Consider the following 121,896-nt stretch of genomic DNA (forward strand, 5'->3'; position numbering starts at 1 on the left):
ATGCACATTTTCGAACAAAACATAAATTTATTGTATAACATGTTATAAGACTGTCATCTGATGAAGTTGTTTCTTGGTTAGTGACTAATTATATCTCTATTTGGTCGGTTTTGTGATATCTACCTATGCGGTAGAAAAATGGTGAAAATATGCGGTTGAGTCTTTTGCTATTGTGGTTAGCTAATAGAAATACATATTGTGTTTTCGCTGTAAAACATTTTAAAAATCGGAAATGATGGCTGGATTCACAAGATGTTTATCTTTCATTTGCTGTATTGGACTTGTGATTTCATGAAAATTATATTATATGATATCCCTATCGCGTTAGGCTAGGCTATGCTAGTCAGCTTTTTTGATGAGGATGCTCCCGGATCCGGGATGGGTATCACTGAAAGGTTTAGAGCTCAGCCATGTGCTTCTTGTCAGTAACAACCACATCATCAACATTAAGGTACATGGGCAGCTGTGAGGAGGAGGGTTTATTCTCCAGGTCTTTAACTGTTTTACAGAACGTCTTGGGGTTAGACCCATAGAGAGAGAACTGCTCCTTAAAGTAAGTAACTTTGGCCTTTCATTTAGCCTTTGTGCACTTATTTCTCATTTGCCTGAACGAGAGCCAGTCAGCCTGAGTATGCATGTGCTGAGCCTTTCGCCAAATGCAATTCTTGAGGTGGAATAACTCTGCCAGATAACAGTCGAACCAGGGGCTGTACCTGTTTTTAATTCTCATTTTCTTTATGGGGGCATGTTAACAATACCACTGAAAATATAAAAAAATAAGGTCCAAGCGTCTTCGAAAGAGGGGATCAAGCTGATTCTATAGCATTTTACAGAGGCCAGTTCATGAAGGAAGGCTTGCTCATTACAGTTTTTTCCAATTGCTAACACACTAAAATGACATGCACAGCACAATTATTTAAACTGACACACAGAGAGCAAAACCTGTTCTCAAGTCTCCAAAAGTCTAAACACATTTTCTACTTTACACACATTTTGCAATTCAAAATGGCACTTTTTAAATGCACTGCACACAGTTCTCTGCATAAGACACAACAATCTGACATAAAGTCATATGTTTGCCATTTCAAAACACTGCCATTCAAAATGACACTACATGAGCTAATTGGCCAATACATGTGCCACCTGGCCAAACACCTCAATGGTTAATTGTTACCACTTCAATCAGGAAGTAAGCACTATGAAAAGACCACAGGTGAGCACCTTTTGTTTTACAACAACAATGGAAGCCGTTGCAGAGAGAGGAAGGGGAAGAGGACGAGGGAGGGTGAGAATGAGAGGGGGAGGAAGAGTGAGACGTAGGGGTAGAGCTGGTAGAGGAGTTCATTGCCAAAGAAGACAACAACTTTCAAATGAAATCAGAGCAACCTTAGTTGATCATGTCATCAACCATGGGCTGACAATGCGAGAGGCTGGACAGAGAGTGCAGCCCAACTTGAGCCGTTTTACTGTCGCCTGTGTCATCCGGACATTTAGACTTGAGTACAGGTATCTAACCAAATTGTATTTCACACTATGTAGTACACCCCATGTCATAGTGTATCAGTTGGGTGACACCTGTTTACTTCATGAATGGCTGATGTCATACACTAACTGCACAAATTTCCTGTAGAATTTACTCTACTGTGGGGGAAATATCTTTAGGCTGCATTGTCCAAGCCCTATATTTTTGTTTTTCTAAAGGATTGAGAGACGCAACCATGGTGGAGGAAGGGGCCAAATGTTCACCGGGGTACAGGAAGCTGCCATTGTAAACTTGGTTTTGGAAAATAATGAAATCAGATTACAAGAAATTCAAAGCCACATCATCCAAGACAACACCATATTCAACAACATTCAACGAGTCAGTCTGTCCACATTGGCTCGCATTCTCAAGCGAAACCAAATCAGAATGAAACAACTTTATAAGGTGCCGTTTGAGAGAAACTCTCAAAGAAACAAAGAGGTCAGACGAGCATATGTGGATGTAAGTACAATATTGACTGCAGTACACTACATGCAACATTGTTTCCCAGTGTACTGGATAACACCATATTGACTGCTTTTGTTCTTTGTTTTCAGGGAGTACTGGAAATGGATGCTCATGCAATCCCACATGAGTTCATCTTTATAGATGAGGCTGGGTTCAACCTAGCAAAGACCAGAAGAAGGGGGAGAAACGTCATTGGCCACAGAGCCATTATAGATGCTCCTGGCCAACGTGGTGGGAACATCACAATGTGCGCTGCCATCTCCAATACGCATGGTGTCCTCCACCGTCATGCCAACCTTGGACCATACAACACAGGTCATATTCTCACATTTCTGGACAGACTTCACAACATTCTCATACCACTAGAGCGTATGAATGATGCAGACCATCAAAGAACCCGGTACGTTGTAGTATGGGACAACGTGAGCTTTCATCGTGCAGCCCCAGTCCAAAACTGGTTTGCTGACCACCCACCATTTCTCGTGCAATACCTCCCACCATACTCACCATTTCTGAACCCCATAGAAGAGTTCTTTTCGGCATGGCGGTGGAAGGTATACGACCGGCAGCCCTTTGTGCGCATGCCTCTTGTGCAGGCTATGGAAGAGGCATGTGATGAGATTGATGTGGGTGCGATTCAGGGATGGATAAGGGACTCAAGGCGCTTCTTCCCTCGATGTCTGGCAAGGGAAGATATTGCCTGTGATGTGGACGAGGCGTTGTGGCCAGACCCAGCTGTGACCTGTGATGTGGACGCGGCGTTGTGGCCAGACCCAGCTGTGACCTGTGATGTGGACGAGGCGTTGTGGCCAGACCCAGCTGTGACCTGTGATGTGGACGCGGCGTTGTGGCCAGACCCAGCTGTGCGGCAAGATGCTGCCTAATTATTTTTCTTGGCTCTTTTTTTATATATATTTTTTCTGCAATTTTCTTTTTCAGTTTACTGTTTTTTTGTGAGCATATTTTTGTTCAGTCCAATGTAAATATATCTGCTGTGCATATGTTGCACTGACTTGTTTGGTGAAAAATAAAAAATAAAATGTTTCAACAGCATGTGTGTGTATCTGCAAATATTTCTGTGCATCTGAAGAATTTTCTACAATTTGAACTATTTTAGTATTATGACAAAGCATACTAAAGATGAGAGTGCTTTTCATTATGCCCAACAGTTTGTAGTTGGTTAGACAAAAATCTGGTAATATGAATGAAGTGTGTGCCATTTCGTGCAAACGTTTGATTTTGATAATGCTATATATAGTTTTGGTTGCAGTGCTTCATTTTGCAGGATATATGAGGTATTTTGCAGTTTTGGTGTGTGGTTTTGTGAATTGTGTTAAGTATTTTGATAAAACCAGCCTAGTTTGCAAAATTGTGTTTTAGCAATTGGGGAAAACTGTAATGTTTTTTAACGTCTATGACAAATCAGGACAGGTCGTTTCACTGAGCAGCCGTTACGAACACAGGCTGTAAAACAGTGATCACTAAGGTGATCTGACAGCACCAGCTGTCAGAGCAGCTCACAGATTACTGCACCTGTACATAGCCCATCTATAATTTAGCCCAAACAACTACCTCTTCCCCTACTGTATTTATTTATTTTGCTCCTTTGCACCCCATTATTTCTATTTCTACTTTACTCCATGTGTAACTTTGTGTTGTTGTATGTGTCGAACTGCTTTGCTTTATCTTGGCCAGGTCGCAATTGTAAATGATAACTTGTTCTCAACTTGCCTACCTGGTTAAATAAAGGTGAAATAAAATTAAAATTAAAATTAAAGGTAATTAAAGAAAACACCAGACTGATACCTATCAGGATTATTTGTGAGGATAACATCGGGAGAGTAGCCTTTTCTGGGTGTTTGGAGTCATAACTTGTGGGATTGGTAATAATCGGCAAAAGAATTAGGGAGTCCGATTGCTTTACGACTTGGTCAGGTGGTTTAAGCATGTCCCAGTTTAAGTCACCTAGCCGTACAAATTCAGACTTAGTGTAAGGGGCCAGGAGAGAGCTTGGGGCAGGTAAGGTACAGGCCGGTGCTGATGGAGGCCAAAAGTCAGATTCAACCAATAGAGAGTCAGAGTCCCGAGGTTACACAACTACAACTTGTAGTATTCATGGTCGAATGATCAACTAGACATGAAGGGCATGTGCCCAGGGGCCCAGGCCTACAGGGGGCCCCCATTGATTGTGTTACTCACTCTCACTCAGTACTCATATTGATAGTTTTGAAAGGAAAATATAAGGATATTAGTTTAAAAACTGTGTGTGTGTGTGTGTGTGTGTGTGTGTGTGTGTGTGTGTGTGTGTGTGTGTGTGTGTGTGTGTGTGTGTGTGTGTGTGTGTGTGTGTGTGTGTGTGTGTGTGTGTGTGTGTGTGTGTGTGTGTGCGCGTGTGTGTGTGTGGTATACTTACAATTTCCCACAGGATGACAACGTTTTCTCCCATGATGATGAAGATTCCTCAGGCGATGTCTCCATACCGCTTCCACGCATGGATCGTCTCCAATGTCTGCTGCAGCACCAGGTTGGCAACACACACACAGAATAAGACGACGACTGTGAGTTTCCTTTCAACTATTAGAAGGTCTTAGTTCTGTCCTCACACAACTTTTTTAATGTAACTTTTTCACCTCGGACACTTTATCTGGACACAGACCTGCAGGACCTCCTCTGGCCGAAAAAAAATAGCTAGGTGAAATGATGCCTTCTCCTTTCAGTCGCTGTACTCTTAATATACAGGCGAACTATCACCTTATGGTGAGGATAACCGAGTTGCAAGCTCAGTTAGGGGGAGTGATGAGCTCTACAGCAGACTCGCACAACTCAATCGCTGGTTGAAAACTGTTTTCTGCCCCTCCCAAAAGATAGAATTCGGAAATAACTGGCCCTCTTTTTTGGACTCCCCCACAAACGGGACCAAGCCTGGCCTGCTGAGGAGTGACGGACTCCACCCTAGCTGGAGGGGTGCTCTCATCTAATCTATCAACATAGACAGGTACCTGTGCTTCATCATGAGGCACTCCTAGACTCCATTACCTCTCTCATTACCTCCCCTTTATCTGGCACTCCCTTAGGTTCCTTCCCCAGGCAATACTGTTTCTGTGGTTCATGTCAAGACGCTACTCCTATGTTGTATCGTTCCATGTTCTTTGTTGTGTTAAACGTACCACCCGCTTCTCGGCTCCCGGCATCTACGTTACAGAATACTGCCTCAGCAAATGGAAGCACCAGGAAATCAGAACATCTCCCAGATGGTCGACGAGCAGGGATACCTACTTTGTCAACACCGCGACCAGCTGGCGCAACTGGGGACGGCTATGGAAGAGGTTCAACGTCTCGAACACACCCGAGAGGCGTTGACTTCAACTAGCGGAGGATACTCTACCACCAGTCGAGCCAGCAAACCAGCCCATTCAGCAACATGGCGACCTCTGGTGGACAACCAGAGACTTACACAACCAGAGACTTTCTGATGAACTACTCTCCATAGACTAATCAAGCGATTTCAATGACAAAAACATACAAGCGTAAATATGCATATTGCATTTCTCGATCCGAATGAGCCGTTGCTAGGATGCTAAATATCCATATTTACGATGAACGTATTATTCAACTGTATGTACGATAGTTGAATTCCTTTGTCTCTCCTCCTGCCGCTCTTTCTCCCCCCTTATATTGTGTAGCAAGCTGTCATATTGGGTTAGTCCAATAGGGACTTTCCATTGCATCATGTTAGTAACCAATGTATCCTGTGTGTGTGTTTATGTAATTCTGTGTGATTATTTAGTTAGTAAATAAATAATTGTACCAATTTGTGTATGGCTGCTTCATCATGGAGACTAGCGTTCGTGCAGATTTGAAGTCAACAACGTTCAGAATGAGACAGAGGTAATAATCATTCATTCAGGAAACGGTAACTCATTAAACAAACTTTTTCCATGGTGCCCCAAGATTACTAATGAGTTAATTGTTACATGAGCAATTTAATCATCGTAATAATTAAACATAGTTAATTGATTTGATAAAATAATCGTCATCGTATTCATGGTACCAGCATCACGACAGAGCTCTATTTTTTATGGAATGGTCTGCCTATCCATGTTGATCTCGACCTTTAAGTCTTATCTGAAGAGATGCTTCAGTAGGTCCTATGATTGAGTGTAGTCCGGCCCGAGGTGCAAAGGTGAACAGCAAGGCACTGGAGTGATGTTACAACCCTTGCTGTCTCTGCCTGGCTAGCTCCCTTTTTTCAAGTGGGATTCTCTGCCTCTGACCCTATTACGGGGGCTGAGTCACTGGCTTTACTAGTACTTTTCCAATGCCCTCCCTAGGAGGGGTGCATCATGTTGTACCAGGCTTTTTTCGCTATACTCGACATGAGTGGGTTGAGTCACTGACGTGAACTTCCCATCCGGTCTTTCGCCCCCTCGGGCTTGTGCCGTGGAGGAAATCTTCTTGGGCTATACTCAGCCTTGTTTCAGGGTAGTAAGTTGGTGGTCTGCTGATATCCCTTTGGTGGTGTGGGGGCTGTGCTTTGGCAAAGTGGGTGGGGTTATATCCTGCCTGGTCGGCTCTGTCCGGGGGTATTGTCGGGAAGGGCCACAGTGTACAACTCCCTTGTATGAAACCAAGAGAAGCCACCTCCTGCTATGTTGTGAGTGGCTACCTGGTTGATCCTGCCAGTAGCATATGCTTTTCTCAAAGATTAAGCCATGCAAGTCTAAGTACACACTGCCAGTACAGTGAAACTGCGAATGGCTCATTAAATCATTTTTCAACGTCAGCATGTCCCTAACTTCATGGAGCACAATCACTTCAGAGAAATATGTTACCCTTACCTGAGAAGATGAGGATTAGGAGGGAGGAGAGATGAGGAGCCATGTGTAGGTTTGTGTCTGTGTGCTATGTATTACCTGTGCACAAATGCGTGTGTCAAGGACCAAGGCACCAAAGACAATGACTTTTCTTATACATCACTGTCTGTAAATCTTTTCATGCTTCTGTTTGTCTGCACCTTCTTCCCTCATCGGCAGAAAGTAATGCATTATATGGGCTAGTTGTAAACCCAAGGCTCGCAGTCACCTCAATTTCCTTTATTTTTTTTACTTAAATTTTATTTCATTTCTTTTTCCAATAAATGTACACTCTGGGAACAGAGGAGGCCTCAAAACGTCAGACGTTCTGTTATTTTATCCCATTACAAAGCACATCTATGTGTAACATACTGTTTTTTCCCCCCTCTTTGTACAAAACTCAAAACAGATCCTCAAAAAGGCAGTTGTTTCAAAACTCTAAGCACATTTACAATTGACAAAGTACAACACACAAAATCATAGTCACTTTTTCACCAGACTTAATCAGTGTTTCATATCAAGGTACCTCAACATGCTCTTAATTGATGATCACTTAAACGTTTGGTAAACCTATCAATTTGACCTTAACCAGCCTCGCCTGCCTGTCATGCTGGCTGTAGAAGGACCATAGGTGGGGGTTGTGAAGGCTGTTGTAAGCCCCATCCAACAGCTGCATGTTGGGGTCTGACAGGACAAAGTCAGGGCTGTCCTGAAGAGCTGGATTTTTTGTTTTTAAAGTGACAAGCTAAATGTGTTGAGGTGCAGTAGCCTACAGCACTATCATGGCTAGTTATGTCAATCATATTTTCCTCAGCAATCAGTTCATGATTTTTCCAGATTAAGACGGAATTGTAATAAAAATTGTTGAACCTCTGACCAACATTGCATATTTTATAGGTATAACATAGCAAGTCAGATCACATCTAGTTACCTTCTGATCCAAGGCTTGTTTTGTAATACTGGAGCGTAGGCCTGCTCTGAACAGGGACATTGTCATCGTTATCCTCTAACTAACTGACTACTATAACTAACTAACGAACTAGCAACTACTTTGCAGTCGTCTGTGTAAACGCAGTACCTTATCTAAACACAAGATGGAGAAATGGACCTTCAATGGGCATACAGTATGATTTCATCCTGAAATAGAAACAGAATGCAATTGTGTTCAACTCACACACACTAAATTATTTCACTCTGATAAAACCGTCTTTGAAAATATGAGATTTTTCTTTAAAAATGCTTTACATGGTGGCTGTCATGGTCCTTTTTGGTCTAACTGTCGTGTTTTCTATCCGCTATACACCCAGTGTGAGCAGCCTTTAGAGTAATATTATTAGGCTTCACAAAGTGTTTTATTGGTCAGTAACATTATTGAAAAGGTCAACTCATTTCTGAAACACGATCCAATAATCAAATTAGCTGCTATCAAAACAATGTTTCAGATAATAGACTACCCTTACAGAGGCCAAATAAACACAATACAGTAATATAGCTCTGTTTCATTATTGAAAAGAAATAGGTTGCCTGAGAAATAAACTGTTAATGTGAACTTGTTGATGGTCAAATGTGGTCCAGATTGATTGATCATTTCCCATCCTCCCACCACAATGTACTACTACCATCATTAAGCAATAAGGCACGAGGGGGTGTGGAATACAACAGGTGAAACCTTACAGTGAAATGCTTACTAAATGCTTACTAACCAACAACGCAATTTTTTGGTAAAAAAAAAAATTTTTCGGTGAACAATGGATAAGTAAAGAAATAAAAACAACAGTAAAAAAGACAGTGAAAAATAACAGTAGCAAGGCTATATACGGTGGCGAGGCTATATACAGTAGCGAGGCCATAACAGTAGCGAGGCTATATACAGGCGCCGGTTAGTCGGGCTGATTGAGGTAGTATGTACATGTAGGTATGGTTAAAGTGACTATGCATATATGATAAACAGAGAGTAGCAGTAGCGTAAAAGAGGGGTTGGCGGGTGTGGGATGGCGGTACACAATACAGATAGTCCGGGTAGCCAATGTGCGGGGGCACCGGTTAGTCTGGGGCGGCAGGTAGCCTAGTGGTTAGAGCGTTGGACTAGTAACCGAAAGGTTGTAAGATTGAATCCCTGAGCTGACAAGGTAAAAATATGTCGTTCTGCCCCTGAACAAGGCTATGCATATATGATAAACAGAGAGTAGCACCAGCGTAAAAATAGGGGTTGGGTTGGGGGAGCACACAATGTAAATAGTCCGGGTAGCCATTTGATTACCTGTTCAGGAGTCTTATGGCTTGGGGGTAAAAACTGTTGAGAAGCCTTTTGGTCCTAGACTTGGCGCTCCGGTACCACTTGCCATGCGGTAGTAGAGAGAACAGTTCATGACTGGGGTAGCTGGGGTCTTTGACAATTTTTAGGGCCTTCCTCTGACACCGCCTGGTGTAGAGGTCCTTGATGGCAGGCAGCTTAGCCCCAGTGATGTACTAGGCCGTACGCACTACCCTCTGTAGTGCCTTGCAGTCGGGGGCCAAGCAGTTGCTGTGCCAGGCAGTGATGCAACCAGTCAGGATGCTCTCGATGTTGCAGCTGTAGAACCTTTTGAGGTAAAACGGATGTAAGTTTCCCAGCATTAAAGTCTTGTTTGCTTATGGCCTTAGTACCAGCATCGGTTTGTGGTGGTAAATAGACAGCTATGAAAAATGTAGATGAAAACTTTCTTGGTAAATAGTGTGGTCTACAGCTTATCATGAGATACTCTACCTCAGGTGAGCAAAACCTCAAGACTTCATTAATATTAGATTTTGACAAATAGACACAGACCGCCACCCCTTGTCTTAAACCCAGCCAGCTGTATGTTATCCATGTCGTCCTTCAGCCACGACTCGGTGAAACAGAAGATATTCAAAAATTTGAATGTCCTGTTGGTAGGATAGTCTAGATCGGAGGCCATCCAGTTTATTCTCCAATGACTGCATGCTGGCTAATAGGACTGATGGTAGAGGCGGGTTACCCACTCGCCGTCAGATTCTTACAAGGCACCCTGACCTACTACCCCTATATCTCCACCTCTTCTTCATGCGAATGACTGGGATTTGGGCCTTGTCCGGTGTCTGAAGTAAATCCTTTGCGTCCGACTCGTTAAATAAAAAATCTTCGTCCAGTACGAGGTGAGCAATCGCTGTTCTGATATTCAGAAGCTCTTTTCGGTCATAAGAGACAGTGGCAGAAACATTATGTACAAAATAAGTAACAAATAAGACGAAAAAACACACACAATAGCACAATTGGTTAGGAGCCCTTAAAACCGCAGACATCTCCTCCGGCGCCATTATTATAAGAAGGCTAGTGTATGGAATTTTGTATGGAATTGATGACAAGTAAGAATGATTGATTGTTTAATGCTTATATTTACACCAATTCTGAAAATATTCCTGTTATATGATAACGAATACCTCAAGTAGCCTATATGTGTGTGACACATGCTCTGTAATGTGTGGTCTCCTCTCATACTCTTTGGCTGCATTTACACAGGCAGCCCAATTCTGATATTTTGGCCAATGTTTGGCAAACTAGCCGATCTGATTCGTCAAAAGACTACTGCACACAGAAACCTTGTCAAAGCAATATTAGAACAATACAATTTACTCAAATACCCTGTTTCATGAGAATGATTTGGCTCTGGTTATAACCTGGTTATGGAATGTGTGTTTAAAGCTATTCCAATCTATTCTACTCCACTCCTGTTTCCTGTGTGTGTGTGTGTGTGTGTGTGTGTGTGTGTGTGTGTGTGTGTGTGTGTGTGTGTGTGTGTGTGTGTGTGTGTGTGTGTGTGTGTGTGTGTGTGTGTGTGTGTGTGTGTGTGTGTGGCGTGGGATGGATTACAGTGCCGGATCGAGGCCAGAGTTGGGAAGTGATACTATTTCATGGCTCTCTCCAAGTTGCTTCTCTCTTCCTGACCTCATTGAAGACAACCCTGCCCAGTGACATCCAGATGTGGCAGGGTTGAGCCACATGCAGCTGTCATTATTTGTATCCCAGTTAGAGGAAAAATAGGACATGACAGATTTGTGTTTCCTTCCACAATTCACACTTCCTGTCACAGGATGGCACATACTGTATGCTTACATCACCACTACACAGAATGTGTGTATGGCTCTATTGTTCATGATTAAAATTGTATTGTATGGATGGTTGCAGCTTTATCCTGCAGTTTGTGTTGTGTATAATGGTTATTTTTTGGTGCCAAGGTCATGTATAAATTGCCTGGCTGGGCTGTGGGACAGTGGAATTGTTAACAGATATTACCTGTGGAATGCGGGGATTATGGTGCTGTAACTCCCTGCTATCAACCAATCAGCATCCAGGATCCAAACAACCCATTTTATGAAGTCTAATAATCCTGGCTGGATAATCGTACCCTGTGAGGGCCTGTGTGGGTGCAGGCTTTTGCTCCAGACCAAACAGTGCCGGTAACACACTTGATTCAACGGATAAACATCTTGATTGAAGAATATGATACTTTGAAACAGGTATTCTGTCACGATCGTCTTCTGGTGAATGAGTGGACCAAGGCGCAGCGTGATATAAATACATCCTCTTTTTATTTACGAAGAAGATGAACACGAACCGAAACACTTTCAAACTAAACAAAACAACAAACGACCGTGAAGCTACAAAACGAAAGTGCGCACACACAAGCTACTAACGTTTAGACATAGACAATTACCCCCCACAGCCTAATGCCTATGGCTGCCTAAATATGGGTCCCAATCAGAGACAACAATAAACAGCTGTCTCTGATTGAGAACCCAAACCAGGCAACCATAGACTTTCCTAAATACCTACACTGAACACAACCCCATACACTCTACAAAACCCCCTATACAATACAACCACCCAAGACGAGACAAATACACACAAACATCCCCCATGTCACACCCTGACCTAACTAAAATAATACAGAAAACAAAGATAACTAAGGCCAGGGCGTGACATATTCTACTGCTTGGGCTGGAGCAAGAGTCTGCACCTACACCAGTCCTTTGCGCATAAGATTGGACACCACTCTTTGTCACGGGCTACAATGTAAGAATAGATTGTACACAGATACTGATGTCTGGTTGACATTATAGGTCAATAAGTTGTAAATGGATTCATTTAGCAGCACAAAAACAGTCTGGGAAGCAGGGGGTTAAAACATTCAGCCATGCAGGAACCAGACAAGCAACTCTCAAACATCCTGATTCATGTTTTTGTTGTCAATGATATTTGTGTTCCTCTTTCTGACATGTAGCAGACAGTAGTACAAGGCCAATGATCATTTCCTGCTCATAAGACTAAGGATAATTTCCTGTTCATAACTGGTACATAGTTGGTACTGGACAGCAGTGTTTGGTCTTCATGGTGGTTCAAGTTCTTTGATGTGTCATGAGGTTAGTAAATTACAGTCATTTACACTGTGTGTTTGTTTTATATGTACAGCAGGTTAATATGCCTAATATACAAGTCTGTCTTAATTTATAACAGCTGCACACTGAATATATAGAATCCGCTGTCTGAACTTCAAGCTGGCTCAGATTGGTACATGCCCGCATCTCTTATCGTTTAAGGGTGGGGGTGGAGAGAGGATATGAAGATAATTTGGGATCAAAAAAATTGGCCCAGAAGAAAAAGCACATAAATGAAAAAATATATATATTGTGAGAGCGAAGTAATGCAAGTTGAAAATGAAAATAATAATAAAACAAATCAAATAAATATTGAATTGTATGAAACGTATTGAAAATGGTTTTGAATGCATTCAATTGATGTTTGCATCCAATCTTAAAGTTTATTTGGTCAAACAACTTATTTTCACTCTCGGTTCTTGTGGTTCCTTCTTGTCCTTCCTTTATCCACCTTCCTTCAAGTCATCTTTTCTCTCCACCGAGTTTGGGTACTCCATTGACGTGGAGGTGGAGTTAGGGGGATGGGTGTGTCCACTGAGCCACGTGGGACTGCATAATCAATAGATTATGCACGTCATAAAACAGCTTCCTGGTAATAAAGGTCATGGTGATCTGCTTCCAGCTAACTACTTCCTGTTTTTAGCTGTTGGTTGCCTATATTGAGAAACACTCTTTTCATGACACTTCGATACAGCTATGACTGTAAATTACTTTTACGTAGCAGTTTTTCTTGGCTCACTCTTCCATGTAGAACTGGTTTAACTCAGCAATGTTTGTGGGTTTTCAAGCATGAACTACTCATTTTAAGTCTTGCCACAACATCTCAATTGGGATTAGGTCTGGACTTTAAGACTTTAACTTGGCCATTCCAAAACTTCATATTTGTTGCTTTTTAGACATTTTCATGTGGACTTAATTGTGTGTTTTGGATCGTCTTACTGCATGACCCAGCTGCGCTTCAGCTTCAGCTCACAGACGGATGGCCTGACATTCTCCTGATGAATTCTCTGAAACGGAGCAGAATTCATGGTTCCTTCTAAGGAAGTTGTCCAGGTCCTGAGGCAGCAAAGCATCCCCAAACCATCACATTACCACCACCATGCATGAACGTTGGTATAAGGTTCTTACTGTGGAATGCAGTATTTGGTTTTCGCCAGGCACAATGGTACCCATGTCGTCCAAAAGGTTATACTTTTGACTCATCTGTCCATAGAACATTCTTCCAAGAGTCTTGATGATCATACAGGTGCTTTTTGGCAAACTTGAGTCAACTTTTTGGACCAGATGGGTCGGGTCCCATTATGTCTCCCGAAAACCAAACACTGTGTGTCAGCACAATGGACATGGCGTGCGACGTGTGTGTAGGGGGGCTATGGAAAGCCTCTGAGCGGTTATGTACGACTCCTTTGGGTTTCAATTAGATCAAGCATAAACATGCAATAGCCAACACCCGCATTACTGGTGTTTTTGGCGGTGTTGGAGGTGTAACTGCATTAGAGCTGTCAAACTGCGTTAGAGCTGTCAAAATTCAAAATTCTTCTCATCTCTGTGGTAGGCTAATAACGTGATACGCTCTGCCTGTAATATTTGATTTTGATTTATAAGTGCGGGTCAAGTTTACGATTGAAGCTGCTTCACTCTTACGAAATCTGACTATTTGTCGTTCATATTGATGCTGATTAATTATTTGTGATACTGACATTGACATACTATTTTAACCTTTCTCGCCCCGGGGTTCCGCTAGCGGAACACCCACAACATTCCGCTGCCTTCGCAGAGCGCGAAATTCAAAAAATATATTTTTTAAATATTTAACTTCAACACATTAACAATTCCAATACAGCAAAAGATAGATAAACATCTTGTGAATCCAGCAAACATGTCCGATTTTTAAAATGTTTTACAGCGAAAACACAATATATATTTATGTTAGCTCACCACAATAGCCAAACACACAACGCTATTTATCCACCGCATAGGTAGCTTTCAAAAAACCGACAAAATATAGATATAATTAGTCACTAACCAAGAAACAACTTCATCAGATGACAGTCTTATAACATGTTACACAATACATTTATGTTTTGTTCGAAAAATGTGCATATTTGAGGTATAAATCATAGTTTTACATTGCAGCTACAATCACAAATAGCACCGAAGCAGCCAGAATAATTACAGAGAGCAACGTGAAATACATAAATACTCATCATAAAACATTTATGAAAAATACATGGTGTACAGCAAATGAAAGATAAACATCTTGTGAATCCAGCCAATATTTCCGATTTTTTAAGTGTTTTACAGCGAAAACACAATATAGAAATATATTAGCTTACCACAATAGCCAAACAAACAACCGCATTTATTCACCGCAAAGATAGCTTTAGCAAAAACCAGCAATAAATATAAAATAAATCACTAACCTTTGGACAACTTCATCAGATGACAGTCTTATAACATCATGTTACACAAAACATTTATGTTTTGTTCGAAAATGTGCATATTTAGAGCTGAAACCGTGGTTATACATTGTGAAAATGTAGCAACTTTTTCCCAGAATGTCCGGATATATTTCTGACACTCACCTAATCTGACCAAATAACTCATCATAAACTTTACATAAAAATACTTGTTGTATGGCAAATGAAAGATACACTGGTTCTTAATGCAACCGCTGTGTTAGATTTTTTTAAATAACTTTAGTACGACATACAGCTTGCGTTATTGCGAGACAGCGCCCGCTAAAAGGGCGGAGAATAGGACTAAACATTTTACACAAAAATACGAAATAACATCATAAATGTTTTCTTACTTTTGCTGAGGAGTCCTTTGTCTAGAATAAATCGTTGTTTGGTTTTAGAATGTCCTTTTCTCCTGTCGAATTAGCAACCTTAGCTAGCCAAGTGGCGCGAACATGTCCATCTTCTCTCGACGCAAACAACGAAAAACTCCAAAAGTCCCGATAAACGTTGAATAATCTGATAAAACTCGGTTGAAAAAACATACTTTACGATGATATTATCACATGTATCAAATAAAATCAGAGCCGGAGATATTAGCCGTGTATACCGAACGCTTTTCAGAAGGCAATCTGGGGTTCCTTCTCGCGCCTTCGAAGACAATGACATTTCCAGACCTGTCACTCCAAAAGCTCTTGTTCGACCTCAGATCAAGCTAGACACCCCATTTCACCTCCCACTGCCTGTTGACATCTAGTGGAAGGCGTATGAAGTGCATGTATATCGATAGATATAAGCCAGTTGAATAGGCAGGCCCTGGAACAGAGCCTTGATTTCAGATTTTTCACTTCCTGTCTGGAAGTTTGCTGCAAAATGAGTTCTGTTTTACTCACAGATATAATTCAAACAGTTTTAGAAACTTGAGAGTGTTTTCTATCCAATAGTAATAGTAATATGCATATTGTACGATCTAGAATAGAGTACAAGGCCGTTTCATTTGGGCACGATTTTTTCCCAAAGTGAAAATAGCGCCCCCTACACACTAACAGGTTAAACCTTGATTAAAAAAGCACATCCCCTTCCTTATCGCCGCATCGTGCCGACGTCAAAATAGGCTTTCCTGACTCTGAAGTCAGGAGGACTTTGAGTTACCCTACTAGTCTGGCTAATACCTATGTTCAGCAGAGCTAAAATTCAGTGCCAAAGTTTGATTACCATTTACCATTTGTGAATAAAGGCCGGCTTAGGATTTTCTAGGTTTTTCTAAATCTTTGCTTCCGTCTCATTATGCATTCTAGAGCAAACCAGCATGTGGAAATCCCTGTAGGTCTCTTCTAGCTTCAGCACAGAGACATCCAGCAACAGTGCCTTTGATTTGAGGGGTTGCAAATGCGCAGTTTGGCGTGAAACGACCGTTAGACCTGATGACATGTTTCTGCGCATGAGCTTGGCTAGCCAAGGTCACCATGACATTGCCTACAAGTGTGATCGGGGATTTTTATTGGAGAAGCAGATTCTGCCCATCTTCATACTGTACTGTCTTGGATACCAATGCTTAAAACAATAAGCAAACAATACAGAGGATGTTTAAGAAAATATATTGAACATTTTATTCCAAGACAGTCTCATTGTTGTAATAGTGTGATGTGTAGCTTCAGACATACTCTATGCTGAGTAAAATGTATTTTGTCCATAAATGCTAAAGTAAGTGTTTCTTGGCAGTGACTTTTCTAAGTCACTCCCTAGTTATCGAAAGTGGCAGGCGTCAAAGAAACAAGAAACTAGATCCCTCGCATTCTGGTCTTGACAAAAAAAAAAGTAAACTGTCTGGGGATTACATTTACATTTAAGTCATTTAGCAGACGCTCTTATCCAGAGCGACTTACAAATTGGAAAGTTCATACATATTCATCCTGGTCCCCCCGTGGGGAATGAACCCACAACCCTGGCGTTGCAAGCGCCATGCTCTACCAACTGAGCCACACGGGACCACAAGGACATGGCAAGGACATCAGGGTTGGCAGAGTGTGCTAAAGCAGTGAGTAAAACAAACTTAGGGAGGAGGCTTCTGATGTTGACATGCATGAAACCAAGGCTTTTTCGATCACAGAAGTCAACAAATGAGGGTGCCTGGGGACATGCAGAGCCTGGGTTTACCTCCACATCACCCGAGGAACAGAGGAGGAGTAGGATGAGGGTACGGCTAAAGGCTATCAAAACTGGTCGCCTAGAGCGTTGGGGACAAGGAATAAAAGGAGCAGATTTCTGGGCGTGGTAGAATAGATTCAGGGCATAATGTGCAGACAGGGGTATGGTGGGGTGCGGGTACAGCGGAGGTAAGCCCAGGCACCGGGTGATGATAAGAGAGATTGTATCTCTGGACATGCTGGTTATAATGGGTGAGGTCAACGCATGAGTGGGTGGTGGGACAAAGGAGGTGTCAGAGGTATGAAGAGTGGAACTGGGGGCTCCATTGTAAACTAAAACAATGATAACTAACCTGAACAACAGTATACAAGGCATAAAGTAATAACAGGTATTGTTTGGTTAGAGCTAGCTAAGACAACAAGTCTAATGGATCCGTCTTGTCTCAACTTTTTGGCTAAAATTGACTTCTTCAATACCCCAGGCAATGACATGAGACGTTCTAAAACTAGACCGTTCAGATCAAAAAAAACGTTGCGTCGTTTCTCATCTTATGTATCTGAACTGGGCTTTATGGCTATTCCATGCCAGTACACTTGTGTAAACTGAAGTAGCTAGCTAGCCAATATAATCGTACACCACCACCTACTTTTGGGCTCCTGAGTGGGGCAGCTGTCTAAGGTACTGCATCTCAGTGCAATAGGCGTCACTACAGTCCCTAGTTCGGATCCAGGCTGTATCACATCCGGCCGTGATTGGGAGTCCCATAGGGCGGTGCACAATTCGCCCAGCGTCATCCGGGTTTGGCCGTGGTAGGCCGTCATTGTAAATAAGAATTTCTGCTTAACCCTTTCACACAATCTCTCCCTATCTATATCATACTATGAACAAAATATCAACACATGCTCCACTGTTTCCTCCACTAAACACTCATCACACAAACCTGTTTCATGTCTCCCTATCATCCAACACGTGGCATTCCAACCTGTGTGTCCAAACCGTAGTCTACTCCACACAACTTCCTCACACATACTTCCCATACTCCCCACCTCTTCCTTAACTAACTGGTTCACGATAAAATTGCCTCCCCTTACTACTAGAATCCCACTCCCTTTGCCAAAGATCGAGCCCTTTTGCTCGGATCAAGGACTTGACTTCCCTGCAGCCCAGCAGGACCTGAATGTCTACACCCTCTCTCCTCACCGTACTCTTAGCGACCACATCAGCCTTCTCATTAACCACCACACCCAGATGGGCGAGAACCCAGCAAAAGCTTACCACCACTCCCTTCCTCTTCAATCCCATTAACAGCACCATCATCTCCACAAACAAGTCTCCCCTATCCGACGTGCCCGTCTCCACACCACTCAACACTGTACCGAATCAGAGCAGATCACCACTCTGAGTGGTTTCACCTCCTCCGCCCATCTCAAACCTATAATCATGGCCATCAACTCGGCCGCATACACTGACACATAATCAGTTAACTTCTAACATGCTCCTACATACTTATTATCTTTATATCTCTCCACACACCGTCTAACGTCCTCACCCCATTCTCTCCTGCCCTCAATCATATCCACATCTACACTTGGTTTTCAGAAAAAGCCATGGAGGAACGTTCCCTAATGCAATTGCCGGCCCTATCCCCATTCCATATTCTATCATACAAAAGTATGTATATCTACAGTAAAACAAGTCCTATATCGACATAACCTGAAAGGCCGTTCAGCAAGGAAGAAGCCACTGCTCCAAAACCGCCATAAAAAAGCCAGACTACGGTTTGCAATTGCACATGGGGACAAAGATCGTACTTTTTGGAGAAATGTCCTTTGGTCTGATGAAACAAAGATAAAACTGTTTGGCCGTAATGACCATCTTTATTTTTTAGAGGAAAAAGGGGTATGCTTGCATGCCGAAGAACACCATCCCAACCATGAAGCACGGGGGTGGCAGCATCATTTTGTGGGGGTGCTTTGCTGCAGGAGGGACTGGTGCACTTCACAAAATAGATGGCATCATGGGGAGGAAAATGATGTGGATATATTGAAGCAACATCTCAAGACATCAGTCAAGAAGTTAAAGCTGTAGGTGTATGTAAACTTCCGACTTCAACTGTAGCTAGCCTGGCTTGTTGACGTTTCTTACAAGTCAAAAACTGTACCCTACCCTGTTTCTGGTGCAAGTATTTAATGACACTCATTTGCTACAACAAGGGTCAACTTTGTTTCAAAGTTTCATCACGGCACCATTATCGTGGAAACGTTCTCAACTGCACATCTCGTGTTCTTGATCTGAATGTCCCGTCTTTAATCAGCTGTTGTACAAGACATTCTAAAAAAAAGCTAGTTTTATCTCTGATCTAGGTCAGGGATGATCAACTCCAGACCTCGGGGGCTTGATTGATGACACACTTTTTCCCCAGCCCCAGCTAACACATGGCTCCAATAATCATTTAATCGTGATCTTCAGTTTAGATTGCAATCAGTTTAATCAGATGACCCAAGAATCCCTGAAGTGTCACCAGCAACAACGGCTGGGCTGTTGCAAGGAGGGTGAGGCAACATAGGGTGCAGTCATCACTCCTTTGAGCCTTGGAACAACCAAAGCTTTCCCTTTTGTCAGACTTGGTGGTTCCCGGGAAATGTGAAACCTACCGCTTACGAAAAAAGATTGCAGTTAGAGTGCAGTATAACTGCAGTATGCTCCAAAATAATTTTGCAGTATAACTGCAGATAGAGTGCAAAATAACTGCAGTTCAACTGCAGTACACTGCAGTTATTCTGCAATTACGCTGCGTCCAAAACACCACAGTCGACTGCAGTTACTGCACTTTTACTGCAGTTTCAAAACTGATATATTTTTTGTAAGGGACAGAGTACTCAGAATTGCTGTTGAACTAGGTGGGCCTACAACCGATCATATAAATCATACAAATAAGGGACTTTTGTGTCGGCAACAATAAACTTGTGTGAGAAATAATAATTATGATATGTTACAAATTTGCAAAAGTAAATAAGTTCTGAATTTTCAAAATATGCAATATGTTACAAATTTAAATTTGCTGTTGTTAATGTTAGCTAGGTGGCTAATGCTAACATTAGCTACCTGGTTCATGTTAGCTAGGCTAAGGGTTAGGGGTTAAGGTTAGGAGTTAGGTTAAAGTGTTAAGGTTAGGGGAAGGGTTCGTTAGAAGGGTTAGGGGAAGGGTAAAGTAACTATATTTTGTATTTGTATTTATTATGGATCCCCATTAGCTACTCTTCCTGGGGTCCAGCAAAATTAAGGCATTTTATACAATTTTAAAACAATACAATACATTCACAGATTTCACAACACACTGTGTGCCCTCAGGCCCCTACTCCACCACTACCACATATCTACAGTACTAAATCCATGGGTATGTGTAGTGCGTATGTTATCGTGTGTGTGTGTGTGTGTGTGTGTGTGTGTGTGTGTGTGTGTGTGTGTGTGTGTGTGTGTGTGTGTGTGTGTGTGTGTGTGTGTGTGTGTGTGTGTGTGTGTGTGTGTGTGTGTGTGTGTGTGTGTGTGTGTGTGTGTGTGTGTGAATGCATGTGTCTGTGCCAATGTTTGTGTTTTTTCACAGTCTCCGCTGTTCCATAAGGTGTTTTTTTTAATCTGTTTTTTAAAAATCTAATTGTACTGCTTGTTACTTGATGTGGAACAGAGTTCCATGTAGTCATGGCTCTATGTGGTACTGTGTGTGCCTCCCATAGTGTCACGCCCTGACCTTAGAGAACCTTTTTATTTCTCTATTTGGTTAGGTTAGGGTTTGATTTGGGTGGGCATTCTAGTTTTTCTATTTCTTTGTTGGCCGGGTATGATTCCCAATCAGAGGCAGCTGTCTATCGTTGTCTCTGATTGGGGATCATACTTAGGCAGCCTTTTTTCCACCTTTAGTTTGTGGGATCTTGATTTTGTATAGTTGCTGTGTAGCCTGCAGAACTTTACGTTCGTTTTGTATTTTGTTGTTTTTCGGTGTTCATTTTAATAAAAGTAAGATGTTCGCCTACCACGCTGCACCTTGGTCTCCTCGTTCCATCAACGGACATGACACAGAGTCTGTTCTGGACTTGGGGACTGTGAAGAGACCTCTTGTGGCATGTCTTGTGGGGTATGCATGGGTGTCCAAGTAGTTTAGACAGACAGCACGGTGCATTCAACATGTCAATACTTCTCATAAATAAAAGTAGTGATGAAGTCAATCTCTCCTCCACTTTCAGCCAGGAGAGATTGACATACATATTACTAATATTAGCTCTCTGTGTACGTCCAAGGGCCAGCCTGTAACGGTCGTCGTAATCCTCCTCCTCGGACGAGGAGGAGAGGCGAGAAGGATCAGACCAATATGCAGAGTGGAAAGTGGTCATCTTTTAATTCACGTAGACTGAACACTTAATATACAAAACAACAAACGTGACAAAACCGCAAACAGTCCCGTGTGGTACTAACACTGACACGAGATACAAACACCCACAAACACACACGTGAACCCCGGCTGCCTAAGTATGATTCTCAATCAGGGACAACGATTGACAGCTGTCTCTGATTGAGAATCATACCCGGCCGAACACAGAAAATAACACATCGACAACCCACCCCAACTCACGCCCTGACCAACTAAATAAATACAAGAAAAAAGGAAAAACAGGTCAGGAACGTGACACAGCCGTGCTGCCCTGTTCTGAGCCAATTGCAAAGTCCTTTTTTGGGGCACCTGACCACACGACTGAACAGTAGCCAATGTGCGACAAAACTAGGGCCTGTAGAACCTGCCTTGTTAATAGTGTTGTTAAGAAGGCAGAGCAACGCTTTATTATAGACAGACTTCTCCCCGTCTTAGCTACTACTGCATCAATATGTTTTGACCATGACAGTTTACAATCTAGGGTTGCTCCAAGCAGTTTAGTCATCTCAACTTGCTCAATTTCCACATTATTTATTACAAGATTTAGTTGAGGTTTAGGGTTTAGTGAGTGTTTTGTTACAAATACAGTGCTTTTAGTTAAAGTAGTAAGTAGTTGAAAAGTTGCTAATTAGCTAAAATGCTAAAGTTGTCCGTGAAGAGATTAGAACACGCAACCATTGGGTTGCTAGATGTTCGCATTATACGCCTACCCACCCTCCTTTTGTTTTTGCCTTAAGTAACCTTCTGTCTTATGTAACCATACCAAACGAAAGATATCATACTAGTTTTAGTATGTATGAGACTGGGCTGATGCTCTTGAGGGTATGGAAGAGGTGGCAGTGTTTTTTTAATGATATGGTTGAACTGTTTGGTAAGTGGGGAGTATTGAAGGAAGCATGGCACTCGTTGGTCAGGGGGGGCAGGGTGGTTTGAGCGTAAGGCTGTCATCCTGGGTCATATTTTTGTAACGATCCCGTCGGCTTGTTCGTCCTAGTCATTCTGTGTGCTACAGATCTTGCATATTCTGATAGAAAGTGGTGTTGTTAAATTGTCCCCGGATCTCATTTACATAATATTTTTAACAAAACTACAGCTCCACCCTTATCAGCATTAAGCGCTATCAAACTGGAGTCTTTTTTTTTCATCCAATGCTTGTCTCTGTTCTTTAGGGAGATTATTGTAGACTCTGTACCCTCGTTTCTTATTCAGAATCCGAGACATCTTTTTCCAGCAATCTGCAGTATGCTTCGAGGGACGGATTTCTGTGTCTGGGCGTACAAAAGGTGGACTTGGCCTGAAAGGGGTTTTTCATTCTGTGGGAAATGCAATTCTCTATTGTGTCACCCATAGCCTGAACACCCTTATCACCCATACTTGACACATCCACATTTGGACTCGTATCAATAATGGAGCAGAAGACCTCCCTAAGTCTCAATGTACGAATTACATTTTGAAACTGTATTGTTGAGTCAAAGTCATTACATGACGCATTGGGGTTCGAAAGACAAGCCTTCACTCAAGGCCAGCTCAAATGAAGTGCTTATGGGACATGAAGAAGCATTCTGACTGCATGTCCAATAGTGGCCTTGATCTGTTCTTCTTTCCCCTACGACACTTCGTCCATGTCCACGGTGCTGCTGAGCCCTCTTGGGCCATTGAGGGTTTCCTCTTCCCCCTCGCTTGAGTCCTAAAACAATATCCACTCCCTTGGGAATCATAGCTAGAATCCGAATCTACGTCAAGAGAAGATACACTCGAGTACAGAGGTGGGGTAGCCTATAGTGGGTTTTCTCCAACGTCACTGCGCATCTGTCTACTGCTTCACCTGGGATTGTCGTCCCCACTACGAATGGAAAAACCATGCAGTTTATTAGACTACAGATGAAATAATTTACGATGAGGTTCACAGGGTGGTGAAAGTGCACGGTGATCTTGTTGCGCCTTTCCAATAAATATCGAGGGTTTGATTCTGGTGACATGATGATCAATGCTTGACTGCCGTTTGACGATTAAAAATATTCTCGTTCTTATCCATAATAATCTCATTATGTAGACTAGCCTACCCGCACAGCATACCTGCATTCTATCTGCCAACTGTTGGCTAGAGCACATGTGTCAAGACCAGAGTAGGCACATTTTAATTTAACTCAGTTAACTCAGAGTTGAAATTGCGATGGAAATACATTGAACTTGATTTGTTTTCAGTACATGACAACTTACATGACAACTTTCGTGTGCAATACAGTCTTCACACACATATTTATTTTCTGCAAAAAGTCAGTTTGGTGGAAAAATGTACATGAAATCCACAGCTACAAAATCAAAATTGGTACACTGGGTTTCCACTAGATAACACAGCCACACATCTCAGAGCGTCTGAAGATGCTACGTCAGTAGCGACAACTAAAATATGCACGTTTTTGAAAAAATATTCTTATGAAAATCTGTTGCCAATCGGATGGAAACCTAGCTATTGTTGCTCAAATGCGATTGAGTTATCTTCAATCCAAAGTCACAAATGTACCAACTTTGTTGAGTAGTCACTAATTACCACAGCTACAAAGTCTCAGAGCGTTTGTTGATGCGACACCATTCGTTTTTTATTTAACATGGCAAATCAGTTAAGAACAAATTCTTATTTACAACGACGACCTACTCCGGGAAAACCCCAATCCGGACGACGTTGGGCCAATTGTGAGCCGCCCTATGGGAGCGACAACGAATGAGAACTGGGGTTTTTGGGATATCGTATTCAACTCTAGAAGAAATACTCCATTCTTGCCAGAGAGGTCTCTAAACCTGTGTACCGTGTACACACGTCATGTGTACACGGTACACAGGTCAACAACCGTGTACACACGTCATGCAGTGCAGGTTTAACAAATGATTAGTAAATGCTTAATTACAAGCCCTTAAACCAACAATGCAGTTCAATAAATAGAGTTAAGTAAATATTTACTAAATAAACTAAAGTAAAAAATGTCATAAAAAGTAACACAATAAAATAACATTAACAAGGCTATATGCATGGGGTGCCAGTACCGAGTCAATGTTCGGGGGTACATGTTAGTCGAGGTAACTTGTACATGTAGGTAGGGGTAAAGTGACTATGCATAGATAATAAACAGTGCGTATGAGCAGTGTAAAAACAAAGGGGGGGGGGGGGGGGGGGGGGTCAATGTAAATAGTCCGGGTGGCCATTTTATTAATTGTTCAGCAGTCTTATGGCTTGGGGGTAGAAGCTGTTTAAGGAGCCTTTTGGACCTAGACTTGGTGAACCGGTACCGCTTGCCGTGCAGAGTTTCCCGAGTCGTAGTGGGAGGACCACACACCATATTTGTATCGTGTATCGAATAAAAATCTAAAGTTCAATGTGTTTCCATCACAGTTTCACCTCTATCGATAGTTTTGTCACAAAAACGATTGCATTAAATAGCAAATGTGCCTAGTCTGGTTTTCGCACATGAGTTCTAGCCAACAGCTCACAGACACAGGTGTCTGAGTATGTTGTGCGAGTTGACTAATCTACATGATAAGGATAAGAGCGAGAATATTTTTATTTGTCAAACGGCAGTCAAGCATCGATCGTCATGAGACCCTCAGTATTTATTGGAAAGCAGCATCAAGATGATCACCGTGCACTTTCTTTTGTTATTTTGTTTTAATTATTTTTTAACTTTTACCCCTTTTTCTCCCTAATTTCATGGTATCCAATTGGTAGTTACAGTCTTGTCTCATCGCTGCAACTCCCGTAAGGACTCGGGAGAGGCGAAGGTCGAGAGCGGGCATTGTGCTTCTTGACACAATGCCCGCTTAACCCGGAAGCCAGCCGCACCAATGTGTCGGAGGAAACACCGTTCACCTGGCACTTTCACACCCTGTGAAGTTCATCATAACTTCTTTCATCGGCACCCTAATAAACTTCATGGTTTCCCGAGTCGTAGTGGGAGGACCACACACCATATTTGTATTTGAATTGATATTTTAGTAGGGATCCCCATTAGCTGCTATCTTCTTCCTGGGGTCCAAACACATTGAGACACTTATATTACACACAAAACAAAAAATATAAAACAGCAAACACTGTCACACCACCACATATCCACAACACAAAATGTATGATACCACTATGCAACAATATTACAATGTACATGTGTAGAGTGTGTGTGCTAGTGCCTGTATGTGTATACTTGTGCCTGTACCTGTGTGTGTGTCTTTTTACAGTCCCTGCTGTTCCATAAGGTGTATTTGCAACAGGTAAGGTGTATATGCAAACATCAACTGAATGATTTCAACTGAATGATTTCAAAACCATTTTTAATAGGTTTGAATTCTTCATATTGTCATACATTCAATATATTTTGTTTATCTTTTTTTTTTTTACTTGCATTACTACACTTTCACTTTAAATAATGTTTATACATTTACATTTATTTTTATTTTGGTACAATTATTTTGAACTCAAATTGGCTCGATAAGAGAAGGCGGGGAAAAATGAATTGTTTCCACTTTATACCTCTACAGGGTTGGTGGCTTGAGCTAATGTAGGTTAATGCGATTAGCATGAGTGTCACGTTCCTGACCTGTTTTCCTTTGTCATGTATTTGTTTTAGTTGGTCAGGGCGTGAGTTGGGTGGGTTGGTCTAGGTTTGATTTTCTATGTTGGGATTTTGTGTTCGGCCTGGTATGATTCTCAATCAGAGACAGCTGTGAATCGTTGTCCCTGATTGAGAATCATACAAAGGCAGCCAGGGTTTCACTTGTGTTTTGTGGGTGTTTGTTCCTGTGTCAGTGTTTGGGCCACACAGGACTGTTTCAGGTTAGTCACGGTTGTTGTATTTTGTAGTGTTTGTTGTTTTCCCATTAAAACATGAATACTTACCAATCCGCATCTTGGTCCGATCCATGCTCCTCCTCGTCTGAGGAGGAGAACGACTACGACAGCCGTTACAGAAACACCCACCATAACAGGACCAAGCGGATTGGAGAAGGAAGGCAAGAACAACAGCAATGGGGAAAAGAGGAATGGACTTGGGAGGAAATCCTAGACGGTAAAGGACCCTGGGCAGAGCCAGTGGAGTGTCGCCGCCCCAAAGCGGAGCTGGAGGCAGCGAAAGCGGAGAGGAGGTATTATGAGGCGAAAGCAAGGCAGAGCGGCTGGAAGCCCGAGAGGCTCACCCAAAAATTTCTTGGGGGGTGGCTAAGAGGTAGTGGGCCGAGGGCAGGTAGGAGACCTGCGCCCACTTCCCAGGCTAACCGTGGAGAGCGGGAGTACGGGCAGACACCGTGTTACGCAGTAGAGCGCACGGTGTCTCCTGTACGTGTTCATAGCCCGGTGCGGGTTATTCCACCTCCCCGCACTGGTAGGGCTAGATTGGGCATTGAGCCAAGTGCCATGAAGCCGGCTCTTCATATATGGCCTCCAGTACGTCTCCTTGGGCCGGCTTACATGGCACCAGCTTTACGCATGGTGTCCCCGGTTCGCCTACATAGCCCGGTGCGGGTTATTCCACCTCCCCGCACTGGTCGGGCGACGGGGAGCATTCAGCCAGGTAAGGTTGGGCAGGCTCAATGCTCAAGGGAGCCAGTACGCCTGCACGGTCCGGTATTTCAGGCGCCACCTCCCCGCCCCAGCCCAGTACCACCAGTGCCTACTCCACGCACCAGGCTTCCAGTGCGTTTCCAGAGCCCTGTTCCTGCTCCCCGCACTAGCCTTGAGGTGCGTGTCTCCAGTCCGGTACCACCAGTTCCGGCACCACGCACCAAGCCTCCTGTGCGTCCTGAGAGCCCTGTACGCACTGTTCCTTCTCCCCGCACTCGCCCTGAGGTGCGTGCCCTCAGCCCGGTACCACCAGTGCCGGTACCACGCACCAGGCCTATAGTGCGCATCGAGAGTCCAGTGTGCCCTGTTCCTGCTCCCCGCACTAGCCTTGAGGTGCGTGTCTCCAGTCCGGTACCACCAGTTCCGGCACCACGCACCAGGCCTACTGTGCGCCTCAGCGGGTCAGAGTCGTCCGTCTGCCCAACGCCGCCTGCACTGCTCGTCTGTCCAGCGCCGTCTGAGCCATCCGTCTGCCCAGCGCCGTCTGAGCCATCCGTCTGCCCAGCGCCGTCTGAGCCATCCGTCTGCCCAGCGCCGTCTGAGCCATCCGTCTGCCCAGCGCCGTCTGAGCCATCCGTCTGCCCAGCGCCGTCTGAGCCATCCGTCTGCCCAGCGCCGTCTGAGCCATCCGTCTGCCCAGCGCCATCTGAGCCATCCGTCTGCCACGAGCCATTAGAGCCGCCCGTCTGTCCCGAGCCATTAGAGCCGTCCGTCAGTCAGGAGCCGCTAGAGCCGTCCGTCAGTCAGGAGCCGCCAGAGCCGCCAGCCAGTCAGGAGCCGCCAGAGACGCCAGCCAGTCAGGAGCTGCCAGAGACGCCAGCCAGTCAGGAGCTGCCAGAGACGCCAGCCAGTCAGGAGCTGCCAGAGCCGCCAGCCAGTCAGGAGTTGCCAGAGCCGCCAGACAGTCAGGAGCTGCCAGAGCCGCCAGCCAGTCAGGAGCTGCCAGAGCTGCCCTACAGTCATGAGCTGCCCTACAGTCATGAGCTGCCCTACAGTCATGAGCTGCCCTCCAGTCATGAGCTGCCCTCCAGTCATGAGCTGCCCTCCAGTCATGAGCTGCCCTCCAGTCATGAGCTGCCCTCCAGTCCGGAGCTGCCACCCAGTCCGGAGCTGCCACCCAGTCCGGAGCTGCCACCCAGTCCGGAGCTGCCGTCCCTCAGTCCGGAGCTGCCGTCCCTCAGTCCGGAGCTGCCGCCCCTTATCCTGGTGCTGCCCCTTATCCTGGTGCTGCCCCTTATCCTGGTGCTGCCCCTTATCCTGGTGCTGCCCCTTATCCTGGTGCTGCCCCTTATCCTGGTGCTGCCCCTTAGTCAGGTGCTACCCCTTAGTCAGGTGCTACCCCTCGGTCAGGTGCTACCCCTCGGTCAGGTGCTACCCCTCGGTCAGGTGCTACCCCTCAGTCAGCTGCTACCCCTCAGTCTGTTACTGCCCTTTGGAATAGTGGGATTGACATGGAGGGTGAATATTGGGAGGAGGCCACGGAAGCGGGGGTTGACTATGGTGGGGTGGGGACCACGACCAGCGCCAGAGCCGCCATCGTGGACAGACGCCCACCCAGACCCTCCCCTAGACTTTGTGCTGGTGCGCCCGGAGTTCGCACCTTAAGGGGGGGGTTCTGTCACGTTCCTGACCTGTTTTCCTTTGTCATGTATTTGTTTTAGTTGGTCAGGGCGTGAGTTGGGTGGGTTGGTCTAGGTTTGATTTTCTATGTTGGGATTTTGTGTTCGGCCTGGTATGATTCTCAATCAGAGACAGCTGTGAATCGTTGTCCCTGATTGAGAATCATACAAAGGCAGCCAGGGTTTCACTTGTGTTTTGTGGGTGTTTGTTCCTGTGTCAGTGTTTGGGCCACACAGGACTGTTTCAGGTTAGTCACGGTTGTTGGTTGTTGTATTTTGTAGTGTTTGTTGTTTTCCCATTAAAACATGAATACTTACCAATCCGCATCTTGGTCCGATCCATGCTCCTCCTCGTCTGAGGAGGAGAACGACTACGACAGCCGTTACAATGAGGTTGTAAGTGTAACAGTAGAACTTTAGTCCGTCCCCTCGCCCCGACCCGGGCGCGAACCAGGGACCCTCTGCACACATCAACAACAGTCACCCACGAAGCATCGTTACCCATCGCTCCCCAAAAGCCGCGGCCCTTGCAGAGCAAGGGGAACCACTACTTCAAGGTCTCAGAGCAAGTGACGTCACCGATTGAAAGGCTATTAGCGCGCACCACCGCTAACTAGCTAGCCATTTCACATCCGTTACATAAGTAACAAGAACATTTCCCAGGACATAGACATATCTGATATTAGCAGAAAGCTTAAATTCTTGTTAATCTAACTGCACTGTCCAATTTACAATAGCTATTACAGTGAAATAATGCCATGGTATTATTTGAGGAGAGTGCACAGTTATGAACTTGAAATGTTATTCATAAACCAATTAGGCACATTTGGGCAGTCTTGATACAATTTTTTTAACAGCAATGCAATGGTTCATTGGATCAGTCTAAAACATTGGCCATACACTGCTGCCATTTAGTGGCCAAAATCTACATTGCACCTGGATTCCTAAATCATATATTGGCCTTTCTTTTGCATTTCAAAGATGATGGAACAAAAAAAACGCATGTTTTTTTCTTTGTATTATCTTTTACAAGATCGAATGTGATATATTCTCCTACATTCATTTCACATTTCCACAAACTTCAAAGTGTTTCCTTTCAAATGGTATCAAGAATATGCATATATTTGCTTCATGTCCTGAGCTACAGGCAGCTATATTTGGGTATGTCATTTTAGGCGAAAATTGAAAAAGAAAGGGGCGGATCCTTAAATTAATAGGCCTCTCTCACGGAATTAGCTGTAACGGTAATGTTGTGTATGACAATACCAAGGCAGGACTTCTCGCGTTACGAAAATAACAACAGATGTAGATTCCAGAAGTAAAATTGCCTACAGATGTGGTAAGGTACGAGCCACGGTCGACTCCTTTTGCATAACTTTTTTCTTTGTCTTTTTTTTTAAGTCGCATATGTACAGTATATCTCATGGCAACATTTGAGAGAGAGAGATTCCTACCGAAGGAAGAATGTATAGTCCAGCTGTGAGCCGCATCCATTCACGACGAACCACTGGTGTTTATGAAGAATGAACACGTTCTACCATCGAGGGGCAGTCTGTGAGCCTTCTTCGTTATAACGGTAAGAATTTTACGCATAACACATTTGTTTCTGTTCACGTTTCTTGTTTTTCAATTGGATTTACTTCATCACTGTGTGATATTGCATTGTTTTGATGGTTTTGCAAGAACAAGTTATGAGCTGTGTGACTTTTTTATTTTACTGTATGAGATGCGCAATTTTCGCTCATAACTCCAGGTCTACTTGCATAACTTTATAGAATCGTTTCTTTTACTAACACATTGGACATTTTGACGACACACATCCTCCGTTGAAAATAAATTATATGATCGTCGGTGATGGTATGTCATTGTCCCTTGGTATGCAGTGTGCGCAACTTCTCCTTTGTGCGCAGACAGTTCTTGATATCCAAGTCTGTTTTATGGTAAGTTGAGACAACAGACAAGAGTAAACTTATTGATTATATCCTTTATATTACACACACTTATACATTTGCCTTCAAATTATCTTGGGAAAAAAGTGAAGTAAGTGTTTGGAAATCACAGTCTCATATCCAGTGGCTCTTCTAACAGTGACCCACACCAACATCTGTCCTTCAGAGTGCACGCACAAGCACACGCACACTGCGCACACACACACCTGCAGTGTGATCTCTGTTCTCTCAGCCAATAAACTGAACACGTGCTGCTTGACCAATAGAGTTTAGGAATATAAACAGTCTGTAGGCAAGGGATTACCTAGGGCAGTGTGTACCGTGTGCATGCGTGTGTTCACGCATGTGAGCAGGTTGTTGTACTGAAAATACAGCTATTCTGTATTCATGCTGTACAGGCGTTCATGCTGTACAGTCGTACATCAGAAGACTAGGGCATCAGTAAGCCCATATAGACAATAGTCACAGATTTGGATCAGCTCACCTCCCCCAATCCCACCTAACATTACTGCCATTAGATCAGTGTCTATTGGTAACTTCAAGTCTTTGGGGTCTACAATATCCTGCCAGCTTCACAGCACCTGAGCTACAGTATGTCTCGCCACAGACTGCATCACTTCCTGCTTTGTCAGCGCCTGTTGTCTTCTCCCTCACCCACAACAGAGACGGGCTGAGTTTCTTACTGTTAATGTGTTAGTGTGTGTGTGTGTGTGTTGTGTTATTCTGGTGTGAGTGCCGTGCATTTGTTTGCATGCTTGCATTCTTTTTTTGTAATCAACATTCTTAACATGCACACTTTTCTGAAATTATTGAATGTTTGTGTGTGTCTCCCTCCAGGGTGTGTGTGTCTGGTTCACTGTCAGAGGGGAAAGATCAGAGGTCACAGTAGGTCGGGGGCTAGAGGTTAGGGATCATGTCTGCCGTGGCGTTCCAGGACCTTCCTCTCAACATCTACATGGTCATCTTCGGGACCGGAGTCTTCGTCTTTGTCCTCAGCCTCATCTTCTGCTGCTACTTCATCAGGTAAACATATCCGTCCGTCCGTCCGTCCGTCCGTCCGTCCGTCCGTCCGTCCGCCCGTCCGCCCGCCCGCCTGCCCGCCTGCCCGCCTGCCTGCTAGTGTTGCACGGTATACCGAAACTTCCATACCTTTTTTATACTAAAATGTGAAAAACGGTTGGGTACTAGAATTGTGGTTACTCAGTAATTGTGCCAAATGTGTCTCACGGATCAAGTCTGTCTATGAGTCAGCCGATGTCCCCCACGGAGCACACTGTGTCTACTCTACAAAATTATTGATAGTCTGCACTGGGAGTCTGAGCTGCATCATTTTTAGCTCCCCACTCGTGCTGAACAGAAGTTAACACACTTGAATAATGTGACATGGCATGTAAAAATGTAGAAACTGTTAATTACTGTTCGCAAAACAATTTCCATATAGGCTAGAATAACTTTACAATGCAAGAAGACACCGGTAACTGTAGCGGCTCTCGTTGGTGGTCAAAAAAGTAGACCAAGGCGCAGCGTGGAAAGTGTTCATGATTTTTTTTTTTAAACACTCAAACAAAATAACAAAATCGAAAACGCACAGTTCTGTCAGGCAACAGTAACTAAACAGAAAACAAGATCCCACAACCTAATGGTGGGAAAAGGGCTGCCTAAGTATGATCCCCAATCAGAGACAACGATAGACAGCTGCCTCTGATTGGGAATCACACTCGGCCAAAAACAAAGAAACAGAAAACATAGAATTTCACCCCCGAGTCACACCCTGACCTAACCAAACATAGAGAATAATATGGATCTCTAAGGTCAGGGCGTGACAATAACTTCCAGCTTTGTAGGCTAACTTTCCTTGCAGTCCGTGAAATCCAGGATCCTTTGGACGTCACCTACCCCATTGAAGTTTAAATTAAAAAGGGCTAAGTTTAGGGTAAGCGTTAAGGTTAGGGTTTAGGGTAGGGACGTCCCAAGGATCCAGGATTGCACTGACCCTTTCCTTGCAAGCTTACAGCTGAAACTAACATCAGTTCACTACCCTTGTACTTTTTGGTGATAATATGCAAACCATACCGCAAAATATGTTGATTTCAAAGCTGATTGCCACCAAAAACTTTATTCATTCACTTAATCGGTCTCCTTCACATCTCTCCCTCAGCGAACTGAGGCTGAGGGCTCTGGCAGGCCGCATCTTGGCTCATGAATGAGTCATTACTGGTTAAAGAGACAGCGCACACTTTTATATGTTACGAACAATGAGGAAAATTGTGAGGAGTCAGGCGCAGAGAGCAAAGATATGGGGAAAAACCACTCTTTAATGTCCAACCAGAAGAACAACTGGTAACATCAAAACATTGGCGTAAAAATCCACTTGAATAAAGTACACACTGGAAAAATAAATCCAGACTGTGGAAAACCCCAAAATCAAACGAACAACCTCATACAAAACAGAAAGACAAGCCCGCACAAACAGAAGCGGGCTAAACGAACTTAAATAGCACCACCCTAACAACCAAACAATAAACAGGTGAAAACAATTAGTCAAAACCAAACGAAAAGGAAAAAGGGATTGGTGGCAGCTAGTAGACCGGCGACGACGACCGCCGAGCGCCACTCGAACAGGAAGGGAAGCCACCTTCGGTAATACTCGTTACATTATAAAATAAGCCACTTCTATGCAAATGTTGTTGATCAGTGCAATGAAATAAATGCCACACGGAAATCAATCCCATGAAATCCGTTAAAATAAGCACAATAACTCAATGCATGCGCATACACATTTATGGTAAATAACGCAAGTGACTTCAATGGCTAATTTCTCTGAACAGGGGGAAAAAACAACACCAGATTCACATGGAATGCGTTACAGTATAAAGGATGAAGAAGCAATACTCCAAGCAGCAGCTGCATATACTTGTCAGATATAGAGAACTGATACTGTATACTGGTTGTTGGTGTGGGATAGGCGTTGGGTGTGGGTGGCTTTTGATACTTTTATAGGATTCCTCATGTCTTACTCATTGTTAGGAGGAATGATGGTCCAAATCGAATGTTAGGTACTGTATTTATGGACCACTATATTTTTATTAATTTTATTTAACTAGGCAAGTCAGTTAGGAACAAATTCTTATTTACAATGATGGCCTAGCAAAAGGCCTCCTGCGGGGACGGGGACCTGGGATTAAATATAAAAAAGAAATACAGTCGTGGCCAAAAGTTTTGAGAATGACACAAATATTAATTTCCACAAAGTTTGCTTCTTCAGTGTCTTTAGATATTTTTGTCAGATGTTACTATGGAATACTGAAGTATAATTACAAGCATTTCATAAGTGTCAAAGGCTTTTATTGACAATTACATGAAGTTGATGCAAAGAGTCAATATTTGCAGTGTTGACCCTTCTTTTTCAAGACCTCTGCAATCCGCCCTGGCATGCTGTCAATTAACTTCTGGGCCACATCCTGACTGATGACAGCCCATTCTTGCATAATCAATGCTTGGAGTTTGTCAGAATATGTGGGTTTTTGTTTGTCCACCCGCCTCTTGAGGATTGACCACAAGTTCTCAATGGGATTAAGGTCTGGGGAGTTTCTTGGCCATGGTTTGTTCCCCGAGCCACTTAGTTATCACTTTTGCCTTATGGCAAGGTGCTCCATCATGCTGGAAAAGGCATTGTTCGTCACCAAACTGTTCCTGGATGGTTGGGAGAAGTTGCTCTCGGGGGATGTGTTGGTACCATTCTTTATTCATGGCTGTGTTCTTAGGCAAAATTGTGAGTGAGCCCACTCCCTTGGCTGAGAAGCAACCCCACACATGAATGGTCTCAGGATGCTTTGATGGTAGCGCTCACCTTGTCTTCTTCGGACAAGCTTTTTTCCGGATGCCCCAAACAATCGGAAAAAGGGATTCATCAGAGAAAATGACTTTACCCCAGTCCTCAGCAGTCCAATCCCTGTACTTTTTGCAGAATATCAGTCTGTCCCTGATGTTTATCCTGGAGAGAAGTGGCTTCTTTGCTTCCCTTCTTGACACCAGGACATCCTCCAAAAGTCTTCACCGCACTGTGCGTGCTGATACACTCACCTGCCTGCTGCCATTCCTGAGCAAGCTCTGTACTGGTGGTGCCCCGATCCCGCAGCTGAATCAACTTTAGGAGACGGTCCTGGCGCTTGCTGGACTTTCTTGGGCGCCCTGAAGCCTTCTTCACAACAATTGAACCGCTCTCCTTGAAGATCCGATAAATGGTTGCTTTAGGTGCAATCTTACTGGCAGCAATATCCTTGCCTGTGAAGCCCTTTTTGTGCAAAGCAATGATGATGGCACGTGTTTCCTTGCAGGTAACCATCGTTGACAGAGGAAGAACAAAGATTCCAAGCACCACCCTCCTTTTGAAGCTGTTACTGTTACTGATTGAGTCTGTTACTCAAACTCAATCAGCATGACAGAGTGATCTCCAGCCTTGTCCTCGTCAACACTCCACCTGTGTTAATGATTGAATCACTGACATGTTGTCAGCTGGTCCTTTTGTGGCAGGGCTGAAATGCAGTGGAATTTTTTGGGGGGGATTTAGTTCATTTGCATGGCAAAGAGGGACTTTGCAATTAATTGCAATTCATCTGATCACTCTTCATAACATTCTGGAGTATATGCAAATTGCCATCATACAAACTGAGGCAGCAGACTTTGTAAAAATTAATATTTGTGTCATTCTCCAAACTTTTGGCCACGACTGTTCAATATAAATATAGGACAAAACACACATCACAACAAGAGAGACAACACAACACTACATAAAGACAACAACATAGCAAGGCAGCAACACATGACAACACAGCATGGTAGCAACACAACATAACAACAACATGGTAGCAACACAACATGGTAGCAGCACAAAACATGATACAAACATTATTGGGCACAGACAACAGCACAAAGGGCAAGAAGGTAGAGACAACAATACACCATGCAAAGCAGCCACAACTGTCAGTAAGAGTGTCCATGATTGAGTCTGAATGAAGAGATTGAGATAAAACTGTCCAGTTTGAGTGTTTGTTGCAGCTCGTTCCAGTCACTAGCTGCAGCGAACTGAAAAGAGGAGCGACCCAGGGATGTGTGTACTTTGGGAACCTTTATGTGACTGGCAGAAGGAGGATGAGGGCTGCAGTAGATATCTCAGATAGGGGGGAGGAGGCCTAAGAGGGTTTTAAAAATAAGCATCAACCAGTGGGTCTTGCGACGGGTATGCAGAGATGACCAGTTTACAGAGGAGTATAGAGTGCAGGGATGTGTCCTATAAGGAGCATTGGTGGCCGAATGGTAAAGAACGGTAAAGAACATCTAGCCGCTCGAGAGAACCCTTACCTGCCGATCTATAAATTATGTCGCCGTAATCTAGCATGGGTAGGATGGTCATCTGAATCAGGGTTAGTTTGGCAGCTGGAGTGAAAGTGGAGCGATTACGATAGAGGAAACCAAGTCTAGATTTAACTTGCAGCTTTGATATGTGCTGAGAGAACGACAGTGCACCGTCTAGCCATACTCCCAAGTACTTGTATGAGGTGACTACCTCAAGTTCTAAACCCTCAGAGGTCAGGGTTATAACACCTGTGGGAAGAGGGGCATTCTTCTTACCAAACCACATGACCTTTGTTTTGGAGGTTTTCAGAACAAGGTTAAGATTAGAGAAATCTTGTTGGACACTAAGAAAGCTTTGTTGTAGAGTGTTTAACACAAAATCCAAGGAGGGGCCAGCTGAGTATAAGACTGTACATCTGCATATAAATGGATGAGAGCGCTTCCTACTGCCTGAGCTATGTTGTTGATGTAAATTGAGAAGAGCGTGGGGCTCTCAATGGCTGAGACAGCTGATTTTCTGACTTTATACACTCGATTCTTTGAGAGAGGTAATTAGCAAACCAGCACGAAGACCCCTCAGAGACACCAATACTCCTTAGCCCGGCCCACAAGAATGGAATGGTCTACCGTATCAAAAGCTTTGGCCAAGTCAATAAAAATAGCAGCACAATATTGCTTATAATCAAGGGCAATGGTGACATCATTGAGGATCTTTAAGGTTGCAGTGACCCATCCTTATCCTGAGTGGAAACTGGTTTGCATACCCGAGAGAATACTATAGACATCAAGAAAGCCAGTCGTTGTTGATTATTGACAAGTTTTTCCAACACTTTTGATATACGAATCTTATAAATTAAAATTGCCAAATTGGGGTGCAAACAATTAGCTTAATTTATAAGAGATCAAATTATATTTAAACAAAATAATGTTTCAGGAATGATAATCTTATCAGTTTCTTACTACAGAAATGATTTCAGAACAATATGAGACGGTGGGTGTCAAAATATTCTTTCTTGTGCTTTTTGAGGTGGAATTAGGCCTAGGGTACATCTTGATTTTACCAGTTTATCAATAGAGATTTACCATTCAAATACATTATAATCATTATGTTGTTATGTAGTTAGATTGGTAAAGACAAATTCAAATTGATAACATGATTGTATAATTGGTTAATTAAAGCATGCAGTATGCATTGAAGCATACATACTAACGATCAAAAAATACTGACGTAAAACATTTCAAACATGATGATATTGACCTCAAAAGATGCCCAGTGATTGAATAGAGCAGTCGCTGAGTTTCTCATTCTGGATCAAGTGCCATTCTGTGACTTTGGCTAATATGCCTACTTTTTTTGCCGTGGTATCATTTTGTAATCAAATCCATCCATCTGACAGGTGTGGCATATCAAGAAACTGATTAAACAGCATGATCATTACACAGGTGCACCTTGTGCTGGGGACAATAATAGACCACTCTAAAATGTGCAGTTTTGTCACACATCACAATGCCACAGATGTCTCAAGTATTGAGGGAACGTGCAATTGGCATGCTGACTGCAGGAATGTCCCCCAGAGCTGTTGCCAGATAATTTATTGTTCAGTTCTCTACCATAAGCCACTTCCAATGTTGTTTTAGAGAATTTGGCAGTACATCTAATCAGCTTCACAACCTCAGACCACATCAGGCTTCTTCACTGCAGAATTGTCTGAGACCAGCCACCCGGACAGCTGATGAAACTGTGGGTTTGCACAATCAAATAATTTCTGCACAAACTGTCAGAAACCATCTCAGGGAAGCTCATTTGCATGCTCGTCATCCTCACCAGGGTCTTGACCTGACTGCAGTTCGGCGTTGTAACCGACTTCAGTGGGTAAATGCTCACCTTCGATGGCCATTGGCACACTGGAGAAGTGTGCTCTTCGTGGATGAATCTGGGTTTCAACTGTACCAGGCAGATGGCAGACAGTGTGTATGGCGTTGTGTGGGCGAGCGGTTGCTGATGTCAAAGTTGTGAACAGAGTGCCCCATGGTGGTGGTGGGGTTATGGTATGGGCAGGCATAAGCTACGGACAACGAGCACAATTGCATTGTATCGATGACAATTTGAATGCACAGAGATACCGTGACGAGACTCTGAGGCCCATTGTCGTGCCATTCATCTACCGCCAACCCCTCATGTTTCAGCATGATAATGCACGGCCCCATGTCGCAAGGATCTCTACACAATTCCTGGAAGCTGAAAATATCCCAGTTCTTCCATGGCCTGTATACTCATCAGACAGGTCACCCATTGAGCATGTTTGGGATGCTCTTGATCCACATGTACGACAGTGTTCCAGTTCCCACCAATATCCAGCAACTTCGCACAGCCATTGAAGAGGAGTGTGACAACATTCCATAGGCCACAATCAACAGCCTGATCAACTCTATGCAGAGGAGATGTGTCGCGCTGCATGAGGCAAATGGTGGTCACACCAGATACTGACTGGTTTTCTGATCCATGCCACTACCTTTTTTTAAAGGTATCTGTGACCAACAAAATCTGTATTCCCAGTCATGTGAAATCCATAGATTTCCTTATATGAACTGTAACTCAGTAAAATCTTAGAAATTGTTACATGTTGCGTTTATATTTTTGTTCAGTGTAGATTGAAACGTCAGCAATGTGTTTGCATGAGTGTGTGTGTGTGTGACTGTTATTACTGTTACTGTGACTAAGGCTTCTCTAAAAAGCTCTTTAGAATCAGGTCCAGGCTATTGTTGTCATGGGGGACTCCTCACCCGTCCCTCTGTTTCCTCTGTCCTTAAGTATTTCCCAACTCAAACAATCAGCTGCAGATGATTATCAGCCTGGTTTGTCCCTGAGTCTATTTAAGGCCTCAGGCAGCAGCCCCACAGTTGGAAGTAAACGTAGGGTCCTCCTCCTATCCTGAATCTCCCACACATAGGGCCCTATAAAATCCGAGATGCAGAGAACGCGGACGGGATCACGGAATCCAGACATTAAAACGGAATTCAACAATTTTCAAAAATGTATTGAACTTAGTAGGGAATCAACTAAATGTATTGAAAATTAATTAATTTGCCTAAGTTTATCATAAGACTATAAATAGTGATTCGTATTTCCTGCAACTTTCTGAAGAGTCAACGAGAATTGCTCTGGTCTGTGAATGCGCGGTGCGCGTGTCTACCACATTGTGTAGCCTTTAGCAATGATGCTAATGAAAAGTCTTCTGGTCGATAGAAATTTGCCTTTCCCAAAAACCTTCTCAATCAAATGTTAACTACAAAGTAACCTATGCTTACCTGGCAGAATTATAACATTATTATTTGCATCAATCCAGTGGGTATTTGTTTTGCAAACTCTACCAATACAAAAAAAATAGACAACAGCCTCTTGCTAGTTGCACACTGCAATTAAAGGGTAACTACACACAAAAATCTAAATTTCTCTATTTATCCCAGACCTCAAAAAGTGGTCTCCTGATGTGGTTTAAGCATTGTTGTAGACTCACAAAACAACTAAATTGGATGGTCTATTTTAAAAAGTGCGATTTTGAGAGCGAAAACCAAAGAAAAACTGGAAAATGGAAACCTGAAATAACTAAATGGAGAAAACAGAATTTGGGGAAAAACGAAATGGAATCAGGCAAAAAATAAAACTGATTTTATAGGGCCCTACACACACTTATACAAACACACACAGTAGACAAATGCACATTCACACACACTCACACAAACAAAACACACACACATGCACATTTTAAGACATGAATAGAAGGATGAATGTCTTGTTTTCATCTGTGTTGTGACAAAGAGGATATAGCACAGTGGTAACTGGAGACTGCTCTGGGTCTGAAGAGTTATTGAGCCTTAATGAAGTGAGATTGTGTTCAGTGTGAACAACATCGCACTGTGTCCAGGGTATGACCCTCTTTGCTCCACAATGTGGTCCTTTCAAAGTGGCAGAGAGGAGAGGAAAGGAGAGGCATTATGCCCATTGAAACTGAGTGGGCACAGCGGGCACGAGTCCCTTTACTACATCTGTTTGATGAAAACATGCTACCGTATATGGTCATTTTTACACAGAATTATTATTTGGCGATCAGTGCATTTCAAAAGTAAAAATACAATTTTGACTAGGGCCAATCGTTTCAGCTTATGTACCTCTAGGGTGATTACAGACAGGTTCATTGATGAAACCACTGTCTGTCCCTCTGTCTGCCTGTCTTCTTACTCAATTGTACTAAAAGTCTCTCCTCTCTTTCTGCTCTCCTCCCTCCCAGTAAACTGAGGCACCAGGCTCAGCGAGAGAGGTTTGGATACAAAGCGGTAAGTCGCGTCACAACGCCACAAAAAAGTCACGTTCCTGAAGTCAGTCATCTATAAGTCAGTCATATTCAACACACTGCACATATGACACAATTGCTTCATGAGACGTTTGCATACAAACTCAGGGTGCCTTCCAGGTCACCTTTTTTTGCAGTCGTGCTGTCCACATAAATCAGAAGCACAATGCCTGGAGAGTTGTTTAAAATCTCAGGAATACGTGACAGAAATATATTGTAACTGCAATGAAGACCGCCCCACATCAATCCTCACAGTGTCTCCGGCCCCCTAGTGTTGAGAGCAAAAACGTTCCAATGATCTTTTTAAACACCCCTTCATCTTGTGAATAGGAAACCTGTTTCATTTCCATGTTTGTCCCACAACTCTAGCGGTAATCACTGATGCTTTTTCACAGGTGGTATTCAAAGGGGATACAAAGAAACTGAATCTACACGGGGTATGTTTGTTATTCCTCTTTCCATTATGCTTCTGTTTAGTGCAGACTCTTTTTACACTCTCCAACCACCTTCTCTCTCTCCCCTGGTTTCTCTCTCCATTGCTCTCCCTCTACTTCTCTCCATCACAGCAGACATGCGCCGTGTGCTTGGAGGACTTCAGAGTGAAAGATGAGCTAGGAGTGTTGCCATGCCAACACGCCTTTCACCGGAGGCAAGTGTCACCTCACCTCACACCAAGCAGATGGAATTTGTGTGTCAGATGTGTGTGTCTGTGTGTGCGTGTGTATCTGTACGTGCATATGTGTGTGTGTGTGTGTGTGTATATATGCGTGCATATATGTGTCACTGAATTGTTGTTTGCCCCTGCAGTTGCCTGGTGAAGTGGCTGGAGGTGCGCTGTGTGTGTCCCATGTGTAACAAGCCCATCACTGGACCACCTGAACATCACCACAGCCTGGGCACACTACTGGATGAACTGGTGTAGCGCATTGCTATGGCGATACAGTTCGAACGGAGTGGTGTAACATGTTGCTATGACAGCACAGTTGGAATAGACTGGTCTAACAGACTACACGTCGTTAAAGTGAATTTACTGGACAAACTGTTCTGAAGGTCCAGGGAGAAAACCACAACAATGGAGAAAAAAAAGATTCAGATTTCAGACCCTCGTGTATTGATAACGAGACGGGACACAGAGTATTATGGGTACTGTAGTATATCATACTACACCTTATCAAGTGGAGTCTGACTGCCCAAACCTCTACAGTGCTCACTCAACCAGTTTCAGGAATGAGTGCAGGATTCCCAAACCAAACTCTGGGACTAAAATGTCCCTCTCAACCCGCAGTCACTGTCTGGACGAGGGGCTACCTGTTGAGGGAGAACTTCAGGTAACTCATGGGCCACATTGCAGAACGCCCAGATAAAAAAAAATATGATGTAGAACAGACATGCCTCTCTGAAATGTAGAGTGAGGAATCATGTCAGCTCTAGTTGTGGCATTTCTATCTGCAACATCCAGTATGTTGCACCCTGGGGATGATGACATACATTTATTATTATTGTGACACGTTTCCTGCCGACTACACCGTGTGTGTGTGTGTGTGCATGCGTGTCTGTCAGATCTGCATCCTGCTTATATTAAGTGGGTGTGACACACTCCTGTTTTGACCTGTAGGAGGAACCGACGACGACAATGTATTTATTCTGACCAGTATTTCCTATAGATTTGCCAAACAAGCCTATGCAGTATTGTATTTAGAATGAAGAGAGATTGGGACGCATTCCTTCATGTATGGTAAACTGAAACACTGACCCAATAGCTAAGTCGACCTTCCCTACGTGTACACCGCAAAGATTTTTCTATTGAAATGGAAATCGTAAGACAATATCTGCTTTTGTAAATATGAGGAAAAAGTCCAAGGGCCCTGATTTGTTCTATGTCCTACCGTGTTTGTGGTGTGTGAACGAACAGTCCTCTACTGTGTATGTAGAGGCAGGAGGAATAGAAACACAACTCATCTGCCTTAAACCCCCTCTCACCTCTGGGTCTGCTCTGAGATACGACACGGGCCATGACCCAATACTTCAACCCTTCCCCTTCCGCAAAGTAATCACTGACCTTACTGGATGGGTAAAAGACGTTCCACCATATAGCTTCCATCAATACAGTCAGGTCGGATCTGTGAATATTTAGTAAAAGAGGTTGAAAGGGTGCATTTTTTAAGTATTGGAACAGGTCCATGGATTTCACAGTCCTGTTTCAGTTGCCATGTTTGTGCCCCTGTGAATGTTTCAGGGGTCGGTCACTTCTCAACACCGTCCATCTCTTCATCACAGAGTGTTATTATGGACTGCCCTCATACGAACAGTTACACCACGAAACCTGGAAGGGTCACTAGACCATAGTCACTAGAGGGCCAGTCGGTCTCTGCTTTTACCGTACTTGACATGACAATTACAAAGGAGTTGGCTGAAGCAGGCACCCAAGCTACTAAGTGGCCAGGCCAGAGCGAACAAGTGACAATATTTAATGAGAACTGACAAACAAATTTCTGTGCCATCTGTTAGGGGTTAACCCTTTACACTCGTACCCGTATACCGGTTGAAAAGTGAGTATTTGGACACTGATAAGTGCCTAAATTGGAACGCAGTGGCTGTACAGTAACTTGCTATACATGACATCAGAGCTCTGGGTCTCCACTTCACAGCGCTGCATGGGTTTTGACTGACAGCGGTTCTGAACTTGACCCGCTGCGCTCGACAAGAAGTACAAATCCAAATCAAATTGTATTTGTCACGTGCTTCGTAAACGTTTACATTTGAGTCTTTTAGCAGACGCCCTTATCCAGAGCGACTTGCAGTAGTGAGTGCATACATTTTCATACTTTTTTCATAGAACAGGTGTAGACTAACAGTGAAATGGTTACTTATGGGTCCCGCTTAATTATGGATTCCAACAAGTTAAGATAAAGATCAAAAATTCATTAAAAAAAAAATGAAATAGTGACATGAGGAATAAATACACACTGAATAACGAATAATGAGTCAAAGTAACATGGATTTATGCAGGGTGTACCAGTACCAGGTCGATGTGCAGGGGTACAAGATAATTGAGGTAGCTTTGTACATATACACTAAGTGTACAAAGCATAAGGAATACCTGCTCTTTCCATGACATAGAATGACCAGGTTAATCCAGGTGAAAGCTAAGAGCCCTTCTTGATGTCACTTGTTAAATCCACTTCAATCAGTGTAGATGAAGGGGAGGTGACAGGTTAAATAAGGATTTTTAAGCATCGAGACAATTGAGACATGGATTGTGAAGAAGGGCCATTCAGAGGGTGAATGGGCAAGATAAATGATTTTGCCTTTGAACAGGGTATGGTAGTAGGCGCCAGGCTCACCGGTTTGAGTGTATCAAGAACTGCAACGCTGCTGGGTCTTTCGCACTCAACAGTTTTCCCTGTGTATCAAGAATGGTCCACCACCCAAAGGACAGCCAGCCGACTTGACACAGCTGTATTTATTATGGATCCTCATTAGCCAACGCAGCAGATACTCTTCCTGGGGTCCAGCAAAATTGAACTGTGGGAAGCATTGGAGTCAACATGGGCCAGCATCCCTGTGGAACGCTTTCGGCACCTTGTAGAGTCCATGCCCCGACAAATTGAGGCTATTCTGAGGGCAAAAGGGGGTGCAACTCAATATAAGGAAGGTGTTCCTAATGTATGGAACATTCAGTGTAGGTAGGGGTAAAGTGACTAGGCAACAGGATAGATAAGACACAGTAGCAGCAGCGTATGTGGTGAGTGTAAATGTGTGTGTGGTGTCAGTATTCATGTGTGTGTATTGGCGTGTTGAGTGTGTGAGTAGAGTCCAGTGTGTGTACGTGCATAGTGCAAGAGGGTTAGTAGGAGGATGTTTTCTGCCTCCTGAGGGGGGAAGAGATGCTGATGGGCCCTCTTCACGACTGTGAGGGCCATGCTAATTCCTTAGTGATGTAAACACCGAGGAACTTGAAGCTCTCGATCCGCTCCACGACAGCACCATTGATGTGGATGGGGTCGTACTCGCCCCTTTGTTTCCTGTAGTCCACAATCAAGTCCTTTGTCTTGCTGAAGTTGAGGGAGAGGTTGTTGTCCTGGCACCCCTTACCAGATCTGTGACCTCATCCCTATAGGCTTCCAGTCTGTGCTAGTGAAACCGTCCTGTTTGAGTTTTTGTTCTGGTACTTCCTGTTTGAGTTGCCCCCATCCTTCCCACCGTTTGGCAATTTAGTTCTTTTTTTGTTGTCTGAGTGAGGGAAATGCTGTAAATTATGAGGACTCTATGTAAATACCGCTTTGATGCCTATGTTTGTTGTATTACGAAGAAAGATTGCCGAGGACCTTGCATCCGAATGCACTCATGATTCTATTCTTTGCGCACCAAAATTACGATCTGCTTCTTTGAATTGCCTTGTGAAAGCCTAACACTGTATATTCATATTTTATAATTTAGCTAGTCATGTTGGCAATAGAACAAGCTTTCAAATTATGCCCACCTGAACCAGATTTGGATTTATAATGCACCATTTTTTGAATTGCATAAACAACAGTAACTTCTTTGAGTCTTAAAAGTGAATTGAAATGACTTAGGAATATTCTCGAAAGTGTGCACAGTTCCTATGTTACTGAATGTATCCATCGTATTTTCAGGTTTCATTGTCAACAAATGCGGCGAAAGTACAGTAAATGTAAAAAGCACATAAAAACAACAGTGTAATGTTTGGATTCGGGCTTGTGTCAGGTGAACTGTCGTGTCCTCACCTTTAGTCTAATCATTTTCCGATAATCTCCAAACTGTTCCCTTTTAATTGCTACCATGGTTATGCATACGCTTTACATATTTCTTCCGTAAGAAACATTTCAATTTAGCCCTATAGAGTGTAAGGGTTTACAATTACAGTAAGCTCTTTACTTCATAACCAGATAGTGAGTTGTACTTTCCTGTGGCTTGCGAAAGTGTCGCAAGAGGATAGGCCTATTGATGCACAGACAGTAGCCTAGTAACGTGTGTATGAGTCATCTGATTAATTCGGGGGTTTAAGATTAGAACACTGAGCACCAAAAATCAATGAATGTGGAAAATGCGTCAGAAATGGCACCCTATTCCCTATAGTACACAAAGAAATAGAATGCATTTTAGACGCGCCCTCTTTCAGACGCAGTCTTGAGGTCGGCTACAACAGGACAGCAGCTCGAGAGAGATGTGGGACTGGGGTGGACGTGACTATCTGGTCATGCTGGCGAGGACAGCGCTTTTCAAATGCAATGATTTGAACCATTTGGCCTAAACCTTTACTCTTAAAGAGATTCTCTGGTACTTTTGTATACTTTTAAGCCGGCAGTCGTGAGCGAAAAGTGGTCCCAGAAAATTGCGTACTACGTCACATACCGTATGTGCAGATATGTGCACCATGTCATTGCTCTCTCTCGTGTCTGCTGAGCCGTTGGGCCGGCCCTGCAACCTAACGTTGGGCAGGCCTCTTGCTAGCTGTCGCTCAAATGTGAAGGGCTGAAACTCATTAGCTAGAACTGAAATTGGCCAACGTTTGGAGCAATGTAGAGAAAATGGAGTGGAACAGCGTCAAGGAAACAGTCTTCATTGTGGAAATATCCCATTAGCAACAATCAAAACTCTATAAAAAAAAAAACAGTGATATGATCCTCTGAAACGACTGTTATAAGTATTAATGAAGTTGATCAATTGTGAGCAGTAGCCTAGAGGAGCTTCACATCTCACATAACAATGACAGAATATACAGATCAGACAGGACAGGGACAGGCCGCCCTTCAGTGTCTGGTGCAATGGACATGCCGCAGAACGACCATCCCTGTATGTAAAGTGCCTAACATTTGCAAATGCCTGTGTGTTTGTTAACACCTCACCAAATAAGGTTATTAAACAGAAAATTGACAAATCTTTGGTTGTTACCAGTGGCTTGTAAACGAGGAAGCGTCTTCACATTTTCATATCTCCTCATCCTTTCTCAGTATGGTGTAAAAGCAGCAGGGGTGTCCGTCATGAGAATGTGGCTACCAGTCTAGACACTTCTTCGGTACAATGGCGGTCCGCAAACAAACGTTTAAGGTGCATGCCGCCATCTACTCTGCAGGTGTGTGCAATCATTTACGGTTTGCCTAAATTCTGTACTTCTAACAAACCCTCCTCCTCCCCAAACCCTCCTCCTCCCCAACAACTTCATCTCTACCATGCTGAGACAAAGGATTATTCGACAGTAACGTCTGTTACCCCTAATTACTCTGTTGCCGTATCCACAATAATCTTCAACCTGGCATTTCTGCTTTCCACAATCCGGGTTGTGTTGAGACCCTTTCCAATGAAAGCTATAACGTACATTTTATTTACTATCAAAGTGTCCTTTGACACAGCACATTCATGGGAGCAAGTTCTGAACATGCCTCAAAATCATGTCAGGATTAGTAGAAGCACCAGTACATCTACTTACTACGGGAGCAGCCATGGTAGCTCCATCAGTCCGCCTAGTAGTTCCACCAATCTGGTTTACAGCCTCTGCATATGAGACATCATGATTTACTCTATGTCTCTGGGCCTCTCTAGCCTCGCTCTGCACCTGGCATCCCACCAAATGCTGCATTGTGTTCCCCCCCACAATTACAACACTTTGCCTTCACATTGTTCCTATAGTAACCATGATCATGTTCCCCTCCACACTTGGCACATCTTTTATTTTCTTTACCCTGAACAGATACATGTCCCAATCTTTGTCATTTAAAACACTGCAATTCTCAGTCAAACTAACATCCTGTACTTTTACAAGCAAAACCTTCTCCAACCTCAGCAGTACTGATAAGCTTTCATTTCTTTGACCCTCTTTCCTACTGATCAACCTTTTGGCCTCAATCACTCTGCCTCCCTTCACGTTTTCTTTAATATCATCTATGGACGTAGTGTGTCCCCAGAAATGGCGCCCTTCAATTTAGCATAAGCTCTGGGGACACGGCTTTTGATTTTCTTCCCATGCAGTGCATGGCTAGCACAGAATATTAGCATTCGACCATTTCCAATGAACCAGGTTAGTTTAACTTCACCTCTTAGATAGGGTGTAGCTGCGTCCCAGTGGTCACATCAAACACCTTCACAACTTTCGACTCCAACACATCATTATTCGTTCCCTTCCTTCACACCCTGCACTAGAAGCGCCACTGCTTTCAGTAGCATCATGGTCTCTTTTTCCTATTACTTTCCACTACAGACCATTCAGGTCCTCCCCACCCATATCGTCAGCACTATCAACCATATTGATCGCATTCCAGCGCAGCTGTTGCTACTCCAAATCCTCGATCTCCGCATCACACTGTTCGCCGCCATCACCACACGCTGCCAGACTTGCACAGGCACGATACACCCATTCCTAGATACTAAATGCACTCACACTAAATAGTAACTCTATAAATAGTAAGACTATGCTGACCTCTGGTGGTGAAAGGTGTGAATTGCTACAAAGTTGCACACAAAAAGCAATGTCAATGACGCTCAGCTCATCTAGTTTATCTAGTTTAGCCTACAGATTCTTGTAATGTATTAATCTAGACAATGGTACGTCACCAAATAACAGTCTACGGGTTGAAGAGTTCAAATGTGAAAAGCTGTCAAAGGAAAAACATTTGCATAACTCTGCATCATTGGGAAGGGCTCGTAAAGCAAGCATTTCACAGTAGTCTACACCATTTGATTTGCCTGCCTTGATAGCAGTGCATTGAAATGAGTTGTGACATTTGTACTGTATTTATTAGGGATCCCCATTAGCTACTCTTCCTTGGGTCCAAACACATTAAGGCACACATTTTTTGTAAAAAATTGTACATCAATAACATTTCAACAACAAAATGTATTATAAACTGGGTGGTTCGAGCCCTGAATGCTGATTGGCTGACAGCTGTGGCATATCGGACCGTATACCACGGGTATGACAAACCACCTCGGGGGGGGGGTTGTGTTATATTGCCAATATACCACAGCTAAGGGCTGCGGCCAGGCACTCCACGATGCGTCGTGCATAAGAACAGCCCTTAGACGTGGCATATTGGCCATATACCACACCCCTCGTGTCTCATTGCTTACATACCACCATACAACAATATTACAGTGTGTGTGTGTATAGAGGGCATGTGCTAGCATGTCTCTTCAGTGCGCTTTGTTCCATAAGGTTTAGTTTTGTTTCTGATTTTACTGATTGAATGACTTGCTTGATGTGGAATAGTTCCATTTAGTCATTGCTCTGTGTAGTACTGTGCGTTTCCCAGAGTGTTGTGGACTTGGACAGTGAAGAGACCCCTGATGGTATGTCTTGTGGGGTATGCATGGGTGTCGGAGCTGTGTGCACAGAGAGCTCAGTGCTTTCAACATGACAATACCTCTCACTAAGTCGTGATGAAGTCAATCTTTCCCCAACCTTAAACCAGGAGAGATTGACATGTATGTATGTCATTGATGTTAGCTATTTGTGTACATTTAAGGGCCTGTAATTTGCCTATGTCCCTCTGTGGCACTACTGCCCAGTCACTATATTTTTTATATTTAACCATTATTTAAACTGAGTCACAATGAGATTAGAGAGCCCTGTACACATTACAATAAAAACAGAATATGAAAATATACGTGTATAAAACAATATAATTCAGCACAAAATTAACAAAAATAAACATTTAATAAAAGCAATCACATTCAACTACATAGAGGTCCTCAATCAATAATTTGAACTGCCTGAGTGGCAGCAGTACATCTAACTGCAGTGAACTCTGCATATTCCACAAATTTAGGGCAAAGAAACTAAACGCAGATTTTCCTAAATCTGTGGAGACTGAAGGGATCTCTAGTGTTATCCATTCCTGTGAACGGGTTTGGTAACTTATTATTCTTATCTTAATTAATGAAGTTTCATACAGAGGGAGTTCCTGTAAGATTGCTTGGTAAATAAATAAGAGAATGCAGCTCTCTTCTTACAGAAAGATCCTTCCCACATTTTTTACAGACTACGATGAGTCCTAAAATTGTCCCCTGTGATAAAACGTATTTCGGAATGGTAGTCCAAGGGTTTGAAAACGGAGGTTGCCGCATGCATGTAAACAATATCACCAAAATCCAATACAGGGAGATGCGTTGCTTGAACAATCTTTCTCCTATTTTTAATACTAAGGCATAATTTATTTCGCTATACATTTTTTTTTTTATCTTAGTCAGATTTTTTTTATATGCGTTACGAAGGATAACATGTCATCAATCCAGACACCCAGGTACTTATACTGAGAAACAAGCTCAATTTGGGCTCCATTTATAGCGTAAATATGCAGGTCCTCAGGGTCAACATTCTGTGACCTAGGGAACAGCATGAGCTTGGTTTTACTTGTATTTAACACTAATTTAAGATCTGTATGTGATTTCTGAATTGAATCAGTCATGCTGAAGTACACAAATGGCCTGCTACACTGAGGTGGCACAGGAATACAAAACTGTGTCATCTGCATAGAGAAGAATGCTACAAGAATTAACACTGTTTCCTATGTTCTTAATATACAAAGTGAACAATAATGGACCCAAAATCGAACCCTGAGGAACACCTTTTTGAATCTCAAGAAATTCTGATTTAACTCCATCTATGAAAATGGCCTAAATTCTGTCGCTAAGATATGACTGGACAGTAGTCCAGGTGCGACAAAACTAAGGACTGTAGGACTGGTTTTGTTGATAGCAATGTCAAGAAAGCAGAGCAGTGCTTTATTACGGACAAATCTCTCCCCATCATAGCTACCATTGTAGCAATATGTTGACCATGACAGCTTACAATCCAGGGTTATACCAAGCAGTTTAGACTCAACTTGCTCAAGTTCCACATTACAAGATTTAGGTTAGTAAACGGTTTGTCCCCAATACAAATATTTAGAAATAGCTTCTTACTTGCCACCCATTCTAAAACTGACTGCATCTATTTGTTAGGCATTGCAGTGATTTTAATTGCTGTGGCCCAGTCCAGGAGATGCAGTCCAAAAAAAAAAATTTTTTTTTTTATACAAACACTTAAAAACATACACATTTCATCCACTCTTACTCAATGACACACACAGTTAAGGAATCATTTGCCACTTTATTCAGAATTTGCTAAACAAATGTGGTCCTGATGGAACAATCCAAAAAATTAAATAAAAAAAGCAAGCCAAATGAAACTAGTTCAGACAGGACAAACCTTTCGGTAAGGGAGAGGAATGGTTCATAAAAAAAACAAATCTCACTTAAAGGGAATGTTTCCGATTATGGGGGAGGGGAGAGCTTAAGGGAGGGATAGAAGGAAGGAGAGGTTGATGCTTAGAGCTGTGTGGAGGGAGGGACCAAGGGATGAAAAGCTCAACGCTGGGTGAAAAAAGGCAGGGTGGGAAGGAGGGATGAAAGCGGAAAGAGCGAGAGACAGGGTGCTCAGAGCTCTCCACAGTCAGTGATGACGACCTTGGCGGAGCATTTGCCACTGCTGGAACCCTTCTTCTCCATGTTAGCGACAATGCTGAGCCCCTCCACCACCTTGCCGAACACAACGTGCTTGTCGTTCAGCCTACAAAGGGAGAGAGCAAGATCAGCGCCTCTAAGAAGTAGTTCCTAACAGAGAGAAGTAATCCTGAGGCTTATGGCAACCAGGAACACACAAATATGTTTGTAGTCACAGGCTGTGACAATCATGGATTTATAGGTAAGGATTATTTGTCAGTCAAATGACCGGCATCGCTTTAACCGTTCAAAATACACTTTCTCCTGTCCTTCTGCCTGGCACTAGCAGTAGGCACTGCAACAGGGCCATTAGGTAAAGTATACTGAACAAATATATTTTATAAAGCAGCATGCAACCATTTCAAAGATATTACTGAGTTATAGTTCATAAGGAAATCATTCAATTGAAATCCATAGATTAGGGCCTAAATTAATCTATTTCACTGCATCGGTTGGACAGATAACTATTTATTATTATTATTTTTTTTAAGTAGGTGAGGATCAGAAAAGCAGTCAGTAGACGGTGTGACCATTTGCCTCATGCAGCACAACATCTCCTTCGCATCGAGTTGATCGGGGCTTTGATCGGGGCATTCAATTATCTGGCAACAGCTCTGGAGGACATTACTGCAGTCAGCATGCAAATTACATGCTCCCTCAATTTGAGACCACTGAGGCATTGTGTTGACAAAACTTCACATTTTATAGTGGCCTTTTGTCCCCAGCACAAGGTGCACCTGTGTAATGATCATACTGTTTAAATCCGCTTCTTGATATGCCACACCCGTCAGGTGGATGGATTAACCTGCAAAGGAGAAATGCTCACTAACAAGGATGTAATTTTTGATAAAATTGGAGAGAAGCTTTTTGTGCATATTGAATTTCTGGGACATTTTATTTCAGCGCATGAAACCAACATTTTACATGTTGCGTTTATATTTTTTTGTTCAGTGTATATCTACTTAAAGAGATGATAGTTATTTTATTTTCTTAACGGTCTTCATCCATGATCAGCTACACAATTACTGTACCAGCCCCACCACTGGTAAGAACATATTCACGGACCAGTGGTGCACTGCCCTGAAGGACACTACTTTACAGTTGTTGGCCACATCACTAGTGAGGATGCGTCTTAGTTTCTGCAGTTTGTGTGCGCATGTATTAGAGAGGAACCATTGAAGGGTCTGAGGCGTGTTGGGAAAGGTGGACAGCATTAGTTGTTACCATTAGGCAGTGTCGTCACAACCACAAGGTTACACGGAACCCAAACCGGCTGCGCGTGCGCCATCGTGCATAGATGTATTTTTGTCCGCGATCACGACACGGAGGTTAAAATAGCGAACCAATGACATTAATTTGGGGACAGGTTGAAAAGCATTAAACATGCATGGCAAATTAGCTAGTTAGCTTGCTAGGTAATTTGTCCTATTTAGCTAGCTTGCTGTTGCTAGCTAATTTGTCCTGGGATATAAACATTGAGTTGTTATTTTACATGAAATGCACAAGCTCCGCTACTCCGACAAGTAATCCACACATAAAACAGCCAACCGAATCGTTTCTAGTCATCTCTCCTCCTTCCAGGCTTTTTCCATCTTTGAACTTATATGGTGATTGGCATCTAAACTTTCATAGTATTACCATGACAACCGGCAAAACAGTTTCTTTCAATCACCCACGTGGGTATAACCAATTAGGAGATGGCACGTGGGTACCTGCCATAAACCAATGAGGAGATGGGAGAGGCAGGACTTTCAGCACGATCTGCATCAGAAATAGAAAGGAGTTCTATTTTAACCCTTCGCATCGCAGACGCTCGTTGGCGCGCACGAGCAGTGTTGGGTGCAATAATTGAATAACGTGGATTTCTAAATTTATTTTGCGACGCCCGCGACGTGTCCGGTCTAGTCAGCATGTTAGGAAGACCGTCGTGAGATAAACATCACTTGCAGAGTATGCATGTAAATTATTCACTAAATTTCAAATGAACCAGTCTCACCAATTAGTGTCAACTATGTGTGTGTGTGTGTGTGGTCACCCCTCACCAGTCGGTGTTAGCAGTGCAGATGAAGAACTGGGATCCATTGGTGTTGGGACCAGCGTTGGCCATGGACATACAGCCCATGCCTGTGTGCTTCAGTTTAAAGTTCTCGTCGGGAAACTTGTTGCCGTAGATGGACTTGCCACCGGTTCCATTGTGGTTGGTGAAGTCACCGCCCTAGGGGAAGGCAAAGCATAAGGGACATCATTTATTTTGTATCGCTTTCCCCTTTCTCTAACAAGGCCACTGACAAGGCTCCTGTATTCTACAAGAACCCCCAACTTTGAGGCATGTTGGGGACTGCATCAGTGTGGTTGCCATTAGGCAGTGTCATCACAACCACAAGGCTCAGAAAAACATTGTGAGAAAAAAGGTCACTTGTAGTGAATGCGTGTAAATTAATAATATGGCTGGTAGGGGCCCAGCATTGGGCCTGGTTGCACCAGTCAGATGTAAATCAGATCAGGGCCCATATTCAGAGAGTCTCAGAGGATAAGTACCAATCTAGGGTCAGTCCCCCCCCCCCCATATAATTCATTATGATCTAAAAGGAAACAACTGATCCTAGATCAGCACTCCTTGTCTGAGACCGTATGAATATCAGTGCAGATTGAGGAGGAGAAACAGCCTTCGGGACTATTGAGTATAGTCTGGAAACAGCAACCCAGATTCTGCTGCCAACCACCCAACCCCCCCACTCACCTGGCACATGAAACCGGGGATGATGCGATGGAAGCTGGAGCCCTTGTAGCCGAACCCCTTGTCCCCGGTGCACAGGACACGGAAGTTTTCTGGGGGGGGGGGGACGACACAGGCATCCTGTTATTATCAGCGATGTGTGCATAGCTGCTTAAAGAGATATTTCCAAATGTTGCCATTGAGGCCCTTTAGCAACTTCCCCAGAGTCAGATGAACTTGGATTTAAAAAAATGACATCTCAGTGTCCACTATGACTAGCATTAGCACAATGACTAATGCTGAACAGAGACAAAACTGGTATCCACAAGTTCAGCCGACTCTGGGGAAGTAAGTTTAAGGGCCTCATTGAGATTTTGGCAAAGTATCCCTTTAAAGGCTACATGAAGTCAAAATAGTGGTTCTGCTCCTGATCACTGAAATCTATGAAGACTGACAAGGTAGACATGGGCTGCTCAATGCTACTTAATTACAAACAGGAAGCAGCCTTGCATCAGCTGTTGCATTGTATATGATATCTGATCATGCAGCGACGCATTTTTGTCATGTAGCGTAGATGGATCTAAATGCATGCTGCTGGCCTTTGGGGACCAGGGCTCACCGATGACAGAAAAGGTGCCATTGAAGGGGGTGAGGAGTGTGGGGAAGGTTGGACAGCATCAGTTGTTGCCATTAGGTGTCATTCCAACCACAAGGCTTGGAAGACTATCGTGAGAATCACTTGCAGAGTGTGTTTTTGTTAATAATTCAGGAATTGTCAATCATTGAAGCCATCTTACCTGCAGTCTTGGGGACCACATCAGCAAAAAGCTGTAAGACGAGGAGAGAGGGCTTTTCATTAGTATACTCAAATCAATGAAGGGGAAACAGCACACAGATCAATGGAGGTAGAGCTCAAGTTGTCACTAATGAATAACGTGATAATTATAAAATCAGGGTAATAAAAGACTACCGCTAAAGCGTTGACCACAGGACCCAAAGCAGACGGCGTCTAAGCCTCTTCGGTTCTAGGTGTTGCTTCTAGACCTGTTCTGTTCCAATCTAGAACTCCCATGTGAGAAACACGAGACAGTAGGCAGGTTTCCATTGCCTAAGGTTTATTAGACAAACGCAACAAATTGTGACGTGTGTAATGGAAACAGCAGATAGAAATTCTAAAGAGCGACAATTTCTATCTGTTCAAAAGGGATGGATCTTTTGACCAACATAATTCTGACAAATGAAAGTGTGGCTCCAATAAACGATGATTGCCATCACGTAACTAACTAGAAGCTCTACTCCACATTTTATTCTAAATGCCTACTGCTTGCAAAATTTGAAAAATCCAACTATAAAAAGTTATTTGCAGGACGAGGATTGCGCTGCCTTTCACGAATGACTGAATTGCTTACTTTCCTGGTAAGCTGGCAAGTTTAAACCAATTATTTCAGATCTACAAGTTTCACCCATAGCACAGACCTTGATATGTTGCCACAAATATTAGTAGATTATTGCATTCTATGCTGGCTTTCTCAGGCTACCAGAGGTATGAAACATAGGTGGCAGGGCATACAGGCTACCACCAATTTATTATGGCACAATTTGCCTAAATGGGTAAAGGAAACACTTCAACCACTACATTTTAGCAGACGCTTTGTTGGCGTCATGCCATTACTTACAAAAGTTTTTAAAATTGACACAAGACAGTTAAATGGAAACATAACCTAGCAGGCAATTGTTTCATCTACAAAAATTCATGTGATCTATTTAAATGTCAACCCCCCCCAAAAGAGCAAAATCTCACTAGACAAGTTAATGGAAACAGCTACTGATTGTGTGAGACAGAGGTGCATCTCTACAGACATCATTTCCAACCCATCACGTGACAGTCAGGGGTAACCAACTAGTCACCTAGAACACTAGCGACAGGTAATGACTTCACTGAATTCCACAGCATGACACATGTCAACTGTAGTGTGTACAATCTCACATTACACTACCAGCTAACCACTGGTATAACAGTAAATTACTCTTCCCTTAAGGCAATGATCAGTTCACACAAAATCCTTTTAAATGCATTAGGAGGAATGGGATTATGGTAGATCAATGTCTAGAGCCAATTGGGCTATATTCTACTCCTGCGAAGTGTCAAACACCTGTGAAACATGAATGTTTAGGCCCTTTACAACATGCCTTTCCCTCCACCAGGTTCCAGCCACTCGTCTCACTTCCCTCCCTCCTCCAGCCCCAGACACACCCCAGTACTTTTCCACTCCTTAGATGAGTAACAAGTTCAGGAAAAATGAAGTCACCGCTGCTGTCGTTGGGCCAACGCTGTAGAGGCTGGTCTGAGGTCAGTTTTGAGTCGCACGTGCCCTAATGTGGAAGGTAAAGATTCAGGGAGCATAGACTTCTCCTGGATCTGTGATTTTGACCAACCCCTGTACTACACTAGGCTGGATAGGCTACAATGTTCATCTTAGCAAGCAGCACCAGAGCTACTGGCATCATGACCTATGGTTCATAAACAATGGAATCAACTGCACGGTCACGTGCTTCCTCCCACGTGATGACAAAAGGTTTGAAGATCAAATTGTCAAATAGGATATGCTACAATAATCACCAAGTACTAGTCCATTTTGCCATTTGGAAGCTACTGTGTAATGTTTCATCTTAAAAAGGGAAAGGCAGGTTAGCGTCTTATCCTCCTGGATTTCGCGCGGATCTCTGGCCTTAAATTATTTGTGTGCGCCACTGCACCTAGTCAACAAAATCTGAAAAGTAATACTAATCACAATATCCTCATTATTTAGGAGGGAATGGGCATCCAGGCTCTCTAGTGCCACGTGCTGTTTGAATGGAAAACATGATTGCAGCAGCTAACAGCAGCAAGATTTTACCGCATAGAGAGAAAGGCCAGGCAGCTGAAAATCTATGACCTTTACAATATATTTCATAACAATAAACAGTTAGCATAACGTTACACCGCAGTACATTGGATTGCAGAGGGACCATGGTCCACATTCTCCTTGGTGCCTTAGAATGCTAATGGGGATGGGTAAATTACCAGATTAATCAATTAATTGATCGCAGCCAATACTTTGATTTGGTGCAATGTGCTTTTAGGTACATTGCGTTCGCGGCCTTCCAACCCCACATCCCTTCTTTCTCAAAATGGCATCTGGCGCTATGAAAAAAAATATGCTGAAAATGGCGACTGGTTAAAAATTACATGTCAGTAAAACGTAAGTGAAACAGATACTAACGTTATCTAGCTATGTTAAAACAACGCAACTGACCATTTACGCGCCCATTTTGGAGTTCCAAGATCGCAGTAATTATCGAATGCTACTACAAAAACTATGGACAAGACCGTTTTACATTACGATTTAGATACCGATAAGAAAACAATGCCAAAGTAAACGTAAGAACAGCAAAAACAAACCAATCTCAATCATTGTGGAAAAATTATGCAGATCAACTGAGGTTGGAGCAAAATTGAGGAGCTTTCAATGAAACGAAATCAACATGTCAAAGATGAAAGCACGTGGACCCGAGTGTGACAGCATCCCGGTTGCATGCAACTACCGTGCAGCTAGTTAAAGCAGACCCTAACGAGAATAAAGCAATCCTTTTAAAGTTAAAAAGCACATTTATTCCCAAACAAGACGATTTGCTCTGCTCCTTACCTCAATTTCAATCCTGCCGGCGGCGGAATCACCGATAGTGATGTCGAAGAAAACTCTGGGGTTAGGCATGATTGGGATTAAAGGTTTTTATTTTCGTGAAAACACACGAGTACAGGCCAAGTTTACTGGACCGTTCCGCAGCTGACTCGGAACAGAAACACTGCTGTGTACACAAAATATATATGCGCACCCCAGGGAAGCCTATGGAGCCAATGCAAACCAATTAGAAGACTGGGACCATTGAGTGACATGAGTTTAAACCAATTAGATGTCTCGGGGGGAATACTTTAGAACAATGGTCCCTACCATGCACGCCGGTTTGATCAGCGAGGTTTGGGGGACGTACTCGTGATTGGCTCATTATGGTGCATACAAATGACGATAACACATACTGCCCAATGTTCTGCCAGGGAAAGTCTAGGCGTGTACTGTCGCTGGCTGGATTGTACAGGGCGTCTCCCGCTGAATAAAATCGCCATTATGGCTCAAATATAAAAATGAGTTACCAATGGCAATTGTATGGCGCAACGGATACGAACTGGCAAGTGCTTGTCTTTCACCACTGGACAAAGCGCTCGTGGAATGTATGCGGCATGATCACGAATTATTGTAGGCCTAATAAAATACACCGCTATCTTGTATGTATGCCGGATTAGCAAGTGTTGTGTGTGTGCCTGGGTAAACTACGGTGCGAGGAGCGGGGTGCACGCTTAAAATGTTGCTAACTCGACCCTGGGTCATGGTTGGTAATATCTAGATGGGATGCAGCTTATCAAATTTATGTCCAAGGTTGATTTTTTTTTTTTAAACGTATTTGCATTTTAGCTAACCTTAACATGCCGCGTAAATTCTAAACCTGCAGTGGAAATTAAATTATGACAAAAGCTGTATCCTTTCTAGCCATGACCGTCATATTGGCTAGAAGGTTTTTTGTTTGCTTTTTACTTTTGTGAAACGGATGTCGCTGGCAATTCACGTGTAGGCATTTGTATTTTGTATTATTTTTTTGCTTAATTTATTTTATGCTTCATAAGAAAATATTTGTAGCGATGTCCTGTTTTGTATTGTAATATAAAAAAAAAGGGATGCTGGTAATGTCAAAGGTTCGAGTCGCGTCAGTCAATTTTAGCAAACCCTAAACCTTTTCCTAACCTAATTCTCATAACCTGCTACGAAATGTCACTGCTGCATCCTATCTAGACAACCTGGTTTCTGCTCTCTGGTTCCTGCGGCACATGGGATAAGTCAGGGTGTTCTTTCCTGTAGCTTACACCTGCTAGCTAGGGGGACCAAATACAGTAAAGAACTAGGGAAACATGATCAGAAGTGACATTTTTTACTTATAAAACAATGGAAATATTTAACATTTTTAGAAAAACTGGTGTGCAGTTAATAGGACAATTTAACAGTGTATTAATTGTATTCACTGACATGGGCCTCTTAAGCATCATCATCTAGACAATAAAACATGAAAAATGGTTACCTAGCAGATGCTGGTGTTGTCTCTGAAATTCTTTGTACAGTCACTCATATATAGTAACCAGGGCCCATATTCACAAAGCATCTCAGAATAGGAGTGCTGATCTAGGACCTAGCCACCCCCACCCACCCATATAATTGTATTAATTATAGTCTGAAAAGGAAAACTGATCCTAGATCAGGACCTTGAGACATTTTGTGAATGCAGGCCCCCGTAAGTCTACTGACATCATGAATTTGACATATTTCTGAACTCATGACCTCTGCTAGTTTAAACAAATATAGGACAGATGTGCACAGCTTCACCAACTCTGGAATTACTCTAATAGCAATATGGTCATGATTATAAAACAATTTATATCATACAGATTTTTCCCCCCAAAAAACATTGCACATCCAACTTCTGGTGCCATGAACAGTAAGGCCTATCATACAAACACTTTACAAACCAATGACAACCTCGGAAAGGAGTGGGGACAGGTAGATAGTCCCCTCAGGCTAAAGACCAAGAGAGAGGAAGCAGAAAGGCTGTTTAAACCTTGGTATTGTTTTAGAGATGGCCTGGAGAGGAGGAAGAGAGAGAATACACATTCACTCCCTGACATAAGGGAAACAACTTCTCCCCCTCTCCATCAATGCACAGGACTTTACTGGGGATCCCTTCTTGAAAGTGTATGTGTGTACAATTGTGCATGTTTAAACGTCTCAGCAGTATAGTTGTTATCTTGAAGGAGGGAGAGCAAGAGAGAAGGGAGGATTACCAGAGACAGGGTGTGAATGGAGGTGAGAGTTCCCCATCTGGCTTCGAACTCATCCGACTAACCCTTCTCCTCCCACCCCCCCTTACCCTCTCTTTGTGCCCTACCCAGTACAAAAATAACACCTCTCTCTCTGTATCTCTCTTGCTCTACAAGTCTAGATCAGTGTACGTGAGAAAATTCCCTCCCATCTCCTTGTGTGTGCTGGCTTTGTATGATCTAAGTATAGATACAATAAGCTGAGTACTGTATGTATTGCCCAGGTGTGAGGCTGCATATCCTGATTCACAACTCCCCTTTAGGATGAACACCACTCTTACTTTCTTTATGACACTAAGTCATGTCAACAGAGATCCACTATGCCTATTCCACGTGTATTGACAAGTTCCACAATCATAAATACACAATAGAAAGTCAACATAACACACTTTCTTTTTCTCGTTTCTAAAAATATCCTTAAAAAAGTTAAATCCTTCGGCTTGTGATTTTTTGAGAACATTGAATTACAATTATAGCGGCTGGCCTGTGCAGGCAGTCCCAAGTGTCAGTCAGTCTTGGACAGAGTCATTCTCTTTCTCAGAAATTTTTTTAAACGTACTTGATGGATCCAGAGTGCAATGGGACGCTTTACATTAAGTCTAAAAACACTATAGTCTTGACAGAGTTCCCAGACAGAAACAGTCATGTCTCTCTCACTACCTACCCTCTGCACCTTCCCTTGGGAAAGCCTGTTGGTCTGGTCCACAGAGAGTATACAAACATGGATCCCTCGGTCTGTACCCGCTCTCTTCTTTTTGCCCCCCTCTCCTCTGCCCTTCCCCCTCTAGAAGGATGAAGCTGTCCCTTAACGAGAAGGGAGTCTTCAGTTGTTCTCGAACAGAGAGAGCAGGTCATCGTTGTTGTTGCTAGGTAGATCTGGAGGACCTAGGTAGGACAGCAGCTCATCTGGATTGGTCAGCTCAGGGAGAAGCTGGAAATGGGGAAAGAGAAGAGGGAGAGAAAGTGTTATTGTTGTCATTGTTTGCTTTGACATGTTCCTTCGCTTTTCATGCCAATAAAGCCTCTAGAATTGAAATGAATTCATTTTAGAAAAGCAGAGAGAAAGGGGTAGAGAGGGAAAACAAGAGAGGAAGGTTTGTTTGTGGCACATGGATGTGGCAAAAAACAAGCTCTTTCCAAGAGTGAAGGTAGCTTCAGATAGCTTCAGTTCCACATGCCCAATATCACTCAATCCACATTATCGCTGAACGAGCAGCTAGCTGGCTCTGTGTGGTTGCCTTACAGTTGTCTAACGGTTGTCTTATGGTTGTCTTACGGTTGTCGTAGTAGATTGATCTGTGGAAGTTCCTCCCCTGCACCCGGTTCGCCCCGTCCCCAGTAAAAGAGGGAGGGTGGGGGTTAGTATAAGACCACCCACATGGGCCCAGGGCCACAGTCCAATATCCACACTAGTAATATCACTTAGGATGCATGCGCAACATGCCCAATATAGGACTTCAGTCTAAGTGATATTGCTAGAGTGGATATTGGAACGGAGCCCACGGCTAAAAATCATAATGGCATCGCATGCATCATATGTACACTTAACTCACACCTGCATGAATAATCACCACTTCGTCATTGGTGTTGAATCTTCAAACTGTTTGTGTAAATTTGCAAAAGTGACTGTTTGCTATCGCGGCTGTTGCCCGAATTACACAAGGAAAAAAACGTGGTTTTGCCATATCTGTATTAGCTACCATGGTCAAGAACATATCAGTATCGGACCGCATTTCCATATGGGTGTGTCTAGACAGGGCTGAGGTGGTGACTTACATCCAAGGCGTGATCCGCTCCCTCTCCTCCTCCCGCTACCCCCGTTCCTCCTGGACCCCCCTGGCCGAACGAGCCCTCCGCCTGTAGCCGGGCATTCTGGGTATTGGAGTTCCGCTGCTGCATCTGTCCGCCAACGCCGCTTCCGAGACTCTGGTTACCGTGGAGACCCTGCTGGTGCTGCTGTTGTTGCTGCAGGGCATTATGGGAAGGGTCCATACGGCCAGAATGGGACATCTGATGGTGAGAGAAAGAATGAGAGAGAAAGAGGGAGAGAGACAAGAGAGTGATAGGAAGAGGGAAAAATAAAGGGAAGAAAAAGAGACGATATCGAGTTTCACATTGTATGACGCTACATGGAGGTTAAGTTCACGATCGCTGAACAGTTGTGAACGCGTTCAAAATGGTCCAACAAAGTGCAATCCTGTTCGACTCCACAGTGTGTGTGTGTGTGTGTGTGTGTGTGTGTGTGTGTGTGTGTGTGAGAGAAGTGAAGAAAGGGAATGGTGGACATTTTGTGTTCCTCTAAAAATCTTTCTTGGACAACTGAGCGCCTGTGTGTGTATGAGTGTAAATGCTGTCTCCTCCAGGCCCAGTCAAAAGGCATGACAGTGACAGTCACTCTTACATAGCTAACATAGATGAACACAGCACTTTATATAAAACACCACAGTAAGTGGCTTCAGGAAAAACGAATGTAATAACATGGTCAATCAGCTGATGCTTTTATTCAAAGTCACTTATGGTGAACAGACACACAATCTTCACCCTACTCAGAAATCCACCCAACTGGTGTTGCTCTAACCAACTGTGCCACTTGAACCAAAGTAAGACAAAATGTCTCTGACTACTCTAGTGTCAAGGACAGTCAATATCTGTATCCCAAATGGCACCCTTTTCCCTATATAGTGCACTACTTTTGACCAGGGCCATAGACCTCTGGTCAAAAGCAGTGTACTATAGGGAATAGGGTGCCATTTGGGACATACACAATGTGCGTAATTGGAAGCACGAGATGGTAATCTGATATGGGACACATTCCTAGGAGTAACTCCATTACTATACTAGCGTGTGTCTACCCTATGTGAAGTGCCACTTTTACTCATTGACTGTTAGGCACTTCAAGATGCCCAATATGTTCATATTTTAAAAAGTGTACGATGCAAATATAAAGTATAGAGGATTCCTAAGCCCTAACAAGTGTGCATCTGATAAGGGAACATTCCAATGAGGTTTTCGGTAGTGTGCCAGTATCCATGCAAATATATTCTTTCATGCGTCTGTATATCTATATGCTTCGGTTAAGTGAATGTATCACTAGGGTTTATTATGCACATGATTTAAAATATCAGGTAAAGAATCAAAATAGTACCGTAAAATGAAGCTGAGGTACCCAAAATATTGTGGTTCACAGTCCCAACACAGGAACAAATGTGTATGTTTTACTTATCTGTACTGAAATAATTTTATTTGATACATTTCAAATGCAAATAAAGTTAACTAATTCCATTACCTGAGCAGATCACGATGGATAAATAAATAAAAAGATTTCAAGTGCTTGTTCGAGGATGAAAATGTAGCCAATGCTTTCCGAGTACTCAAGAGTCCATTTGCACATGCATGTTCACCATTAAGTGACCTACGTGGAGCCTGTGATAGATCTCTTTATAGAGACGAGAGAAGCCTGATGTAAGAACATCAGGTGTGTACTTTGGCCCTGTATGTGTGCTCATTCCCTCCCTTTCTCTGACCCTGACTGACTAGAAATGGAATTGACCCCCGAACCTAGTCACTGTGTCCCTGTATGTGTTCGTGGTGAGCTGAACTCCATTTCAGTTATTTCTTGTTTTTTGAACAACTAATTGACCAATGTCTGTTCAATTATTTGAATTCCATCTAGATTTTTTTATGTGAGCTAAAACTGCAGTTTCTCTAGTCATAAATCAGATCAAGCCCCATCTTTGCAATGTAATAGGGAGTTGTATTCTACATAGCATAGCGCAGAAAGGGTGGTAATTAACTACACTGAACAAACATATTAATGCAACATGTAAAGTCTTGGTTCCATGTTTCATGAGCTGAAATTTAAAAAAAGACAGCAGAAATGTTCCATACGCACAAAAAGCAAATTTCTCAAATTTTGTGCACATCCTTGTTAGTGAGCATTTCTACTTTGCCAAAATAATCTATCCACCTGACAGGTGTGGCATATCAAGAAGCTGATTAGGCAGCATGATCATTCAAAGACAATCATGGACACTCTTCCTGACAGTTGTGGCTGCTTTGCATGACGTATTGTTGTCTCTACCTTCTTGCCCTTTGTGCTGATGTCTGTGCCCAATAATGTTTGTACCCTGATTTGTGCTGCTACCATGTTGTTGCTACCATGCTGTGTTGTCATGTTTGCTGCCATGCTATGTTGTTGTCTTTGGTCTCTCTTTATGTAGTATTGTCTCTTGTCGTGATGTGTGTTTTGTCCTAAATTTATATTTAATACATTTTTAATCCCAGCCCCCGTCCCGCAGGAGGCCTTTTCCCTTTTGGTAGGCCTTTGTAAATAAGAATTTGTTCTTAACTGACATGGCTAGTTAAATAAAATAAATTACACAGGTGCACCTTGCGCTGGGGACAGTAAAAGGCCACTAAAATATTACGTTGTCACAACACAATGCCACAGATGTCTCGAGTTAAGGGAGTGCTCAAATTGGCAAGGTCGACTGCAGGATGGTCCACCAGTTGTTGCCAGAGAATTGAATGTTCATTTCTCTACCATAAGCAACATAATTTTAGAGAATTTGACAGTACGTCCAACCGGCCTCACAACCTCAGACCAAGTGTAACCACGCCAGGCCAGGACCTCCACATCCAGCTTCTTCACCTGCGGGATCGTCTGAGACCAGCCACCGGGACAGCTCTTTAAACTGTGGGTTTGCACAACCGAAGAATCTCTGCACCATCTGTCAGAAACCATCTCAGGGAAGCTCATCTGCATGCTCGTAGTCCTCACCAGGGTCTTGACCTGCAGTTCAGCGTCATAACTGACTACAGTGGGCAAATGCTCACCATTGATGGCCACTGGCACGCTAGAGAAGTGTGCTCATGGATACATCCGGGTTTCAACGTTGTGAACAGAGTGCCCCATGGTGGCGGTGGGGTTAGGGTATGGGCAGGCATAAGCTACGGACAACGAACACAATTGCAGTTTATCGATGGCAATTTGAATGCCCAGAGATACCGTGACGAGATCCTGAGGACCAGTGTCATGCCATTCATCCACCGCCATCACCTCATGTTTCAGCATGGCCCATGTCGCAAGGATCTGTACACAATTCCTGAAGCTGAAAAAGTCCCAATTCTTCCATGGCCTGCAAAGTCACCCATTAAGCATGTTTGGTACGCTCTGGAACACGACAGCGTGTTCCAGTTCCCGCCAATATCCTGCAACTTCGCACAGCCATTGAAGAGGAGTGGGACAACATTCCACAGGCAACAATCAAAAGCCTGATCAATTCTATGCGAAGGAGATGTCATGCTGCATGAGGAAAATGGTGGTCACACCAGATACTGACTGGTTTTCTGATCCACGCCCCTTCTTAAAAAAAAAAGAAGTCAATTAGGGCCTAATGAATTTATTTAAATTGACTGATTTGTCCCCAGCATAAGGTGCACCTGTGTAATTTATGTTTATTTTATTTAACTAAGCAAGTCAGTTAAGAACAAATTCTTATTTACAGTAAAATCTTTGAAATTGTTGCGTTTATATTTTTGTTCAGTGTATATATAATGACCATAATCCATTGCCCGCCTACTTGTCCCGTCTGTGTTTCTTTTACGCCTGCTACGTAAAAGAGAGAAGATTGTTGGATATACAGCAGATAGAGATCAGTTGATTCGGGAGGCATCTCTACCTGAAAATACACGATCTAAGTGATTGATAGTTGGTATTCAGCAGTCATAACGTGGGCCTTACATTGAAGTGATTGTCAGGCGTCAGCTCAAATGTAACTGAAATATTTTATTAAAGTAATGTGAATAAATGATGGTTAATAAGCAGTAATGGGCAGTCACTACCATCATGGGACTTGTATTCATTGTTTTATTCTGTGTTGTAACAGCATTCAATCCACATATTTTATTTTATTTTTAAAGTGCACATTTTTTTTTATAATGAACCGACCTCAAAAAGTACTAATCGCTCAGCACTACTGCCTGTTTATCGCTGTGAGTGTTTTCCTGTGTGTCTGTTCATTAGTGTGTGCCTATCTGTGGGTGTGTTACCTGGTCCTGTTGGTAGATGTTAGGGGGTCCGGGGGAGGTGAAGTCTCTCAGGGTGGGAGTTCCAGGGGTGTTGGGGAAGTCAGAGAAGCCTGACTGGCTAGAGTATCCTGTGCCTGCTGGATGAACACCACAAATATAAGGACACTTTTGTGTGCGTGTGTGTGCGTGTGTGTGTGCGTCTGTCCGTCTCCTCCCTACCTTGGCTGTTGTAGTCAGGTGTGTTCCTGCCCCCTGGTGGTTGACCCTGGTAGGGTGAGGCTGGTCCCAGGGCAGCGATCATCTCCATGACGCTGGGCATCATCATGTGACTGGGGCTGACCGTCCGGCAGCGTTTTAACACCGGCCCGTCTGCTTCCTCCTTTATGTGGATATCTGGTTTGACTGGCACCGGCCTCCAGCCACACACTGGGTCAATGGTGATCTCCTCATAGTCCGAACTGAGGGAAGAGGTTAGAGAAGGAAGAGCAAGATAAGGCAAGCTGTAGACCTAATTATGGTTAAGCTAAAGAAAAACTAAATATGAACGTAGTAGGGCAGGCAAATTCTGTGGATTTTCATTCTTCCCCTCTAAATGGACACCAGGTGGGTTCAATGAATTATCAGGTAGAACAGAAAACCAGCGAGCAGTACTCCGGACCTCCAGGCTCAGATTTAAATACCCATGTAGTAGGGGATTTGCAGACAGACACTTACTTCTGTATGTATATTAGAATGCCCAGCATGTACTGGTCCACTTCTAGGCCCTCCAGTAGCGCCGTCTTACTGTGGTGGAGAGATACACATGGTCCGGATGACTAGAAAAACAACAGGTCTTTGTCTATGGGAAAGATAAGGCATGCTAAAAGATTATATGTAAATTGTTGCGTTAACATACTTGCACACAGGGCATCTCCAGGTCCCTCTCTCACAGTTCAACTGCAGGTACGACTCCAGGTCAAAACACTGCCAAGAGAGAGAGACAGAAAGAGGTTTAGGGTGTGTGCGCGCACGTGTGTCTCTCACAATATGTTAAGAGTGATGATATGCGCGTGTGTATGCGAGTACGTGCTTTCACCTGTATTCGTGCGTGTGCCTAGTCACTCACCTGTATGTGTCTACAGTCGTGTCCGCGTGCAGGCAGCTGGATGCGCCTGAAGGTGATAGGACATTTCAGGGAGACTTTGATTGCCGTCTGTTCCACACCGTCCTCTCCGTTCAGCCCTGGGGTCCCGGGGATGGTCCCACTACTGAAGTTCCTCTTAACTGAGGAGAGGGAGAGGAAGAGAGAGGGAGAGGAAGAGAACAGGGAAGAGAACAGGTGAGAATTGCAGTGAGAAGAAGTCTATGTTTTTCTGAGAACCAACCAGCCAGTCAGGCGTGTGTGTGTGTTCCACTCACTCTTAGTGACACAGTGCTCTGCGGGCAGTAGTCTCTTCTTCATTAATCCCTGAAGAACCGAGCGTACTGACGGCCTGTGGACCAGCTGCAACACAAACAGGTGGGACTAGAGAGAGAGGGTGAGAGAGAGAGAGAGAGAGAGAGAGAGAGAGAAATTGGATTACAAACAAGTAAATATGTCCTTTTCATGACAAGATAAAGATATGGGAAAGAGGTCTTATTTTGGTTGCTATCAAAGATCAGAACCAGATGAAGACTTAACAAAACATCCTTATACAACCAGCACGAAACCGGACTTCATAAAGCATTTTTGCCTGTACCGTACTACTTACGCAGCAGCAGGCGGTGACGGTGATCTGGATGGTGTTGCGTCCCGGCTGACACACCTGCTTGAGGTAGAGGGGCTTGTGGGACGTCTTGTTGTCGCCCCTCTCGATGGTGAGCGGTGTGGCGTTCACACTCACCTGTAAGCAAGGACCAGACACCTACATGACAGACAGGTGAATGGAGGATCGGCTAACACGCTAGTCACAGTCGTCACACTGGGCTCAGAGTAGGAGTTCTGACCTAGGATCAGCCCCCCCCCCCCGTCCATATAATCGTATTTATGATTCAAAAGGCACAATTAATCCTAGATCAGCACTTCTACTTGAGACGCTTTATGAATACAGGCCCTGGGCCACCTTTAGTATAGGGTGCAATACTGTGGAATGTTCAGATAGCAATACGTTGTGTAGAAATACGTTGTGTAGAAAAGACATGCAGAATAGAGATGTAGAGTAAGGAATCATCAGTTCTATCGATGGTATTGATCCTCTGAACAGCACTTTGATATATCAGCTGATGTAAGAAGGGCTGTATGATTAAATTTGATTTCTACCTAAAACGTTCAGTATGTTGCGCCCTCCTGAACGCAACCCTGTCTAGCCAATGAAGTACTCAACTGGCTAGCCAATCAAGTTCATAGTCATCACCTTGCTAACCCAGATATAAGGCTGGATCTCCACTCCACCAGTTTTCCCGTAAAGGCTTCATGACTTCACCACCTGTATGGAGGGCTCCACACAGAGATGTCAGTGCATGGTAGAATTTGTGACTTTACGCAAGAGAGCAGTGGGAGCACTTGGGGGAGTGTAAACCCAGCCTAACCCATTGTGATAGGGGTGTGTGTTAATGCACAAAGATCAGGTTGTATGTCAAAAAAAAAAAAATCTAAAACACACAAAACACTTATCTTGGGAAAGGTCTGTAATATTGTGTTTTGTTTGATGTCGCATTTACATCTGTGTGTGTGTGTGTGTGTGTGTGTGTGAGTGGGTACCTGTAAGTGTGATTGTACCTGTACGGAGGCGGGCCAGTTAGTGTTCATCTGTCTGTCCTCATGGTGATAACACTTAAACTGCAGCTCCAGGTCAGGCCTAGAGGACACACATGCAGTCAACAGATCCACACAGGCAGACACATGAACACACACACACAAACACACCAAAATCATCAATTAATAAATGTGGGAAAAAATCCAAACTATGGTATTAAAACACTGGATCACGTCACAGTAACTGCTGCTTTGATTTGCTGAGAGGCGGTGGGCTCGGACCTCATCATGAGGGTCTTGTAGACGGAGTCTCGCAGCTGGAAGGCGTGGTTGCTGACCGCCAGGTTGTGCTCCAATCGGAACGGCTCAAGCACCACGCCGTCGCGCACCGGGAAGGTCAGCCGCAGGTCGTCGCTAGGGTTACCTGGAGGGGGAGGGGAGATGAGAGTATTTAAAGTACGCATTCGGCCCAGGGTCCTCTACATTAGGGAATGCGACAACAAAATGTTTTTCTTATTGGACAAGTCCCTTCCCGTTTCAGTCCTTTTTTCTTCCATTTGCTGGCTAATGAACACGACTCAGGTCTGATCTCTATATACATTTCCATCAATCCAATGAGTTAGGGCTCTATTCAATCCGTATCGCGGAAGTTCAGCGTTACAGCGCCATTGAAATTTAAATACAATGTTCCAGCGTTAGTAGATACTGCATTCACGGTAAACGCTGCATATGTCATCTCAAGCGGGGGGGGAAATGACCTTTACTATTCTCCAGCGCAACCTGTAACGCTTCAGCGATACAGATTGAATAGAGCCCTTAATAAAGGAGTGTTGAAGTAAGTGGGTCTCACCAGTGGGGGGCTGAAGGGAGTTGATGTTGGGCTTGACGTCGGGGCCTTGGGGGAGGTAGGGGGGCTTGGTGTCTGGTCCTGGCCCACCGGGGGAGAGGTAGGGGGGCATGCTGCCCGGAGTCATGGGAGGGGTGGGGTTACCACCCAGAGGAGAACTGGGGTACCCTGGCATCACCCGGCTACCCTGCTGAAAGAGGGAGGGAGAGAGAATTTGAAACATAACATCATATAAGGCTAGGGCCACAAAGACGTACGGACACATCAAATTGTACACGAATTAATCAATTGTCGGTTTTTGTCCGTCAAAAGTTCAACTCCAATTAACCATTTTCGAACCTGTTACATACGGCACGAGGGCAGACATATTGTTTGTTTGACGGACAATCATCTCCGTCCATTATATGTCAACGGATGACTCGCATTGAAAAACATTTGTATCAATCCGTAATTTGCCGACACAAAAACCCTGTGTGGCCATAGCCTAATTAATAAATGTACTTAATTTGGGTCCACAAATCACATTACATTTGCAAAGGACCCAAAAAATTACAAAGGTCATACGGAAGCCTGGACAATGTCATGGAAACAAAAAGCACCATCTCCTCCACACTGCCAAGGCACACACACACACCAAGGTTGGCTTACCGCGGTGACAGCAGCCTGTGTGAAGGCATTGTAGCCTCCTGATGCTCCTGGTGGCATGTTACCCTGCTGCCCGTTATACTGCTGCTCCTGCTGAAAACACACACAAACAAACATTAACAGGCAAAACTGATCCTAGATCAGCTCTCCTATTCTGAGACGCATTGTGAATGCAGGCCCTGGTCAGATTTGATGCTAGATCCTGTCTCTACACTACAAACATGTCAAGGAAAAGTCTCTTCGGGGCCAGGTTCATACTGGCAGTGTGTTAAAAAGGCTCGAATCCTTTGAAATACACATTCATAGCTTAACGCGGCAATCAGCAGTAGAAACAAAATAACAAAGCACTTTTCCCTGCCCGTTTTGTTAAAAGCTGAGGGCTGGAGAAATGTAACCACTCAAATTCACAGACAGCGCTATAGATGCAAGGACTGACCATCCATGACATCAAAATTAGTTTTAACCAAGTTTTGAAGCTATATTAATGTTTGTTTACATTTACTTTGTTTACAGACATTGGAGTAAAACAAGTTAATATTTTGAGTTTTGATGGGGTACAAGTTGAACTAAGACCGTGGGGCATTTAAAAGTCATGTTCTTCCAAGAATCAAATGTGTACATAGCATATAAAAAATATAAAAAAATTTAGCAACTGTTGATTGCTCCTTTAACTAGTGTTTGTGTGTGTGGTCTCACTGCTTACCTTGTAGTACTGTGCAGGATTGGGTGGACCTTGCTGGTACTGCCCCATTGGGGGCATACGCTGGCTGGGGTGGTAGGAGGGGGACTGGGGCTGGTGCTGCTGGGGGCCAGGGGGATACTGGAGGGGCTGGCCACTGTGGTACGGAGACATCCCCCCTGAACCATACTGCTGCTGCCCTGGGAAACCCTGGGGGAGGGACGGAGGAGAGATGGAAGGGATGAGTGTGTGGCAACTAGTAAACAATTTATGTGAAGTGTGTTAGTGTGTCTGCAAGCACCCATGTGTTTTCCAGCTTTGTACCTCTGATTGGTAGGGGCGTTTGAGCCCTTGTTGTTGGACTCCTGGGTAGCCTGGGTGTTGCTGGGGCATCCTCTGGCCCTGACCCTGGGAGGGGTGCGAGGGGTACACCATGCCCCCCATGGAGGGGTGCTGCCCGGGCCGGGACTGGACCATCCCACTGGGGCTCATGCCCGGGGGGCCACGGGGGCCACCCTGCTGCGGGCCCTGGTGGGACAGGAACTGGGTACTGTAGGAGGGGCCTCCACCCATCTAAAGAGAGAGAAGAGGAGGAGAACAAGAGGGGAGGGAGGCTAGATGCTATAAAAACGCAGAGCACACACACCTAGTGGCAGAATTGGGGTTCGAATTGAAGTCAGTTAATTCAGGAAGTAAACAGAAATTCCAATTCAAATATAGAAAAAAGGGCATATATTTTCAATGAATTCTCAAACTGAAAAGGAGAAACTATTTATTTGAAATGTGTTAGCATTTTTAAATGAAAATCATGTGTGACTTCAATTCGATTTGACACCAACCCTGATACACAATACTGTGGCAGAAGACAGAGGAAAAGATGGAAGACTCCCTGTAGGATTTACAGTGCGGCTTCTCCCTAGAGACAGAGTGTAGACGTGTAAACAGTCTGCTAGAAAAGACTTATGTTCTCTCTCTAATCAAAGCCATGTCTCTGGAGTCTGGAGTAAGTGTGTGTGTGTGTGTGTGTGTGTGTGTGTGTGTGTGTGTGTGTGTGTGTGTGTGTGTGGCAGAGCTAGTGAATGATATCAGCAAAATGTCCACGTTGTCATTGTGTCGATAATTTGGGGTTTATCGTCCCAACTATAACACGCGTGAGCACACACGAGGAGGCTTAGCCGCATACCTGGCCATAGTTCAGTTCCTGATTCTGCTTCTCCTGGATGGCAGCAACAGTAGCCGTAGCAGTGGCGGTCGCCGTGGCAGCAGCAGCGGCAACCGCGGCGGCAGCAGCCTGGGTGAAGTCAGAGGGAGGGCGTTGGCCCATACCCCCTCCGCCACCACCATTATTAGAGTAACTAAGAAACACAGACAGAGACAGAGAGATAGAATTATTTGGAACTCACTCCCAAGGTCAAGCACTATAAACAATGGCATTTCCTTGATTCCTCTCTCCTCACCTCCTTCTCCAAACCCATTGGATGAGAAGGTCAGAGGGGAAAGACCTCTGAGCTTCTCAACGACTGGTTTTGGAAAAGGAGGCAAATTGAGAGAACGTAAGGACTTAATGAAACGCAATTGACATTATCCCCATGTGTTTGACCGACTGAATGGAGCCCTGGGTTGTTTTCATTCGGGCAATGAAAATTAACAACTTTCGCAAAATAGTTTGCAAACGAAAATTAGTGTTTCTTATATACAGTTGAAGTCAGAAGTGTATATACACTTAGGTTGGAGTCATTAAAACTAGTTTTTCAACCACTCCACAAATTTCTTGTTAACAAACTATAGTTTTGGCAAATCGATTAGGACATCTACTTTGTGCATGACACAAGTCATTTTTCCAACAATTGTTTACAGACAGATTATTTCACTGTATCACAATTCCAGTGGCTCAGAAGTTTACATGCACTAAGTTGACTGTGCCTTTAAACAGCTTGGAAAATTCCAGAAAATGCTGTCATGGCTTTAGAAGCTTCTGATAGGTTAATTGACATCATTTGAGTCAATTGGAGGTGTACCTTTGGATGTATTTCAAGGCCTACCTTCAAACTCAGTGCCTCTTTGCTTGACATCATGGGAAAAACAAAAGAAAACAGCCAAGTCCTCAGAAAAAAAATTGTAGACCTCCACAAGTCTGGTTCATCCTTGGGAGCAATCTCCAAATGCCTGAAGGTACCACGTTCATATGTACCAACAATAGTATGCAAGTATAAACACCATGGGACCACGCAGATGTCATAGCACTCAGGAAGGAGACACGTTCTGTCTCCTAGAGATGAACGTACTTTGGTGCGAAAAGTGCACTATATCCACAGTAAAATGAGTCCTATATCGACATAACCTGAAAGGCCTTTCAGCAAGGAAGAAGCCACTGCTCCAAAACTGTCATTAAAAAAAGCCAGACTACGGTTTGCAACTGCACATGGGGACAAAGATCGTACTTTTTGGAGAAATGTCCTCTGGTCTGATGGAGAAAAAAAATTGAACTGTTTGGCCATAACGACCATCGTTATGTTTGGGGGAAAAAGGGGGAGGCTTGCAAGCCGAAGAACACCATCCCAACCGTAAAGCACGTGGGTGGCAGAATCATGTTGTGGGGGTGCTTTGCTGCAGGAGGGACTGGTACACTTCACAAAATAAATGGCATCATGAGGTAGGAAATTTATGTGGATATATTGAAGCAACATCTCAAGACATCAGTCAGGAAGTTAAAGCTTGCTTGCAAATGGGTCTTCCAAATGGACAATGACCCCAAGAATACTTCCAAAGTTGTGGCAAAATGGCTTAAGGACAACAAAGTCAAGGTATTGGAGTAGAGGTTGACCGATTAATCGGAATGGCCGATTAATTAGGGCCGATTTCAAGTTTTCATAACAATCGGAAATCTGTATTTTTGGAGACCGATTTGGCCGATATTTTTTTATTTTTTTACAACTTTATTTAATATTTATTTAACTAGGCAAGTCAATTAAGAACACATTCTTATTTTCAATGACGGCCTTCAATCTTGCAACCTTACAGTTAACTAGTCCAACGCTCTAACCACCTGATTACATTGCACTCCCCTAGGAGCCTGCCTGTTACGTGAATGCAGTAGAAGCCAAGGTAAGTTGCTAGCTAGCATTAAACGTATCTTATAAAAAACGATCAATCAATCATAAATCACTAGTTAACTACACATGATTGATGATATTACTAGTTTATCTAGCGTGTCCTGCGTTGCATATAATCGATGCGGTGCGTATCGTTGCTCCAATGTGTACCTAACCATAAACATCAATGCCTTTCTTAAAATCAATACACAGAAGTATATATTTTTAAACCTGCATATTTAGTTAAAAGAAATCCAGGTTAGCAGGCAATATTAACCAGGTGAAATTGTGTCACTTCTTGCGTTCATTGCACGCAGAGTCAGTGTATATGCAACAGTTTGGGCCGCCTAATTTGCCAGAATTTTACGTAATTATGACATAACATTGAAGGTTGTGCAATGTAACAGGAATATTTAGACTTATGGATGCCACCCGTTAGATAAAATACGGAACGGTTCCGTATTTCACTGATAGAATAAACGTCTTGTTTTCGAGATGATACTTTCTGGAATCTACCATTTTAATGACCTAAGGCTCGTATTTCTGTGTGTTATTATGTTACAACTAAGTCTATGATTTGATAGAGCAGTCTAACTGAGCGGTGGTAGGCAGCAGCAGGCTCGTAAGAATTCAATCAAACAGCAATTTCCTGCGTTTTGCCAGAAGCTCTTCGCTGTGCTTCAAGCCTATCAACTCCCGAGATTAGGCTGGTGTAACCGATGTGAAATGGCTAGCTAGTTAGCGGGATGCGCGCTAAGTGTTTCAAACGTCAAATTCCCCTTGCTCTGCATGGGTAACGCTGCTTCGAGGGTGGCTGTTGTCGTTGTGTTCCTGGTTCGAGCCCTGGTAGGAAGGAGTGTAACAGTATAACTTTAATACGTCCCCTCGCCCCGACGCGAACCAGGGACCCTCTGAACACATCAACAACAGTCACCCACAAAGCGTCGTTACCCATCGCTCCACAAAAGCCGCGGCCCTTGCAGAGCAAGGGGAAACCCTACTTCAGGTCTCAGAGCAAGTGACGTAACCGATTGAAATGCTATTAGCGCGTACCCGCTAACTAGCTAGCCATTTCACATCCGTTACAGGAGCAAGGAGAGGGATGGAAGCTATACTGTTACACTGGCAATACTAAAGTGCCTGTAAGAACATCCAATAGTCAAAGGTTAATGAAATACAAATGGTATAGAGAGAAATAGTCCTATAATTCCTATAATAACTACAACCTAAAACTTCTTACCTGGGAATATTGAAGACTCATGTTAAAAAGGAACCACCAGCTTTCATATGTTCTCATGTTCTGAGCAAGGAACTTAAACGTTAGCTTTCTCACATGACACATATTGCACTTTTACTTTCTTCTCCAACACTTAGTTTTTGCATTTATTTCAGGCTAAATTTATTTTATTTATGTATTATATTAAGTTAAAATAAGTGTTCATTCAGTATTGTTGTAATTGTCATTATTACAAATAAATTGTAATCAATAAATAAATAAATAAAAATAAACGGCATCGGCTTTTTTTAGTCCTCCAATAATCGGTATTGAAAAATCATAAATCGGTCGACCTCTATATTGGAGTGGCCATCACAAAGCCCTGACCTCAATCCTATAGAACATTTGTGGGCAGAACTGAAAAAGCGTTTGCGAACAAGGAGGCCTACAAATTTGACTCAGTTACACCAGCTCTGTCAGGAGGAATGGGCCAAAATTCACCCAACTTATTGTGGGAAGCTTGTGGAAGGCTACCCGTAACATTTGACCCAAATTTAAATTGTTTAAGGCAATGCTACCAAACACTAATTGAGTGTAACTTCTGACCCACTGGGAATGTGATGAAAGAAATAAAAGCTGAAATAAATCACTACTATTATTCTGACATTTCACATTCTTAAAATAAAAGTGGTGATCATAAATGACCTAAGACAGGGAATTTTTACTCTGATTAAATGTCAGGAATTGTGAAAAACTGAGTTTAAATGTATTTGGCTAAGGTGTATGTAAACTTCCGACTTCAACTGTATGTTCAAGTAGTCATACCCTCTTTCAGTCTATTTACTTCCATTTCGTGCCTAGTGAACACTTCCCAGGTAGTACGTCTACATTTCACTATGTTTGGTGCCCAATAAACAAGACCCTGGTGAACATATACCATAAAAACAAGTCAAAAGATGTTTACCTCTGTCCATATGGCGGTGCTTGGTTATAGGCGGTGTTGGGGCGGCCGTAAAGGCCTGGTTGTCCGTAGCCCTTATCACCATAGCTCTGGTACTGGTGGCTCATACCGGGACTCATCCCCCCACCTCCACTGCTGCTCTGCATCATGTGACCTCCAGAGTTCCCGCCCGGACCCATGGGCGCTCCAAACACCTAGACGGGGATACACAGGAAGTGAGGTAGTGGAAACAGTAAAGTGTTAGAGAAGAAGAAAAAGGCCATGTGACATCCCAGACTGTCTGCTTTACATATTAAACAATTAATGACTGTCATGTCATATATTGCAATACCATTGATGCGGATTCTGATAGTTATACACTTCATTCAGGCCTTGTGAGTTTTGGTGCACAGCTGCTATGTAGGCAACCTGGAACGTGGCAAAAGATATTTGCTCTCCTTGATAAATTAAGTTTAAATAAATAGATGGACTGGTTGAAAGGAGGGGATGATAGAATGATGGATTAGAGACAGTTAAGAAGGATGGGTGAGAGAAAGGAAGGAGGAGAGCCATGATTGGCTGGTTGTTACCTGGCTGTGCGAGGGATTGGTCACGCCCCAGACGGTAGTTACCACGGAGAGTGCTCCTGGCTGTTGATTGGTGCCTTGTTGCCAGGAGGCAGAGTCATACAGGAAGTTACCGTCACTAAGGAAGATAGAGCCAGGAAGCAAAGGCATTATGGGATGGATTCATGTACAGCAGTAGGGTGCATCTCAATAGTGAATGTGGCTTCCTCTCCATCTGCACTGAGATCGTGAAAGACCTGGGCCTTGTGCATCAAGCATGTCAGAATCCGGGTGCTGATTTAGGATCAGTTTTGCGTTTTAAATCAAAATGAATAAGATGGGGGGGGGGGGGCTGATCCTAGATCAGCACTCATACTCTGAGACGCTCGATACAGACAGACACTGGACAGGGGGAAGCAAATACCTGGTAGGTGGAAGTATACATACCATAGTACTCTCACCTATACAGTTCTTTTCAGATTAGTGCAGTTAGAACGAACTTAGATTTCCAGATTGAAAGTTATGAAAAACTTTAGGAACCCCTGCATTAGACTATTTGTTTGTTGAAGAGGAAAACTAGTGGGAGTCTTTGTAAGAGTTGAATAACTTGTGCCACAGCACATACTCAAGAGGCACTACACAACATATCCATAACAACAACAAAGCAGTCACGTAGAAACTGGTAAGGGTAGCCCTGCTGACAAGAGGCCCCTGAGTGTGTGTGTGTGTGTGTGGCTGAGGTTACCCTCCACTCCCTCAACTGAAATCACAGGACGTGATCTCGCTGGTACAGGAAACCAGCGCTCCAGCGCCAGCAGCAGCCAATGAGTCTCAGAGCCCAGCCAATAGCGGGAGCGGTGAAAGCCAACCAGAAGACAACTAACGGTTTGTCTGAGGACAATGCACTCAGCACTTCCTCTCTGAGACATTCAGAGTGTGTGTGTGTGTACCTGTGCGGAGTGGGAGGCAGACCGGGTTTCATGGAGTTGAGGGGGTTCATCGGAGGAACGGGGGGAGATCAATGAGACCCTGACAGGCAGCCTAAGAGAGAGAGAAGTATTGAAACGGTATGTTATGTGTTGTTGTGTTCTTGTTCTTTTCAATCGTGTAATTATTCATTATGCCATGTATTATCGTGTTCTTGTTATCAACAATATCATGTAAATAAAGCTGATCGAATCGACTCATCGCATTGAACTGAAGCAGTAACTTCACCACCATCATAGCCACACACACACACACGCTTACCTTCCTCTCCCCTTTAGCTTCTGCTCTGTGTGTATCTCGGTCTGTCTGTTGGTCTGTGTGAGAGAGAGAGAAAGAGTTAGCCTATTACTGCCTGGCATAATGGTTCTCATAGAAGGGAGGGGCAGGCAGCAGGGTCTAAATTTAGCTCTTTGATTTCTACAGGAATTCAAGAGAACAGCAAATGAGGCGGCTGCCTTACACACCCTAATAGCCGTCTTTTGGGCCCAAAAAATATATGAAGAGCTGATAAATAAAATTGCCACCGCCAATTGCCAGGGAGAAGAAAATAAATCCCATTGCGAAAATAGATTTTTGCCTATTAATTGATTGAAATACCAGTCGATGTAGCGCGAGAGCTACAGTTTGTTGCTGCTGTCGTGAAACGTGCTTTTATTAGCCCCATCATTGCGCAACAATTCTAAATGCAATCGCGTGTTAAAAACACTGATGGCCATGATTGAAAAGAGCTACTAGTTTTATTTCTCAACTGGTAATTGAAGCTCGCTTCCCATTTGCCATTCAAGTACTTAGGCAAAAGTAGGCAGGCAGGCTTCAGCTCATCACACAACACTTTGCAATGAGCTGGAGGAAGTATGCATTTTCAAAGCATACTTGTTTGAAACCTGAACGTTTTACTACATATGAGGCATGGCTTACCTTGCTTCACAAAGTAGCCTAGACAAAATACAACCAAACGTGCAGGCAATTATTTTATAGGCTGGAGAATGCCATTAAAACCAGTATAGCCTATTTCTCTCATGTTCTATTGGTTTTCAAATCAAACTTCCATTGTCCAGTAGCCAAAGGCACAATCCTAGTAATATTAGAAACCCATGCTAGTTGTCGCACCTTTAGAGCTCCCCTTTATCCAAATTTCTAAACAGATATTTTAATCTCAGTCTCATGAAACCGCTCGCATGGTGCGGTTCGCTTTTGACAATGTTTCCCGGCTAATTGCATTATGGAACTAACATTTATGCGTAGCCAATTTACTGCCTTACACTGCTGCGCTTATAATGTGAATAAATAATAGTTTATCAACATTTGAAGCTAAATGTTCTGATCTGTTGCATGAGCCTCATTGCTTCTTACGTTTTTGTTTTTCTTAGCTCACTGGTTGCATGAATATGGGCTCTATCGTCCCACAACTGTCCAGTTTGTTTGAATGGGTAATTTCTTCCTCGCACAGAACAGCAAGCTAACCAATAGAATATATCCACGTTTCACCTATGGGGGATGGTAGGCCTACATTGACATCGGCTAGTGATTTTGCTGTTCCTTACTCTTGTTGGCTGAGGAAAAGTAAACGTGGAAAGATATTCTAATCTCTAAAATTGCGCAACAGAACTCGTTAAATGCACACGTTGCGTGTGTCTGGCGCAACATTTTACTCATAGAAACCCTGAAACACATACAAGCTCGTTAACTGCCGAGAGAGCAGGCTTTCAATACAATTTCCCCTTAATCACCCTCTCCATCCCGATCTCTCTCTTTCGCAGTAAATTACGCTTAATCTCAGAGTAAACTCCTGTGAGGGAAAAGTCCATAGTTGTGAATTTCCACGACACTCCGCTAATTGACAGGCTAAAGTGGCGGCAGGTAGCCTAGCAGTTAGAGCATTGGGACAGTTACGTGGATGTGGATTAAGGCAGCACCCCCGCACCTCTGATTCAGCGGGGCTGGGTTAAATGCGGAAGACACATTTCGGTTGAATGCATTCAGTTATGCAGACTAGATATCCCCTTTCCCCAATTTGTTGCCAACGTCAGTGTTACTCTCCTCACAGAATTGGGTCAGACACCCCGCAGATGGAGCAGTGTGTGTATATTAGCCTCGCTATTGTTATTTTACTGTTGCGCTTTAATTATGTTACTTTTTTTTAGGTATTTTCTTTAAACTGCATTGTTGGTTAAGGGCTTGTAAGTAAGCATTTCACTAAATTCCAAACCTGCTGTATACGATGCATGTGACAAATAATATTTGATTGTGTGTGTGTGTGTGTGGGGGGGGATATTATTTTTAATTAACCTTTATTGAACTAAGCAAGTCCGTTAAGAACAAATTCTTATTTACAATGACGGCCTAGGAACAGTGGGTTGACTGCATTTTTCAGGGGCAGAACAGATTTTTACCTTGTCAACTCGGGAATTCGATCTAGCAATCTTTCGGTTACTGGCCCAACGCTCTAACCACTAGGCTACCTGCCGCCCTATGTAGAGTGACAGTTACCAAACAGACACCTTCTATATCGATATTAGTTCCCTGGCCATTTCCGTGAAGGACCCAACATGAAGTTCATAGGAGCATGTTAAATTTGGTGACAAATTGAAAGCTAAGAGAATTTAAGAGAACAGCAAATGAGGAAGCTGCCTACGGACCTAAACTGGACGACATGGTAACCGAATTTGTGCAATTTAGAATTCGCTACAACTGGAAATCATAGTAAAACTACAGTTAGGTTCACAAGTTTGGACAGTAAAGAAAAGTATAGTTTAGTACAGTACAGCACAGAGTAAAGTAATGTATAGTTGAGTACACCAGAATGTACTTAACTATACTAGGGTTGTCGCGGACAAAAAAATAAAATATTGGTCGACCAAGAGTAGTCTGTTCTATCGACGAATCGAAATTTTAAAACGTATTTTTCCATATATAGACACACCCTATGTGTCTTCACAGATACTGACATTAAAGGTTCTGCGTGGTCCATCCAATGTCTGCATTGGCCATGCAGCATTTATGGTGATATGGCCTCTACAGAAGTCAGGGTATACATACTTTTTACATTTCGCAGAGAAAAACAGAGCCGTTGTAAAGGAAGTTGTCAAGGAAGTGAGTTTGTGTTTATACAAGACCTCCCGCCCACCAATCATGTCAATGCGGAGCTATTCAGAGCCCTCTGCATTGTTACAAAATTTGAGAGGCACATGATGATGCGGTACGGAGCTCAATTTGGCCTCTGCCTGCCGTCAGAGGCTCCGCTATTTCGTCACACCATCCATATGGTGCCTCTGACCACATTTTCAGATCAAGCATAAATTGTCTCTTACGCTCCAGAAGTTGACGGTAATAGACTACACCTGGGGTCGGCAACCTTTTCCATTTGGAGTGCCAATTTTCTTTATCTACCAATCTGCGTGCCATTTATGATTTTCATATGCACATTCATTTATTTTAAAATAGTCTTCGTATCTCAAAATCATTGTCATGTAATTAATACTAAATATATCTGAATTAAAATTATACAAATCTAAAAGTAACTTCTATTGCTATTGCCAACTATGTCAAATAGCCTACAAAGCAAACAAATAAAGACATGAAGCCTGCAGGTAGACAATATCCTGATAAAACAAATCACATTGGCTACGCATGGCCTGTCTGCAAAGAACATGAAACTATCAATTTGGTCCAGCCAGCTTATGCTAACAAACTTGCAACATTGTAGAAAATATTCTGGACCCTCAGTTTTCTGCACCACAGTGCTCCAGACAGACACAGCTGTATTTGAGCAAGGGATGAGAAGTATTCAAGTAGGCCTATTTTATGACATTTCCACCTGATCAGAGCATGACATTTTTTCCCCCTTTCAAAAGGAGTGGTTATCGAAAGGGAGAGAGCTCTGAAATATAGTTCTAATAGGCTACATTGAGGAACTATTGTCATGCAATGGATGTAAAAACAGAGTTCATTTACTTGCTATTTGAGGTGAAGAAAAAATGACTCCGGAGAAACTCCACGGCTAATTTTCGGTGGTGAGTTAAGAAAATCAGAAATACAATACTATCAGATCCCCATCAAATGGGCACATTTATAAGCCTACATTTGCGCGCAGGCCAGGTAGCCTTACTTCTATGCGTAATCAGATGTGCGTCCTCCATACTCAACATCGACAGGCGCGCTCAAAACAAAAAACACAACGAATAAATTGACAACTTGTAAATGGAATGAAATAAACCAAAACTTGTTTCTCACAAGTGTAGCCTAGGTTGTGCGCTCTGCAAACAATGTGTCCACTACAACAATGAGAACTGTAAAAGACTAATAACTCCCCCCACCACATTCTGATTTTGCATTTTTGTCCCCCCCAGTTATCATTGAATGTGATACAAAACGAGGCAATAGTGTGCTTTACGACCATGCAGACGCCTCAGGGTGGCCAGGGAGGTTGTTTGGAGTGTTTATCCGACTGGATCCCCAAAAATATCTATACACACAAAAGTTGACACACCTACTCATTCAAGGTTTTTTTTTTTTTTTTTTTACTACTATTTTCTACATTGTAGAACAATAGTGAAGACATCAAAACTATGAAATAACACATATGGAATAATGTAGTAACCCCCCCAAAAAAAGTTTTTCAAAGTAGCCACCCTTTGACTTGATGACAGCTTTGCACACTCTTGGCATTCTCTCAACCAGCTTCATGAGGTAGTCACCTGGAATGCTTTTAAAAAGTATCTGGTGTGGCCACCAGCTGCATTAAGTACTGCAGTGCATCTCCTTCTCATGGACTGCACCAGATTTGCCAGTTCTTGCTGGGAGATGTTATCCCACTCTTCCACCAAGGCACCTGCAAGTTCCCGGACATTTCTGGGGGGGAATGGCCCAAGCCCTCACCCTCCGATCCAACAGGTCCCAGACGTGCTCAATGGGATTGAGACTCGGGCTCTTCGCTGGCCATGGCAGAACACTGACATTCCTGTCTTGTAGGAAATCACGCACAGAACGAGCAGTATGGCTGGTGGCATTGTCATGCTGGAAGGTCATGTCAGGATGAGCCTGTAGGAAGGGTAACACATGAGGGAGGAGGATGTCTTCCGTGTAACGCAGGGCGTTGAAATTGCCTACAATGACAACAAGCTCAGTCCGATGATGCTGTGACACACCGCCCCAGACCATGACGGACCCTCCACCTCAAAACCGCGACTCGTCAGTGAAGAGCACTTTTTGCCAGTCCTGTCTGGTCCAGCGACATTGGGTTTGTGCCCATAGGCGACGTTGTTGCCTGTGATGTCTGGTGAGGGTTAGGGTCCAGCCACTCTCAGCCTATTGCGGACAATCTGAGCACTGATGGAGGGATTGTGCGTTCCTGGTGTAACTCGGGCAGTCGTTGTTGCCATCCTGTACCTGTCCCGCAGGTGTGATGTTCAGATGTACCGATCCTGTGCAGGTGTTGTTACACGTGGTCTGCCACTGCGAGAACGATCAGCTGTCCGTCCTGTCTCCCTGTAGTGCTGTTTTAGGCGTCTCACAGTACAGACATTGCAATTTATTGCCCTGGCCACATCTGCAGTCCTCATGCCTCCTTGCAGCATGCCTAAGGCACGTTCACGCAGATGAGCAGGGACCCTGCGCATCTTTCTTTGTGTGTTATTATATTATAATTAAATCTATGATTTGATAGAGCAGTCTGAGCAGTGGTAGGCAGCAGCAGGCTCGTAAGCATTCATTCAAACAGCACTTTACTGCGTTTGCCAGCAGCTCTTCGCAATGCTTCAAGCATTGTGCTGTTTATGACTTCAAGCCTATCAACTCCCGAGATTAGGCTGGCAATACTAAAGTAACTATTAGAACATCCAATAGTCAAAGGTATATGAAATACAAATGGTATAGCGAGAAATAGTCCTATAATAACTACAACCTAAAACGTCTTACCTGGGAATATTGAAGACTCATGTTAAAAGGAACCACCAGATTTCATATGTTCTGAGCAAGGAACTTAAACATTAGCTTTTTTACATGGCACATATTGCACTTTTAATTTCTTCTCCAACACTTTGTTTTTGCTTTATTTAAACCAAATTGAACATGTTTCATAATTAATTTTATTGATGTATTATATGAAGTTAAAATAAGTGTTCATTGTTCATTCAGTATTGTTGTAATTGTCATTATTACAAATATGTTGTTTTTTTAACGGCAGATTATTCGGTATCCGTTTTTTTGGGTCCTCCAATAATGGAAGCCCACCACGATACTCTTACATTCTGCAGGGGAAAGTTTGTTTATTCTACGTGTAACTCTGTTGTTGTGTCGCACTGCTTTGCTTTATCTTGGCCAGGTCGCAGTTGTAAATGAGAACTTGTTCTCAACTAGCCTACCTGGTTAAATAAAGGTGAAATAAAAAATTTAATATATAGGAGTTGACCCCAGCCGTGACACAGGTGTACACGGGAGTAAATCTATAAATCCTCACCTCGGGTGTATCCCTCCGCCGTGGCCGTGGAGTGATACCAATATATTGGAGTAATCCAACAGTGAAACATAAGTTCTGTATTTGGTAAAAGACCAAGTCCATATTATGGCAAGAACAGCTAAAATAAGCAAAGAGAAACGACACTCCATTATTAATTTAAGACTTGGTCAGTCAATGCGGAACATTTCAAGAACTGCGCAGTCGCAAAATCCATCAAACGCTTTGATGAAACTTGCTCTAATGAGGACCGCCACAGGAAAGGAAGACCCAGAGTTACCACTGCTGCAGAGGATAAGTTCATTAGAGTTACCAGCCTCAGAAATTGCAGCCCAAATACAGAGTTCAAGTAACAGACACATCAACATAAACTGTCCAGAGGAGACTGCGTGAAATCAGGCCTTCATGGTCGAATTGCTGAAAAGAAACCACTACTAAAAGGACACCAATAATAAGAGACTTGCTTGGGGCAAGAAACATGAGCAATGGACATTAGACCGGTGGAAATCTGTCCTTTGGTCTGACGAGTCCAAATTTTCCCAAGGTAAACGGACTATTTCTCAGGTGCGGATGCTAGAATATGCATATAATTGACAGATTAGGATAGAAAACACTCTAAAGTTTCCAAAACTGTCAAAACATTGTCTGTGAGTATAACAGAACTGATTTTGCAGGCGAAAATCTGAGGAAATCCAACCCGGAAGTGCTTTTTATTTGGAAAAATCCCTGTTCCGTTGCCTGCCCCTCCTCCATTTAAAGGGGTATCAACCAGATTCATTTTCCAATGGCTTCCTCAGGCTGTGACCAGGCTTTAGACATAGTTTCAAGCTTTAATTTTGAAAAATGAGCGACATTTTTCAAAACACGTCAGGTGTCCTTTGATTAGTTCCTGCTCGCGACAGATGTAGCTCAACATTTTCTTTCTCTGTAGTATTGAATAGGTTACCGTCCGGTTGAAATATTATCGATTATGTATGTTAAAAACAACCTGAGGATTGATTATAAAAAACCTTTGACATGTTTCTACGAACATTACGGATACTTTTTGGAATTTGTCTGCCCTTCAGGACCGGAACGAGCCTGTGGTTTTCTGAACATAACGCGCCAAACCAAATGGCGGTTTTTGGTTATAAAACTAATCTTTATCGAACAAAAATAACATTTATTGTGTAACTGTGCGTCTCGTGAGTACAAACATCTGAAGATTATCAAAGGTAAGCGATTAATTTTATTGCTTTTCTGACTTTCGTTACCAAGCTAATTTAAGGCTAGCTGTTCTTAGTGTTTTGTCTAGTGATTGATAAACTCAAACGCTTGGATTGCTTTCGCTGTAAAGCATATTTTCAAAATCTGACACGATAGGTGGATTAACAACAAGCTAAGCTGTGTTTTGGTATATTTCACTTGTGATTTCATGATTATAAATACTTTATTTGTATTTATTTTTTTATTTTGCGCTCTGCAGTTTAGCGGTTGTTGTTGATAAATGATCCCGGTAACGGGATCCGTGCGTCAAGAAGTTTTAAACAGCATGGCTACCATAGCATTCTATAGCGAAACACCATTCCAACTGGTTTGCGCTTAGTGGGACTAACATTTGATTTTCAACCGGATAATGACCCAACACACCTCCAGGCTGTGTAAAAACTATTTGACCTAGAAGGAGAGTGATGGAGTGCTGCATCAGATGACCTGGCCTCTCAATCACCCGACCTCAACCCAATTGTGCTGGTTTGGGATGAGTTGGACCGCAAAGTGAAGTAAAAGCAGCCCAAAAGTGCTCAGCATAAGTGGGAACTCCTTCAAGAATGTTGGGAAAGTATTCCAGGTGAAGTAAGTGTATGTATATTTGTGATGCACCGATATGAATTTTTTTGCTGATACCGATACCCAATATTTTCCTTGCCCCCAAAAAATTATACCGATAACCAATATTTAACATTTTTGCGACCTTTTAAGCATTCTTGTACAATTAAATAGTTAACACACACACACACACACACAGGCGCAGCGGTCTAAGGCACTACATCTCAGTGCAAGAGGTGTCATTACAGTCCCTGGTTCGAATTCAGGCTGTATCACATCTGGACGTGATTGGGTGTCCTATAGGGCGGCGCACAATTTGCCCAGCGTCGTCGGGGCCTTCATTGTAAATAAGAATTTGTTCTTAACCGACTTGCCTAGTTAAATAAAGGTTACACACACACTACCAGTAAAACATAATCAAAACCCATCTTTCACTAACTTGCTCTGCTGTTTTGTTGTTCATTTGTTCAGTCGTTTAATTCTTAACCAGGATTTCTTTGGAACGCCGTTTGGATCTTTGCATGTCAACAAAGACACACATCAAATAACATAATGTGACGTGTCAAATAAGTTTCTTGACCGATCAGGACCTGAATATGACTGCAAGTCACATAATACCAGTAAAACTTACTGTTAGACTTCAGTGTGGCTTTTGACATTATTGATCATAGTCTGCTGCTGGAAAAATGTATATGTTATGGCTTTACACCCCCTGCTATAATGTGAATAAATAGTTACATGTCTAACAGAACACAGAGGGTGTCCTTTAATGGAAGTCTATCAAATATAATCCTGTTCGAATCAGGAATTCCCCAGGGTTGCTGTGTAGGCCTCTTGCTTTTTACTAACGACATGCCACTGACTGAGTAAAGCCAGAGTGTCTATGTATGCAGATGACTCAACACTATACACATCAGCTACTACAGCGACTGAAATGACTGCAACACCCAACAAAGAGCTGCAGTTAGTTTCAGAGTGGGTGGCAAGGAACAAGTTAGCCATAAATATTTATACAATGCTTTTAGTTGTAGTTGGAACAAAACACTCACTAAACCTTAACCCTCAACTAAATCTTGTAATAAATAAAATGTGGAAATTGAGCAAGTTGAAATGACTAAACTGCTTGGAGTAACACTAGATTGTAAACTGTCACAGTCAAAACATATTGATGCTGTAGTAGCTAAGATGGGGAGAAGTCTGTCTATAATAAAGCGATGCTCTGCCTTCTTAACAAAGCTATCATCAAGGCAGGTCCTACAGGCCCTAGTTGTCGCACCTTGACTACTGTTCAGTCGTGTGGTCAGGTGCCACAAAAAAAGACTAAGGAAAATTGCAATTGCCTAAGAACAGGGCAGCACGGCTGGCCCTTAGACGTACACAGAGAGCTAATATTAATAATATACATGTACATTTCTCCTGGCTGAAAGTGGAGGAGAGATTGACTTCATCACTACTTTTATTTATGAGAGGTATTGACATGTTGAATGAACCGAGCTGTCTGTCTAAACTACTGGCACAAGGCTCGGACACCCATGCATACCCCACAAGACATGCCACAAGAGGTCTCTTCACAGTCCCCAAGTCCAGAACAGACTATGGGAGGCACACAGTACTATATAGAGCCATGACTACATGGAACTCTATTCCAGATTAAGTAACTGACACAAGCAGTAAAATTAGATTTTAAAAAACACCTTATGGAACAGCATGGACTGTGAAGAAACACAAACATTGGCACAGACATGCGCACACACACACACGGATTTAGTACTGTAGATATGTGGTAGTGGTGGAGTAGGGGCCTGAGGGCACAGTGTTGTGAAATCTGTGAATGTAGGCAGCAGCTAATGGGGGATCTATAATAAATACAAATAGTTTAACGCGATTCATACATTTTCTTTACGTAGTTATTACACAGCCACTCGTATTTCATATGTCACAATGATTCATCGATACGTATGCTATGATGCTGGTAAAGTTCTCTTGCACCTACAGTGCTGGTCATAAAGAAAGCTAGCTAGCGCATGGATGCAAACAATGTTCTTCCACAAAAACATAGCAAAACAACATAATCTGTTTCAGTAGCTATAGTTACCCAGCTAACTACATAGCTTGGTGTCATCTAAAATAACCCTAATTTATAAGACAGTTCTTATTTGATAAATGGTGGTCGGACCCATCTATATGAAGCTTGCCACAAGTATTAGCCACAATAGTGGATTTTTCGGTTAGCCTTCAAAATAAAAGTATGGCATAATTCTACTATTTGTAATAATTTGCGTCACTGTCAATGACATACTTTTATTTTGAAGGCAAACCGCAAAGTCCACTGTTGTGTCTAATCCTTATTGTGGCTAGCTTCACAATACATAACCCGGTCCGGTCGAGCCTCACTAGCCAGATGAAGCAAGCTGGCTGCTTATAACTTTAACTTTGGGCAACGGGTTTAAGTAGCTGGCTAGCTGTTCAATTTCAATAGGCTAACAACAAGTAGAAACCTAGCTAATATTTACTCACAAGGATTCCTAAATCATTGCTAAGTATAATGAAAATGACTGCAGTTTCTACTGGTCATTGTTTTCAGGCTGGTTGTATTGGTGCTGGCTAGGTACCAAGCTAAAGCTAGCTACCCCAGAAGTTGCGGTCGAACAAATAATGCTTTATTACCAACGCAGTATTGTAAACACATCGTCCGTGGCTGTTTGCAGACATTTTTGTACAGCTTTTACAGTGCTACTGTATCATTTTTGACACGAAAGACCCAAACGGCATTCCGTATGTCGTGAAGCTAATAGCAGTGCCGCTATTACTGTGTAACTCTGGTAAGGCAACATCTGAAAAATAGTGCACTTGGTAGTGTATACCGGTCCTCGACCAGTCGGCGAAAGACAACATCACCCACGACAGAACGGTTGACTGTCAAGGGCAATAAATCCCATTATCTTGGCGTTAATCGCCTTTGAGTTGCCTCGCTGAAATGTTCTTACTCTTTGAAATGACTGCTCAACGTGTTGACTGCTAGATCCACACAGCAAACATCATGGGCTAGGCTAGGAATGCAGTGTTGCACGTGTACGTCATGTACCTACGTTATATAGGTATGCACTGTAGCTTTGACATCGGTTTTTAACATCGGTCCGATACCGATGTTGGCATTTTTAGCTAATGTCGGCCGATTCCGATATGTTCACCGATATATCGTGCATCCCTAATAAATAAAATATACACACTTTTGTACTTATATAAAAAATAATGTCCCCCCACCCCCACTTCAAAAACCAAAGTTGTGCCCCAGATTGAATGCATTAACAGAAATTATGGTAATCAAACAAACATTGTTGATTACAAGTGGGAATTCATGGTAAATGTACTACTGCTGATACTGGTGTGCCATCCCTTCGGCCTCCGCAATGGATTAGTCCACTGAGACATGTGTCAATCAAGACAATTTTTTTTGCAACTGCTCTGACTAAAGAAATTCTCGGTCAACCAACAGCCTAATGACCAAACAATCGACTAAATGGGGTCAGCCCTAAACTATACGTTACTGTACACTACTGTTCAGTATTGTGTTATGCTGTACTTTGATGTCCAAATTTGTGAATCAGACATCTACGATTGTTTCAGATTTGGTCTGGACCAACCAAATTGGGTCTTTTTTAGGGGCAGAGCTCATTAAAATAATAGCCAGTTTGTAGTAGAACACCCAAATATACTAAGGAAGATATTGCATATTTCTACCTTGTGTACATATTTAGGGTACATCACCACGAAGAGAATTACATTCATATCAATAATTATGTATTTGTGTGTCGTACAGATCAGGGACCCATGATGAAATTCCATTACCACAAATTCCATTACTGTAGTTCAATAATCAAGAGAGATCAAGAGAGAGTCAATGTGTCATGTCATAGCCGACACCCCATTCTTACTGCAGACATCATTGAAACTTAACCGCTAAATATCTACTACGAATTATTAAAAGATGTTACATTGTGTCCACGAAAAAAAAAAGTATTTGACCGAAATTCCAGTAAATGTTTAACATTTTCAATTAAAAAAATTGTTAAGTGTACTTCTGCATAGAGTTGTATGTTCGTTAAACTTTTAAATCAATGTTTGTTTGGCACACATTTTAAGAATGAGTCTCAGAGCAATTACGCTACCATGGAATTGCCCCCCTTCAACCTTGTGTCAGTGCGCTTGTGAGGGAATAGTAGCTCAGACTGTTCCAGTGATGTGATGAACAGAACACACTGTTCCCTCTCATTCCCCCTCTCCTCGCACTACCATCTCTCCCAGACCAAAACACCACCTGACTGTCCAACCACTACCTCGTTTTCCCTCTTACATAGACAACACGTGTGCCTCCGTCAGCTGCGTCACTGCTTTCTGAGGGGGTTTTGCATGGAGACAGAACAGCTATGTGTGTCAGAGGGAGTCCCACCCACATTTCTGACTCACTGACCGAGCCGCACACACAGGTTTCAATATCTATAATATCCTGTCTATGTTACTCAGTGCGAGTAGAGCTACTAGCAGCAGTAAGTCCTCCATACACAATTCATTCACTTGTCAGGAGAATTTAAAATTGGGTATCTTATGTCATTACGTATCTATGGGTATGCAGCCGGTGGAAAGGCAATCAGAAATGACCTCAGAACACTGTCAGGAACCTGGTTAGCAAGATTTACCACCCAAAACCACTCCCTTACCCGGGATAAATAACTGAGAAAAATCGGTCAATTCGAATAAATTATGTGAACAGCATGAGGTCAAATGGAATGGAAAAGTTATTGTATGCAATGTTTAAATGTAGCTTTTCTTCTGCCTTCTCTCTACGTGATGAATCATCAACACTCAGGGTGGGGACAGACAGCCCATCTCAGTATGGAGCACAGTTCACAATTCATGTAGACCCATCATCTCATCATGGTAACTTTGTGCCAGTTAGGCCTATGCTACTGTCATGACTAGAGGTCGACCGATTATGATTTTTCAACGCCGATACTGATACCGATTATTGGAGGACCAAAAAAGCCGATACCGATTAAATCGGCCGATCAATTTTTATTTTATTTTTTTGTAGTAATGACAATTACAACAATACTGAATGAACACTTATTTTAACTTAATATAATACATCAATAAAATCAATTTAGCCTCAAATAAATAATTAAACATGTTCAATTGGGTTTAAATAATGCAAAAACAAAGTGTTGGTGAAGAAAGTAAAAGTGCAATATGTGCCATGTAAGAAAGCTAACGTTTAAGTTCCTTGCTCAGAACATGAGAACATATGAAAGCTGGTGGTTCCTTTTAACATGAGTCTTCAATATTCCCAGGTAGGAAGTTTTAGGTTGTAGTTATTATAGGAATTATAGGACTATTTCTCTCTATACCATTTGTATTTCGTATACCTTTGACTATTGGATGTTCTTATAGGCACTTTAGTATTGCCAGTGTAACAGTATAGCTTCCGTCCCTCTCCTCGCTCCAACCTGGGCTCGAACCAGGAACACATCGACAACAGCCACCCTCGAAGCAGCGTTACCCATGCAGAGCAAGGGGAACAACTTCTCCAAGTCTCAGAGCGAGTGACGTTTGAAACGCTATTAGCGCGCACCCCGCTAACTAGCTAGCCATTTCACATCGGTTACACCAGCCTAATCTCGGGAGTTGATAGGCTTGAAATCAAACAGCTCAATGCTTGAAGCATTGCGAAAAGCTGCTGGCAAAACGCACTAAAGTGCTGTTTGAATGAATGCTTACGAGCCTGCTGCTGCCTACCATCGCTCAGACTGCTCTATCAAATCATAGACTTAATTATAACACACAGAAATACGAGCCTTAGCTCATTAATATGGTCAAATCCGGAAACTATCATCTCGAAAACAAAACGTTTATTCTTTCAGTGAAATACGGAACCGTTCCGTATTTTATCTAACAGGTGGCATCCTTAAGTCTAAATATTCCTTTTACATTGCACAACCTTCAATGTTGTGTCATAATTACGTAAAAGTCTGGCAAATTAGTTCGCAATGAGCCAGGCAGCCCAAACTGTTGCATATACCCTGACTCTGCGTGCAATGAACGCAAGAGACGTGACACAATTTCACCAGGTTAATATTGCCTGCTAACCTGGATTTCTTTTAGCTAAATATACAGGTTTAAAAATATATACTTCTGTGTATTGATTTTAAGAAAGGCATTGATGTTTAGGTACACATTGGAGCAACGACAGTCCTTTTTCGCGAATGCGCACCGCATCGATTATATGCAACGCAGGACACGCTAGATAATCTAGTAATATCATCAACCATGTGTAGTTAACTAGTGATTATGATTGTTTTTTTATAAGATAAGTTTAATGCTGGCTAGCAACTTACCTTGGCTTCTTACTGCATTCGCGTAACAGGCAGGCGGTTAGAGCTTTGGACTAGTTAACCGTAAGGTTGCAAGATTGAATCCCTGAGCTGACAAGGTAAAAATCTGTCGTTCTGCCCCTGAACGAGGCAGTTAACCCACCGTTCCTAGGCCGTCATTGAAAATAAGAATGTGTTCTTAACTGACTTGCCTAGTTAAATAAAAGGTGTGTGTGTATATCCAGTGGGGAGAACAAGTATTTGAGACACTGCCGATCCTGCAGCGCACGCAAGTTCCCCCTGCTCAAGCCAGCGCATGTCCAGGCCCGTCTGAAGTTTGCCAATGACCATCTGGATGATCCAGAGGAGGAATGGGAGAAGGTCATGTGGTCTGATGAGACAAAAATAGAGCTTTTTGGTCTAAACTCCACTCGCCGTGTTTGGAGGAATAAGACGGAAGAGTACAACCCCAAGAACACCATCCCAACCGTGAAGCGTGGAGGTGGAAACATCATTCTTTGGGGATGCTTTTCTGCAAAGGGGACAGGAGATCTTGGCCAACAACCTCCTTCCCTCAGTAAGAGCATTGAAGATGGGTCGTGGCTGGGTCTTCCAGCATGACAACGACCCGAAACACACAGCCAGGGAAACTAAGGAGTGGCTCCGTAAGAAGCATCTCAAGGTCCTGGAGTGGCCTAGCCAGTCTCCAGACCTGAACCCAATAGAAAATCTTTGGAGGGAGCTGAAAGTCCGTATTGCCCAGCGACAGCCCCGAAACCTGAAGGATCTGGAGTAGGTCTGTATGGAGGAGTGGGCCAAAATCCCTGCTGCAGTGTGTGCAAACCTGGTCAAGAACTACAGGAAACGTATGATCTCTATAATTGCAAACAAAGGTTTCTGTACCAAATATTAAGTTCTGCTTTTCTGATGTATCAAATACTTATGTCATGCAATAAAATGCAAACGAATTACCTAAAAATCATACAATGTGATTTTCTGGATTTTTTTTTTTAGATTCCGTCTCTCACAGTTGAAGTGTACCTATGATAAAAATGACAGACCTCTACATGCTTTGTAAGTAGGAAAACCTGCAAAATCGGCAGTGTATCAAATACTTGTTCTCCCCACTGTATATTGTTGTTTGTTTATGCATTTCTGTGATTATGTAGTTAGTAATAAATGATTAAGACAATTGATGTATGGATGATTCATAGCAAAGACTGGGTTCGTGCAGATAACCAACAACTTCGACGTTTGGAATGAGACTAACGTGAGGTAAAGAATGATTCATTAATTAGAAGACTAATTGGTCAGATATTTTAATATCTGAAAAGATATATTAGGAAAATTATAACTTTAATCTGAAGATTTTCCTTGGTGCCCCGACTTCCTGGTTAATTACATTTACATGATTAGTTTCATCACGCAATAATAATTACAGAAAATTGATTTGATAAAATAAATCTTCACTTTAATGATGCCAAAGACACGACAATAATATAAAGACCGAATGCACGTCTTTACACATCTATATCTGGCTTTCAGGGGTCACATTTTTTTATTGTAAATTGCTTTTTTATTTATTGCAGCTGCAGTTTTAAAACAGCCCATCACTCAAATATTGTTGCTTTAAATCAGTGCACGACCGTGCACTCTGTCTCCATCAATGCCACTCAAATTGCATCCAAAATAGATCATCCTCTTCAAGACTGATAGGCACGGTCATATATAAAAAAGATGTCCTAGCTTCTTTCAAGTAATAAATTCAATGCAGTACTAGCCTTATATTTAGGGTTATTATGGGTTATACATAATAAGCCTCCGTCTCTTGCGCAACACGGATGCAACCGTGCTCTGCTTGCCTCTCCTTAGCTCTTAGAGTCTCATGCAGGAAAAGCGACACGAATAGCTTGCTGGACATTATTTTCTTTGCATTTCTTATACCAAAAGACTATTTGAAGAGGGACACCAGCCCTTGTTTTGCTAAATACAGCAGCCAACAGAACTCACAGGTCGCCTGAAAGAGCAAATGCGCGATGGTGGTCGGCTATAGCAGTTATTTATTCAAACCCAAAACCATTCAATCTTCATGAAGTGAAAGCCTTCTGCATCTAATTCAAGTCCTATATTATTCAAGCATGTCATGAGATTATCTTCACCAATGTTGAAAGCGAGGAAAGAATGTAGCAAAACTAGAAAGGAAAGGAGGTAGGCTAATAACATTAGGGAGAAATATGGAGAAAAAAAACAAAAAAAAACACAATACCAGTCAAAAGTTTTGGAACACATACTCATTTAAGGGTTTTTCTTTATTTTTACTATTTTCTACATTGTAGAACAATAGTGATTACATCAAACACTCTTAAATAACACATATGGAATTATTTAGTAACCAAAAAAAGTGTTAAACAAATCAAAATGTATTTTATGAGATTCTTCAAAGTAGCCACCCTTTGCCTTGATGACAGCTTTGCTCACTCTCTCACTGTGCAGTCCAACTCATCCCAAAACAGCTCAAGACATACCCTTGAATGAGTAGGTGTGTCCAAACTGTTGACTGGTACTATATGTACACACACACACACACACAGCATTCGGAAAGTGTTCAAACCCCTTGACTTTTTCCACTTTGTTACGTTACAGCCTTATTCTAAAATTGATCAAATTAGCCCCCCCCCCTCTCAATCTACACACAATACCCCATAATGACAAAGCAAAAAGAGGTTTAGAAATTTTTGCACAATTTATTGAAAATTTAAAAAAACAGAAATATCACATTTACATAAGTATTCAGACCCTTTACTCAGTACTTTGTTGAAGCACATTTGGCAGCAATTACAGCTTTGAGTCTTCTTGGGTATGACGCTACAAGCTTGGCACACCTGTTTTTGGGGAGTTTCTCCCATCGTTCTCTGCAGATCCTCTCAAGCTCTGTCAGGTTGGATGGGGAGCATCGCTGCACAGCTATTTTCAGGTCTCTCCAGAGATGTTTGATCGGGTTCAAGTCCGGGCTCTAGCTGGGCCATTCAGAGACTTGTCCCGAAGCCACTCCTGCGTTGTCTTGGCTGTGTGCTTAGGGTCGTTGTTCTGTTGGAAGGTGAACCATCGCCCCAGTCTGAGGTCCTGAGCGCTCTGGAGCAGGTTTTCGTCAAGCAGCTCTCTGTACTTTGTTCTGTTCATTTTTCCCTTAATCCTGACTAGTCTCCCAGTCCCTGCCACTGAAAAACATCCCCACAGCATGATGCTGCCACCATGCTTCACCGTAGGGATGGTACCAGGTTCCCTCCAGATGTGACGCTTGGCATTCAGGCCAAAGAGTTCCATCAGGCCAGAAAATCTTGTTTCTCATGGTCTGAGAGTCTTTTAGGTGCCTTTTGGCAAACTTCAAGCAGGCTGTCATGTACCTTTTACTTTAGGAGTGGCTTCCGTCTGGCCACTCTGCCATAAAGGCCTAATTGGTGGAGTGCTGCAGAGATGGTTGACCTCCTGGAAGTTTCTCCCATCTCCACAGAGGAACTCTGGAGCTCTGTCAGAGTGACCATCATCTTCTTGGTCATCTCCCTGACCAAGGCCCTTCTCCCCCGATTGCTCAGTTTGGCCGGCTCTAGGAAGAGTCTTGGTGGTTCCAAACTTCATCCATTTAAGAATGATGGAGGCCACTGTATTTTTAGGGACTTTCAATGCTGCAGAAATGCTTTGGTACCCTTCCCCAGATCTGTGCCTCGACACAATCCTGTCTTGGAGCTCTATGGACAAATCCTTCAACCTCATGGCTTGGTTTTTACTCTACCATGCACTGTCAACTGTGGGATCTTATTTAGATAGGCACACACCTATCCAAATCAAGTCTAGTCAATTGAATTTACCACAGCGGGACTCCAATCAAGTTGTAGAAACATCTCAAGGATGATCAATGAAAAAAGAATGCACCGGAGCTGAATGTCAAGTCTCATAGCAAAGGGTCTGAATACTTATGTAAATAAGGCATTTGTTTATTTTTAATACATTTGCAAAACAATATAAAAACCTGATTTTGCTTTGTCATAATGGGGTATTGTGTGTCGATTCATGAGGAACATATTTAATTTAATCAATTTTAGAACACGGCTGTAACGTAACAAAAAGAATATCATTTTTACAGCTGTTTGAAGCTGGTGGACCAAAAACGATAAGTAACTTTCGTTTTGGTCCAGCAGCTTCAAAAAACGATATTATTTGTTATTGAAAAGATATTTCACAGCAATTTAGATGGTATGATTCCCTACACTATTCAATGCTTGTTTCTCACATTGACTGAAATTGAGCGAACAGTGTCGAATTTTTGCAACCAGGAAATGACCAATTCCACTAGATAACACAGCCACAAAGTCAGAACAGCTTTCCCATTTTGATAAGATGCCACTCCGACGGGAGAAGTCAATAGGCAAATATCACAGCCAATCACAACACTGGCTGGTAAGTAATACTGTGAAACACTACAATTCAGCTATTAGCGGCAGATATATTAGACATTTTCTGAAATTACAAGCAAGAATTCTTCAAAAAATCTTGTGTGTAGCACCTTTAAGGTCGGAAAGGCACTTGCCCATTTTTGCTTATATAATATTATCTCATAGATATTCTGGAGTTCCTGCACCTAAATATAAACAGTATCAGCACCCATGAGCATGCACTTATTTCAGGCCAAGTCTAGCATTGAGCAGAAAGGTATACAGTGCATTTCAGATACATAAATTCAGCACAGGCCTACAGATTACAAAATTATTGTATCATATTGTCTTGGTTCCTGAGTTCAACACTTATCCAGGCATTGTAAAGATCTGATATTCCGCACAGCCTTGTACAGAATGTGTGTATATGGAATATGCCTAATCTCATCCACCTCCGGGTTGAACTCCATCTAGCAGGTCAACTGATTGTCACCTAGTCTCACCTTTAACCTCTGACAGCCAGCTGCCTCACCTAGCTGCAGCTGGACCCCAAATCACCTGGAGCAGCATCCCTTAGTCTCTGAACCAGCACTGGTCCCTGGGATGGTGCTGACCAGTCAGATGGTTGTCTTGTCTGACTCACTCCAATTTAGTCTGTTTTTCAACTATTAGGCTAGTTTGGTAGGAAGATCCCCTGGTCCACAGGATACAACTGATTTTAAACAATTTCCCGAGTGTTGTTATTGGTGTATCGTTATGCTTGTAGGTCTGGGTATAAGTGTGCAAACACCACCATTTACATATACAAATTCCTTATTAATAATCTTCTTTGACTGCGTTAAATGTGTGTTTTTAAATTAGCTAAATTACTACTATTCTCATGATGGGTGAAGCTTTTTGGCGCTAGGCTACTTAGCATCTCAGATCTTATCATGACAAGAGATGGATCACAAGATACACACTGACAGTTTATTTGTTGTAGCCTAATACGAAAACATTCAACCTAATCCACACACACTTGAAAAACATCGACCCTAACCTCGCCTACTGTTGTTATACTTTGCACAGATACAACGTAGCTAATGCGCAGACATGTTTCTACTGAAATCGTACATCGCTTAACGTTACAGATGTCAGAGAATTCCAAAGCAGTCAGTGCTACATTGTAGCCACCATGTTAAACGTGCTGCTCGGCTTGAAGTAACAATGGAAGACATTTTGTTTCACCTTGCAATTCCTTTATCAAGAGGCTGCCCAGAGGTGTTGCAACACGGTTTGTTTAGGCCTACAACCAGCCTCTATCTTCCTGTCATTTATAGTTTCTCCATGCGATAAACGGACTCAACAGCGGAATTAGGCTAGCTACTTTGTAGCTAAATTAGCGTATGCCTTGTTAGCTGAGGAACGCTCAACTCCGTTCTCTCATATCGAGGCGGAGTTGAGTTTTGATAATTGGTCGCGCGATTTATTTGCAGCAACATTGGGTCACCATTCAGTCGATACTTATAAAAATGTCAATTTTCAAGACGCTTACCTGTACAACAGCGGTCCTTCCGTGGGGTGCTGAAATTCATACTTTTAATACAAACTTATCGAATAAACCACCGAATTTTTCCTAATTTGTGTTGTTCAACTTGAATAATGAACGGTAGGTAACGTTAGCTAACAAGGCATTACTAAACAACTTAGATGTGTAACGTGTACTGAGCGCTTGTAAAAACCAACCTAAATTCACACTGCTCTAACATTATACAACCTTTTGACTGCATATTTAGGCTGGGATATATTAGCAAATAGCTTAAGTTAGTGGCTAAATTAGCCTATTCAACAATGCTAGCCTAGCCATCTGGTTTTATGCTGGGGGCTTACCTTTGACAATACCCGTGGTTAGAATTGTATACTTGATTCCGTGTTCTTCAGCTACTAGATAACGTTAGCTCCAATAAATGTCGGTGGGTAACAAGAAAATTAGGCTATGTTCGTTATTTTTCCTTGTATCCGCAACAGTTTGCCTAGTCTGTCTTCAAGTTGTAGCTCCCATGTCTGCAATTGTGGCGAATCGTTTCCCTTTCAAAACTGTAGCAGGCAGCGTCTTCCAATGCAACTCAAAAAAGATTCGTATCACTACTTGATCCGCGTAGAACCGATCGTCACTACTCGGTATGTAACCATACACAAAACTGAGACGAATCGCTGTGTAGTTAGTCCTTGCTCTGAGTGGCCGTGTTCGCCTAGAAACTGGATTGCATACCTCCCTGACTATTGCACAATGGCCAACCAGCTATAATATATTCAAGAGATCACGGGTCTGGTTTCTCTGACGGGAGAAAGGCCTTTTTCACACACCCTCCACAAGGCTCGCTCCGGGCGGACTTCTCGCCCCTAGACCAGAGTAGCTGATCATTACAGGAGTCATCGACAGAGACGTCACCCCTGCCTCCACGGTGACGTCGGTTGTGTAACGATCGTTAATCAGATTCCCACTGGCGATTTAGTTTTGTTTAGGCCTATTGTATGTTATCCCTATTTGAGAATAATCTAATGGTATGCTTTTTATAGAGAGAAATAGCAATGGAGTCTTTTTGTAGGCACTACCTCCGCCATAGTTCGTCGACAAAGAATATGGGGAAATGAATGGCGCTTTTGAAGGGTTTTTGAATAAACTGAAAATAAGGTCTGTGGTAAACACAGGTTTATGAGATTTTATACGATTTGTTCTATGAGATAATCTTTATCAGCTAATGTATTTTTTTGTGTGAATTCTCATAATATTCATGAAGGTCATGTTAACTGACTGATTATATCATAGAACAAAACGTATAAGTTATTTTCAGCGTTTATCCCAAAACCCTATTTTTTCCCCATTAATTTCCCCCATAGGGATGGCAGAGGTAACTAATTTCTGGGTTTTAGAAGTACAAACTGGCGGGCTCTATTCAGAGGAAACAATTTAAAGGTTGCAGGTAGAAATGTAGGCCCTGCTCTATTGAATATAGCTGTATAAAGTTAGATTTTATTTATTTATTTAACCTTTATTTAACTAGGCAAGTCAGTTAAGAACAAATTCTTATTTACAATGACAGCCCACCAGAAGGCAAAAGGCCTCCTGCGGGGACAGGGGATATAATTAAATAAAAATATAGGACAAAACACACACCATGACAAGAGAGACACTACAACACTACATAAAGAGACACCTAAAATGACAACATAGCATGGCAGCAACACATGAAAACACAGCATGGTAGCAACACAACATGGCAGCAACATGGTAGCAACAATATGGTAGCAGCACAAAACATGGTACAAACATTATTGGGCACAGACAACAGCACAAGGGGCAAGAAGGTAGAGACAACAATACATCACGCGAAGCAGCCACAACTGTCCGTAAGTGTGTCCATGATTGAGTCTTTGAATGAAGAGATGGAGATGAAACAAGGTTTTTTGCAACTTGTTCCAGTTGCTAGCTGCAGCGAACTGAAAAGAGGAGCAATCCAGGGATGTGTCTGCTTTGGGGACCTTTAACAGAATGTGACTGGCAGAACGGGTGTTGTATGTGGAGGATGAGGGCTGCAGTAGGTATCTCAGATAGGGGGGAGTGAGGCCTAAGAGGGTTTTATAAATAAGCATCAACCAGTGGGTCTTGCAACAGGGAATACAGAGATTACCAGTTTACAGGAGAGTATAGAGTGCAGTGATGTGTCCTATAAGAAGCATTGGTGGCAAATCGGATGGCCGAATGGTAAAGAACATCTAGCTGCTCGAGAGAACCCTTACCTGCCGATCTATACATTACGTCTCTGTAATCTAGCATGGATAGGATGGTCATCTGAATCAGGGTTAGTTTGGCAGCTGGGGTAAAAGAGGAGCGATTACGATAGAGGAAACCAAGTCTAGATTTAACCTTAGCCTGCAGCTTTGATATGTGCTGAGAGAAGGACAGTGTACCATCTAGCCATACTCCCAAGTACTTGTATGAGGTGACTACCTCAAGCTCTAAACCCTCACAGGTAGTAATCACACCGATGGGGAGAGGGGCATTCCTCTTACCAAACCACATGACCTTTGTTTTGGAGGTGTTTAGAACAAGGTTAAGGGCAGAGAAATCTTGTTGGACACTAAGAAAGCTTTGTTGTAGAGTGTTTAACACAAAATCTGGGGAAGGGCCAACTGAGTATAAGACTGTATCATCTGCATATAAATGGATGAGCGAGCTTCCTACTGCTTGAGCTATGTTGTTGATGTAAATTGAGAAGAGCGTGGGACCTAGGATCGAGCCTTGGGGTATTCCCTTGCTGACAGGCAATGGCTGGGACAGCAGATGTTCTGACTTTATACACTGCACTCGTTGAGAGAGGTAGTTAGCAAACCAGGCCAAAGACCCCTCAGAGACACCAATACTCCTTAGCTGGCCCACAAGAATGGAATGGTCTACCGTATCAAAAGCTTTGGTCAAGTCAATAAAAATAGCAGCACAACATTGCTTAGAATCAAGGGCAATGGTGACATCATTTAGGACCTTTAAGGTTGCAGTGACACATCCATACCTGAGCGGAAACACGTTTTTACAACACTTTTGATAAAGAGGGCAAAATGGAAATCGGCCTTTAACAGTTAGGATCAGCTTAATCTCCCCGTTTAAATAAAGGACGCACCGTGGCTGCCTTCCAAGCAATGGGAACCTCCTCAGTGAGGAGAGACAGGTTAAAAATGTCAGATGATGGCAATGATAGGGGCAGCAAACTTAAATAAGAAAGGGTCTAAACCATCTGACACAGATGTTTTTTTGGGGTCAAGTTTAAGGAGCTCTTTTAGCACCTCGGACTCAGTGACCGCCTGCAGGGAGAAACTTTGTAGCGGGGCAGGGAAAAATAGGGAGGCGCATTGGGGATAGTCACATCAGAAGGAATGGGAGATGAGGAAATGTTGGACGGGCAACACGTGGTAAGTGAGGCATATCTGTCCTATGCATTACATTTCTATTTGACGCGTTGCACCCTCTGCTCTGAAAGGAATATACATTATAAACTGACTTGTTTAGTAAACTGTGGCCTTAATTTGTTGCCCTCAATAAAATCAGCAGTGAAAACGTTCTCCAAGCATCAGTGGTGGGTTATTCATTTGCTATTTGATAGATTGGTGTGTCAATTTACTACAGGAAAGAGGGTTCATGGAAGTACAAAGTCACAGACCTGCCCCCTGCTGTAGGAGAACAGGGGGAGGAGTGCGAGAGAAGGGTAGAGAGATGGGCCGGCTCAGAAAGAGGAAGAGGGCGCTAATGCCTGTCAGTTTTAACCCTCTCAGGTGTGATCCCGTTACTCTGCCTGTTCTCATGTATTCTGGGAATGCCCCTTACATGTACTATACTGTATGTGTCTCTCGGGATAGGGGCGAAGGGTAGTATCTGTCTAGCAGTGTCTAGCAGGTAGTTCTCAAACATACAGACACTTTACCTGAGTTGTGTTCGGTATGACACTAGCACCACGTCTTGCAACCGAAAAACCAAAACATGTACTCTTATTGGACATATTCAGTTTTACTCTGTGCTTCAAAACACTTTCTCCCATTTTATACTTACTGAACATGCCCCAGGCTAAGAGGATCAGCTCGTACCACTGCAGATTGAGAAGGGTGGAGATGGGTAACACCATGTGGAATAAAGTGTGTGTGACAGAGAGAGATTTGGCACTGGGAGTGTGTACTGTACAGTTGAAGTCCGAAGTTTACATGCACTTTAGCCAAATACATTTAAACTCAGTTTTTCACAATCCCTGACATTTAATCCTAGTAAAAAGTCCCTGTTTTAGGTCAGTTAGGATCACCACTTTCCTTTAAGAATGTGAAATGTCAGAATAATAGTGGATTTATTTCAGCTTTTATTTCTTTCATCACATTACTTAGTAGGTCAGAAGTTTACATACACTCAATTAGTATTTGGTAGCATTGCCTTTAAATTGTTTAACTTGGGTCAAACGTTACGGGTAGCCTTCCACAAGCTTCCCACACTACGTTGGGTGAATTTTGGCCCATTCCTCCTGACAGAGCTGGTATAACTGAGTAAGGTTTGTAGGCCTCCTTGCTCGTACACGCTTTTTCAGTTCTGCCCACAAATTTTCTATAGGATTGAGGTCATGGCTTTGTGATGGCCACTCCAATACCTTGACTTTGTTGTCCTTTTAAGCCATTTTGCCACAACATTGGAAGCATGCTTGGGGTCATTGTCCATTTGGAAGACTCATTTGCGACAAACCTTTAACTTCCTGACTGATGTCTTGAGATGTTGCTTCAATATATCCACATAAATTTCCTACCTCATGATGCCATCTATTTTGTGAAGTGCACCAGTCCCTCCTGCAGCAAAGCACCCCCAAAACATGATGCTGCTTCACGGTTGGGATGGTGTTCTTTGGCTTGCAAGCCACCCCCTTTTTCCTCCAAACATAGCTATGGTCATTATGGCCAAACAGTCTTATTTTTGTTTCATCAGACCAGAGGACATTTCACTGAAAAGTACGGTCTTTGTCCCCATGTGCAGTTGCAAACCGTAGTCTGGCTTTTTTATGGTGGTTTTGGAGCAGTGGCTTCTTCCATGCTGAGCGGCCTTTCAGGTTATGTCGATATAGGACTCGTTTTACTGTGGATATAGATACTTTTCTACCGGTTTCCTCCAGCATCTTCACAAGGTCCTTTGCTGTTGTTCTGGGATTGATTTGCACTTTTTGCACCAAAGTGCGTTCATCTCTAGGAGACAGAACGTGTCTCCTTCCTGAGTGGTATGACATCTGCGTGGTCCCATGGTGTTTATACTTGCATACTATTGTTGGTACAGATGAACGTGGTACCTTCAGGCGTTTGGAAATTGCTCCCAATGAAGAACCAGACTTGTGGAGGTCTTCAATTTATTTTCTGAGGTCTTGGCTAATTTATTTTGATTTTCCCATGATGTCAAGCACAGAGGCACTGAGTTTGAAGGTAGGCCTTGAAATACATCCACAGGTACACTTCCAATTGACTCAAATTATGTCAATTAGCCTATCAAAAGCTTTTAAAGCCATGACATCATTTTCTGAAATTTTCCAAGCTGTTTAAAGGCACAGTCAACTTAGTGTATGCAAACGGTGAATTATAAGTGAAATAATATGTCTGTAAACAATTGTTGGAAAAATGACTTGTGTCATGCACAAAGTAGATGTCCGAACTGACTTGCCAAAACTATAGATGTTAACAAGAAATTTGTGGAGTGGTTGAAAAACGAGTTTTCAACCTAAGTGTATGTAAACTTCCGACTTCAACTGTATATCATTGTTTCTCAACAAACTTGTCCCCAGGGACCGCAAACCCATAACTGTTTAATTCCATAGTCTGATTCAGTGAATGAGCTCATCAGCGAGCCCTAAATTAGCTGAATCAGGTGTGCTAGTGGTGGAAGTTAACAGTTATGTGAAACGACTGAGAGTTCCTGACGATTACTTTGAGAAACACTGCTGTAGTAGAGAACACAGGCTTTAAAGTGTGTCAAGATGGAAACAAAACGTCTTTCCTTCCTTTCTGTGCCTTCCCTCTTCCTTTGGTCTAGTGCGGTTGGTATGTTCCATCAGTTCCACCCTAAGGCAATCATATATCAGGAGAGAGAGGGGAGGAGCGTTGTAGTGGGAGAGAGAGGGCAGAGGGGTGTAGAAAGAGAGGTGATGGAGAGAGAAGGGGGTGGAGAGGCAGAGGGGGGGGTGGATAGGGTGGGAGGGAGAAAGTGCGGTGGACAGGGAACGACAGGAAGGGGTGTGGATAAATAGAGAGAGATAAATAGAGACAAAGGGTGGTGAGGACTGAGGAGAACAATAGATGAGGTGCTGTTAAGCATAGCTGACCTCATGATGTCAGGTCAGAGCAATACACATTTTTTTATGTTTTTTAATTTTTTATCTAGGCAAGTCAGCTAAGAACAAATTCTTATATACAATGACAGCCAACCCCGGCCAAACCCGGAAGACGCTGGGCCAATTATGCGGCGCCTTATGGGACTCCCAATCACAGCCAGATGTGATACAGCCTGGAATCAAACCAGGGACTGTAGTGATGCCTCTTGCACTGAAATGCAGTGCCTTAGACCGCTGTGCCACTCGGAAGCCCTAAAACACAAGGGAACGTGTGTGTGAGAGAGAGAGAGGTGAGCTCATGGGCTCCTTAGTTCTTTTGCAAAAAACAGAAAAAAAAGAAACACAGCGGAACCTGGAAATACCATCCAACACAAAACTGAGTGAGTAATATTCAGTCTGAAGCTATTTCTGAAGCCAAAAAAGTAAAAGACAATAATCTCTAGGTAATTTTGTTATATAAAGCTAAGTAAATAAGTATACTAAGCTACCAAGCTGCTACGACAGAACAGTCCTGCAGACGAGGATAGTCAGACGAGGATAAATTCACAGAGCTGGAGAGAGACATGGTGGAGCTCAGAGGGCTAGTCCACACAATCCAGACAGAACAAACCCACAAAACAGACCAGCACAACAACACCCCGCCAACAAGACCCAGAGGGCAGAAGGTGGAGATGGACGGCTGTTTGAGAGAGCTGACTGCTCTACGGCCTGAAGTTTGAGAACTTAAAGAGGCACACATGGCACTGAAGGACGAGGTCAGAAAGCTGAGGTGTGACAGAGAGCAGGACACTCCCCCAGACAAGTCAGCAGAACAGCCCACCTCAGATTCGGACCACAACCTCAACACCACAATGGGATAGACAATGGAACTAGCCGCATCCTCAGAGTATGCGCAGACCAGCTGGGTGGAGTGTTTACAGACATATTCAATCTCTCCCTATCCCAGTCTGCCATCTCCACTTGCTTCAAAATGTCTGCTATTGTTCCTGTACCCAAGAAAGCAAAGGTAACTGAACTAAATGACTATCGCCCCTTGGCACTCACTTCTGTATTCATGAAGTGCTTTGAGAGGCCAGTTAAGGATCATATCACCTCTAACTGACCTGACACCCTAGACCGACTTAAATGTGCTTACCGCCCCAATAGGTCCACATACGATACAATCGCCATTGCACTGCACACTGCCCTATCCCATCTGGACAAGAGGAATACCTATGTAAGAGTCCTGTTCATTGACCATAGCTCAGCATTCAACACCATAGTACCCTCCAAGCTCATCATTAACCTCGGGGCCCTGGGTCTGAACCCCCGCCCTGTGCAACTGGGTCCTGGACTTCCTGACGGGCCCCCCCCCCCCCCCCCATTATCTTTGCCTTCTTGGGTACAGGAACAATGGTGGCCATCTTGAAGCATGTGGGAACAGCAGACTGGGATAGGGAGCGATTGAATATGTCTGTAAACACACCAGCCAGCTGGTCTGCGCATGCTCTGAGGCTGCGGCTAAGGATGCCGTCTGGACCAGCAGCCTTGCGAGGGATAACACGTTCAAATGTTTTACTCACGTCGGCCACGGAGAAGGAGAGGGGGGGTACAGTTCTTGTTAGCGGGCCGCAACAGTGGCACTGTATTATCCTCAAAGTGGGCAAAGAAGGTGTTTAGTTTGTCTGGAAGCATTACGTCAGTGTCCGTGACGTGGCTGTTATTCTTTTTGTAGTCCGTGATTTCCTGTAGATCCTGCCACATGCGTCTCATGTCTGAGCCGTTGAATTGCGACTCCACTTTGTCCCTGTACCGGCATTTAGCTTGTTTGATTGCCTTGCCGAGGGAATAACTACACTGTTTATATTCAGCCATATTCCCAGACCTCTTTCCATAGTTAAATGTGGTGGTTCACGCTTACAGTTTTGAGTGAATGCCGCCATCCATCCACGATTTCTGGTTAGGGTAGGCTTTAATAGTCACAGTGGGTACAACATTTTCAATGCACTTCCTTATAAATTCACTCAATCGAGTCAGCGTATAGGTCGATATTATTCTCTGAGGCTGACCGGAACATTTCCCAGTCCGCGTGATCAAAACAATCTTGAAGCGTTGATTCCGATTGGTCAGACCGGCATTGAAGGGTTCTAGTCCATCCAAATCATCTTGGCTCCTGGACCCTGTCCACGCATTTCAAGGCTGTGTTGAAACAATGACTGGAAAATTAATCAATCAAATGTATTCATAAAGCCCTTTTTACATCTGCCGATGTCACAAAGTGCTGTACAGAAACCCAGCCTAAAACCCCAAACAGCAAGCAATGCAGATGTAGAAGCACAGTGGCTAGGAAAACCTCCCTAGAAAAGCCAGAACCCAGGAAGAAACGTAGAGAGGAACCAGACTCTGAGCGGTGGCCAGTCCTCTTCTGGCTGTGCCGGGTGGAGATTATAACAGAACATGGCTATGATGTTCAAACGTTCATAGATGACCAGCAGGGTCAGATAATAATCACAGTGGTTGTAGAGGGTGCAACAGGTCAGCACTTCAGGAGTAAATGTCAGTTGGCTTTTCATAGCCTATCATTCAGAGTTAGAGACAGCAGGTGCGGTGGAGAGAGTCCAAAACAGCAGATCCAGGACAAGGTAGCACGTACAGTGAAAAGGTCAGGGTTCCATAGCCACAGGCAGAACAGTTGAAACTGGAGCAGCAGCATGACAAGGTAGACTGGGGACAGCAAGGAGTCATCAGGCCAGATAGTCCTGAAGCACGGTCCTAGGGCTCAGGTCCTTCGAGAGAAGAGAGAGAGAAAGAGAGAGAAAGCGAGAGAGAAAGAGAGAGAGAGAAAGAGAGAGAGAGAGAATTAGAGGGAGCATACTTAAATTCACACAGGACACCGGATAAGACATGAGAAATACTCCAGATATAAATTATCCAAGACCTGCTCAGTTAATCCCTACCAGTGTGACAATGAGTCGTCATAATGCTGAATCAAATGTACATGATCTTAGGGGCATTGGCAGACACAATGTAAGTAATTTAATTTATGTACCCCTAATTGCACCGAATACATCTGTTTATCCTACAGCTATTGTAAGCAGTAATCATAGCCTATAAACCAGAGTTACACTGTTAGCACTGAGATGGTGTGCACTAGTAGGAAGACCACTTTATGCAGCTCACCCTGCACTATAAGCTCCAATGTAAATAACATGAGTAAGTCTACCTCTGTTTTTAATGCTTTACTGGGAAGCCTACCAATCAAGCAACCCGGAAAAGTGCTAAAAATAGCCCAAATTAACATATGTAGCCTAGGAAACAAGGTTCATTAAGTCAATAATTTGCTTGTAACAGATGACATTCATATTCGGACTATCTCTGAAACTCACTTAGATAATACCTTTGATGATACTGTGGTAGCAATACATGATTATAACATCTACCGAAAATTAAAACATCTACCGAAAAGACAGAGATGCCAACGGAGGCGGTGTTGCGGTCTATATTCATAACCACATTCATGTAAAGCTTGGAGACGATCTACTGTTAAATACTGTTGAAGTAATATGGCTACAGGTTCATCTGCCTCACCTAAAGCCCATTCTTGTGGGAAGCTGCTATAGACCACCAAGTGCTAACAGTCTGGAAAAGTCTGGATAATATGTGTGAAATGCTTGATAATGTATGTGATATCAACAGAGAACTATATTTTCTGGGTGATTTAAATATTGACTGGCTATCATCATGCTGCCCACTCGTCAAACTGTTAGCACTTGGTGTAACCAGTGCCTGCAACCTGGATTAGGTTGTCAGTCAACCTACCAGGGTAGTTACAAACAGCACAGGAATTAAATCATCAACATGTTTTGATGTAGTGATCACAACATAATAGCCATATCTAGTAAAACCAAAGTTCCAAAGGCTGGGCCTAATATAGTGCAAAAAAGGTCATACAATACGTTTTGTAGTGATTAATATGTTGATGATGTAAAGAATACTTTCTGGTCTGTAGTGTGTAATGAGGAGCAACCAGACTCTGCACTTAGTGCATTTATGAAACTACTTATTTCAGTTACTAATAAGCACGCACCCATTAAGAAAATTACTGTAAAAACTGTTAAATTCCCTTGGATTGATGAGGAATTGAAAAATTGTATGGTTGAGAGGGATGAGGCAAAAGGAATGGCAATTAAGTCTGGCAGCCCAACTGATTGGCAAACGTACTGCAAATTAAGAAATCATGTGACTAAACTAAAGAAAAAGAAACTACACTATGAAACAAAGATAAATTATATAAAGAATGATAGTAAAAAGCTTTGGGCACCTTAAATGACATTTTGGGGGAAAAAAGCCAACTCAGCTCCTTTGTCCATTGAATCAGATGGCTCATTCATCACAAAGCCCACTGATATTGCAAACTACTTTAATAATGACTTTTTCATTGGCAAGATAAACAAACTTAGGGATGACATGCCAGCAACAAATGCTGACACTACACATCCAAGTATATCGGACCAAATTATGAAAGACAAGAATTGTACTTTTGAATTCTGTAAAGTCAGTGTGGAAGAGGTGAAAAAAATATTTTTGTCTATCAACAATGACAAGCCACCGGGGTCTGACAATCTGGATTTAAAATGACTGATGATAATAGCAGACGATATTGCCACTCCTATTTGCCACATCTTCAATTTAAGCCTACTAGAGAGCGTGTGCCCTCAGGCCTGGAGGGAAGCTAAAGTAATTCCTCTACCCAAGAAGAGTAAAGCTCCCTTTACTGGCTCAAATAGCCGACCAATCAGCCTGTAACCAAACCTTAGTTAGCTTATTGAAAAAATGGTTTGACCAGATACAATTTTATTTCACAGTAAACAAATTGGAAACAGAATTTCAACATGCTTATAGGGAAGGACACTCAACAAGCACAGCACTTACACAAATGACTGATGATTGGCTGAGAGAAATTCATGATAAAATGATTGTGGGGTCTTGTTAGACTTCAGTGCAGCATTTGACATTATCGATCATAGTCTGCTGCTGGAAAAATTTATGTGTTATGGCTTTACACCCCCTGCTCTAATGTGGATAAAGAGTTACTTGTCACAGAGGGTGTTCTTTAATGGAAGCCTATCAAATATAATCCAGTTAGAATCAGGAATTCCCCAGGGTAGCTGTTTAGGCCCCTTGCTTTTTAAATTTTTTACTAACGACATGCCACTGGCTTTGAGTAAAGCCAGAGTGTCTATGTATGCAGATGACTCAACACTATACACGTCAGCTACTACAGCGACTGAAATGACTGCAACACTCAACAAAGAGCTGCAGTTAGTTTCAGAGTGGGTGGCAAAGAACAAGTTAGCCCTAAATATTTCAAAAACTTAAAGCATTGAAACATAACACTCACTAAACCTCAACTAAATCTTGTAAAAAATAATGTGGAAATAGAGCAAGTTGAGATGACTAAACTGCTTGGAGTAACACTAGATTGTAAACTGTCATGGTCAAAACATATTGATACAGTAGTAGCTAAGATGGGGAGAAGTCTGTCTGTAATAAAGCGATTTTTGCCTTGTTAAAATCCCCAGCTACAATAAATGTAGCCTCAGGATATATGGTTTCCAGTTTACATAGAGTCCAGTGAAGTTCCTTTAGGGCCATCTTGGTGTCTGCTTGAGGGGGAATGTACACAGCTGTGACGATAACTGACGAGAATTCTCTTGGAAGGTAATATGGCCGGCATTTGATTGTGAGGAATTCTAGGTCAGGTGAGCAGAAGGACTTCCTGTTCCTGTATGTTGTTATGATTACACCATGAGTCGTTAATCATGAAGCATACACCCCGCCCTTCCTCTTCCCAGGTGTTTATCTCTGTCGGCGCGATGCATGGAGAAGCCCGGTGGCTGAACCGATTCCGACAACATATCCCGAGAGAGCCATGTTTCCGTGAAACAGAGAATGTTACAATCTCTGATGTCTCTCTGGAAGGCAACCCTTGCTCGAAATTTGTCTACCTTGTTGTCAAGAGACTGGACATTGGCGAGTAGTATACTCAGGAGCGGGGAGCGGTGGGCGATGTGCACGTCTACGGAGCCTGACCAAGAGGCCGCTCCATCTACCCCTTCTGTGGCGCCGTTGTCTTGGGTCGGCTTCTGGGATTAGATCCATTGTCCTGGGTGGTGGACCAAACAGAGGATCTGCTTCGGGATAGTCATATTCCTGGTCGTAATATTGGTAAGTTGACATCGCTCTTATATCCAATAGGTCTTCCCGGCTGTATGTAATAAGACATAAGATTTCCTGGGTTAACGATGTAAGAAGTAATACATAAAAAACTAAATACTGCAGAGTTTCCTAAGGACTCGAAAGCGAGGCAACCATCTCTGTCGGCGCCATCTTGCTATCAAGAGGATAAACTTTTTTCCCAAACACAAAGTGGATTAACTCTGATGCCAAAACACTAGGCATGCCCTGGGGCTGTTGTCAGAGGACAGACTAAGGTCCGCTAGCCACATCATAATTGACACAGGCGCAAATGACCTGAGGACCCAGCAGGAAATTGTGGCAACAGCACTCAAGGGAGTGATAGAAAAAGTTTCTTCCACTTTCACCCACCACTCAACCCTGGGCTTGAACAGCCTTTACGACCAGTTCCACCTCTACAAGGCAACAATCCCAACTTTTGCCAGAACCCTGAAGGAAGTCACCCTCAACCGTAGCCCCAGCACCTCACACAGGAGCAACAGAGCAACGGACACCCCGCCCAGACCAGCGAGACTCCCTCCCAGACCTGCAAGGCCACCTCACAAACAACCTGCACAGAGAGAGAACCCATGCCAAGAGGACCTACTCCCAGACCACAGCATCACTAGCCACACCCCAACCAGCTAAGACCCCCCAATCAAAACCTTGCCACACCCTATATAGCCCCCCCCCCATATCAGACCTATGCCCCTTCTGCCCACCCCATGCCCCTGCCTCTGCGACAAGGACCTCAACATGACAGCAGGAAATTTGCCCAGGCCATGAGCAGAGCAACAGGCCCAACCCCCACTATTACACCTGCCAAGGGCCCCTCCTGCGACCTAAGAGGTATGTATCAGATACTCAACATGCTCTGCTCACACCTACTGTTATGGTCCGGGCCTAAACTACACAAAAACAACACTAGACACTATGGAACAAAAAGCTTTTACTATCTCATCATGGAATATACAAGGTCTGAGGTCATCTGCCTTTGGCCTAAAGAGCAGGAACCCAAACTTCAAATAAATTGGAAATACAGACATTATCATTCTGCAAGAAACATGGTCTAAAGGAGACAGACCCACTGGTTGTCCTCAAGGTTACAGAGAGCTGGTAGTCCCATCCACCAAACTACCAGGTGTGAAACAGGGAAGAGACTCAGGGGGTATGCTAATTTGGTACAGCGCAGATATAACCCACACTATTAAATTAGACAAAACAGGAAAATTTTACATCTGGCTATACATTAATAAGGAAATTATCTCAGAGAAAAATATCCTCATGTGTGCTACCTATATCCCCCAATAGAATCCCCATACTTTAATGAAGACAGCTTCTCCATCCTAGAGGGGGAGATCAACCATTTCCAGGCTCAGGGACATGTACTAGTCTGTGGCGACCTAAATGCCAGAACTGGACAAGAACCCGATACACTCAGCACGCAGGGGGACCAACACCTACCTGGAGGTGACATCATTCCCTCCCCCATATGCCCCCTAGACACAACTACGACAACATAACCAACAAAAACAGGACACAACTCCTGCAGCTCTGTCGGACGCTGGGTATGTACATAATCAATGGTAGGCTTTGAGGGGACTCCTATGGTAGGTACACCTATAGCTCATCTCTTGGCAGTAGTACTGTAGACTACTGTATCACTGACCGCAACCCAGAGTCTCTAAGACCGTTCATTGTCAGTCCACGGACACTGCTATTAGATCACAGCAAAATCACACTCTACTTGAACAGAGCTATGCTCAATCATGAGGCATCAAAGCCAAAGGAACTCAATAATATTAAGAAATGCTATAAATGGAAAATATTGTGGAAATCTACAAAAAAACAATTAGGCAACAACAAATTCAATCCCTTCTTGACAATTTCCTGGACAAAACGTTCCACTGTAATAGTGAAGGTGTAAACTTGGCAGTAGAAAATCTAAACAGTATATTTGACCTCTCAGCTTCCCTATCAAATATATATTTTTCAAGCAGACAACCTAAGAAAATTAACAACAATGACAAATGGTTATAAGGGCACAGGGCGAGACCCAGATTCAGACACGGGAGGCAGATGGTTTGAGTCTCTGATATTTATTATAATTCAAGGGGAAGGCAAGAGAATGGTCGTGGACAGGCAAAAGATCATAACCAGGTCAGAGCCCAGGAGGTACAGGGTGGCAGGCAGGCTCGGTTAGGACAGGGAGTATGGTCAGGCAGATGGGTTCAGAGTAGAGACAGGCAAGGGTCAAACCTGGGAGGACTAGCAAAAAAAGAGAAAAGGAAAAAAACAAGAGCACTGAAAAACCACGCTGGTTGACTTGACAAGACGAACTGGCAACAGACAAACAGGAAGCACAGGAATAAGTACCCAATGAGGAAAACAGGTGACACCTGGAAGTGGGTGGAGACAACCACAAGAACAGGTGAAAACAGATCAGGGCGTGACAATGGTTTGATGAAGAATGCAAAAACCAAAGAATTTATTTTTGAAACCTATCCAACCAAAACATAGAGACCCAGAAAACCTGAGCCTACACCTTCACTATGGTGAATCACTAAAACAATAAGGAAATACACTACAGAAAAAAAGGAGCAGCATGTCAGAAATCAGCTCAATGTATTTAAAGAATCCATAGAATCTAACCACTTCAGGAAAAATTGGAAAACTCGAAACAAACTTCAACACGTTATTTATCCAAAACGGAGATGTATGGATAAACCACTTCTCTAATCTTTTTGGCTTTATAGCAAAGAACAAACAGCAAAAACATATACATGATCAAATACAAATCTTAGAATCAGCTATTAAAGACTACCAGAACCCACTGGCATCAACTCAGGATAAGACCCAGATGCAGACAGTTCAAATAACAGGCATTTATTATAAAACAGGGGGCAGGCAAAGGACAGGCAGAGGTCGGTAGTCCAGGGCAGAGTCCGTCAAGGTACAGAGTGGCAGGCAGGCTCAAGGTCAGGGCAGGCAGAGGTCAGTAATCCAGGCCAGAGGCAAAAGGTACAGAATATGTACATAAAAATATATGGATGAGCGATGGCCGAATGGCATAGGCAAGATGCAGTAGATGGTATAGAGTACAGTATATACATATGAGAAGAGTAATGTAGGTATGTGAACATTATATAAAGTGGCATTGTTTAAAGTGGCTAGTGATACATTTATTACATCCAATTTTTAATTCTTAAAGTGGCTAGAGATGAGTCAGTATGTTGGCAGCAGCCACTCAATGTTAGTGATGGCTGTTTAACAGTCTGATAGAAGCTGTTTTTCAGTCTTTCGGTCCCAGCTTTGATGCACCTGTACTGACCTCGCCTTCTGGATGATAGCGGGGTGAACAGGCAGTGGCTCGGTTGGTTGTTGTCCTTGATGATCTTTATGGCCTTCCTGTGAAATTGTGTGGTGAAGGTGTCCTGGAGGGCAGGTAGTTTGCCCCCGGTGATGCGTTGTGCAAACCTCACTACCCTCTGGAGAGCCTTACGATTGTGGGCGGAGCAGTTGCCGTACCAGGCGGTGATACAGCCCGACAGGATGCTCTCGATTGTGCATCTGTAAAAGTTTGTGAGTGTTTTTGACAAGCCAAATTTCTTCAGCCTCTTGAGGTTGAAGAGGCGCTGCTGCGCCTTCATCACACTGTCTGTGTGGGTGGACCATTTCAGTATGTCCGTGATGTGTACGCCGAGGAACTTAAAACTTTCCACCTTCTCCACTACTGTCCCGTTGATGTGGATAGGGGGGTGCTCCCTCTGCTGTTTCCTGAGTCCACGATCATCTCCTTTGTTTTGTTGACGTCGAGTGTGAGGTTATTTTCCTGACACCACACTCCGAGGGCCCTCACCTCCTCCCTGTAGGCCGTCTCATCGTTGTTGGTAATCAAGCCTACCACTGTAGTGTCGTCTGCAAACTTGATTATTGAGTTGGAGGCATGCATGGCCACGCAGTCATGGGTGAACAGGGAGTACAGGAGAGGGCTGAGAACGCACCCTTGTGAGGCCCCAGTGTTGAGGATCAGCGGGGTGGAGATGTTGTTTCCTACCCTCACCTCACGGCCCATCAGGAAGTCCAGGACCCAGTTGCACAGGGCAGGGTTCAGACCCAGGGTCTCGAGCTTAATGACGAGTTTGGAGGGTACTAGGGTGTTAAATGCTGAGCTGTAGTCGATGAACAGCATTCTTACATAGGTATTCCTCTTGTACAGATAGGTTATGGCAGTGTGCAGTGTGATTGTGAATGCGTCGTTTGTGGAAGCAAATTGGAGTGGGTCTAGAGTGTCAGGTAGGGTGGAGGTGATATGGTCCTTGACTAGTCTCTCAAAGCACTTCATGATGACGGAAGTGAGTGCTACGGGGCGATAGTCATTTAGCTCAGTTACCTTAGCTTTCTTGGGAACAGGAACAACGGTGGCCCTCTTGAAGCATGTGGGAACAGCAGGGATAAGAATTGATTGAATATGTCCGTAAACACACCACCCAGCTGGTCTGCGCATGCTCTGAGGACGCGGCTAGAGATGCCGTCTGGGCCGGCAGCCTTGCGAGGGTTAACACATTTAAAATCTTTACTCACGTTGGCTGCAGTGAAGGAGAGGGAGAGCCCGGAAGTTTTGGTAGCGGGCTGTGTCGGTGGTACTGTATTATCGTTAAAGCGAGCAAAGAAGTTGTTTAGTTTAGTTTCTAGGCAGAGTTCCTCCGTCCAGTGTTTGTGTTCTTTTGCCAATCTTAATCTTTTCTTCTTATTGGTCAGTCTGAGATATGGCTTTTTCTTTGCAACTCTGCCTAGAAGGCCAGCATTCCGGAGTCGCCTCTTCACTGTTGACATTGAGACTGGTGTTTTGTGGGTACTATTTAATGAAGTTGCCAGTTGAGGACTTGTGAGGGCTGTTTCTCAAACTAGATACTCTAATGTACCTGTCCTCTTGCTCAGCTGGCCTCCCGCTCCTCTTTCTATTCTGGTTAAAGACAGTTTGCGCTGTTCTGTGAAGGGAGTATACAGTGCTGTACGAGATCTTCAGTTTCTTGGCAATTTCTCGCATGGAATAGCCTTTATTTCTCAGAACAAAAATAGACTGAGTTTCAGGAGAATGTTCTTTGTTTCTGGCCATTTTGAGCCTGTAATCGAACCCACAAATGCTGATGCTCCAGAACACGTCTAAAGGACAGTTTTATTGCTTCTTTAATCAGAACAACAGTTTCAGCTGTGCTAACATAATTTAAAAAGGGTTTTCTAATGATCAATTAGCTTTTTAACATGATAAACTTAGATTAACTAACACAGCGTGCCATTGGAACACAGGAGTGATGGTTGCTGATAATGGGCGTCTGTACGCCTATGTAGATATTCCATAAAAAATCTGACGTTTCCAGCTACAATAGTCATTTACAACATTAACAGTATCTACACTGTATTTCAGATCAATTTGATGTCATTTTAATGGACAAAAAATTTGCTTTTCTTTCAAAAACAAGGGCATTTCAAAGTGACCCCAGACCTTTGAACGGTGGTGTATATCAATGAATTGGCGAGGGCACTAGAACAGTCTGCAGCACCCAGCCTCACCCTACTAAAATCTGAAGTCAAATGTCTACTGTTTGCAGATCATCTGGTTCTTCTGTCCCCAACCAAGGAGGGCCTACAGCAGCACCTAGATCTTCTGCAAAAGATTATGTCAGACCTGGGCCCTGACAGTAAATCTCAGTAAGACAAAAATAACGGTGTTCCAAAAAAGGTCCAGTTGCCAGGACCACGAATACAAATTCCATCTAGACACTGTTGCCCTAGAGCACACACAAAACTATACATACCTCGGCCTAAACATCAGCGGCACAGGTAACTTCCAGAAAGCTTTGCACGATCTGAGAGACAAGGCAAGAAGGGCCTTCTATGTCATCAAAAGGAACATAAAATTCGACATACCAATTAGGATCTGGCAAAAAATACTTGAATCAATTATAGAGCCTATTGGGAAAGGGAAACCTAGTCAGTTGTACAACTGAATGCATTCAACTGAAATGTGTCTTCCGCATTTAACCCAAAACTCTCTTAATCAGAGAGGTGCGCCGGCTGCCATAATCGACATCCACGTCTTCGGCACCTGGGGAACAGTGGGTTAACTGCCTTGCTCAGGGGCAGAATGATAGATTTTTACCTTGTCAGGTTAGGGATTCGATCCAGAACCCTTTCGGTTTTGTACTTGTATTTGTATTTATTATGGATCTCCATTAGCTTCTGCCAGAGCAGCAGCTACTCTACCTGGGGTCCAGCAAAATTAAGGCAGTTTATACATTTTAAAACATTACAATACATTCACAACACACTGTGTGCCCTCAGGCCCCTACTCCACCACTACCACATATCTACAGTACTAAATCCATGTGCATGTGCGTATGTTATCGTATGTGTATGCATGTGTCTGTGCCAATGTTTGTGTTGCTTCACAGTCCCCGCTGTTCCATAAGGTGTTTTTTAATCTGTTTTTTAAATCTAATTTTACAGTTACTTGACGTAGAATAGAGTTCCATGTAGTCATGGCTCTATGTAGTACTGTGTGCCCCCCATAGTCTGTTCTGGACTTGGGGACTGTGAAGAGACCTCTTGTGGCATGTCTTGTGGGGTATGCATTAGAGGTCGACCGATTAATCGGAATGGCCGATTTCAAGTTTTCATAACAATCGGAAATCGGTATTTTTGGAAGCCGGTTTTCTTTACACCTTTATTTAACTAGGCAAGTCAGTTAAGAACACATTCTTATTTTCAATGACGGCCTAGGAACGGTGGGTTAACTGCCTTGTTCAGGGGCAGAACGACAGATTTTTACCTTGTCAGCTCAGGGATTCAATCTTGCAACCTTACAGTTAACTAGTAAAACGCTCTAACCACGAGGAGCCTGCCTGTTACGCGAATGCAGTAAGAAGCCAAGGTAAGTTGCTAGCTAGCATTAAACTTATCTTATAAAAAACAATCAATCAATCATAATCACTAGTTATAACTACACATGGTTGATGATATTACTAGCTTATCTAGCGTGTCCTGCGTTGCATATAATCGATGCAGTGCGCATTCGCGAAAAAGGACTGTCGTTGCTCCAACGTGTACCTAACCATAAACATCAATGCCTTTCTTAAAATCAATACACAGAAGTATATATTTTTAAACCTGCATATTTAGCTAAAAGAATTCCAGGTTAGCAGGGAATATTAACCAGGTGAAATTGTGTCACTTCTCTTGCGTTCATTGCACGCAGAGTCAGGGTATATGCAACAGTTTGGGCTGCCTGGCTCATTGCGAACTAATTTGCAAGAATTTTACGTAATTATGGCATAACATTGAAGGTTGTGCAATGTAAAAGGAATATTTAGACTTAAGGATGCCACCCGTTAGATAAAATACGTAACGGTTCCGTATTTCACTGAAAGAATAAATGTTTTGTTTTCAAGATGATAGTTTCCGGATTCGAACATATTAATGACCTAAGGCTCGTATTTCTGTGTGTTATTATGTTATAATTAAGTCTATGATTTGATAGAGCAGTCTGACTGAGCGATGGTGGGCACCAGCAGGCTCGTAAGCATTCATTCAAACAGCACTTTCGTGCGTTTTGCCAGCAGCTCTGCTGTTTATGAATTCAAGCCTATCAACTCCCAAGATTAGGCTGGTGTAACTGATGTGAAATGGCTAGCTAGTTAGCGGGGTGCGCACTAATAGCGTTTCAAACGTCACTTGCTCTGAGACTTGGAGTAGTTGTTCCCCTTGCTCTGCATGGGTAACGCTGCTTCGAGGGTGGCTGTTGTCGATGTGTTCCTGGTTCGAGCCCAGGTAGGAGCGAGGAGAGGGACGGAAGCTATACTGTTACACTGGCAATAATAACGTGCCTATAAGAACATCCAATAGTCAAAGGTATATGAAATACAAATGGTATAGAGAGAAATAGTCCTATAATTCCTATAATAACTACAACCTAAAACTTCCTACCTGCGAATATTGAAGACTCATGTTAAAAGGAACCACCAGCTTTCATATGTTCTCATGTTCTGAGCAAGGAACTTAAACGTTAGCTTTCTCACATGACACATATTGCACTTTTACTTTCTTCTCCAACAGTTTGTTTTTTCATTATTTAATCCAAATTGAAAATGTTTCATTATTTATTTGAGGCTAAATTGATTTTATTGGATTATTATATTAAGTTAAAATAAGTGTTCATTCAGTATTGTTGTAATTGTCATTATTACAAATACATTTTTAAAATCGGCCGATTAATCGGTATCAGCTTTTTTGGCCCTCCAATAATCGGTATTGGTATCGGCGTTGAAAAATCATAATCGGTCGACCTCTAGTATGCATGGGTGTCCGAGTTGTGTGCTAGTAGTTTAGACAGACAGCTCAGTGCATTCAACATGTTAATACCTCTCATAAATAAAAGTAGTGATAAAGTCGTCTGCTATTATCCTCAGTCATTTTAAATCCAGATTGTCAGACCCCGGTGGCTTGTCATTGTTGATAGACAACAATATTTTTTTCATCTCTTCCACACTGACTTTACGGAATTGAAAATGTACAATTCTTGTCTTTCATAATTTGGTCCGATATACTTGGATGTGTAGTGTCAGTGTTTGTTGCTGGCATGTCATCCCTAAGTTTGTTTATCTTGCCAATGAAAAAGTCATTAAAGTAGTTTGCAATATTAGTGGGCTTCGTGATGAATGAGCCATCTGATTCAATAAATGAAGGAGCCGAGTTGGCTTTTTTCCCAACATGTCATTTAAGGTGCCCCAAAGCTTTTTACTATCATTCTTTATATAATTGATCTTTGTTTCATAGTGTAGTTTATTTTTCTTGTATTTCGTTTAGTCACATGATTTCTTAATTTGCAGTACGTTTGCCAATCTTGGGCTGCCAGACTTAATTGCCATACCTTTCGCCTCATCCCTCTCAACCATACAATTTTTCAGTTCCTCATCAATCCAAGGGGATTCAACAGTTTTTACAGTCATTTTCTTAATGGGTGTGTGTTTATTAGTAACTGGAATGAGTAGTTTCATAAATGCGGTTACTGGCCCAACGCTCTAACCACCAGGCTATCTGCCCTTTATGGTTGTGAGGTCTGGGGTCCGCTCACCAACCAAGAATTCACTAAATGGGTCAAACATCAAATTGAGACTTTGCATTCAGAATTCTGCACAAATATCCTCTGTGTACAACGCAAAACACCAAATAATGCATGTGTCACGCCCTGACCTTAGTTATCTATGTTTTCTTTAGTATTTTGGTTAGGTCAGGGGGTGACTAGGGTGGGTATGGTAGTTTTGTATTGTCTAGGGTTTTGTAAATCTAGGGGTTTTAGTAGGTCCAGGTATTTGTAAGTCTATGGTGGCCTGATTATGGTTCCCAATCAGAGGCAGCTGTTTATCGTTGTCTCTGATTGGGGACCATATTTAGGTAGCCATTTCCCTTGGGTATTTGTGGGTTCTTGATCTATGTTTAGTTGCCTGTCTGCACTATCCATATTAGCGTCACGGTTCATTTTGTTCGTTTTGTTCAGTGTTCGTTCTTTTAATAAAGAAGAATGTACGCTTACCATGCTGCGCCTTGGTCTCCTCCTTACGACGGCCGTGACAGCATGCAAAGCAGAATAAGGCCGATACCAGCTAATTATCAAAATCCAGAAAAGAGACATTAAATTGTACAACCACCTAAACGGAAGCGATTCCCAAACTGTCCAAAACAAAGCCATCCCCTACAGAGAAATTAACCTGGAGAAAAGCCTCCTAAGCAAGCTGGTCCTGGGGCTTCGTTCACAAACACAAACAGACCCCACAGAGCCCCAGGACAGCAACACAATCAGACCCAACCAAATAATGAGAAAACAAAAAGATAATTACTTGACACATTGGAAACAGAGCAAACTAGAATGCTATTTGGCCCTAAACAGAGAGTACACAGTGGCAGAATATCTGACCACTGTGACAGACCAAAAATGAAGGACATCTTTGACTATGTACAGACTCAGTGAGCATAGCCTTGCTATTGAGAAAGGCCGCCAAAGACAGACCTGCACACTGCCGACAAAATGAGGTGGAAACTGAGCTGAACTTCCTAACCTCCTGCCAAATGTATGACCATATTAGATACACATATTTTCCTCAGATTACACAGACTCACAAAGAATTCAAAAGCAAATCCAATTTTGATAAACTCCCATCTCTATTGGGTGAAATACCACAGTGTGCAATCACAGCAGCAAGATTTGTGACCTGTTGCCACAAGAAAAGGGCAACCAGTGAAGAACAAAACCAGTGTAAATACAACCTATATTTATGTTTATTCATTTTCCCTTTTGTACTTTAATAACTATTTGCACATCATTACAACACTGTACATATACATAATATAACATTTGAAATGTCTTCATTATTTGGGAACTTTTGTGAGTGTAATGTTAACTGATGATTTTTATTGTTTATTTGACTTTTGTTTATTATCTATTTCACTTGCTTTGGCAAGTAAACCTGTTTCCCATGCCAATAAAGCCCCTTAAATTGAAATTGAATAGGGAGGGGGGGAGGGGGGGGGAGGGGAGGGGAGGGGAGAAAGTATCTGGGGACGGTGTCGGATGAGACCGTCACACAAGACTGAGTACACAATTACTACTCTGCTTATAGACACCTTATAGATGATTCATAAACATGTAGTGGTTATAAACTAAAGCTGGGGGAGAAGGGGGGGGGGGGTCAGACACACACACGCTCACACACACACCTTATGTATACAGTCCTAACCTTATGTTCAACACAAAGTTAGGCAGTGGCAGGTACATAACTGTTCATAGCCCATCACTGGCAGAGAGATTTAGAAGCAAGGACACACTGCTCAGTATGCACTGACTGAGGTAAGTCTGTGTGTGTGTGTGTAGAAGTGTCTGCAGTATTCTGCTAGAGGGCAGCATAGCGTGAAGAAAACACTCCGGCCTGCAGTTTTCCGTTGCCCTGGAAACAGGTAGATAATCCTTTCCTTTTCTTCATATTTCTCTCCGCTATCCATATCAGTGCACCCTCCTCCTCCTCCTTCCATTCCTCCCTACTCCCTTCTCCAGCTCCCTCCGGTGCCCCCTCCCCACACAACCTGCTGCAGCGCGAACACACACATACACCACACACAGCACCTCCTCACCATTCCAGTCCACTGCAGTAATTTAGCAATGTCACAGGGAACTCGTCCCGTCTTCCACTTCACAAACTAACACACGGATTGAAACCACACACTCGAGTATGTACAAACACACACACACACACACACACACACACACACACACACACACACACACACACACACACACACACACACACACACACACACACACACACACAATCTGAAATGGTCCACCCACACAGACAGTGTGGTGAAGAAGACGCAACATTGCCTTTTCAACCTCAGGATGTTGAAGAAATTTGTAATGGCCCCTAAGACCCTCACACACTTTTTCAGATGCACCATTTAGAGCATCCTGTCGGGCTGTATCACCGCCTGGTACGGCAAATGCACCGTCTGCAACCGCAAGGCTCTTCAGAGGGTGGTGCGGTCTGCAAAACACATTACCGGGGGCATACAGCCTGCACTCCAGGACATCTACAGCACCCCATGTCACAGGAAGG

The 121,896-nt window shown here is 43.1% G+C and overlaps 3 protein-coding genes across 11 annotated transcripts; 1 reads left to right on the top strand and 2 right to left on the bottom strand.

The window, feature by feature from the left end:
• Window positions 1-31,392: 31,392 nt before the first annotated feature.
• Window positions 31,393-41,108, top strand: LOC120021843 (RING finger protein 122-like). Its single transcript, XM_038965690.1, has 5 exons — window positions 31,393-31,502; window positions 40,124-40,169; window positions 40,582-40,623; window positions 40,753-40,835; window positions 40,994-41,108. Exons 1-5 carry the CDS (start codon window positions 31,393-31,395, stop codon window positions 41,106-41,108), a joined length of 396 nt encoding a protein of 131 aa, XP_038821618.1.
• Window positions 41,109-50,274: 9,166 nt separating this feature from the next.
• LOC120020917 (peptidyl-prolyl cis-trans isomerase A-like) lies at window positions 50,275-57,256 on the bottom strand. The gene is made up of 5 exons (XM_038964547.1): window positions 57,089-57,256; window positions 54,200-54,230; window positions 53,427-53,515; window positions 52,729-52,901; window positions 50,275-50,753 (listed from the first exon to the last, which is right to left on the bottom strand). Exons 1-5 carry the CDS (start codon window positions 57,155-57,157, stop codon window positions 50,621-50,623), a joined length of 495 nt encoding a protein of 164 aa, XP_038820475.1. The 5' UTR covers window positions 57,158-57,256; the 3' UTR covers window positions 50,275-50,620.
• A 1,147-nt stretch (window positions 57,257-58,403) lies between these two features.
• LOC120020916 (zinc finger MIZ domain-containing protein 2-like) lies at window positions 58,404-98,518 on the bottom strand. Of its 9 annotated transcripts, none has more exons than XM_038964544.1 (21): window positions 98,007-98,518; window positions 77,341-77,393; window positions 77,043-77,133; window positions 76,117-76,231; window positions 75,551-75,741; window positions 71,462-71,633; window positions 70,603-70,851; window positions 70,303-70,488; window positions 69,603-69,689; window positions 68,958-69,144; window positions 68,390-68,531; window positions 68,132-68,210; window positions 67,125-67,277; window positions 66,793-66,898; window positions 66,500-66,657; window positions 66,290-66,357; window positions 66,109-66,177; window positions 65,614-65,852; window positions 65,416-65,531; window positions 61,141-61,374; window positions 58,404-60,295 (listed from the first exon to the last, which is right to left on the bottom strand). In XM_038964544.1, the coding sequence occupies exons 3-21, from the start codon at window positions 77,090-77,092 to the stop codon at window positions 60,188-60,190; spliced, it is 2,709 nt and encodes a 902-aa protein (XP_038820472.1). In that variant the 5' UTR covers window positions 77,093-77,133; window positions 77,341-77,393; window positions 98,007-98,518; the 3' UTR covers window positions 58,404-60,187. The 9 variants fall into 9 exon arrangements, with proteins under 9 accessions (XP_038820472.1, XP_038820468.1, XP_038820467.1 ...); XM_038964540.1 differs by having other exon boundaries at window positions 68,114-68,210; XM_038964539.1 differs by having other exon boundaries at window positions 68,114-68,210; window positions 68,958-69,141; window positions 69,603-69,692.
• Between the last annotated feature and the right edge of the window lie 23,378 nt (window positions 98,519-121,896).

This window comes from Salvelinus namaycush, chromosome 26 (genome assembly GCF_016432855.1).
Source record: "Salvelinus namaycush isolate Seneca chromosome 26, SaNama_1.0, whole genome shotgun sequence".
NCBI classification, from domain to species: domain Eukaryota; kingdom Metazoa; phylum Chordata; class Actinopteri; order Salmoniformes; family Salmonidae; genus Salvelinus; species Salvelinus namaycush.

What these genes read in the sequence shown, in the direction of transcription:
- LOC120021843 (XM_038965690.1), top strand. Translation starts at nt 31,393, where the DNA reads ATGTCTGCCGTGGCGTTCCAGGACCTTCCTCTCAACATCTACATGGTC. An exon ending in AGAAACTGAATCTACACGGG is followed by an intron (nt 40,624 to 40,752) that starts GTATGTTTGTTA and finishes TCTCCATCACAG; the next exon opens with CAGACATGCGCCGTGTGCTT. An exon ending in CAACACGCCTTTCACCGGAG is followed by an intron (nt 40,836 to 40,993) that starts GCAAGTGTCACC and finishes TTGCCCCTGCAG; the next exon opens with TTGCCTGGTGAAGTGGCTGG.
- LOC120020916 (XM_038964538.1), bottom strand. Translation starts at nt 77,092, where the DNA reads ATGAACCCCCTCAACTCCATGAAACCCGGTCTGCCTCCCACTCCGCAC. An exon ending in ATCCTGCACAGTACTACAAG is followed by an intron (nt 69,693 to 70,302) that starts GTAAGCAGTGAG and finishes GTGTGTTTTCAG; the next exon opens with CAGGAGCAGCAGTATAACGG. An exon ending in CTCCCTTCAGCCCCCCACTG is followed by an intron (nt 68,532 to 68,957) that starts GTGAGACCCACT and finishes CTCCCCCTCCAG; the next exon opens with GTAACCCTAGCGACGACCTG.
- LOC120020917 (XM_038964547.1), bottom strand. Translation starts at nt 57,157, where the DNA reads ATGCCTAACCCCAGAGTTTTCTTCGACATCACTATCGGTGATTCCGCC. An exon ending in CCGGCAGGATTGAAATTGAG is followed by an intron (nt 54,231 to 57,088) that starts GTAAGGAGCAGA and finishes CTCGTCTTACAG; the next exon opens with CTTTTTGCTGATGTGGTCCC. An exon ending in TGTGGTCCCCAAGACTGCAG is followed by an intron (nt 53,516 to 54,199) that starts GTAAGATGGCTT and finishes CCCCCCCCCCAG; the next exon opens with AAAACTTCCGTGTCCTGTGC.